This window comes from Symphodus melops (assembly GCF_947650265.1).
Source record: "Symphodus melops genome assembly, chromosome: 22".
Taxonomy (NCBI): Eukaryota; Metazoa; Chordata; class Actinopteri; order Labriformes; family Labridae; genus Symphodus; species Symphodus melops.
The window spans coordinates 15,571,811-15,714,704 of record NC_136712.1 but is presented as its reverse complement, the minus strand read 5'-3'; the positions used below and the strand labels follow the sequence as shown (position 1 = coordinate 15,714,704).

General features: G+C 41.9%; 9 protein-coding genes across 10 annotated transcripts in view; 5 read left to right on the top strand and 4 right to left on the bottom strand.

The window, feature by feature from the left end:
• Window positions 1-10,462, top strand: part of LOC306817604 (uncharacterized protein) — a 27,733-nt gene extending 17,271 nt beyond the window's left edge. Inside the window, exons 3-6 of the mRNA XM_079334626.1 lie at window positions 7,477-7,668; window positions 8,218-8,371; window positions 8,486-8,671; window positions 9,845-10,462. Of these exons, the coding sequence (XP_079190752.1) occupies window positions 7,477-7,668; window positions 8,218-8,371; window positions 8,486-8,671; window positions 9,845-10,175 (863 nt within the window). The 3' untranslated portion in view covers window positions 10,176-10,462. The remainder of the gene's footprint in view (window positions 1-7,476; window positions 7,669-8,217; window positions 8,372-8,485; window positions 8,672-9,844) is intronic.
• A 6,249-nt stretch (window positions 10,463-16,711) lies between these two features.
• Window positions 16,712-18,746, top strand: LOC306818139 (uncharacterized protein; the record flags this gene model as incomplete). Its single annotated transcript, XM_079335514.1, has 3 exons — window positions 16,712-16,925; window positions 17,771-18,001; window positions 18,168-18,746. 3 exons carry the CDS (start codon window positions 16,712-16,714, stop codon window positions 18,581-18,583), a joined length of 861 nt encoding a protein of 286 aa, XP_079191640.1. The 3' UTR covers window positions 18,584-18,746.
• A 3,379-nt stretch (window positions 18,747-22,125) lies between these two features.
• On the bottom strand, window positions 22,126-41,064 carry LOC306817590 (basic helix-loop-helix ARNT-like protein 2). The gene is given in 19 exon segments (XM_079334601.1): window positions 22,126-23,432; window positions 24,490-24,586; window positions 25,054-25,144; window positions 25,276-25,387; window positions 25,482-25,534; window positions 25,685-25,835; window positions 25,969-26,075; window positions 26,504-26,738; window positions 29,394-29,543; window positions 29,665-29,782; window positions 31,464-31,556; window positions 31,649-31,731; window positions 31,812-31,969; window positions 32,070-32,111; window positions 32,776-32,814; window positions 32,957-33,068; window positions 40,875-40,940; window positions 40,943-41,013; window positions 41,015-41,064. Coding segments are annotated over 19 exon segments (1,971 nt in total). The 5' UTR covers window positions 41,050-41,064; the 3' UTR covers window positions 22,126-23,274.
• A 9,610-nt stretch (window positions 41,065-50,674) lies between these two features.
• LOC306817600 (serine/threonine-protein kinase 38-like) lies at window positions 50,675-60,676 on the bottom strand. Its single transcript, XM_079334615.1, has 14 exons — window positions 60,290-60,676; window positions 56,576-56,715; window positions 55,665-55,716; window positions 55,452-55,574; window positions 54,750-54,833; window positions 54,509-54,632; window positions 54,252-54,406; window positions 54,064-54,166; window positions 53,889-53,950; window positions 53,643-53,760; window positions 52,879-53,002; window positions 52,664-52,759; window positions 51,429-51,520; window positions 50,675-51,280 (listed from the first exon to the last, which is right to left on the bottom strand). Exons 2-14 carry the CDS (start codon window positions 56,701-56,703, stop codon window positions 51,156-51,158), a joined length of 1,386 nt encoding a protein of 461 aa, XP_079190741.1. The 5' UTR covers window positions 56,704-56,715; window positions 60,290-60,676; the 3' UTR covers window positions 50,675-51,155.
• Window positions 60,677-63,389: 2,713 nt separating this feature from the next.
• med21 (mediator complex subunit 21) lies at window positions 63,390-67,020 on the bottom strand. Its single transcript, XM_079334632.1, has 4 exons — window positions 66,644-67,020; window positions 65,882-65,996; window positions 65,319-65,419; window positions 63,390-64,058 (listed from the first exon to the last, which is right to left on the bottom strand). Exons 1-4 carry the CDS (start codon window positions 66,683-66,685, stop codon window positions 63,879-63,881), a joined length of 438 nt encoding a protein of 145 aa, XP_079190758.1. The 5' UTR covers window positions 66,686-67,020; the 3' UTR covers window positions 63,390-63,878.
• A 643-nt stretch (window positions 67,021-67,663) lies between these two features.
• On the top strand, window positions 67,664-70,411 carry fgfr1op2 (FGFR1 oncogene partner 2). Its single transcript, XM_079334631.1, has 5 exons — window positions 67,664-67,800; window positions 67,891-68,008; window positions 68,277-68,419; window positions 68,544-68,657; window positions 70,013-70,411. The coding sequence occupies exons 1-5, from the start codon at window positions 67,666-67,668 to the stop codon at window positions 70,148-70,150; spliced, it is 648 nt and encodes a 215-aa protein (XP_079190757.1). The 5' UTR covers window positions 67,664-67,665; the 3' UTR covers window positions 70,151-70,411.
• A 654-nt stretch (window positions 70,412-71,065) lies between these two features.
• On the top strand, window positions 71,066-87,150 carry tm7sf3 (transmembrane 7 superfamily member 3). Its single transcript, XM_079334604.1, has 12 exons — window positions 71,066-71,514; window positions 74,936-75,090; window positions 77,649-77,799; window positions 78,122-78,242; window positions 80,734-80,905; window positions 80,992-81,169; window positions 81,421-81,507; window positions 83,678-83,758; window positions 83,858-84,010; window positions 84,134-84,234; window positions 84,759-84,921; window positions 85,022-87,150. Exons 1-12 carry the CDS (start codon window positions 71,445-71,447, stop codon window positions 85,273-85,275), a joined length of 1,686 nt encoding a protein of 561 aa, XP_079190730.1. The 5' UTR covers window positions 71,066-71,444; the 3' UTR covers window positions 85,276-87,150.
• Window positions 87,151-90,053: 2,903 nt separating this feature from the next.
• On the bottom strand, window positions 90,054-123,392 carry gas2l3 (growth arrest-specific 2 like 3). Of its 2 annotated transcripts, none has more exons than XM_079334599.1 (9): window positions 123,214-123,392; window positions 108,143-108,198; window positions 99,943-100,129; window positions 98,268-98,386; window positions 97,704-97,845; window positions 95,817-95,880; window positions 95,242-95,383; window positions 94,191-94,295; window positions 90,054-92,816 (listed from the first exon to the last, which is right to left on the bottom strand). In XM_079334599.1, exons 2-9 carry the CDS (start codon window positions 108,164-108,166, stop codon window positions 91,449-91,451), a joined length of 2,151 nt encoding a protein of 716 aa, XP_079190725.1. In that variant the 5' UTR covers window positions 108,167-108,198; window positions 123,214-123,392; the 3' UTR covers window positions 90,054-91,448. The 2 variants fall into 2 exon arrangements, with proteins under 2 accessions (XP_079190725.1, XP_079190726.1); XM_079334600.1 differs by lacking the exon at window positions 123,214-123,392 and adding an exon at window positions 110,398-110,584.
• Window positions 123,393-135,201: 11,809 nt separating this feature from the next.
• arid2 (AT-rich interactive domain 2) overlaps window positions 135,202-142,894 on the top strand; it is a 33,797-nt gene continuing 26,104 nt past the window's right edge. Inside the window, exons 1-3 of the mRNA XM_079334574.1 lie at window positions 135,202-135,765; window positions 135,889-135,982; window positions 136,869-136,966. Of these exons, the coding sequence (XP_079190700.1) occupies window positions 135,674-135,765; window positions 135,889-135,982; window positions 136,869-136,966 (284 nt within the window). The 5' untranslated portion in view covers window positions 135,202-135,673. The remainder of the gene's footprint in view (window positions 135,766-135,888; window positions 135,983-136,868; window positions 136,967-142,894) is intronic.

Here is a 142,894-nt window from a genome sequence, read left to right as displayed (position 1 = left end):
GAATTACTGAAAACATCTACAAAGCACAAAACTTTATAATGTGCACACACGCACAGCATGCAGGGCCAGGGGTATTTCTGTCATCAGCACACACTATCGTCACTAAAGGCTTGGCGAGCTTCGGACAAGGAGTTCCTTTTGTCTCCTGCCCGTCAATCCAATATGGCTGCTGGCAGTGACTCAACTTCATTATTAACTTCCCACGGCTTAAAACTACTGAACGCTTACTGAACAAAGTCACTGAAGGAGAGGCTTAAATGAGCCTTACTTTCTCTGCCCCGATGGTTGAAGCTGGGTGGGAACAAGAAGAGGGGGAACTAAAGTGTAAAGGCAGCAAAGACAAACATAAACTCTACTGTTAATCCACAAAACAATCCTGAACGTTTACAGTCATAGTTAGTCATTTTATGGGGGAAAATGCTTGTTCTCTTGTATTTTACTGTAAATATACTGCAGCCAGCATCAGGCTAGCTTAGCTTAGCTTATATAAGTAAAATACTGAAACGATAGTAACCAACAAGACTGGCATCTTTGCCTCCTAGAACCTCGCTGCAAGAACATGCAAAAAGAGTTTACAGTAACCAGACACTTTTATGGTTTATGTGTCAGATTACAAGTTAATGGAAAAATATATGACAAAAAAAGACAGATTTTACAACCTCTGAACGCAGCTGTTGGTCATTTTTCTTATAGTAGTTTTTAAAAAGCTATGCTAACTTTCCAGCTACATAGTATGACTTTCTTAAACAAAGCCCTGCTTTAGAGTCTAAAGAAGACACATGATGTTGTTAAGACAAAAGGCTTCAACGTTGCCAAAACACCAATTAACTTATTTCTTGCAGTATGTTTTTTAAACTGAAAAAATGGGCAAAACAAACTATTTTGTCGGAAGTTACCTTGTTGTAACGAAGAACAAAGATCCCTATTTAAAGCTCTGACACATTGAATTTCAGAAAGAACACGTAACCATCTGCTGTATGCATTTTTTATTTCTATTTCCTACTTTGACTTGAATGCCACAAAGTTTAAAATGAATTCTTCAATCTGAAACAAAGTGACAGCCACTATGGCTGAAAATGCGAGAAAAGAATTTTTTGCTTTTAGCTTAGTGGTTCTGGTTTTTCTGTGCCGATGATCATTCCTTTGTTTCTTTGTCCTGCATTGAACTCCAGACTCAGCCAAGTCTGTTCAGAGTGCTAAAAGTCTTGAGACCAATGTTGCTCCTTTTGGCTTGTCAGCGAGGATAACCAGCCAACCTGTGATAGGTGGCCCAAATTCAGCCCTACCTTCCCTGCTGTGTTTAAATGGATAGATTAGAGACAACCAAGGGGGGCTAAGGAGGACTTTGTCACCTCTAGGCTTTATCCCTCAAAGAATCAGCACAGTCTGAAGTACTAATGTCACTAAAGTGATGTCACTTTAAGCCACAAGCATTCAGGGGCTCACTGTATAAAAGCTCAGCTGAGACAACTAAGGCTTGCACAGGAACAAGCGCAAAACATGCAGAGCTGGAGCCTCGGAGGGATTAGGTAATCAGTTGTGATATTGAGCATTGGTGAGGTGCTACAGAAATGGAAACACTGATGGAGAGAACAGAGAGTCTCAGTGTTTGTTGGAGGGCATATGAAAAAAAAAACTAGAGCAGCTGGAGCGAAGGGACCAAAAGACACTCAAGAAGCAGAAGAATCAGAGCGATTCAGACAGAAACATGAGGCTGAACAGGATTCAAAGAGTCAGTCATCAGCCAAGAATGCCATCCTTCATTTTCTTCAAAACAGACTTTTAGTGACTGGTAAAGTCTGACTCAGATGATTTTTATTTTGAACTATTGTTTATGCAGGGAAAAGTGACCGGACATGCAGAGTCTTTGCTCTTTCTGTTTGGCTAACGACAAGCTACAGGGCTTTTTTTTAAATTCAATTCCAAGTCCCAGTTTCAGGACTTCACCTCCTTTGGCAGCGAGCTATCTGGTCCTATCATTTCTGTCATCATATGGTGAAAAGACAAAGTTACAACTAACTGGCAAACAAAGTGGATTTTTTGTGACTAATCTTAGATTATGTAAAACATGGACATAGCTTCAGTTGCGTCACCCAGAGGTTTCTGAAGAACCACCAGCGGAAATGCTCACCAACACTCACAACCGATCTGGAAACAGACAAAGAAATGAAGCTGAGGCGGGCCTTAAAGCCAAAGCAAACAATACTGTACCCACCTGTCATCTCAGACACACCCCTCATTTTGCAAATGTACAAATAACTTTTCTTGAAAGAGCCCACAGCCTCCTTGTGGGCCGCTTTCGAATTTGCACCAGGCACAGGTCAAGCCTTCTCCTCAGGGTGCCTTGGACTGCTTCCAGCAGGTTCCAGAAGTCTATCACCTGTCGTTTGCACATTTGTTTTCCACATTATTTTGTTGTTCTCCTGTGATCTTATGAACTCTCAACTACAGCTGAACTCTGATCTGCCCTGCGCTTCACAAACTATTTCGGTACGTACACTGTAGTGCATTCACCGTCGGACAGAATGTGGTGCACTAAGGTGCTGTGTGGGCTTGGTGTTAGGCTTGAAGAAAACAATCCCTAACTTCCTTTACACTGAATTCAAGCTGCACAACAAACACATTGAAACTGTTGTTAAATATAAAATAGTGATTAAGAACCAAACCCACCCAAAAACACGCCTGCAGCAGTTTCGAAAGTATTTAGAAATAACTTCTAGTAAGTTAGACATCCAAAAATGATCTGCAATGTATACTTACTGGCCATTACACACCAAAGAAGAAGATGTTTATGAAGCAGAAAGACTTATACAATAGGAGGTTTAACTAAAGCTTTACTCAAAGACTGGGGTATCTCAGCCTCTTAAACACCCACATCTGGATCCTTCTTTGTCTAATCTGTCCTTAATTTCACAACATTGTAACACATTATAAAAAGCTCTTTTTTTCCTGCATCTCATGACTTCAAATTGCTTAACAAGTGTGACGGGGTTGAGTTGAGAAAGGTCTTTACAGAGTCTTTACAAAGATTCTGTGTGGATCGTATGCATGCCTTGGATCACTGTATGGATGACACAGACAGTATGTATATAGGGCTGCATCCAGCGAGTGTGTGTATGTGTGTGTTCTGTTTATTCATTCTGTGCATGTGTGAGTGTGTGTGTGTGTGTGTTTCAATCTTTAATGCAGAGAGCCTAATCTTTATTTAATCACAGACTGTTCTGAGTGCTTCCCTGACCGAGACAAGAGGGAGGGTTTCAGAGAAGAATACTGCAGACTGGATGTTTGGTTGGTGGTGTTGGGTTGCCAGGTTTGGGGGGTCCAGAAGTGTACAAGCAGCCTGTTGGTTTTGATTGGCCACCAAGTGTTTCCACAATGACAGAGAAGCATTCTGACTCGGGACAAAACAGCAGGAATGAGCAAATAAAGGTCAGAGCACAAAATCCTACACACTGATCTTTTTTGGGAATAAGTGAGGTTTTCATGTTAATCTCCACTGGGGGGTTGTGTGTTTGTTCACTCCACACTGGCATCGCTGTTCCTTCTTCTCGGTGTTGACTAGCACAGAGGTGTGTGTTACTAAATTGTCTCTGGGATTTGCAAATATTGTGGCAAGTTTCCTGCCGTGGCGTAGCAACAGCCGGTGAAAAAACAACAACCGTCATCTTGAATCTTAAAGCACACTGTCACGTAATATGTTCAATAATGTATGTGCTTTTATGGAAGTAAAGGCTTTTTCTTTTTGTGTGTTGTTTTTCTGTGTGGGGAGGATTTGGAGGTGCGTATCAGGTGTCAGTTTAAGTTGAAGTTTCCAGAGAACATAGCCTGCTGTTTGTGTTTTCTTAAAGGTAGAGGAAGCACTCGCACGGCCTCCTCTTGTGAAAAGTGAAGCCAAAATCCCTCGACCACAGGCGCTGACATTTGGATGGGGCAGAGGAGAGTGGCTGGTACTGCACATCCCTTCGGCAGTGTGGAAAATTCAGACTGTTCTGTCTATCTACCCTAACCCTTTATATAAAAGACCATTTTAATAAAGCTTTGGATACTGATGCCAGATAAATCTTAGACTATAATTAAACAGCCTCATATTACTTCCATTTAGATGCACATTTAAAACTCTTTGTATTCTCTGACAGTGGAGAGTTGCATTTCTCAAACACATTTTCTAACAATATTGTAACGTGGAAAACTAAGAGAGGAGCCCATAATGGAAAATAACAACAATGAATGCAAACTTGTGTGAAATCTCTGTGAAAGTCTTGCATGCAGCCAGGTGGCCTAAATGATCAACTGATTGATCCTCAATAGTTCCCCAGACTCTTTAAAACCCTGCTGTTGTTTCTAAATGGATCAATTTAAGGCTTGGATTTTGGGGGGGATTATTTTTGCAGCTTTTGGTCACCAGAACTCCAGATGTTTCTGCCTTTATCTTCAGGATTTTTCTAAAGTGGTGTTGTTAGATACACACACACACACACACACACACACACACACACACACACACACACACACACACACACACATAAACACAGAGGAATGGGATCTGTGACAGGTCTCTGTGGGAACAGAATGGCTTTTAACCACTGGAAAGAGAGTCAGCCTGTCCTTGTTTCCCTGCACTGTACGCATTACGCACGTGTTTGGTGTGTGTGAGCTTGATGTGTGTGTGTGTGTGTGGGTGTGTGTGTGAGTTCAAAGGAGGGAGGGGATGCTGTCTTCTTCACACAGGATCACGGGATCCTCTCTGTGTCTACCACTGCAGAAATCCTCCCATCTGTCGCTCCTAATCAGCAGAGAGCAGCTTGCATGTTCACAGGGTCTAACAGGGGGATGACATCTCTCTCTCTCTCTCTCTCTCTCTCTCTCTCTCTCTCACACACACACACACACACACACACACACACACACACACACACACACAAATACACATAAAGATTACACTAATACTGACACAGCAAAGCAAACTGCATCATCACATGCCCTTCTGGCCATAACTCATTTAGCAAACTCAAAGTCATGCGTTCATTTTTGACCCTGCTTACTTTGTTCTTTTTCTAATATAGCATCGTTTAGAGCAGCATTTAGCATGCTTTGTTTCTCTTAGTGACAAAACCACAGAGAATTATCACCTGCCTTTGCAGATGCATACTTAAAAAAAGTATAATCCCTTCTGTGTTATTTTTTTAACCAAAAGCTTCTGTGCAATAAACAGAGAAAGCACATTTTAATTAGCACAACTATGTGGCTATAACATAATGAAACGGTTCAGATTTTGTTTGTTTGCAATTATAAGTGTGTCAAAACAAGATATTATTGGGTAACCATTGTATTCCGTTGTCATTGGCATGGTATCGAAACAGGTCTATTTTCATTTGTAACAATGAAACAAAATTCTGGTGTCGTGAGAGTCCCTCGTACTTTAGCTCATTGTTTGTGTTTTGCAATCTCTATAAATAAGTGTTGCTTGCCTTGGTTTGATAAGCTGTCTGAACGACCTCTCAGGTCGGCAGTTTGGTGCAGATATACTCAGAAAGTCCATTAATACATTTTTAAAGTAGAAAGCATCTTGTGTCCTTATGTATGTTATCAGGTTGCATCTCGACCAAATCTTGCAAAATGAACAAAAATGCTTCGATGTGCATGAGGCCAATTTTGAGTTTTTGTAGTATTAAATGTAAATGAATGTCTTACAGGCATGAGTCCATGGGGTTAGTTTTGAAATAAGCCCTGGTGCCCCAAGACGAGTAATTACTAAAATCCCAATCCCTGTCAATCTACTGTAGATATCATATGCAGCCAGATTTACTCCATTTGAGTCGGATCTATCAGGATAACGTGAGAAGATGTTGTGACGCTGTATCTTTCCTTAAAGTCTGAAAAATCCCTGCAGTATAATCTAACAATAGCTGCTGTATCACAAGACCCCTCTGAGGTATTTGTGTATTGTAGCATGAGGAGATAAAAATAGTTCACTCTGCTCATATCAGGCTCCAAGTGAAGATAACTGACAATCAGGAGCAGAGACGGAGTTTGTCGGGAAGGTGGAGATAAAAGGGACACAAGAAAGACAAGAGAGAGTGAGGTTGAGATGATAAAGAAGCAAAAGGAAAAAGTGAAAGTGGTTTCAACATGGTTATAATTTCCTCTTGCTTGCTGGGATGGAAATAAATAAAGTGCCGAAAATGTTGATTTTTAAAGAGATACCCGAGCAGCAACTTATGATGGTGTTGAAACATGAAGCCAGTTCTGAAGTGCAGAATCCTGCAGTTCATTGAGGGTTCGCTTGAGGCTGGCTCCAGAAGCACAGGAAGTCACACACACACACACACACACACACACACACACACACACACACACACATCCCATTTCAGAAAGGATGTTTTTACAGAAGAACTCAGTATGTTTACAGCCTGGTATAAAAAAGACATCGGTCTGATAAGCACATGTCTCCATTAGCACACACTTTACGGGGATTACATTTTTCGATGATGTGCAGAAAAGGGGCCACTGGTCAGATTTGAACCCGGGCTACCACTGCACCACTGGCGTCCCATGAAGGATAAGCATTATTCACATTAAGGCTGACCTGATTGAGGAGGGTGTGGTGTAACATGTAGTCAAAACCGGTCTCATTCTTAACATGGACACAACCAAGGATGTGCCGCCTGCAGTAACAGGCGGGTGACGTCACTCAGGTTTCGTCCATCAATAATTACAGTCTATGGAGCAGCACTGTGAGGCAGCAATAATCAGCAATCAATCACGCTGCAGGATGTGAGCCATGTGGGATGAAGACAATCGGAAGTCTTTTGACTGATGTCATCTGAGGCTGATGGGATGAGGAAGCTGATTAAACTGTAAAGACTGGAGATGACCGGACGATGGCTGATGATGTCGTCTGAGGTTGATGGGATGTAAGCAGGTCTAACAGAAGAAGGGGGTTGATCAGGAACAGTTGACGATGTCATCTGAGGCTGAAGGGATGAAGAAACTGACCAGACTCGGAAGTTGACCGAACGATGGCGGATGATGTCATCTGAGGCTGAGGGGACGAAGAAGCTGATGAAAGTTGGTGGCGATGGGGGAAAGATGGGATGAGTGAACTGGTAGAAGAGAAAGCTGTATATAATACATGTGAGCAGGTGATGTGACTAGCTGAGGATAACAAGGAAATGAATAAGCATGTGTGGAGGAGCGATGTGTCACACTATGACAAGACCTGCAGCAGAGCAGCATGTAGAATAAAGTGTTCATAAAGGCCCTGCTTGCTGCAAACTTAAAATAAACACAATTACAAAAAATGCTGTTACACGTTTATAAAAGTAATGCTGGTTAGTTTATCACGCCCATTCTTTCTGAAAGCATTTCAGGAGCATTTTACAAACACTGAGCAGCACTCAATTCAGTCACAACCAACATAAATCCAGATTATTTTCTCTGTTTTATGGCCCCGTGTTTTGTCTTCTCTCTCCTCAGGTCTGTCCTGTACACCTGTCCTGCCTCCTCGCCGAGGGTCCTTCTACGTTGAGAGCGGCACCGGCGTGTCAGTCGGCAGCATGTTGACCTTCTGGTGCAGAGAGGGATACCAGCTGGTCGGCAGCGACAAAATACAATGCACAGTGAAGAAAGGCAAAGCGCAGTGGAGCAACTACCTGCCTGTGTGTGAAGGTAAGGTTATTATTTTTAACCTAATTCTCCAAAATGATCACAATCCAGTGGGATTTTAGGCCCAATTTTAAGTTTAAAAAACACATTTCAGTTACATTACAAGTTAAAAGTTTGTTGTTTTATTTTGAAATGTGGCCAAATTAACCTTCAAATCTACAAACACACCTTTTCTTTGTTTCATAGCTGTTCAGTTGAGAAGGTGTCATTTATCACTCAACCGAAAAACAATGCAGAACTTCATGAAGCATTCCCAACAATGAGCCATTCACAGTTTCACTGTGTACTTAGACTTGCATGGCTTCATCTGGGCATAACTCAAAATGAACGGTCACTGTGTGAAATGTTGGCCGGTTGGACCTTCACACCTGGATATAAACCGCCTGCAGCCTGCATGTCCAACATGTATGGCAACTTTCTAATGCTCAGGGAAAATGTCCATCCTTTTCTGTCAACTTTTAAACTCAACATGTGAAATCAACATATAATACACTGTAAATCTTTCAGGATCTTTTGTGTTAATTCATCTGAATGTTTTCTTTGTTCCCATAGCGATCCCTCGACCTGAGGACCGGGGTCTGAGAGTGGCCGTTCTGGCTTCAGTGGTGAGTGGAATCGTCATCCTGGCCATGTCCTTGTCCTTCCTCATCTGCTGCCTGCAGGAACGATCCGGTCGAGAACGAGCAAAGAAGGAGGGGCGGAGCAGGTACGACTGGACAGATTGATGTTCAAATTCAACTTGCTTACTATCCCTTATGTGGTCACACTCGCTCCTCGTAATCTGAAGAGCACTGAGCTGACAGAGCTGTCTCGTCTTCAGGCGCAGAGACAAACGCACGGCCCGACGCAGCGAGTGTTGGCTGGAGAGAGAAGAAGGTGAATGGGAATCATTCCCCCCTCCAAAGATCTTCCATCTGTCGCAGAGGATGAACCCCCGTCTCGCCCCTGACAGTCCGCTCTACCTGACCGCAGGACTTAGTGGATATGAGAACAGAGGATATCAGAGGTAAACATACAAGAAAGTACATCGCTTCTGCTCCAAATGCAGCCAAAATAGCGTCCGTATTCCTCCACTGCCGGTTGATGCACTTTCAGTACATACCTAGGAACCTTTTGCAATTATTAGTTTGTCATAGGACCAGTCGGAGACAGAACAACATCCGTTTGATGTGCTATGGATGTGCTATTTTTATATAATATGTATTTTATTTATGTGCTGTTTTCAAATAAACATTCTCAACCTAAATTAGCATTTACTTGAAAGCAGAAACAAGTGTAAAAAATGTTTCTAATACTTGGAAATAAATTCAGGCATCAAGGGGTTTTAATTGGTGACTACATTTCCCATAGTGCTATTTGACCTGTTGTTTGTCTATATGTGAGACCTGTGACTCTCTTGCCTAATGCAACCCCAGCTGGGAAAGCAGTATAGATAATAAATGGATTATTATGTTATTATTACTATGTCATGGAGTTACATGTGGGGAGGAGTGACACATTTATAAGACCCTCTGAGAAGTAAATACTATTAAGAAACTCAGTATACCTGGAGGATAACAAGTCCTCAGAAAAATAAAGAAATCATAAAAACATTCAAACACGGAAATCAGACATCTGAACACATCAAAAAATCTACAGTACTTCTATAATGGTGGAAATAAAGAAACTTACATTGATAGAATTTAAGTTCCCCAAAAGATAAACTGACTGAACAAAACAGAGAGGGACTCCTGTTCATGGCTCACGGCTCACCGTGGATGGAAACTGGTGCACAGGATGTCGGTTAACCGAAAGGGTTTTTTTAAGCTGCAGACTCTACTGTGATTGGTCACTCTGCAAAAAGTGAGACTGAAGAACGTGCAGAGCTCCAGTGGATGTGACATTGACAAAATGAATTTCATTGCAAGTGTTCTGTCAAGGTCATTTAAAAGAGGTTACATATTCATGCTCATAAAGTTCTGATTTTGTAGGCTATTCATGAACTACAGTTTGGTGTATCTGTAACTTCACCCACACATGCACCTTTGGCCTTCATCATCAAGATATAAAGATGTTAAACACACTGTTGCTCTGACTGGCTTAGCTCTAACAGCTTTTAATGTTTCAGTACTGATACTGAGGGTTTTTATTCAGCTTATTTAAACTCTGAATTTCTTTGTCTCTCTTGTCTCCAATACAGAAGCCAGGAGAGTTTGCTGAAGGCCATGCCGCTGTATCGCTCAGATTCTCAGCTTTACCCGCACGTTGTCCTGCAGAGGGTCCCGACTCCTACGGCGCCCTCCGCCCCTTCAGCTCCATCAGCCCCCTTCTACATGCACGTCCCGTCCTCCACCTCTGCTGCCTCCACACCGGCCCACACGACTGCCCACAGCCAGCCTCACATGATGGGGCAGTACCCTACTCCAACTTACCCACCAAACCCAAACACGGCTGTGCCAGCATACCCCCACCCAACACCAGCGCCTATTTACCCCAACCCTAACCCGACACCACAGCGCCCTTGGCAGTAGCTGCAGCACATCTTCCAGATTTCATATATTCCAGGTGCTGGGCTACTCCTGCAGAAGACGTTGAAGAAGAAGGGAGATGGACAGCACAAGAGGTCTTTTTTACTCTTCCTTATCTGCATTTTCACCAACAGAAAGTTGCAAATGCAGACAAAAAAAAACAAAAAAACGTAGGTGTAGGGATGGAGATGCAGCAAGAGTAGAAGCTCCCCTTTTTTTCTGCATGCTTGCTGAACTGTTCCTGGATTTTGGACACAAACAAGAGCTGAAAACTCTAAATTTTTACCTTGCAGGAGTGTTTGGAGCAAGTCTTGCTTTATTTCAGCCATCAGGAATGACAGCGAAGCTTCAGGTAGCCAGCCTTCAAGGGAAGACGTTTGTGGAAGAATAACCTCCAATGAAGGATCCTTCAGGACTTTTTTGGCCGCCAATGTTAAGGCAGCTAACCACACAGTCATTATCTTGTTTTTAATAGTTAAATGGGTTCTTTGTTAACAAAATAATTCCTATCAGCCTTCCTGAGGACCACAAACTATAGAACAATATCTATTTTTGATTTAAGATTTAACATACTGTTCTGAGTTCTCTCAAATCTGCAAAGTAATGAAGGTTTCTCTTGTAAACTTTTACATGCAAACAGACTGATGATAGAGATTCATGGTTAGGACAACACTGTGATTTAGAGGCCATAACTGCTGCAACCACTGAGTGCATCTGATCCGGTGCTGTTTATATGGGTTTACGACATCGATCACTTTAAAGCAACATTATGAAGGCTGCAGCACCCACCACAGGTCTCTGAGTCTAACTGCACTGTTGTAAAACTGTATTGACAAAGCCAGCTTGAGGTCATGCCTGCAGTCTACTTTTACCCCAACTTCTCGCCAATGCGTAAAAGTCTGTATGGCTTCTTGCTTGGTCACTCGCTTGTTTTTCTTTGTAGCTTTATCAGTCATCGTCCTCTTTTGTCTCTCAGCCTCTGTATCAAACCAGGACGGGATAACAAGGCTTCCTTTTGGCTGAAGGCTGGAATGTGAACTTGTGCCGGAAAGCTGTATGCCAATTCACGAGAGACCCGCTGCCAAAGTTACACAAGGCAACTGAGACACTCTGTGGACATGGGATAGATGCTATTCTCCCTGTTGCAAGTGAATGACCTGTTAGATCAACCCAAACACTACTTATTTTAAAGTGAAAAGGTATTGTTGCTTTAAATTACATTCTTCACCCAAACCATGAACTAAATGAATAGTTGTTTCTGCCTGTGTCTGTTTGCTTGTTTTTTTCTCTTTAACGCTTTAACTGGTTTTGTCACGTAAATATTATTGCTCTGTTTTTGGTTCGGAGGTTGACTGTTTAAGATGTAACAAGTAGGAGTATAAAAGGCTCAAATATTCTCACGTGGGCAGGACCATACTTGGAAAAAAAGTGTTGCCCATTGATGCAATCAGAGGGATTTTTAGCCTTGAAAGAAAGTCTTGCGAATGTACTCAATTTTAGAAAGACCGATTGTGCAGTGTTACAAAGATTTGTATTAGATATAAGAAAGTCAGAGAGACTGCGAGGCTGCTGTTCCATCCTCGATGTATTATTAACCTGCACAGAAATGCACTGGTATGTCAAGATGTAGAAGCTTGAACTCTTTAAAAGTCTGCTTATTTACAGTGAAGACATCCATTGTTTCTAATGAAGAATTTACCTTCAACCTTTGTTTTATTCTCCCTCTGTGTATATGCATCATAAACTGTGTCCAAGAGCTCCTCCCCTGTTTAAGCTTTAGCTCACAGCTGTGTGAACGTTTCTTTATTTCGAATAGAAGGACTCGATTAGACACACTAACAAACTGCACTTTACATTTTTTGAAGGGGAAGGGAAGGGAGGGTGAAATGGCCCCCGACGGGTGGGTCCTTACAATACTTCTCTTTCTGTAAACTGTTGTACATTAATGAGACTGCCATGAAAGCTGAATAAAGAGAGTTTTGTTTAGTTGAAAGGTTCAGCATGTGTTTTTAATGTGTCTTTTTTTTTTTATGGAGGAAAGAGAAACTGGTGAAGGAGGAGAGAAAATAGAAGACGTAATTCATCAAAGTGTCATAACAGCAGAAAATGAACAGAGGACCTGAGAGGCTGAAAACAAAGTCTCATAGCTGTGCCAGACATGAGGCTTAGGAGGGAAGAGCAATACATGATATTTTCGGCTTTTTTTGACAATATTTGTTTTTTTCCTGAAAGTTGGTGTTACGACCAGCTCGTTTAGGTCCTAATAAATAGTGGAGAACCACACAGCCAGTTTGATTTTAAGTGACATTTATTATACAATCACCCCAAAACACATGTAGCAGGTTGTTGATCTTGGTGGTCCACCAATGAGAGAGAGAGAAAGCCTTAGCAGCCCGGCTTATATGCCCTCCCACTCAGCTGTACTTCATCTGCAATCAACAGTAGGCGCTGGTCTCCAAACAACCAGCCGGCACGCCACCTCCAACCACCAGATGACGCCAACAAACTGAAACACAAACCAAAAACAGTACCAAGCAAAAACAGTGGCCGTCACAGTTGGATAATTCTGATGATGATGGATGGTGGATCCATCATTGGACGGATGGTGGAAGGACCTCCATATTGTAGTTTTTACATAAAGATAGGACCCTTGAAGGCAAAAACAAAAGGCTTTCTGGTATCAGAGTTCAAGGAATCAAAAATTGAAAAGTAAAATGAAAGACAGGAAAGTGACTTAACGTCGTGGCCGATCTCTTCCTACTATCTTCTTTCAGCTTCTCAACCTCATCTATTGTATTGCGGTCAAGTGAGCTGTCATTTGTAAAACCCCGGTCAAGCCAGCAGCCCGATCGAAATACGATGTGCATCTATTCAGGGATTTACCCTGCTGCCCATAAAGCAGGAAAACGGTCTTGTATTTTCGAAAACGTTCATTGAATATGAAAAACCAATAAAATGAAGAGTGAATAACAACAATTATGATAGAACATAATATAACTGAAATTTCATGTCTTGTTGATAATTTAGCAGAATTCACCTTTAATTTTCTCTACAATTACGCAGTAAAATCTGCTGAAAATCACCGGGAAAACAGTCAGGGCCCTTGGGTACAATAATCCATTGAAAGATCTTTGTCACCTCGTTGAGATTATTCAAAAACAAAACACTGAATATAACTCAAATTTCGTATCTCTCAATGAAAAATTGGCAGAATTCACCTTTAATTTTCTCAGAAATTATACAGTAAAATCTGCTGAAAATCACAGGGGTAAAACTCAGGGCCCTTGGGTACAATAATCCATTTAAAGATCTTTGTCACCTCTCTCAGATTTTTCAAAATCAAACACTGAATATGACACAAATTTCTTATGTCTTGAAAATTTTGCAGAATTCACCTTTAATTTTTTCTCAAAATTATACAGTAAGATCTGTTGAAACCTAGAAGGCTAATAGTCAGGTCCATCAGGTACAACGATCCATTGAAATATCTGTGTCACCTTTCACATATTTTACATTAAAACATTTCAATATGACCAAAATATCATACCTCTCCTTGATATTTGGAGTGAATTAACCTTGAAATGTCGCTAAAACTGTTTCGAAAAATACATATCTCTGTCAAGAGCCATAATAATTGTTGTAATTCATTATAAATGTATTTTTTGTCATGTCATATTTCGAAAATACGCGGCCGTTCTCCTGCTTTTTCGGCTCTCCAAGCACCCATACCATAAGCCCCTGAATAGACGGACATCGTATTTCAATCGGGCGGCTAGCTTGACCGTGGTACTCCACTCCAACCCTGCTCTTTAAAAAGAAAAAGATTAAAGTCCAGACTATCATGCCTTCCAACGCCACTTTTTGTCTTATATATTTAAACATAAAGAGAGCTTCCATGGGCCATGTCATACTTATTTGTACATCTATGAAATTCCTGGTTTTGTGTGTCTGGCGGGAAGGTGGTTCTATTCTTTCAGTTACTGAGGTTTGGCGCCCTCTGGTGGTCTGATGTGGCTCTTTGGCTGGTTTCTTGGAGCATAAGCTTTCTCTCTCTCTTTCGCTTCTCGCTAACCTTTTGACTAATTTGGTTTGTTGTTTTGGAATGAACTATTTCTGAAATGCAAATTTACTGTTCGGACCTCCTTTTACTGTTCTTGCCTAAATGAGGTGGTCACAGAAACCTCCTACACATACAGGACACTGATTCCAAGTGAGAAACAGATCAACTGAAAGCTTTTTGAAAAGAAGGAGGACCTGTAGTGGTTCTCAACTACCCAGTTGAGAACCACTACTATATACCACTACTATAGATCGAGACCAAGAAGCAACCTCCAGCGTAAAAAATGAAGCACTGCAAATCTGCAGGGGGGGGGGAATTATATCTATAACATATAAAACATGCTTTTTCTTTTTTTTTCTTTCTTTGTTCTGACACGTGTTCTGTTTCATCTCAGGTCCAAACTACGCTGTTGTTCATTAAATGTATCTGATTGGTTGAAAATGTTCAAAAATTGGGTCATGATTTTTCATGAAGGAGTTGGTGGTGGGTGGTGCAGAATCACTGATCTACAGTTTATCAAAATTGACCTTAAATCAGCTCACCTTTCTGATTTTCCACCAGCTAAGCTAGACCAATAACAACTTCAAACCTAAGCATGTGAAGCTCACTATTTAGGAGTCAATTTATGAACGTTGAGGACAAACTTTGCTTTGATTTAATGATTTTATTTTTTTTAGACAAAATCTAAAATGTCTTGCAACATAAAAATGTTGAGACACAAAGATTTGACATTTGACTCAACACTCAAACACCATATTATAAGGCTACTATATATATATATATATATATATATATATATATATATATATATATATATATATATATATATATATTATAACCATACTATATTATAAGGCTTTATCTTACTTTCATCTGGGATTCAGCTGCATTTAGAAATTTTGGATTGACAGGAGTGCTTCAGTTTGACCTTATCAAAGCGTAGGGCCGATAAAAGGTTCAAGGTTCAAGGTTCAAGGTTCAAGGTTCTTTATTGTCAAATATGCTCCATGTTAAACATACAGCACAGATGAAATTGCAATCCCCCCCAGTCCAAACCTGCAGTGCATAAAAAGAGCACTAAAAAAACTAGCAATACTATACAACAACCCTAACCCTAACTAAAGACATTTGGACAACAAATAACGAACAACAGACAATCGACAGACAAGGGCACTTGTGAGTATTTCACTATGAGGTAGTATGTGGATAAATTACTATGAGGTAGAATGTGGATAAATTACAGTATTAACAATATAATAATATAAAGAGAAAAGAAGCAAAGAAAGGGACAGAAAGAAAGTAGGGAAACAACTATAACAGTAAATAAAGAATTATTGGGTCCTGTCAACTACGTGTGTAAACTGTAAGTACAGATGGTGCTCGCTCTGCATGCAAAGAAGACCTGGTTGTAAAATCAGTAAACAGACTGCATTCGATGTAAATCACCTGCAATGCAAAGACATGTATGTTCTGCTTATATTTGCATTTAAGCGTGGAAAATCTAGCACTAAACACCTGCTCATTTGTTTTGTTGGCGCCTATAGATAGTTTTGATTGATGAGCTAATGTATGGCTGTAGTGCTGGGTTAAAAGGGACTCTCAGATGCAAACACTGTAAGAGAGAATTTAGACTGCAAGGGAGTAACGACGAGAGAGAAAAGGTAGTATCCCGCTTTTTGTTTGGCTTAAAAATGTAACATCAGGGATCTCTAAATAAAGAAACTGGTGGATTGTGGAAAAAAAAAGTATATTAAGAAAATGAAAAACAAACAAACAAACAAAAAACTGCAGGGAAAATGTGAGATTTGATAGATGGACAGCAGGGAGAAGGGTAGTGTGTTAAACTGTTTTAAAAAGTGGATCTTTTTATAATCAGTGTTTAATCAATAATGGATTTCTTCCTGTCAAAACCTTACTGAGGCTTCAAGATCCTTTAAAAAAGTCAATCTTCATACAGTATCTTACTAAAATGAACTAAAATGGTAAAAAGGTGTCACCATATGTGGAGTTTTAAGTCGAGGTTTTCTATCCTTGTCCAGGTGCCAAAAACCAAAATCAAACAATTTCACTGATAGCACTCCGATTTAGATGAAAATAGCAACATGTCTTTGCAGAAATCTGATAATCCAGTTCACTCTTATTTCTGCACTTATTGTTCACTTTTTTAGAAACAAGGCAGTAAGCGCAAAGAACAACAGAGACACCTGATGAAAGTCTGAAAATACCCTCCAAACTCAGCAGGGATGCTTGAAAATATTAATGACTACGTGTGCACAAAGACAAAAATAATCCTCCCAATTTGTAGAGAAAAGAAAAGAGGGAAGGAATAACATGTTACCTTTTTAACTCAACACTCTACATGTTGTTACATTTCAGGTCTTAGGTAATGAACATATGACAAAATACACTTTTCTGCTCATTTTTTGTGCGACTAAAGTTGAATTAAAATGTTATTTTTGTCTCTGATATTTTGGGAGATATGATCCAAGCCCACTTCCTCGATGCCATCCACGACTACTGTGATGACATTGGGTGGCAGGAGATCTGGTACCTCTTTGACATTTCCATTCTGGTCACTGGCGTGTTAGCTAACACTGCCCTGCTTTGGCTTTTTCTGCGGGAGAGGAAAACTCTGTCTGTCTCACAGGTAATGTTCGCAGTTCAGCATCAACCCATTTACATCCGTTCATTTGGCAGACGATTAAAATATGAAAATGATTAACTCATTCCCATATTTACTTGAGCCTCCTTGCTTTAACCACATGATTGAAACATTGTCTTTCAGGTTCTCGGTGTGAATATTGTTGTGATGGATTTTATCTACCTGTCTATAATTCCTGTGAAGTTGTTTTTTGAAGCCACGATGGCAAAAGAAGAGAACGCAACAAGACAAGGTAAACACTGCGAGACATTTCTAATGAAAAGCTTTAAAAAAACACTGCAGAAAGGACAGGCAATCATCCACTGGCTCATTTGATTTCTAACAGAAAAAAAAGGTTAATATTAAATATCTCAGTTTGTCCTGTAAAGTTGCACCTTGATTGACCTCAGGTTTTTCATTTAATCTTGATGTTTTCACTGAAAAAGAAACCAGAGTCGTAAAAGAGGAAACTTTTAATGAGCTGAATTGTAAGATCACCTTTCCATTAACTGTCCTAACACTGTAAAAACTCATTGTGAGGATTCAATTGGTGGTAATGTAGTATATTAACTTCTGCCTGGTTGGGCCAGAGGAAGCTGTAGTTGGGTTAAAGTGAAATCAAAATTTATAACATTGTTAATTTCAAGTGTCAAAAATGTTTTAAAATACATTGAAGTACTTTTTAAAAGAACGTTTTTAGACTGGTGGCCAAAATCAAAATAAAACTTCCTAAATGAAGTTTTATATGCAGAGGTTTTTAAGTTAGTTGGAAACGTGTCAGTGAAAAGTAATGGAACAATATTTAGCTTTTTGCGTCCCAAAAAAGGACTGAGACTTTTTGGGACTTGTTGATTTTGAAGTCATGGACTGATTTTGAATTTTTTTTTTATCACCCAGACTTTTCCCCTGTGCAAGGTCCCACCGTTACAAAGCCATGGCAAACAGCAATAAATGTCTTCAGTATCTTCAACCTGATTGGCTGTCCTCTGCTGCTGACCTGTATGTGTATTGAGCGCTACCTGGCCGTTATTAAACCTGTGCTGTATCTGAAGGTCAGGAAGTGGGAGTACCGAATGGTTGTTTCTGCTGTGGTGTGGGCGATCACCTCATCCTTCTGCATGGCTTCATGTAAGTGTTGGGCAACGAGTTTAGCAAATAAACTGTAATATGTACAGCAGCAATGATGCCAGGACAGTGTCAATTTCTAAGTTTGTCCTTTTAAGTACCATTTAGCACTGAGCTTCCAACATTGTTTGTTTTGCAATTGACGTTTTCATAACCTAATTTTTAACAGACATACTGCAAGATATGACTGTCATGATGGGACCAGTTTCCGTCACAGTGTCCTTCCTCTTCATCCTGATGTTCACCTGCCTTTGTGGCGTGATCTGGTCACTGATGCAGCAAAGCCCCGCTCACACCACGTTTGGAAACCAAGCCAGCTCGGAGTCCCCCCTGAAGAGACAGGCAGTGAGTAATGTTTTGGTCGTGGTGGTGCCAGCAGTGATATCTTACCTCCCAATCCTGCCAATGGTGCCCTTGGTCATCTACATACAATATCAGAATAAGGCTTTGGGTTTGGAGGTGTGTAATGTTTTTGAATTGTCTCAGTTGTTTCCCAGGTTTGGTGTGTTAATAGGTCCACTCTTCTATCTGTCCAAGGCTAGAAAACTGTGCTGCCTTGATAGTTTTCAACCAAGAAAAAAATGATATTTTGGGAAGTTTAGACAAGGATTTGTAAAATGACCGAGACAAGGCTGCTTGGATTCAAAGATGTTGTTCCCAGGGCTTCCCTCCCATTTTAAAAAGAAATCCATCAAGACAGATGTGGAGATTTAAAGGCAACAATTGCTTAACAGTGAGAAGTAATGTATTCTCTAACATTAACATTAGCTATCCTGGTTGCTGGGGGCTGGAGAAAGTCCACCTGCTGTCACTGGGCCAGAGGTGGGGTACACCTCGGACTGTTCGCCAGACAGTCACAGGGCCTGTGTATCCTGTGCAAAACTTTATAATTACATGAGTAAATCTTTCTAAAACAATCCACAGTGTTGAAACATTGTTAGTGTGTGAACATTTACAAAACACTCAAAATATTGTACATTTCAAATCCTAATGAAACAGTACAGTATCATCAGCGTAATGTTGAAGTCCCCAAATCATGCATCCTGATGCCTTCTCTAGTTAGATTTCTTTCTAATCGCTTTGCAACTTTTGTATTAATAACTGTTTTTGCAGATTGTGTGATTAAATGTGTCATGTCATCATTGCTACAAATTAACAAGAACTTATCTTAAAATCACGTCATAATTCATAGAGTTCTATGTACTGCGTACATCCCCTTCACTTTGTTTCCTCACAAAAAGAATAATTAACATTTAATTACAAGATTGTAGTTACGAAAAACAACATTTCAGACCTTTTATGAAAAAATGCTTTACTTTCAAATACTTCAACCTCCATTCCTCATTACAGCAGATACATTAATGACAATTTGTACATACAAATAGCAGACATTTCCTCTTTTGATAGCAAGGCATGCTCAATATGCTTTTAAGTGTGCCTATTTCAAAACGGCACTGATGGCAACAACAAATAGTGTCCAGTACCAACAGTTCTGCTTTTAAAGCCAAGGACAGTGCATAATGGCTGATTTATAATTACACCTCGTCCAAAACAAGTTCAAGGCAACACAATCACATTATGCTTTCAAGATTAGAGGAACCAGTGATATAACCAGAGTTTACATGTGCTGTATGAAGGCCAGTCGCCGAGCTTAAAAGGGAAATCCACCCTCACATACTTTTTACATTCGAAAAGTTTATCTTTGATTAAAGAAATTCACGGGGGCTCACTCTTCCTGTGGTAACAACAAGGGACTGGCTTTTGACTGACTGGTATTTCAAGTGAAGCCATTAAAAGAAATGTTTTGATAATGTGTTTTCTAAATCGGGATCACACCCCTTTTCACAACATGTAGTTGTAATGCATCATGGGCTCCTGTGTGTAAGGATGTTAAAATTGTTCTATAACTGTACTCTCTTTTATATAATGTATTTTCTTCAAGGTCAAACTTGATTTGCTATTAAACTCTGTTGAATTGTCACGACTTTAAGAATGTTTCCAGTTTCTTAATCTGCAAAGGGGAAAAAAAGACACAAATCAACTACACAGATGGCTGTTTAGACACAAAAGAAATGCTTTACGCATTAAGGACACATTTGATGTCATCGGACATTCAGAAAGAGATCAACTGCAACATTACTGCCTCTCTAGTAATACAAATGCTATGGCTAACTTCTGTGCAGTGAGAGGCTGTAAAATATGATTTAGGGGCTACACAATGGGTGAAGTGTAGAGGTATAAAAGACAGACTAAAGACTAAAACCATTCCTCCCAAAAAAACATGTTGGCTTGTCCCTTGCTAACACTGGAACACATTCTCGAAGCGGTCGTAAACCTTATGTATTTTTTCCAGCACCTGGACCTTCACAGACCTCTCTGGAGAACAATATGATATGTGATCACGCAGTATAGGCATACGAGGGCTCAGTCATTTAGTGCACACTGGAAATTGACACAGAAACTTCACTGAAAATGTGTTTTTTTTGTTTTTCTCCAAGGATCCTTTTTTGGGGTTTTTTGGAATTAAAGGGTGTGGCTCTCAGCACGCTGCTCTGCCGTCACATTTTTCTGGTAAAGTGACATGATGAATTTGAGATGGATAAATATAAGCACTTTAAAAAAAAAAAAAGGTCGCCAAAAATGGTCCTATATATATGCGTTAGTCCTAATAGTGCAAGAGAAACCGGCAATATGGATACAAGAAATACTCTTTGTAATGGTTGCAATGAGTGCTTACGCTTTTGAAACTGAAGCTAAACTGCAAAAGCTCCAACCTTAGCAATTGCATTTGTCTAATATCTATTATAAGCAATGTTCACTTGACAAGTCGTAAAATAGACATCACACATCACAATATCAAAATAAAGAGACAAGGCCTTGATTCCTTGTGAGAAGTAAAAACTATCAGCCAATGCAGCAAGCACTTTGATTTGGTTTCTTTGAAAATTAACTAACTAATATGTCTCACTTCAACACACGCCGAAATTAAGTATATCCTGTGTAAATATCTTTCCGAGTCATGACTTTCAACAAAGAGTGAGAAATACGAGTCTCACCGGCTTTAGTTGCCCGAGTTGTGTTTACATTGTGTTTTAGTCAAAGACTAGAGAAAAGAAGAACAACAGGGCCTACTCAACTGCTTATTCGGATGAAGTTATGAGATAACCAAAGTGGGCTAACATTAGCATGCTAATACATTAATGCAGGGCAGAGGTGATTGCAGCTCGAGCAAAGAGCAATTTTGTCCACCGCTTAAATGTATGTAATTATGATGCATTCTAATGAATAACTCTTTAGTGTGAACACGAGTGGGGAGAGGTTAGTGGTGTGTCGCTGGAGGAGATCGGAGGGCTCAGAGTAGCGGTGGTGTCGCCAAGCAGTCATTTGGTTTGGCTCAATGCTGGTGATAAAGGGTGACACACTGGATTACACATTCTTCCTTTTAACAAGTCAAACTAGCTTGCCCCATTTGCTGATATTTTTACTAGCATCAGGCCTTTTTTTCCGCTTTTTATAGCATGAAATAAGATTTTTATTTGGACTGTGAGATGATTGAGGCTTATGATAAGTGTAATTAGATATGTTTGGCTAAATATTTCACAAATACATTTGCTTAGTTTTGAGTTTTTGCAGTTGATGTTTAGTTTAAAGAGCGGGCTAGTTATTTATATGTAGGGTTGTACGAGACGCTTGTCAATTTGTGCCTATTAATTTCCCCCAAATAAAAGAAAATTCAAGTTGAAAACAACTTTGGGGTAGATTTATGCTACTTTTCGTGCTTTACTTTTGCAGTCCTGTTCAGTCTGCTGTTTCAAGTTTCAATACATTTCGCCTTTAATGTGAATGTCGCTGAGGCATGGGGGGCCGAAGCGTTCCCCCTCTGTAACTTACAGAGGCATAGTCACACAGGCGTTACAGAGACAGTATCAGCTGAGCAAACAGGGGGGAAGCAGCGCTGTGCGTTTGTGCATGTCTGACTGTGTCGTTATAGAGAGCTCACGCTGTGCTTCGCTCCACAACAAATGTAAACTCAATATGAACTTACAAAGAGGTGGTGACGGCTGAGCTTAGTTAACACGCATTTGCAGAAGCGCAGTCTAAAAAGGACTCCTGTTTTTTTTTGTTTTTTTTTTTGCTCTACTTCAGTACACCACTAATCATTTATGCTTGTTTCATGGACAGAATTGGTTTGTATCGATGGTAGGTTTGGTAGAAGGTTGGTAGAAAATGTCAGTGCTAACTGGGACCCAAATTGTAAACAGGAGATATTATTCAAGTATTGATCTTTTTAGAAACAGCCCTAAAATAGGACCCCCTCCATGAAACATGTTTCCTTTCAAGTTTTGTTTTTTTTATAAAGTTTTTGCTCCTTGCTAACACCTGTTATTAGCATGCTGGCTGAATCAGTAGGTCTGTTGTCCTGAAGGTATAAAAATGTTTGGCTAAAATAATCTAAACTACACTGGGCTTTTCTATTCTCACACACAATTATTTAACACTTGGCGGCAGGTTAAGAAAAACTCCTGTATGTTGTTTTCTTCCAGATCAGACATTACGTTTGAATAGTTTCTTAACATAAATATATGTAAAGAATCTTTACATCTTTACAACATTAGACGGGCTGTAACTGGACATGTAGTGGTCGAGGATGTAGGGCAGATACATTTCCATAGTTGCATAATCAAAGAGGTTCTTTCCAATACCCTCCTCTATACTTTCTTCAAACAATATCAGACAAACATTACTCTGCAGAGCATTTTTACTTATAACTTATATATTTCTGTGGGGATCATTAAAAAACAGCGTAAAAAAAATGGAACAATCAGACCATGTTTAGACAAACATGTAAGTCATCACTGGGTACCAAAGGTTTCGCAAATGTCAAAGGTTTGAGGAGTTTCACTAGCAGCGCTGCACGTGGCAGGAGTCTGATTCCCCTTCAGACCTCGCTCATTCAATGGGATCAGGCAGAGCGAAAAGATAAACCGTCCTGCTGTGGAGAGTCTGCGTTTAAGCGAGAGAGCCGTCTCTGAGGAAGACACCGCAGACTTTAGGGACACAAATCTAACTTCCCTTAAAGCCAGGGGGACCAACAGGATAATCACAGTCATCAAAATTCCTATGACCTTGTTGAGTGTTTGTTAGGCTTTCTTAAGTGTGACTTGTTGCGACCTTTGGTACATGTTCAGTGGGTTCATTTGTGCAAGGCCAGATCAGTCGGTCATGGGATGAGCGACAAGAGCATTTAAAAAGGGAGCAGACAGTCTGTGGCCCTTCTAGAAAGGCCAGTGTAGGTCCTCGAAGTCCCCCGATTGACCCATGTTTACATCCGTCTCCAGCAAACTCATAATGACCGCCATGGCTGCCTCATCGCTGCTGAAGCTGCTCAGGCCTGGCACCACCATGTTGTCCAAGTCCAGCTGGGACGACTCACCTGAGTGGAACAGAGCGTGTACATTTTAGAAACTATCTGCAATCATAAATCTTTTCATTACTTGTTTACGATCAAACCGTTTACAGAACAGTCCTCAGCAGCTTTATTGTCCAAGTTCAATAACTCAGTGCTCAGTCGGAATGAGATGCTTACAATGCTGTCATTTAAAAAAAATTAGAGTGAGAGATTTAAAATCATACGTTTATAATAATAATTTATACTTTATTAATTCGGTTTACACTCTGTCTAATGAACATGAACACACACATAGGCCGAGATACACACTCATGCACAAATAGGATCCTAGTGACATGCATTAATGGAGAGGTCAGAGTGAGGGGGCTGCCCACAGCGAGCGGTTTTGGGGTTTGGTGCCTTGCTCAAGGGCACCTCAGCAGTGCTCAGGAAGTGGACTGGCACCTCTCCAGCTATTAAACCAATTTCCGGACTTGGTCCATGAACCGGCGACCCTCGGCTTCCCAACCCAAGTCCCTACAGACTGAGCTACTGCCACCCAGGGGAAGGATCAGGACATAGTTTACAAGAATGAAGTCACACAACGATGACATCAGAACCCTCAAAGTATTTTCCTCTACCACAAAAAAATAACTCCCTTGTTCAAAAATGCAACAGTGTCTTGAAGCATCTTTTCAGAGTCCTGATACGTATATCAGCGTAATGTTGATGTGCCAAAAGGTTAAGTATTCCCTTATATTTGAAACCTTCACTGAAATATAACTTCACAAGATGCTCCACGTTCCCTGATTGTCCGTACAGTTGGCTGCTGCTCCTCTGATATGACACTGAAATAACAACTTTATTCTCGCACATTTTAGAGTTTATTCTGGTAAATGTATGACTTTAACTTTAATAATGAGTTTATACATCCCATATTTCAGAGTCCAGACATGGAAAACTTTACGGAAAGAAGCAGCTACTGATGATAAAAGATGAATCTTGATTCCTAACCTCCTCTAAAATCTTGTAGCGATTTGACTGATCTAAAAAAAGATTGTGCGATGAAAAAAGGTTTTCAAACTCAAAAATCGGCCAGTACCTGCACTTTCAGATGTTCCACTGCTCACGCCGGCTCCTGTCACTGAGTCGGAGAGGGACAGTGATGAACTGCCTGCTGCCTCGTCTCTGCTGGACACCTGAAACAAGTCGAGTAATGTTAAACCAGCGCACAGCGCCTGATGTTTCACCTTCCTGTGTAATTAAGCTCAGTCGCTGTTTTCATCTGCATGTCATCAGTAAAGCACGTCTTCCATTTTAATGAGGCTAAAAACTTCAACAGACGAATGAGAGGAAACTACAACTCATATCTGAATTTTCTCTAACGTATGATAAGATGACATGACATGTAATAAGAGCATGTCAAATTAATGTGATAACAGACTGCAAACTAATCATTCAGTCCTGACCTGCTTTTGTGTTTTGTGTCTCAATCACCATCCTGTCAACAATGATTTGCTCGAAATTATGATATTTATGACTCGCTTACTCTAATTTGCATATTGATGAAGCACACTATGAACGCATGTGCAAGACCAAATGAGGAAGAGATCAGAGGTACTTCTCTGAGCTTTAAATGTGCTGTGATGATAAAGAGCTCACTCACACTCCTGCTGGTTTGAGGAGAAACCTGTGGACATTTCTCCTGGGACGCTCCAAACGGACTGGAAGCGCCGCTTGATGGAGAGGAGTTCACCCTGATCAGAAACAAAAATACCACAATGAAAAAAAATTCTTACGGTCATGTGTACAGTCCAATATCTTGATCTAAACCTTTTATTTGCCCCGCTCCTACTCATAACCGAGTGTGAGAGAGTACACCACTAACCTGTAAGAGTCGACCAGTTCATTTGCAATTTGGGTCCCTATACTGCCTGCGTATATCATCGTCCCCACGCTGCTGGAAAGGCCAGGAATTATGGGTATTTGTTTCGTGTCTTCTGTGGAGAGAAGACAATAAAATCGAGTTAAATATTCTAAAAAGAAATCACAGAGAAAATAAAGGCCTGAATGAATACACGGTGTATTTCTTACCGGGAGCTGCTTTTGAGCTGCCAGCTTCTTCTTCTTTTGTTTGACTAGGCCCCCTGTTGGTGAAAGTGAGTATTAATGCTGCTTTGTATCATGTTTAACATGAAATCACAAGTGAAGAAGACAAATGTAAGACTTCTTTTCCTCTGTTCGTAACAATGCATCTGTACTCTCAATCAAACCTTCAAACATAACTCGACACTTACGGGACGACCTTGTTTGAAGACACGATAAACTCAACTTCTTTGGTCCATGGGTTGGTGAAAGTAAACCACTGACTTTGGAGATAAACATAGGGGCCATATTTTGTTTTGAACTTGTAGCACCGTGTCTCAATCTTCCCTTTGCTGCGAAGTGCTGCCAAAAGATAAGACACAAGTGTTATCATGGAGTCGCTTAAAGCCACTTCCTCAGACAGCACTTCTTCTGAGCTCTTCTCATCTCAACTCTACTTAGAGGTGAATCAGACGTGGCTGCTTTGCTTCATCACCTTGCCTGTGTTTCTCTGCGAGGTGCTGCAGGTCGTCCTGGTGGAAGTACTCGTAACACGAGGTGCCGAGAACTTCCTGCGGCAAATAACCAATGACAGTCGTTGCTCTGTGGGCGAGAAAAGGTGACGAGAGAGTTAGGAGATTCTTTCTTTCTTTTCTGTCTTTTTCATGTTCTCTCAGGATTGTGCGGGTTAAAATACACGGATGGATTAAAGAGTCTCTCTCTCACATGTAAAGTTCAGCAGTCACACATGTAAGAAATGCGATAAAATGATACACTATACTTGTCGTCTGAAATTACTTCCCAATGAATGAGAAGGGTTTTTCAAATGATGCCATCAAGACGCACAGCTCCTTCTGAGAAACAATGGCAAAGACAGAAAGGGTTATCTTCACTGTCAGCTCGTGAAACTCACGCTTCGGGAGTCCTGCTCACCAAGACACGTCCCACCGGTGAGACGCACCGGACTCGTGACAGAGAGAGAAAGAGGGAAAATTGTACAGACGGACAGATGGAGAACTGGGAGTAGTCACCGTTGGTCTATGAAGGTGAACTTGCCGTCGATGGCACAGCGGGTGACGAACTCGGCGGGCTTGACGTTGACGTCTTTGGGGGGCTGATGGGACGAGTGCGAGAGGAGGCGGCACACGGTCATCAGGCAGGTCAGGTTTGAGGTTTCCTTGTCAGCGTCTTCCTCCGAGTCCTGCTGGCTGCTTGGCCAACTGCGCATGTATCCAGTACAGTGGAGGGTGCAGTATCTGCTAGTGTCTGTGGGCACAAAAACAAGTCGTTTCTAACAAAGTAATATTGATTAATCGGGCGTGCTGTAAAATCACACACACTGCGAGCAACGCTATAACGAAAGAGCAATTTGGGTAAATCAGCTGTCCTGTCAGCGGACCTCATCTAACCAACGACACAGCACTTCTCCATTTCCAGCCTATCATCGCTCAGCTCCCCCTTTAAATATGATTCTCTCTCTGCCCTCGTTCCTTCACGCTGGTGTTCGTGCGTCCCTAGGTAGAGTCGTAGTCTCTCAAACTGGAAGGTCGAGGGTTCGATCCCCAGCTCCTGCGAGCAACATGTGTCCCTTGGGCAAGACACTCAACCCCGATGTGCTCCGTCAGGGTTTCTGCTCCTGTGGTCGCTAATTGCCCCACGAGGATAAATAAAGCTAAAAGAAAAAGTCACATATTCACTGAAATAAATAGTTTTCTTAACATCACTTGTGTCTCCTGATTGAACTGGCGCTATAAAAATAATAATTGATTGATGTAAATGTCACACTAAAAACATTTCATATTTTAGCCATGTGGATTTGTCAAGTCCGACATTTCTGATTAATATCAGCCACATGCACCTCACAAGTCCAGATACAAATCAGACAGCATGTTGGCTCAACACAACAACCAACCAGTGAGCAACGCGTCCTGTCTGAGCAAACAAACATCTCTCACTGACGTAAAATAAGATAGAACTGAACTGACCCTCCTGTTAGGTTGTTACAGCAGTTTAAAATATATGTTGATGAGCAACAGAGGAGACATTTACAGTAAATCAAAAGAAGAAGAAAGATTGTACAGTAAATATATATATATATATATATATATATATATATAAATGTTTGCAGTCACTGGAGGAAAGATGTTTTCCCCCCTTAAGAAGCAGTAATAAGAAAGTTGGATTTCCATGGTGATGATGAACTTTCAAACAACCTCATTACAGCTTTACAAGCAGTTGAAGGGAGTCATAAGAAACACACACCCACTACCATCCACCTGTCCACCAGCTCTAGATCAGATAATTCCCTCTTCGGCGGGTCAGGGAGGGAATCGTTTACCACTGTTATCTTTTCCATGAGCTACCCTATCGCTGACCTCATTGCCTAGAAACACATCCTGAATATCTCGTGAATCTTTCAGGAAACATCCTCGATCGTCCTCGTCTGTTCGGGCCAAAGAGCTGTGTGCTTCCAGGACCCGACCTGGCTGTATACAAGGCTCAGCCCGAAGGAATAACTCAGTCTGGCAGTTTACTGTCAACTGAACAAACTAAAGTGCTCTAAAGAGGGAAAGGTCAAAAATAATCCCTGATGGCAAACAGCACTGATCCACAGGTTCAGTGTGTCTGAGAGCCTCGGTGTGTTTCTCCTCCTTTCGTTAGAAGCTGTGTATCACGTTTCTGTAATGATCTGTTGATCTGCAGAGAACACATGTTGCTCCTCCAGTATGTTCGAAAACATACTATTGAGAAACAGCCTCCGAGGTGCTCCATATTCTGGATTAAAACCCATTTCAGACAGAAAGAGACCACGTAGTCTTCAGTCAACCCTTTATGACTCGTGTCGCGTCGCCTCGAGCGTCACATCCCATCCATCTGTTTTAAATATTTACCGGGCTAAAAACCAGGACACTGCATTTATCAACATACCCAGATCTGATTGGAAGTCAACGTTTCCATCTGCTCCATTACTACGTGAGCATATCAGCAGACGTGCATCCATATGTGATCATTATATTCACAACCATTCCCCAAGTCATTTCCTCGGGACCATGATTTATGAATCTCGTAAACTTTTTTTTCCTGTGATGAAAAGTTAATCTCGAGTCGTTTCCCCGGGATCTCGGCATCTTTAAAACGAGATCAAGAAGTCGGTTTTGTCTCATTGTCTCGAAATAAAGCGTTGACATGTCGGTAACTTAAGCCTATTTCTGTGGGTGTTGTGGGCTTTTAAAAGCCTGGGAAGGCCACGATAAAGAAGTTGTGATCTCGAGAAAACAGCTGTAAGTTACTGGTTAACAAGGGAAAACATGATGGTATTTCAGTTGTTTTGTAGATATCTGCTAAAGTGGGGGTTGGCTGTCCCACATTATAGCGATGGAGCACAAACCATCAAACTCTTCAAACTATAGATAATGGAGTGCCAATCAATTGGCTCAAGCGATGGCTGAAATGCAATATTAGATTTCAGCATGTCGAACACTTTTAAACTCCATAAAAGCTGACCTGACAAACTTTGTTGTTTTTAATTAGCCCTTCTATTCACCTGGCTTCAGTCCAGTGAATGACCCAATTTGATCACCAATCCAACCATTTTTTTAAACAACAAATCCGCTCATTTACCTAAAAAGACAGCCTTACTTAGTTTAACCGCTTAAGTTTGTCCAACAAGATCATCTCGTGTCAGGATATGTCTTTTGCTCCTCCTTTGCCTTCATGTGATGTCTTTCCGTTTGGATGCTTCTAATACGAAGACACCTTCGTTTAGGTCCATCCCAACACACAACAGATTTTTTTCTGGCAATGTTTTTATCCTTTGCAAACAGACAGAAGTGGTGCTAATTCTCTTCACACATTTTAGCCTCCAGTATGGTTGGGGCTTAATTACTCTCTTTCTCTGTAAGGATTCACATCAGAGCCCACCTTTCTTTTTGGAAGTACTCGGCAGTAAATGTTTGTCCTCGTGCTTCCCCGCCACCCGGCTGTACTTCATCCGGCAGAAGAAGGACCTCCGGGCTCCACTGGTCAGATTGGACGGTCTGGCTGGGGTATCTGTCTGGAGCTGAACCCCAGCTGCACACGGAGAAACATTGATTCATGTCAACATGCTTCAATTCTAATTTCCGCTTCCTTGTTGCTCTTCCACAGACAGCATACGTTGTTTTTACTCAAAGCTGACACGTAGCAGACTTACTGGCAGCATCGATGAGGCGTTGGCGAGGGTAGGGCTCTGATGACGCCAGCTGCTCCTTCACCTTACTGATGTCTTTGTGGTGGATGAAATCAAACAAGCTCTGTCCAGTCAGCTCCAACTGTGATGACAAAATGACAAACATCCATTTATTTGTCGCTTCAGGTCACATGATTTAATTCAAATACATTTTCTCAATTTCATTTAATAAACAGTTCTGATAGCCATACAGCTCACAATTATTATAGTTTAAGAGTTCATTCTGACGTGGCTGGGAAGTGCACAACAAACTTATTACAAAGCTTGAGACCAAAAAGCATTTTTGAAAAACACTTTTGCATTTTATAAAACAAACTTATGAAAACACGTTTACTCAAATCAAAATAAATTGACATTTTAGACAAAAACTGGCAAGATGCAAAACACTTTTTACAAACACTGAGACAAGTTTACAAGTGGTAGAATATTTGTACTCGTCCCACAACAAATTTACCAACAACAGAATTCTCGCCAGAAAGAAAACGTACCAAATTCAGGAAGTGACAAGAAAAAGACACAAGGCAATCTGCATTGTGCCCAAGCACGCTGCACCCCTAAAGTTCAGTTTGTTTGACTCGTGTGAATGCTCCGATTCGTACACTTCATTGGCCATGGCACGCTTTGAAGAGGTTCACTTCTGCGTGGTATAGTTCACGAACGAGCACAGGCACAGAAACACAAAGTGGACAGACTTCATTATGGAGCGTGTTCTCGCTGTATCTGATGAAAATGACTTATAATAAGCCACAGAGTCTGAGGACGCTGGTGACGCAGCCTCATGTATGGAGCCTACAGTCCTTAACAAGGGCAGCCTGGTGTCAAATCTGAGTTTCTGCCTCTGTCTACTTTCCTATCCCTCCAATAAAGGCACAAAAAGCCCAAAAATAAATAAACCAAATAAGCCACAAAGTCATTAAAGTAGCTGTGATGATCTCTGTGTTGTTCTCCGATGTTGCCCCACAGACATTGAGTCGGATTTCTTTTCAAGCTTTTGTCTCTCATCTCCCTAATCTCCATTCATCTCTTCTTCTGTCTCAAAGCTGAGGAATGTGGACAAGAATGCAGGGCAGCTGTGGTGCCAAACACGTAAAAAAAAGTAATTAAAGCAAAAATGCCGCCCCTACAGAAAAACACACAAGCAAGCTGATAAACTTCATTATTACGTTTCGCAAACAGTCTAATGGCGCCTTCATTAGAGCCTCAGTAAAATATTTCATGTGTTTTTGGTTCTCATTAAATCCACTGACTCGCACAGATTTGCGTCCTCAACAACCATTCATGTGAAGTTCACAAAGTTGTAAATATCTGTTTCCTCAACCATGAACCAATGAGGTGCATACTGCACACATGTTCATGTTGAGAGCAGATGAAGTTCGGACACAAAGGGCACAAACACAAGGCGTTACACTCTTAAGTTCCCCACTCTACCACACGTCTTTTATTTTGAAGGCACAACTCAGGTGTGCAATAACAGATGTTCTATTTGTTTGGTGGCAGCAGAAATAAAACAGGTTAAGATGTTTTAAGTGTCAATTTTGTTAGTTTTTAAACTCCACTACATTGATTTCACTTTTTATTCCATCACATTTTTAGGAAAATCTTTTCGTCCTACAGCTACTCCACGCTAACGGAGAAAAATGGAATTTGAGGTCATGTGTTTAGTATATTAGTCATCTTACGGAGCAGGATGTCCACAACTTTTCTAAACATTTAAATATGATAAAAACAACCGAATGAGTGTGTGTTGTAGATGCGATACACACCCGTTTAAAGTTGAGGATCTTGGACACAGACTCGGAGATGAACAGGATTTTCGCCCGGTCACAACTAACAACTAATAGGAAACCATCTGCAGCCTGGTAGAAACACAAAAAGAGCAAAAGACATCAATAAACCAATTCAGATAGAGCGCATAACGAAGTGTGAGGTTTCAAAGGCCAGCACTCACACTAAGCAGAAGGTGCCTGAGGTAATCATGAGGCAGGATGGAAGGCTTGCAGGTGGTGTCTGTAAAGGCGCTGCTCGTCCCCGCTGAAAACACGACAAGTAAGAGTTATTCGACTGAACAGAAATGATGTCATAGACGTTTTTAAAATCACCAGGTGGGTCACCTTTGAGGGCTTTCAGGTGTTGCACAGCCTTTCGCAGCACAGTGAGTTTGTCAAGTTTTCGAGCCATGGGCTGACAGGCGGGGATCATGGTTGAAAGCTCGTCGATGAGGTTGTTCATTTTATCCCTCCGCCGCTTCTCGATCTGGCTGTGAGGCTCCCTGTAGGCCCAGTCAGACACTCAATACCACGAGAGTTTACAACATTACAGAGAATTTACCTATAACTTAAAGACATAGATGGTGATGAAAAAAATACTACCTGAAGCATTTCATTTTGACTTGAGTATCCTCTCCTTCAGATCTGCTTAGAAAAAAAAGATTCATAACGTTACTCTTCCCCAAAACTCTCATCAAATACAGTCCTGACTTTGATGACAGTGCCAGATATGGACATTTTAGCTTTTTTATTTGTATTTCCACTGTCACAAGTGGAGATTGGTGCCAAAAACATTGATCCGTATTGTCCTACTTTTCTGTTTGGGTGCTGAGCGGACCGATCCGACAGAATCGGAGAAAGAATCGTCACTTCCCGTGCAACAGTTTTAATCGTGGAAGAGAACAAAAAAGCACCAGGTTTAAATATCCCACGGTTGTGAACGGAGACATGTTTCAAGGCTGTTATTCTATCTTATTTTTTTGAGAACACTTTTTTTCCCGAGACTTGCACTGCGCACGTAGACGGCCTCGGAGAAGAGCGCTAATTAAAAGCTAACTACATTACTCTAAACTGATTTCCCTGCACGTCTCATTCTCCATATCACCACTTCTTCCTCATGCTACCCATAAAAAATGACAAGCAGGTTAGAGATGAAGCAAGATAAGAGATGAATGAAAAAACATATTGACTATCGTATCAGATTGTATCCTATCAAAGCGTCTTGGAACGTATCATATGTGGCATGTTAACCTGCAATCCCCACCCCTCAGTAAGACAGTGTGTGAGATCATTGAAGAGGTCAGTGTACCTGCTGAGCTCATCCTCCATTTGGAAGTCAAGGCTCTGCCTATAAAACAAATGATAGCATGTTATTAAAAGAGACAGCAGAATATATGCTTAGTCAAGTATCGCACAGATTTATACTTAATAAAATAAAGCATTTTAAAAGGGTTAGTTTTTCTTCACAAACAACAAACTACTCCTCTTACCGTACATTGGGGTCGGACCTGTCCTCCACATCTCCCTTTCGTTTCCTTGGCAGCTCGACAGCTGGCAGCGAGGATCCGGCTTGACTCGGACCTTCCTCCTCTGCAGCGGGATCTGATACGCGAAAACAACCATCACAGGGAGGTGAGTGACTGAGAACAAATACATCGAAGCTTCAAGTCTCTGGCTGTTAGTGGGGCCTTTCAGAAAGGTTTTATGAGTCATATTTAGAGATTTTATGTCACATTGCTCCGTTTGGTTTGATTATCATATCGAGAAGGTCCTCAAATAAACTTTTCATGAAGAAACACGTGGGTAAGAATCAAGTTTGTATGGAGTACAAAGGGCCACTTTTTTAAGCTGCAATAAAAACAACAATGGTTTCTTTGTTTTGTTTTAATTGGTTCACTACAAATAGAAGTGATTCACTACGTAGGAGAATCGAATATTTCAACAAGAATGAGGAAAGCAACATCTGAGTTTTATAACAGAAGATTAAAATGCACAAATGAAGGCTGCACCTTCTTCTGTTTGTCAAACATTTTATGATCCTCTTTTAAGAGATGGAAACAATAGACAGTGGTGAGAGCTACCTGATTTACTTCCACCTAGAAAAAAAAACTGTTCCAGGTACATCCTTGTCTGTTGCTGTAATGACATTTATTCTTTCACCCTGACTCTGTAAAATAGTCAACTGTCACTTTGATGAAGAGAAGGAAAAGTCAAATGAGGAAATGAAGTCATTCAGAGTCTATGGAAGTATATGAACCTGATAGATTTATTTTCATACAGGTTTTAAATTTGGATAAATCCATCTCGGTTTGAATTCTTTTCTCAGATTGTTTTCATGATGCTCATCTAAATGTTCAGTTTCCAAACACACTGATTCCATTAAACATCCGTTTATGATCATTCCTAACAATAAGGCACTATTTTAACTTTTTGGTTACATTAAGTTTAATTTAGATTATTCGGGCCTTACTTTGCTTACAAAGATTTGGACTCCAAACTATCATGTAGACCGTCTCATGATTCTTGGCATATTACTGAGATTTGGTTTTTGAAGCACGAATCTGAAACTATTTTTGTTTTTAAAAAACACGATTTTTCTTCAAACAATGAGGGTGATTCATAACTGTCTTTGTAATGGTGGTTAAGTTTTAAATGGCTGACATCTCAGGAATGTCCTTCTTACTGTGGAAAAAAGAAAGACATATGGCACTTTAAACGCTGACTCATGGCAACCAAAAACATTTGAGAGCGAGACTGCCAGAATTCTTCTCTTTCGTATATTTAGTACACACACACACACACACACACACACACACACACACACACACACACACACACACACACACACACACACACACACACACACACACACACACACACACACACACACACACACACACACACACACACACACACACACACACACACACACACACACACACACACACACACACACACACACACACACACACACACACACACACACACACACACACACACACACACACACACACACACACACACACACACACACACACACACACACACACACACACACACACACACACACACACACACACACACACACACACACACACACGCCTTGGCTCGGCCCTACTATGAAGTCATCTGTTTCCAGGCGGACTCCCCGAGCACTTTCCAAAGGTTGCCACTACAGGGCGCTAAACCTCCAGCTATTCATGGCAATTGGCAGTTTAACCAGCACGTGAGAGTAAATGGGGTTTGGGCTCTCATCTTACCTAACCTTATATAATGCGGTAACACTGACCTACTTCCCTCTCAGGACTCCCATACTTTAAAGTGTGACATCTTTTTTTTTTTCAGTGGGAAAAAGTGTTGTTAAAAGTGAACACAGCTGACTGACCCATATTCTCCTGCTTTGAAAAGTAAATGATAATAAAAGTGTGTTTTTCATTATTAACCCAGATTTTCTGCTGGTTAAAAGGACGAGCTCCATCAATAAACAGAGAGTGAAGCAGGCGCAATTTAAATGTCTACCTTGAACTTTTGCACCGTGAAACATGAGTAGCACTAGTGAAGCGGTTCCTGAAAAGAGAGCTAGAAATAGACTCAATAGAGGCGACAATCTGAAGGGTCACGGTGACCTTTTCAAACGCTCACATATAAACAAAGCATAAAACTTAAAAACAGACATAACTTTTAAATCGCAACCAGTAAACGAGTGACTTTTAATGACGCTGATATCGTTTTCTTTCATATCTTCGTACGAGTTCAAGGGTCATCGCAGAGAGAAAACTGGAACGTGAGAGGACTCTCCCTTCTACACCGACACAACCAGCAATGCTACCCAACATGCTACGTCATCACACACATCTTCCTGTTTCCTTATTATCCAGGACATTTTCCCCATGCATGGGGCAACCTTGTATACCATGCCAGCTGACCATCTGAAACGTGCCAATCTAGGAAGCTGGAAGCAACAGTGCTCGCTTTATGTGACGGTGAGACCACGTCACATTTTTGAGACACGCCCGAGCCAAAAGGCTGCTGCCGTGCCCAGTGCTGACGAAAGGCCAAGCCCGGAGGGCAGCAGATGACAAACCTCATTATAGAAACCTAGAAGCATAGACCACCTCCTATATAGATGCACGGGAGTGTGATAAACTCAATAAGAACATGAGTACACGATATGCACGATATGACCTAAATCAGTCTCTATGGGCTGAACATTTCCCAACAAGTGAACATGACATTATACTTGAATAACTTCAAGGTATTTGGTCGTTCAAAGTAGATTTTAGGGGACCTGATTGGGATATATAGTTTAGACTTTTAGCCAGAAAACTCAAGCAGAACACAAGTTAACAGAAACAAAACGGTTGATAATTGTGAAACAGAAAGACAACTTCACAGCAGAGACACCACGGAGGAAAGAAGAAAAAAAAAAAAAAGAAAGAACAGAAATGCATAAAATATGTTGAAGCATACGCTAATCTCCAACTAGATTTGACACGCTTTAACATTTCTGGCAGAAATATCAGAGACGGCTTATTGTTTTACATTCCTTTGCTCAAGCTCAAAGCGCAGGCAAAAAAAAAAGAAGAAAAAATTCCACGAAAGCACAGAGCAGTTATGGTTCCTCCGAAAGGGAGGGAGCCAAGCAATGCGAGGAAAACAAACGTCACGAGAGGTGAGCGGTGAATGTTAAGCGGAGTGTTCAGACCGCATAAATTACAGTGACAGTCTGCGCCAAACAGCCAGAAGATAAATCTGGATACAAGCTGGGGTTATGGACTGTTTGTGCTCAAATATGACTTTGTTTTCTTTATTTGAAGGACGAGAACCAAATGCAGAGGAAAGTATGTTTTAAAGTAAAACACTGTCAAATGTTTATGAGGGTTTGAATCCGTATTAAGCGAGTCTGAAATTCCCCTTTCTCACGGTAGCAGAGGATGTTTAACGCTAAAGTTACGAAGCTGATAACAAAAACATGAATTCTGTAGGTAGAAAAGAAACATTGACGAACATAATTTGACAACATTACAAGAACTTCTTGGGGTTTCTAAGAGGTTTATGTCGGTTTTATCTTCAGTGTTTATGTAGAACATGCTTCTTATTGTAGCTAACATCATATTACCAAACTTCCCCCAATGAAAGATCAATAAAGTTTGATCTTATTACAGACACTGTAACACTTTTCTAAAAACAGCAGTCGTTTATGTTCCCTTTAAAAAGTCTTTAAAACAAACTCCATCATGCATGCGTGTTAATTGTGTGTGTGTGTGTGTGTGTGTGTGTGTGTGTGTGTGTGTGTGTGTATAATGATTGTTTATGATGAGCTAATAATTTTTATTACCAAGTTATTGGTGGTTACTGCACATTGATGTTTAATGTCATATTCAAACTTTAAAATGAGTAAACGTCATAATCATTTAAACTATATGAATAACTGAAGTATTTAAAGACTTCATAGAATATCGTATAAACTGCTTGTATGGTGTTTAACTTATCATACAATCGTCCAAACTTATGTTTGTCTTGTGTTTTCTTCACCTTTTTGGAGGGCATAGACTGCCATTTGTTGGTGTGACAGAAGCACAAGAGTTTCCTTTATTTATGTTTTACACTGCAGAAAACATCTTTCCAGTTTGAACATCTGAATGAGTTTTCGGTCATATTTCAGTCACACGTGGGTTTTAAAGCGTTAGGATTTACTTTGAGTCTGTTAGTTAACCTTGCTTATTTAAATGAGTTTTAATAACCAGAAACATTGGTTGTGTGATTGGTGGGAAACAGTGGCATAACACTGTAATCTTTGGATAAGGAGCTTATTTCTTGAAAGGTCATGTCAGTAAAATTCTTTGTGCACATTTTAAATGTACTACTTTGCAATGTGAGTGTTGAGGAGAACATGGTGACTGAGGGATTCAAATAATTCACACAATAAACACAAACCTTTCACCCAGTTTGATGAGTTGTTGCGTTATCCACGCTGGCCCAAATGCAGCGACTAAATGCATCTGTCCTACATTTATCCTATTCAATAAAATCTGTTCTTAGAAAAAAGAAAAGAAATCGTCCACAATGCACACACAGTTGAGTGGACAACCAAACAGTGCAGACGTGAGCGGAGCATCTCACCATCGTCATCTGACATCCTCTCAGCCTTTCATGTCGCTGATGTTTAGCATTCATCACCTTTGACTCAGACAGACATGCCTGCGTATTGTTTTTCAAATGATTAATAGTCTATGTTCATATAACTAGCCTTCTATGCAGAATACTTCAGACGCCTGCACACAAAAGCACTTCCCTCTTGTTCATATTCAAAGCCGGAAGGCTGTATCAAGGCCACAGTTTTTAAGAGCCATCAACGGCATCAGGGCCGCTCCCCTTTCCAGATTTATGAATCCATTAGTGCTCCACGTTCAAACGGATAATGTGTACAATGGATATAAACACTGATTTCCTGCGTCTAGACCTTTTTTTAATTTAGCCTGACAAACTCCGATAACTCATTTTGACCTCCTCATAGTTCCATGTACGATAAGCCGGACTGTTATCCGGACTGCAAGAGTGCAAGTTGTGGTTTATTTGCTTGAGCGTTAACTCTGATTATTAGTTATATTCCTTGTTTGGGGATTTAATAATCTGGTCCCTAAAATGCAAACTAGTCACATTTATGAGGACGCTTTTTTAACTGTAGTATATTTCAACATTTACAGCAGAAATGTTGGAACTTGGAAAATACGTCAAAGAAAAACTTTAATCCAACAACGACAGCCACAACACAACAAAGGAGAATGAAAAGGACACCCCGGAGAAGCTCGTAAGCTTTTAGATGGAGGCACAACACCAAAGAAAAACAACAAACAACACTTTAGTCCCTAAACATAACATTAGTCAGTAATTATATCAACAGTTTGTCAAGTTTAATGCCTCAACAGTAAAGCACCTCAGGGCTCCAAAAGAGAATGGTAGACTATGAGCCATCCATTGGGCATCAGGGTCAGTCCATGCCTGGACATAGCAAGCCAAACAACAAGCATGACGAAACAAGCAAACATGCTACAGCCAACAGTATACCAGCAACTCTGGTAAAGTCAACTTCATCCACATGGTTTCTTAGTAAGCTAGCATACTGCTCCTGACAGCCTGCTAACTTCTGACTGACTCTCCCTCATAGCAGCAGTATCTTCAGGCTGTCCGCTCTTCTTCAGACATCAGAAAGAGGGATAAAACAGGCTTTGTGAAACATGGTGGTCTTTGCTTATTGATTAATTGATTATAATGTTAAAGGAGTTCTAGTCGCAGCTAACAGCTAACTAATTTAGGAGCATAATCAAACGGTAATTAAACTTCTGGAACGTAAAGAAATAAGAGAAACCTGTCCTTTCAGTGTGCAGATCAACAATACGTACCATGATGTCACAGAAATCAACTTTACCACAAAACAGCACAAAATACCCATAACGGGAAAATAGAGCCAAGAAATAATTCAAAACAATGAGGAAGGGATAACAAATTGATACAAATGACTGTCATTTTCTTCAGTTCACCACATCCTTTAAACTGTGCCACCATCTCCCAATCCCCACAGCAAATACTCATTATTTCTAGCAGCAATAGGTGAAAGATAGTTGACAATTGCAAAAGAGTATCTGGATTTGTTCCTCGTGATGAAAGATTTTTGATTTAATCTTTATCAGCATGTATTATTTTCTCCCTTTTATGACCAATAAATATGGTTATGTTATGATGAGTGTTATTCTAATTACGTTTTCATGTAAGTTTATGCTACTTATTTTCCAAGATATAATAGTTGCTATTGGCTTCTTGTAATCACGTGTTGGTGTGAGTGTGAAAGAAACCAAAAACACCTGTTGTGCTATCAGTAGTTTTAATTTTGTATAGAAAAAATGTTCTTCTGAAGAGACTGAAAATAAAAAAGACAACCTATGTCAGAGGAAGTTTGTTATTTTATGAATAAATTTTAGTTCACAGGATACTACTGAAAATAACTTGAGGGCATGTTTGCCAACTAAACTATAAAAGGGCTTTCCGGTGAAAGCATGTTTCAACATTGTGTTTTAAAATAATTAGTTAAAGTAATTGACCATTTACATTAGATGTGTGTTATTGTTAGCGTATATCTAATAACTGAAATTGAAAAACAAGTACCTGAAAGCATTTGTTCTGAATTCACCTCTTTGAAATTCAGACAGAAATACCACAGCATTCAGCCTGGATCTCCTCTCCTGTCCTGGGCAGCCCATGCAGACAATGCAATGTCAATTTTGCGATTTGAATTTTTGGATCTGAATTTGATTAGTCGACTCTGAGCAACCTGAATCTTACAAATTAAGAGCAACCTGAATCTTAAAAATTTAAATTCTGTAATCTAGACTTTTTGGATGTAAATTTCAAAGATATGAATTTGGAACAAAAAGCCGAAATTCAGATACAAAAATGTTAAATATCCTACTTTAATGTTATAAATTCAGTGGTGTTTAAATAATACTAAATATTTAATGGCTGTTCAAATTCAAATAATAGCCGACATAGTTGTAGTTTTTCTTGGTGTGGTTTGTAAGCGACCGGGAGCGACGACCTCCCTCTGCTGCTCCGTGAAGGCAGCGCTGCTCTACTGATCCACTGACCCAGATTTGAAGATGCTGCACGAGAGAGAGCCACTGGGCAAACCTCGTGAAACCACGTGACTGAATTAAGCCTCCTTTGCTGAAGGTTAGGAAATGTAAAATAAAAAACGTTGGCGTGTTAGGGAAGGATGTTGGAAACTGAAAAAAAAAAAAAAAAAAAAAGGAGAACACGGCGTGATAAAAACAATGTTTGTTAAGTTTAAAGGAACGTAGTCGTCATGGATACAGCAGTCACGTGGTCCCGTGAGAGCGTTCCCTCCCGAAAACTGAACAAAAAGCTTCCCCCCTTCGCGCGCGTCCCGCCGCCGCCGCCGGAGACGAGCACGTAAAAAACGGAATAATGAATGGACAGGCTTCCACCGGCAAGACCGTTCACCGGCTGCCAATTAACATTTTCGGAGGATTAAGACAGCGGGGAGGTCGGTGCGGCAAACAGGCCCTAGAAACGCGTTACTTCCGCTCGGCTGTAGTCCTTACAGAAGTAAGTGGTCGCCGTATTTTCACAGCATATAAATGCCTCCGAAAAGTTAAAATTACTGAAACCACCAGTAAATAGCAACTGTTTACAGCCGGGGTCGCTATCTGCCAATTAACTTTTTATTAAAGTACTTTATCAGCTTAATTTTTCACCAAGCCGAAGGATGGACCCCCCCCAAAAAAAAAAAAAAATTAAAAAAAATATATATTGAGAACGCAATTCAGAAATGACCTGAATTAAACACAATAATAAATGACTTCAACCCCCTCAAATAACCTAAAGTCTTACCTGCTTGCCCGACCGCCATCCCGTCAGAGCCGCCCTCCGACATACCTGCAGGCTGGAGCCGGTGTGAAGGCTACGGAGCACCGCGGCGCATGTGGAGCCACCAGCTGTAGTAGTAACGGAGAGGAGAGGAGGGAGCTGCAGACAGGAGAGCCGGCTGTTGTATAATTGACTTCATTTTTTTTGCCTCCTCCTCCTCCCGTAGTTTTTTTTTTCGACAAAGGAGGGAGGAGGGGTATAGAAACGTGAGGGATGTGTAAGACCGGAACACCCATGTCCTTTAGGATAGTATGGAAAAAGAGGGGAGAGTTCACACTTGTCTCCTCCTTTCCTTTCCTTTCGTCGCCTTTTTCGATTCATTCATGCCAGATTTTACTCGACGGAAAAAAAATGGCTTTTCAGTGTCCATTCATTTCAGCTCGTCTCACTCATGAATCAGCATCCACTTTATTTAAAATCCCAAATTAAGCAACTCATACTCACGTTTTCTACATGTCATCTTACAACAGCTACATAAGGCATAACTTTGTAAAATAAACAAAGATTTAAATAAAATGTTTTTGAATTGTTCATATGTTTTGTGTTTTTCATTAATGGCATGAAACGTGCAAACACTGTATTTGTATTTTCGCTGCAGAGAAGATGTTCTGCTCATCTGCATTCAGCATCACCGAGTTTTCAGGATAATCCACGATCCGCATACAAATACAAATTAGAAAGGTTTGACAGGAAACTTGCAAGACGATCGTGACAATGCTTATTGTAAATGTGTATCGAGCAGAGCCGGCCAACTTTGACTGGGCGGTGAGCGAATGAGTCCTCCGGTGTTACGCTCGTTTTGGTGACCTGAAATAAAGTGCCGCCTGCGCGTCACCGATATGACTTAGCTACTCTCTCGCTTTCCCCCCAAACAGATCGACGATAAGACAGAAGTCTCACTCTGTGTTTTTTTCATGGTATGAAATATGCAATTTGCGTTCAAAAGAACCATATGGAAACCAAAAACTTGTAATTGAAAGGCCCATAAGACCAATACTATCACTTTGTTTTTTAATGGAGACATTCATTACAGATATTTTCTTCAGATTAAAATGCCCATTATGAATATTCATTTGATGATTCATTTGTTTTTCCACAGACATTGTTCTATAATAGATATTACATCTACTCTATCTTGTAAAGGTCCAGAAACAACACACTGTAAGATATTGTTGATTCCCAAGATTGAACTCTAAGACACAAGATGTTAACCTACCTCAGTGAAGGGTTCATTCCCGGTGTCTGAGCAGGGCACGTTTCAAGTTTCCACATCACACTCGACTTGTCTAAGTTAGATATTGCACCACTGTTGGCTTTGAATCTTGTACTGCCTCCAATCATGCATACTTATCTTTGAGCAAAGAGACTTTCCTCGCTCATTCGATTCTTGCTTTAACCATTAGTGAAAATATAGATAGATACTCCATTAAACTAAAGGGAAATCCAAAAAATGTTAAGATAGGGGACATTAGTGCAGTTTCCTATATGTACACACTCAGTATTCCTAATCAATATTGTTGATGCACAAATCTTTTCTAATAGTCTGGATAAACACAGTTTCCTTACTATAGGTCTATGCCTATTTATTTTTATATATTTTATTGTACTCTGTTAGGCTTCATGTAAATTATAGTTTTATTTTTCTTGCTTGTAACGTCTATGCTTTATATTAGTATAGACGTTTTTGTCATGCCCAAATCTCCCCTCAATATTAAAGATAGATAGGTAGATAGGTAGATAGATAGATAGATAGATAGATAGATAGATAGATTCCCTCAGGGAAAGTAAAGCAGCAGGAAGCACCAAAGGACAGAACAGCACACCGATGTAAAATAAAAACAAGTATTATTTACACAGAAACAGAGATAGAAATATATGACCCTATCATTAAATTATATATTTTTTAAATCTTTTTAAGTTGTATGAGGTGCCCTCATTCACCCCAGTTTGAATAAACGTTAAAGTAAAGCATCGTCTCTCAATTAGACGATCTTCGGCCGTCACCTACATAGTGTAATTTGAGACCTTTGCACGAGACTTTACGTAAGAAAGAAGACTGCACGTGCCAGCGAGAAACGTGTTGACCTATATATTATATAACTTAACTTATAACACGGCCACGTGCCGACAGTTGGCTCGTTAACCCATATAAAGACTGTCTGCAGAGAAAGTAGCATCTCGTGCACGAAACCAACCCGGAAACATTGCAGGTTTACAGAAAAACGACCAAATCAATATTTTAAATCAACGTCAGGCGCAATGAACAACAAATTATACCATCGAAAAAAAAACCTATAAACTCAAGTAGCTCATAAAAAGAGCAAAAATGAGAGAATTAAGGTTTTGTGCCCATAGTGTAAAATTTACACTATGGGCACAAAACCTTAATTCTCTCATTTTTGCTCACTGCAGATATAAACGCAAAAACACCCTTATCACGCTGTATTTCAAATTGGCATTTTTTTTCATGAGCCTTCTGCTCGAATTTACAGCCTGTTGAAAACAAAGGGGTTTAAATAGTCCTGGGTTTCCCTGTGTGTGTTTGCTTTAGGTGGGGGTGGTGGTGGTGGTGGTGGGGGTCGCTGGGTAAAGAACATAAACTGAAGGTGGTCTCATTCCTGACCTAGGTGTGTTTTCTTTTTCTTTTTTTTAAAGCTAAAGAATCTCGCCACATCGTCCAACTGTGACCTTGACGTCAGCAAGCCCCGCCCCGTGCCCTCCTGAGGGGAACACTGTTATTCTTACTCACGGCACAGGAATGTCACCCTGGTCCGAGCTGCACAGTCACAATGCAGACACCAATAGTTTGGATGTCCAGTTTTCATCCCCGATGAGAAATGAATTATAAAACAGCCTCACTATTCTCAAAGATGAGGAAAACAACTTCAGCCTTTAAAAGCCTCGTGAAGGACTAACATTGTGTTGCTGGGGACTCTTTCTTTTAATGGAAGAGGTCACTTTGACCTGAAGATTCATCATCTTAACTTGCTTAATATTGCGCAAATTAAAGATGTGAACGATAAGATAACACGTTTTACTAGCTCCTCTAATACTTCTGAGAAGCACATGGAACAGCCTCTGTGTTTGAAAAGGTCTAAACAAACAAAGCTCCCTGCCCTGCATGCGTTGCCATGTCTGTGATACAAACACATAATAACATTGCTTCATCTTAACAGCACGTGCAAGTCTACAGCAGGTAATGGATATATACATTAATGCAGGAAACAAACACGTTGAACACATCTGAACATTTACCATGTAAACACTCAATCAGGATTTTTTTTTTTTTTATTAAAGTTTTGTTTCTGTCATATGTGTTTGTTGTTGTCTTTCTGCAGTAACCTGATTTTTTTTTTTTTAATGTAAACCAGAAACCCGATTTTCTTTATCTGGATGATAGAAGAAGAAAACCCGGTTAAAACGTTTTTTCTTTTCTTGCGGGTCTCAGCCATTCTTGTAACCTTGTGTGCGATGGTGACATGACCCGCACGTGATAACCTGCCAGACTGCACGCGGGGGGACAAATAGCAGGTTGTGGAACAAGTAGCCCACTCATAACGTCTCAGACCTATTGGCCACATGCTTCCTTTAAATTGAAATAAATGATTACAATGTGAGAATAACACTTACTTTAAGAAGTGCAAAGGTCATGATCCATCGCATATCGTTAACAGATTACATAGCCTACATGAGAGGATAAAAGCTCCCACAATGCTCCACTCTGGCATTTACTAACATGGTATTAGATTTATTGTTTAGGTCAAATATATCATCATTCACTATTATAGCCTGTCTTTATGGATGGGGGAAAAAACCCCTAAATGAATCTCTGCCACACAATTTCAGGAGCACATCTACTACGGCAAACAAACTATATAATGAGATTCATCAAATATCCCTGATGTGAGACATTAAGTAAAAGATTTTTTTTCTCATTTTTTTGTTTTTATTGCTGTTTCACGGCAGCTCTGCTTCATTTCCTCGTCATGAATCCTCAATGAATCTTACACAGCTACACAACATGACATGTCGTGGCATCACGTACACTAAGTATTAGGGCACGCTGCCCATTCATAAGCCCATGATCTGCTTCTCTTACGCATGTCAACAGCTCCCTCTAGTGGCCTCAATGAAACAAAGCGACAAGCACAAGTTTACCATGAATAATGGTAAATGCTTTGTTTATTCCTCCATGACATCTTTGTCTTTAGAAATTACACGTCAAAATATTTGCCAAATGACTTTCAATTCACACACTTCCGTTTTCTTTATTTAAATACATTGAGGATGTATGAGAGAGAGACAGAATTAAATGTGACCCCCTTTCACTTGATTCTTTCCTGCTGCTTTCTCACAGCAGCTCACTCGGACTTTCTGTGTGCCACGTTGAGGGCAAGTTTGTCTGAAGTTTGTTCAGACAAAATGTTGACTTTTTTATTTTACCGGTCAAAAAAGGAAATCTTAACTAAAAATGTTTACAACGCTCTTTTGCATTATGATTTTAATTCCATGTGACACTAGAGGCGGTGTATTCAGGAATTAAATATACACATCTAATTTCCTCCAGACTTTTTTGTTTGTTGCTTTTAAATGGTCATTTAGAGTCATCAGTACTAATTCTAGTCTGTTTCAAAAGCCACCTTAAAGCTGCTCACATGGAACTTTAATTAAAAATGTTTTAATGACCTATTTTGCCCACCTCAAAAAAAAAAAGCAACAAGTATTTCAGTGTTTAATTTTATTATTGTAAGCATGTTATCAACATAAAAACTCAAAATGAGCATTTCCCTCCTGAACTCCACTAACAGTTTTCTTCAAGTGTTTACACCAATATGTACACAGCAACACACAGAGACACCTCTGGTCTCTGGAGGAGGCTTTGAGAGCCTTTACAAGGTGACATAAGAAGAAGGAAAGTACATATTAGCTCAGTGATGAGCTTTCATTTGCAAAAATGTGGATCATTTAAAACTTGTCTCTAAATCAAAGAGGGCCTTCAATCTTTTTATGCCTTAAGTTTTTGTAAAGGATACATATGCGTTACGTCTTTCTCCAGGTTAGGGGTTTGACTTTGCTTTAACATCGATGTGACCGACGACACGCAGGCTTGGCCAGTGAACCGGTTTGGTCCATTAAAAATAAATACTGGGCGATGGGATAAAGGGGAAGCATTTCCTAAACATTGTCATGGAGAAATGAGCTCTAAATTATTTAGCTCCCTTTGGATAAAGTGGCACAGTAATGGATTTCAAGTCATGTGGTACATATATATATAGAGAGAATTTATGGATCCCTAGTACAGCAGTAGCTCTTCTCCTTTTTGTCTCCTATGCAGATACTCTTGACAAATTAAAGGTTTAATTATTTTCCCGTTTACAACACAGAACCGAGCATGAAATCGATCACACCACCTCACAAACTAAAAGGTTCTACTTCACGTTTTGCACTCTCACAGTCACACAAACAATCCTGACGGTTTGGCCGTGAAGAAGCACGCTCTGCACATGGCGTCTTCTCAGGTAGCGTTTAGGTGTCCCAGTGATTTGACACTCCCATCATGTGTCCGTCCTGCTACAGTCGTAGCTTTGATTGCATCATTTTCATTCCTATTATTAGATTGACTACCCAATCAGGGATGTTCATTTGAAGTGATCCAGCGTCTTAGATTTGACCTTTATGTTCTGGCTGGAATTAAAGAGGCACTCCGTCTTTTCTTCACATAAAGCTGAGTTAGCTCGACTGTGACTAGATTATGCAGCAAGTGCAAACAGATCCCAAAAAAACAAACCAGTACGCATCAATGGGCTCAGTGACAGTTACAGGAAAGCGGTTTTTCTTTCACTAAGGAGACCTCTGCGTCCCTCAAGAAAACAAAAAGGAGTTGATGTTTTTTGTCTTTCACGTTTCTTGATATACCCCGGGGTTATCAAAAGGTTCAATACTTCCACACTTTTCGATACCGCGCGTTTCAAAAGAATCCAATTTGTTCATAAAACACATTTTTGCACATTTGTAAGATAAAGTTGATGCCAGCCAGAGAGAAAGGTTGTGGTTCTTCCAAATTCACAGGTTGGCAAATTTAATATACTGCACGCTCGACTCCAAAAGAAAAGAGATTTATTTGACAACGTTTCGCCTCTTTTGTTTTAGAGTCGAGTGTGAGGTGTTCTCTCTTCCTCCTATTGTGTGCTCCATGGCCAGCACCGCTGAAAAAATACAGTGTGCTTCCCTCATTTATACATTTAAAATACTGACATTTGTGAAGTCCTTTTGGTGCCTCATAAAGATGAAAACGTGACATTTATGTCTCTTACAAAGGGATCCTAAACTGTCTTAATTGTATGAACACAAACCCTCTGACTGTTCCTACCCTTCCCACCAGCCCATTTTACTTCTCTAACATGACAAAGGTTTTTTGGGGTTTTTTTACCTGCTTTTTGTAAAGCCTCTCGAGAGAACTCTTGTTATGAACCGGCACTGTTCAAATAAAGATTGATTTCATGAGAAAAGAGAGAGCTAGTGTCTCCAACGCAGAGGGATCAAAAGAAGAAGTGCTTCTACCATGTTGCATTGTGGGAAATTTAGGATTCCTGTTGCTGGAACTTTAGCCCTACAAAGATGCAACACGTCAAAACATCCGAGCAGCTGATAATTTACTTGCATTTTCTTTTCTTTTTTTCTCCTCTTTTTTTGTGGATGATTACGAAACAGCCGGAGCGCCCCTTTAAAAATCACTCAAATCAACTCATGAAAACAGTTCATTTTAAATTCAGGGATTTTTAGCACAAAGTGTCATTTTAAGAACATTTAAGAAAATAATGCTGAAATATACATACAGGTAAACGATGAATAAGTTTGTGTCAGTCTTAATGGAGTGTTAAAGGCTATTATTTTACACTTAATGAATCAAATAGCTCTCTCATAATTAAACTGCATGATCCGATCGTTTCTCTGACGATCCCTCAGAAATAGCACCACGAACAGTTCAAAATGTGATTCTCACGATGGCTACAGCTGGACGGTAACTTTCCCTGCACGAAGCTTTTCATTCATTTCACTTAGCGGATGAGCTTACAAAGAAACATCTGACTCAGCACTTTTTTCTGTCACGTGCAGAAGTATGAATAGCAGATTATTTCATAAACATGTTTGGCTCCCTTGAAAAGGATTTTTTTTTTTATTTTATTTTTTTAAAGGTAGTATTGAGTTGAGTGCAGCAAGCGACAGCTTCAGCTGAATCTGTGTTCAGATCACGAGGAGGGATGATCAGAGCTCTTTGGTAACTACTCGTCGCAACCGAGCAGACATGCTTCAATAGTTGTTGTGAGGACAGGTCTTACTTTTTAAATGGTGAGGATCATCTTGCACATTCTTATACAAGATGGACAAAGACATCTAAGCAGCTCAAACACAAAATATCGGTCTAAAATATCTTCCATATTAAAGCTCCTGTGAGGAAATTTTAGCCGTTACTGAAACAGAGTGAAATTAATACGGATGCCTCTTAATGGCCTACGAAAGCAAACAAATTAATCATAAAGAAGATTGACTTCAAATTTATCTACTTTATAGTCCGGTGACTCGTGCCGCAGGGTAGGTGTCAGGCGAGGTGATTAACGCTGCTGAATCCGCTTTTTGGTTCTCCTCCGCCAAAGATGAATTCAGCGCTGTTTGTTACACGTTTAAAACACGCAGGATGGTGTGTGAAAAAAACTACTTACACACTTCGAAGAGACAAAAAGAGATCGTCCAGCTTTGTCCACGGGGGGGGGGGGGGTCAACAAACTCTACTGCTACTCACAGGAGCTTTAATCTCATCTAAATTAGTTTTCTAATATCAAAGTAATCTTCACGAGAACATTTTGTCCCATGTTTTTATGAGCCTCGGGTTTTATTATCCAACCTATGAAAACCCTTCAGTTAGCTCAAATGCTTTTTCATTATTCTGCTTTATTACAGTCATTCTTCATGTATTTCTCCGTGTACTAGATTTAACACATGGTTCGTTTGTTTTTTTGCTCTTAGGGACGGTTTCATACAAGCTCATAAATCTTGTTTCCCCTTTCTCTTCAGTTTTATTCTTCAGCTTCTCCTTCCTCCAACAGCTCTATTATTATAATCTTCATCTTCTAATGTTAATTCCTTCTGTCCTTCCAATTGCTCAAGTATCTGGTCTCCAGCTCTTTAAAGGCACTATGCATGTCCATGTGAGAAGAAGGGGATTGACCCTGGGCCTTCATTAAGGATTAAAGTCAGGGGAAATATCAATGACTGTTTCACTGATCTGAACAAAAAAACAACGGGCTCTTAAGGGGGAAGTGACACACTATAGCGTTTTGTTTGGCATTCGTGAACGAGCGGCACTCCGCAGTAACGGATGTCAAGCACGGGGTAAACGGCTTTCACACGTTTCCTGGCAACATTTGTTTCTCAGCGCTGAGGCGGCGCCACAGGAAGAGTCGGCGCACAGAGGCGGACAACAACAATGCTGTGTGTTTCATCATCATCGGGGTGAAAGGAGGGTTCCAGCACGATCCATGATATACTCTCATCTGTCACTTTAAAAATACCCTGGAGCACCATCCTCTCCACTAACTTAGCTCCTCATGTATATTTCTGTTTCGTCCATGCACATTTCTTCTTCTTGTTTTGAATTTGAACATCATCTTTTAACTTTGTACGCCTGTTTTTTTTCATTTTTTATACTATTGCATAAAGTGACAATAAAGATGAATGATTGAAAATCAACACCATCACATTCAGATTCCTCCATAACTCATTAACCCTTTAAAGGGCAAGTGACTATTTTTGGTAATTTCCACAAATATTACATATGGCCAGCCTTCTGCACCTCAGTAAGGTGGAGAAGCACGTGATCCTCACTCAGCCAATCAGAAGAGATCAAGCTGCGTCACTGATCCTGCTTTTGTGGCATTTGAACCAAATATGGTAACTTTGTCAATCTTTATTACACTTACAATTTTTGAAAAATGTTATAACAGAAATAAAGTTCTGTTATGTCCCTGAATAACACTATGAGGTTACATTTTTGAATTTCAAAGTATTTCAATGAGTGCCCTGTGAAGGGTGAAAAGGTGAGGAAACATGAGGTGTCAATCCAAACAAACTTCTTATGTTAAGCAAACAGAAGATAAGACCTGATTTCATACAATATAAATCATATTAAAATAAAAACTGGAACGTTTTCTACAAATACCTCGTCCTCGGCCTGCTCCGACCTCCAACACAGCGCCAAGGAAGTGTGGACAACTGGAACACAAAGGAGAAATCCTTTCTGCACATTATCCCATAATGCTCTTTTGTAAAGCGCCTTGAGACAACACCTGTTAAGAATTGGCGCTAAACCAAATAATGATTAACTGACACGTTGTTAGCGAGATAGCTGCAAACAATGCCTCTCTGGATTCAGACCATTTCGAGGCTAAAAGGGTCGGCTGTTATCATTATAGCATTTTTGCAAGAAGGAAATTGCACCATCACCACCCTGAGAGTGTGATGTTGAGGCTGAACCAGGCGTCACTTCCTGTCAAACAAAAACAAAGCTAACCAATGGTTAAGACCAAAGTAAGAAGCTTCTGTCAGCTCAATCCAAATAAAAGACTTTTCACACTCTAGGTGTTTTTTTTGTTGGAGAGAGAAACATTTAAAAACCAAGCAGAGAGGGAGTTAAAACCCTGGAGACCACGCTGGAACCTTCCTTTAAAAATCCCCAGAGATATTGGCAACAAAAGGAAAGAGGCCTGTTCTTACTATCCTTCAGAGTTTGACTACAGTGTACAGATTTTATCTTCAGTGTTAGAAATTAAGATTGCAGCAGAGCTAAAAGGAGCCTCCAGTGTAGAAACTATCCCTGTCAAAACAGTGATTTGTTTTCCATCCTCATTCTCGCTATCGCGTTTCAGCAGTTTTTTAAAAATCCTCTCCGGAAGCAGAACGCCGCTTAACATGCAGATTTGCTGATTTAGTGTCGTAGAACTGGCCTGAGAGCTATGGCTAAAGACGGCATGTGTAGACGCTAGAAACAACCGAGGTAATGCGGTAACGCTCCTTCATTTCTGAGCTCTTGGCGTTGTCGTCGAGGCGGAGCACACCTAAATAACTTGTGATGAGGGTTAAATTACACTGAGAGGCCGACAGCGTGGCCTTCAGCACCAGCGGGGCTCCATGGCCCGACCCTGTGTCCGTAAACGTCTGTCTTTTGTTGTTGTTGGTTTTTTTGCGTCGTCAGGCCTTCCCCGCCTTCATGTATGTGGGGATGGTTCCTCGCTGAGTCAGACCCTCAAAACGTTTGTACGTGTAGTTAAGGAAGACCCAGTCCTTGGATTTGAAGTCCGGTTCTGTTGAGCTGGCTGAAATTCAACACAGAACAAAGGAGGTGTTATTTTAACGGCCACTTGAGGGCGCTGTAGGTCAAACTATGTACAAAAGAAAGTCATAACAATAATAATAAAAAAAAACAGCTTTCTACTTGGATGGCAGACATGAATCAAAACAAACCTGGCTGAAGGATGTCGGATTCGGGGAAGTCGTCAAAGTTTGAGGTGTCGTCGATGCTCTTGATTTCAATGGAGATGGCGGCAGGCCGTTCCCTGAGGAGGCAACATGAAGACAATCAATTTAAAAACAAAACAAAAAAATCAGTAGAAGTCAGTTTTAAAAAGATTAAACCACACAACTCTCAAATTGAAAATCAGCTTTGGCTCGAGATGAAGATGTACGAAACGTCCTTCACAAACACAAACACAAGGACCCTGTGGACGTCCATTAATGGAGGCTCAAGGTGCTGCTGTGGCCTTGACTTTCATCTGACAGCACTTCTGTTGTGTAGAAGTGAAATGGAAATGTTACAGCTCTGACCTACTTACACTCTTTATACAAAAGTAGTAATGATAATGTCGTTAAAAAAAACACTTGAGGAAGGGAAACAAGCAAATCCTGACACTTTACCTGTGACAAAGCATCACAAACATGTTAAAACAAAGAGACAGTCAATAATAAGGAGAGGACAAAAGGGGCTAAATGTACTAACACAGCAGAGAGCAGACAGGGGTAAGGTGAACGTATTTACAAGAAATAAAAAAACAAGTGATTACAACGATATACATCTCAGGAAGTAAAAACAATAAAAATAAATATTTGCAGATATTGGAATTAAAGCACTAAAAGTAAATCATAAACTCAAAACAAATGAAAGGAACACTCTGGCACCTAGTGTTAAAAATGGGTTCTGCAGCTGTCCCCCCTTCCCCTCTCTCTAGAGTGGATGCTCACATGTTGCCATGTCGCAGACACTGAAGCTTCAGTGTTCAGCCAGCGCTGCATCGGTCTGTTCTGCATTCTAACCTCTCCCTATTTTTTATAAAATATTTTCCAATACAGAGCCTAGTTTGAGCACATCTTCTGCTCGTGGAGCTTATTGGAAACATGTTGAGGCTTTTTAGGTCGGGTGCAATCACTTCTATCTGAACCGGCTCGCTCACCCGCTTCCATCGCTGCGACACCTGTCGGTTAACTGGTGAAACGTTCAACACAGCCGCGTGTTTTAAAAGCGCCTTCCCTCTCTGGTCGAAACAAAGACAGACCATTCTGCACCAGAATCACACGATCACTGTACATGAGAGCAAGTCTATAAATCTGGGTTAGAAGAAGGGATTGAAGCACTTCTTCTGCTTCAGGCATGAAAACCAGCTGATAGCCACCGAACGTCTGAAACCAGCTCCGTGTACACGTACCTGATGTGCTCCCAATCGACAGACTCGAAAAACTGATGACTCTTAATCTCCTCCACGCTCACAGCTCCGACCCTGTTCTCTGCATCAGTGCAATACCTGAAACACAAACAGCAGACTGATAACATAACTGTTCAACAGACATTCAGGTTCATTTAGAACATACATCCAGGATGTTTGGCAGGTGGCTTTCACGCAGGTGTGTCAAAGAGACGAACCTTAATATCAAGTCTTTGGCCCTCTCTGAGATGGGGACTTCAGGCGGGAAGACGAGGGTTTCCTTCCAGTTCATCACCTTCCTGTACGTCTCCTGCGGCGTCTCCGAGCAGAAGGGTGGATAGCCTGAACAAAAGTCAGAGTGCGTTAAAAAAAAAAAAAAAGACTTTGATGGAGAGCGATATAACGCGTTTACTGACACATTATCTTCTGCACGTTCATGAACCCTTGGCTTTATGTTTTCAGGTATTTTGCCTGAAATGAGGAGACGCCTGCGAGCTAGTTTAAACTGCACTGATTTCACACCTGACAACACCTCCTTCCAATCAGCTGTCTATTTAAGCCACTGTCATTAGCTCTGACCTGCTCCAGTGCTGGCCTATCGCTCAGCCTCACCACCACCCGGCCATCCACCTGGAGGCTCCGACCGAGGGGCTTCAGACATCCTCCCGTCACGCCTCAAATGAAATTTAAAACTGTGAGGAGTGATGAGGTCAGAGCCTCAGTGCCAAACACAAACTTTGTTCTGCTCCAACAAATATCTGAAACGATCAAAATCGCGAGTCGTCTGTCTGAACTGGCTTTCTTCTTTACTGCCGCCTGCTTTGAGGACTACAGCCTCCTGAGGGCGCTCTCTCTAACCACGAGGCTGCAGGCCCACCTTTAAGTCATTCCCAATATGACTCCACCGGGTCATCTAAAGTCTTTTGAATAATTAAAATCATTTCTGTGATCTCTTTTATGAACCGTTCTGTGACCGTCTTACCGATGAGCATTTCATACATGATGACCCCCAGAGACCACCAGTCACACAGCTTGTTGTAACCCGTCTGCATGAAGACTTCAGGAGCAATGTAGTCAGGAGTCCCTACAGTCGAATAAGCCTGAAAATTCAACCAGAACAACAGAAGGTCAGGGCTCTTTAAATTCATTCAAATAATTAAGATGATAACTTTTAACACAATGTGTGTGTGTGTGTGTGTGTGTGCGTGTGCGTGTGCGTGTGACTTACCAGCTGCCTTCGGTTCTTCTTCCAGGTCTCCGCTTTCCTCTTGGAGTTCATATTTTGAAAAGCTGCAGAGAGCAAAAGAGTGAAGATGAAAGGAAAGACAAGGCCGATTGTTTCAGCTCATGTTTCTGCAAAAAGGAGAAGTCTTGGGCATGTTGGGTTTGGATTCTGGACTCACAGAAATCACTGGGCGGGTTGTGCGTCAGGTTCCTATAAAATTCTGTGCGATGAGCCTTTTTCAGTCCCGTGCACAAGCCAAAATCCGACAGCTTCACGTGTCCCTGTGAGCAAACGCACATTTCAAATATCAGCAAACGCCTCACTCTACAGTCAGACATATTGTGTCGGCTCGTCTGGGAGTGTCACCCTGGAGTCCAGCAGCAGGTTGTCAGGTTTGATGTCTCTGTGGATGAAGCCCAGCTGGTGGATGGAGTCGATGGCCAGGACTGTCTCGGCGATGTAGAACTGGGTGGCCTCTTCGGACAGAGTGTCCTTCTTCATCAGCAGAGTCATCATGTCGCCTGGACACAGAGTCGGGATTCACAGCATTTCTGTCTCTCTTGCTAATTTATGCCACAGAATAGAACAGAGGAAATACTAGCATCTTGACTTTTTATCCGTACCTCCAGGTAGGAACTCCATGATGAGGTAGAGGTTCCTCTTGTCCTGAAAGCTGTAAAACATCTTAACCACCCAGGCGCCGTCTGCCTCCACCAGAATATCCCGCTCTGCCCGGATATGAGCGACCTAAACGGAGCAAATGCACAACCTTAGAAACTCCCGACACGACACCATTGTCCCAGCAGCTGCAGCTCCAACAGGAGCCTGGGAGAGTCTGAGTGCGGGCAAATAAAAAAACGTCACCTGTTCTTTCTCCAGCATGTCGGCTTTTCTCAGGATCTTCATGGCGTATATGTGGCCCGTGTCTTTTTTCTGCACCAGACGGACCTGAAGGAGACGACATCACGGATCAGCTCGTGTGCATGCATGCATTCACCTTTTCTACGGGATTTCATTTCTATTAGCGTAGAAAAACATGAGTGAATGTGCAGACGAGCCAGAAAACGGAATCATCCATATTCATCCAACTATGTTGAGAAACAGAATCAGAAACACTTTAAATTCCTCCCCGGGTGAAATGTGGTTGCGACCTTTTTCCGAACATCAGGGAAGTCAAAACAGAAGCAGCATATGTGTGTGTGTGTGTGTGTGTGCGTGTCTGACTGTGTGTGTGTGTGGAGCTCCAGCTTAAAGCATCTCTAATATTCCTCCTAGTTTGACCACGTTCCTGGTGGTGGAGCTTATTAGAAAGACGCTGAGGCTGTTGAGGGAGTCATCGCTGACTGGTTCAGACAGGTGGAGACACCTGTTGGTTTGCCGTGATAACTGGTCTCATACCAGTCAGCCAGAAATGTGTCATGTGATGTGATGGATTTAAAAGTAACACCGTGATCACGCTGAGTCAAAAGAGAGCTTTATGTGTCAACGTGAGGGCAACTGAGACAGCCTCAGTTTAACCTCTGGAACAACCTTCAAGATGTTTCTAGAAAGCTCGTTTTAATGCACCTCTCCAAAAGCACCTCGCCCAATAACTTTCAGAGACTCAAAGTCATCCAGGCCGAGTCGCGTCCTCTTCAGTCGCAAGAACTCCGTCTCCTTACGAGCGTGCTGCGAGCGGCGCATTACTTTCTGCATAAAAACAAAACAGACGGACGAGAACGTGAGACAATAGTTAGGACAATGCCGAGGTGAGAAGATGAAGACGGAGGATCACCGTACCTCCTCGTCAGGCAAACCCTCATCCTCCATGGCCTTCTCCAGCTTCTTCTGTCTGCGCGGATAAACAAGGGCATTTAGTTTGAACAACGGCTGCAAAAACAGTTCATCTGCAGTTACTTTATGATGTCACTCGGAGAAATGTACAAAGAGGGATTCGATCAGTTTCAGCAGTCGAGTCAAACATTAAGGATTTAAAACTGCACGTCTTTCAGGAGGAGCGCTGAATCAGGACACCTGGACTGCTCGAACCTGAGACCTGGAGCGGTGAAGCCACACTTGATGCTTGAGATATTTTATCTACATGCAGAGGGAGACTGGCTGCAGATAGATTAAGATCTTCGTCATGGCCTGCGAGGAGTAGCTAGTGGAATTTATATTACAAACTGAAACAGGAGACAAAAGATGAGTGGAAAAGCTGCTGAGCTGCTCGTCAGTGTGGTTTGGCCTTTTAAATGTTTTCTTGCTCTCAATAAGGGAGCTTCTTCTTGCGCTGTCGATCCAATGCTGCATCATCATCATTGAGCTGTTTGTGCGATTCCTCGTCTTCTTCTTCGTCTCGCCTGTTATTTTCTCACCTCTTTCATTTTTCCATCTCGGGGGAAGCCAAAATGCTTCCACGCCTCCGATTGTCCGAGACAGTGGACAATTTCAAAATCTCCACAGCTGCTGACAAGCGTGCTATTAATGCCATTTAATTTTTCAGAGCACCGATGTGAACCTTCACACAACTTCACGATTAGTCTTTAGATCCCCACTCGTCTCATCGTTCATCTCGTCTTACAATAAATCTAATTTTAATGTTCCATATGAAATTCAAATTTGATTCGCTGTCTTCATGCAGGGACAATCATCGACAGGTACCGCAGCCTTCTACAACCACTCCAGCTTGTTTGTTTGTTTGTTTGCGTTACCTCATCTCCCGCTCCTCGTGCTGGGTGAGCAGGGTGCTGTAGAAGTTTTCCAGGGTCAGCTTGGCCACGGTCACCCTCTCGCGGGTGTGGTTGCTCATGGGGAGGGCAGCTGCAGTCTCTCCCGTCATGGCCGCACTCTCCTGACACACATCAGGAAGAAAACACGGGCCAAAAAAAAAACACGTCAGGTTTTGCATATTGGACAAGTCACTGTCGCTACTTTGAATTTAAGCGTCACTTCCTGCACAATAAGTTGTTCATGACAATCACACCGTTGATGACCCTACCAGTGAGTCTGAGTGTAACTTTTGATTAAGCACTTCATGTGGTAAAGACAATGAGCTTAATCTGGTGGTTATTAACCAGCACAAATGTTTGTTTCTCCATCATCTTTACCTGTAACAACATGTTAGCGTTTGAAATGAATGCTCACAGGCTCTTCGGTTGTTCAACAATGAACCTGGTGAGCACTCCACATGAAGCATCCTGCACTGCTTCTTTTGCAAGAATCTGATGATAAACACTGCCGGGCTGCTTTCTGGTCTGACCGGTCCTTTGTTGTATAATTTTCACTTTTGGTCGTGGTGTCTTTAGTTCAACAAAAAGCCTTATAGACGTGCTTCCAATGCATAGGAAGTTTTCATCAGAATTATGGCGGTGCATGTTTCTATACAGAGAGAGGGAAATCACATCCACCAAAAAGCTGTGAGAATAATCATCATCATCATCATCATCATGCTGCATGCGTAAACAGATGATATTGATGACGATCACATAGAGGTTGTTGTTGGTGTTGATGATCAATCAATCAATCTTTATTTATATAGCGTCAATTCATAACAGGCGTTATCTCGAGACACTTTACAAAAGCAGGTAAAGGACCTTACTTATGGCTATGATAAGGATATTGACGGCTGGATGTTGCAGGTAAGGTAGGCTTTATTGTCGAATATGCTCTATGTTAACATACAACACAGATGAAATTGCAATCCCCTCAACCCACAGTGCAAACCTGCAGTGCATTAAAAAAATAAAAAATAAAAAAGCACTAAAGAATAACTATAAACATGACAATTAAATTAAAAAAAATAGCAATACTATAAAAAAAACAATATAGTATTTCTCCCAGCCCAGTTTAGGGTTAGGGTCCAGCGTCCTCTTCACTGCTGGAGTTGAGACAGCTGCGCCTCTAGACACGCGTGTAGGATGGATCGCATCCTGCAGCGCCTCAACCCAGCGACTAACCAGGAGCATCTCACAGCACAGATCTCTGCACGCATTCCTTTCTGTGTTTTGACACAGGGTGGGTGATAGCATCAAACAGAATGCTTTCTGATCAAGGAAACAAAGATGGAGGATCTTTGGTATGAACCCAGAGGAACCCCATCGTGCCTCGTCGACAATTACAACACATCACATGATAACAGCGCCCTTTATAAGGACACACAAGGACATCTTGAGTGGGTCAAATGAAAATCAAAGAAAGAAAACGCCATCACAAACAAAGACTGAAGTTCACACATAAAGGGAAGTCTGTTCGAGTGTTTAAGAGGTCAGACTTTGAAAATATTATGTTATGTAAGGGGTGAAAGAGGAGGAGGGTGAATCTGTGTCAACGTCATCCAAACATCTCAGCAACACGCCATCACAAAGTTATGAATGGGCTTGATTAGCTTCCACAGAGATAAAACAGCCCTGCAGCCGCCAGACAGGACCCGTGTTTGGTCTAGTCACCAGCGCCTTTTCCCGTCCACTGCCCGCAACAACAAGACGCTTCCTGACTTCTGAGAAACAAACTGAAATGCGCAGCAAACTGCTTCTGTCGGGTGAGAAGCCGATGCTGGCAAACGTGAGAGTTAAGTTACTAGAGAGGTTTAACGGGAAACATCATTGACGCTCATCGAGAAAATGACAAATACGAATTAGCACCAGCACAGTCACTAATAATTCTGCCACACTTCTCTGCACACTATCCCTCTGGGATTCTGAATTTATAGTTTGAATTACACCATTTTTTTTCTTATTTATGGGAGGAACACAAGACGATTCGTTCGTTCTTCTTTTAGCGCTGTATGTCGTCATCACCATTTCCTGCAGTGGGATCCCGGTTCGGTGGGTTTTTAAGAGCTTTGTTGCTGAAAATGAAACCAAAGCAACTTTGTAAACCAACGGGAAACGCCGAGTCTGATGTTGACTAATTATAAGAGCTAAAAAGGAAACGGCTGCTGACTTGAATAAGGGTCATCTTTTAATTTGACCAAAACATAAAATCACATGTTCTCCGTCTCTCTGTCTCTGCCATACTCTCCAGGTCTACCGTTCTGCTGCTTCCTTTTTAAGGAGCAGAAACGGAGTAATGGAAAAGTCTGTGCACACTTGAGCCGCGGGGCCTGGACCGGATTTGTGCTGGTTTCCTCACCAAGGTTGAAAATGATGGAGCAACATTGAAAACTGTCGCAGCCTGGAGCTTTTCATTCAGTCTGACTCTGAGAGGATTCAGTTTGGCTTCCAGTGAAGCGGGTCCACCCCACAGCTAAACAAACACCACTCAGACACTTATAAGGAAGGCATTATAAAAGGCTGCTCACAAGCTTGCAGCCTGAAACAGCAGACTGGGCTGAAATCTGACTATCAACTATAAATAGAGTGAAAGACTTGGACACAATAAAAACATTAAGTCAGACGGTGTTTCCTAATCTTACTGAAACTTTTTCTCCTCAGTCAACACAAATCAATGTCTTCGATAAACGTGGAGGGACTTTGCTGTGCTGCGCAGATGTTTGGGGTTTATTTGCCAACACTGTGAGACCTCCTGCTCTGAGAGGTTGGATAATTGACAGACCTCAAACAGATAACATATTCCCCACTGACAAGCTGCAAACGAGTCTGCAGGTTAGCTTCAGTTTATCTTAAGTTCATTATGGTGCCTGGCAGACAATAAAACTCTGTATATGTGTCGTCAAAGTTTATGTAACTTTTGCCCGTGTCGTTAATGTGTGAATGTGAAAGTACACACACATAGAAGTCAGATGGACACACTCCACCCTTCAACTACTGTAAAGTGACTGCACAGGAAACCCTGAATGAAAGGACTCAGTCATGACGCCCAGAGAGGAATGGGGTGCTTTCACACAAACATGCACAGAGAGCCTGTAAATGACAATTATTCGGTTTACTTCAAGCTAAAAAACTCATCCTACAGTCACTAACACACTTTTAATAGACACTTATGGTATGAATATATGTGACAGTCATATGCAGTATCCTCTAGTAGACCTGGAGACTTTATATCCTTATTTATAGTCATACAGTGATTGTTGGTTAAAAGTCCTTCAGAATACGTTTCAAAATATAAAAAAAAAAAGAGTTTAAATATGCTGTATATCTGCATAAGTGGGTTTTTTTTTGTTGTTTTTCAGATTATCAAAAACTAAATGGGGTCGAAAAAGTGTCATAGGTAGCCAACGACTTATTTGACTTATTTATGTGTTCAATGATTAACGTTATTGTCGCGCGCACTGGTTTACACTTCCTAGACGCACGTGCAGAGATGGTGTCTCATACTGGACATTGTCCACCGTGAGGACACAAACGGGTTCAAATAGTGTGAGGTTATTATTTCATGTGGGACTAGTTTGTTTGCAGTGTTGTGTAAGCTAGCTAAAAGGGTCCATGACAACCACAAATAAAAAAAATGAAATAAGGATCACTTACCTCCGTTTCCGGCTCCAGAGTAAATTATTGGCTTGCAGCCAGCCCACAACCCAGTAGAAATAATGATATCTTTGATTTTTTGTTGTGTTTTACTGCCTGATATTAAGGCAGCTCGAGGCTCCCGTTACTGGTCTCCCTTTAAGGGAACTTATCGGTCTGCACTGTCAACATCCAAACCATGACAAATATCTCCTTCATTTGACAGTAAGCCTAAAACGATTACTTAAAAAATATTTAATTGTCTTAATTTGTTCCACCTGACCTCGAAAATCCGCGCTTCGCCTCGTCTTATCGCTATAAAAAAATCCAAACAAGTAGCGCTGCTTCCTGGGGACCGCTGAGCTCATCAGACGCTCACAGCCACGCAACGGGAGCGTAATGTGATTGACATCAGCCCCGAGCCAATCATTGCGAGAGGAACGGCCTCACGGATTCATTAGGCCAATCATGCGTCTGATTTTCAAGAAAATGGCATGTGTGTCAACCAATGGAAAGATAGAAACCGCCCCTCAAGTGTTGTGCTCCAGGACGCAGGTTCATTTGGCTAGCAAGCATTTACAGCTATGAAAGGATACTGACACCTCCAGTAGTTTACAGCCTTGTTACGCAATTTCACTAGTAGTGCAGACAAAATACTAAATAGGACATATATGTGTATGCTCATGTGGAGCCATATGACACAAACAGAAATAATAACTGAGTTTATAGATTAATATTAAATGCCTGATAAACAACAGAAGGGTTTCTAGGTCAATAAAAGGTCACATTGTAATCAAAACTAATACTTTCAGATTTTAAACCACTGCATTAAATCACACTGCAGTAAATCACGCTCAATTCAAAGTAATGAATGAATAATTTATAATAATTTAAAAATGAACACGGGACACCATGTGAATTACACCACAATGTATATTCTCATCAACACAATATCTTGGTCCTATGCGGGAATAAGACGAGATGACTTCAGCTTGTTTGACAGAAATACTGAGATGTGGTTATTGTTGAAACAACATGCTGCAGATTGTATTTTCACATTTAAACATAAGGTTGTAGAAAAGTGACTCGTTTCCTCCAATAATCCCCCTTAGGATACTTGGAATTATATTCAGCCTATCTTAAATCTTTACTTTTCATTTATATGTGGCTGTATGGCAAATGTCTTCATGGCTTCATGTGTGTGCAGTAAATGGCCTCTCCTACTGTAATATTTGAATCCCCCTCCCCCAGGACAAATAACGTTTTTTGAACTTAATTAAATTGCTGACAACAGAACTGATAGCTGATAACTGTCACGACAGCAACAAAGTTTTATTGACCCGAACAAGGATCAGTCTAAGCTGGCAGGTGAAGTCTCTGGGCCATTAATCTCCTTATTTGGACGGTCTTGAGTGTTTTTACTCTCTTAGCCATGATGTCAACATACACAGAGCTGGGTGTACCCTGCTAACACGTCTGGGTGTGGTGTCCAGCAGACAAGGCTGTTTTTATATTTCTCACATCAATGGGTCCCACTGAGCTATGACACAGCACCTATATTTAGATTTGGGTTATAAATGTTCTGGACTGCAGCCTAAACTTCAGTCTGACATAAACTCAAATCACTGAATCCCTTTTCTTAAGACCTAGCGACTAGAGGGTTTTTCCTGACGTTTATTGTTCTCCTTACGAATGTTTTCACTTGTTTCTGGACAGACAGTCGGGGGAGCAAGTCTTTTTGAATCAGAAAATATGTCTTATCAAATTAAACCTCATTAATGAGGGATAGTTGTTAGTCTGCTTTTTTTTTTGGAAACGTTCCCCTGGACAACCAGGTCCTCTGGGAAAAGAGCTCCAGGTCAGACTTAAACCTGGGCTGCCTGCTTTAACGACTGTTGCCTCTATATATGGGGCGCATGCTAACCGTTAGGCCATCTGTGCCCCACTTTTAGCCTTTTAAAGGCAGACACATTCAGGACAGCTTATTCTTTGGCCCTTCAAGAAAATATTATGCTAGCCTTGTGGTGTATTAAAAACAGAAATATGGCAAAACAAAGTTTTTTTGTATGCCACGGTTGCCCAAAAGAGCACAAAACACATCACAAGTGCTCACTCGAAAGGCGCCTTTGATTTTTATTTTCATCTAGAATATTTTTATACTGAATTTAACATTGTCCTCAACAGTGAATCCTAAACAGCAGTAGGCCTATCTGTTATCTGAGTGTCCCTCAGGAGCTTTGCAGAGCCTCTGATTGGTCCAAATCCTACATGAACCTCAACATTGTCACTTAACTGTATTAGATACAACAGTTATAGCGTTATTCACATTACATTCAAAGACAAAGATGAGCTCTTAATCATTTTAATATTTTCATTTTATTTTATTGTAGGGATGCAGGATGTGTCGTGACATAGGTTAAACTCAGGTGTTCAGGCATTCCTATAATGCCAAGGCAAATAAAGAATGATTCATCCCCGAAACAATAACGTTATTTCTGTAGGTCAGATGGCCGATTCGTTTTTGTTTTACAGGTTTCTTCACTGGGGCATGGTATAAATGTTGTTAATGGTCTTGACAGTTTAAAATGCTCTTGTCAAAGGTTCCCAGTGAGTTTATCTTCAGGTCGTCAGCGACTCACTTCCCTAATTCATCCCTTGTGTCATTGTTTGCATAAGCTATTTTTACCTCACCGATAAAATCCCCTTATCCCCAAAAGAGTTTAGTTCCTAAAATGTTAGATGTCAACTTACTGTAAAACTTCTCCTAATAACCCAGCCGTTTATTTACTTCAGTCTAAAAAAGTGGGAACAAAGGCTCAATCAATTACACACAGACTTTGAACTATTCTAAAAAATAAATTCTGGGCAGCAAAGATGACAATAAAATGGTATATTTCCACCACAAGGAATATTTAACTGTATAAAGTATGTCTACACAATCAATTTTGACTAAGTTCAGTGGTTATCTTTACAAATAAGTATCCAGCTTCTTCCCACTAACAGTAACAATAAACATCCTCCATGTTCCAGGATTAAAATGCTGCTCGAATTGTTTCATCTCACTAATAACTCTGCTGAACTAAACAATGGTTAACATAAAGATACAAAAGGTCGTACCAAATGAGTTTGTTCAAACTTTATTATGACAAACAAGACTTATTTAATATTAATGTACAATAAACTGAGAGGTTTTTAAACATTGTTGGGAGGATGAAGATGAATTCCATTCATAGATATCCACAAAAGCAGACGTTTCAATACAAAATAAACTGTACATAAAACATAAAAAATACAGTTTTGACAACTTTCTGTATCAGTAGAGTTCCTCAAAGAAATCAGTGTGTCTGAAGATGACATTGCATACTGTTTCTGGCATCAAGCATGTACAGTTTTTTTCCAGGGAATTTGTCTAGAGGCCAGTGGCTGCTGTGCAACAATAATAAACTGTTTCATTGTTTGACCGTCTGGCCTCTCACATTTCCTTTTCATTCACTCTTGGAGTATTTTTGAGTCTTCAGGGGCTAACAGCTGATATCTGAGGTTAAAAAAAAAATGAAGAAAACAATGACTGAATGAGTCCGGAGCTGCATTATGTACAGTGTGTTGTGAGTCAGGATTCGGCTGGCGACGCCTGGGTTGGTGCTCCGTTGCGTGTGCGTAGCTGAGACTGGGCGATGTCAGCCAGAGCGCTCTGGATCTTCTCCAGCAGCATATCTCCGCGGTAAACCACCTCCTCCAGACGAGCTGCTGCGTCATGGTTCTCCTCTTCAAGCTGTCTCAGACTGGCAGCCTGGGGATGTCACAGTCGGTCAGATACAATTGCATTGAAAGGTGTCAGACACACACACATATGCACATTTGAGCTAATGCCCTTACGCAACCCAATAACGCATCTTTCTATGTTGTTACAGTTGAATTCTTTTAGATGAGATGCCCAGCATGTAAAGTCTTAAAGCCAAACAGATGGAAAAAAACAACATGCGTAAACCATGATTCACATCAATCAGTGATCATTAAAGGGGGTGTCCTGATCTGATATTGATATTGGTTATCGGTCCGATATCAGCCAGAAAAGGAATATCCAATATAAGTTCTTATTTGATTCAATTGTAGAATACTGTAGATATTATGTTGAAGGTTAAAACTGATGAAACTAATTGGTTAATGATAAATGGGTCTGTTTTTCTCGTACCTACTGTTGCTGACTGTTCTTCTCTGTTTGAGTAAAACCACTTGATCAAGCCTTTTCTAATACTCCACACTACATAATAAGTAATAAAAGTATGATAATAAAAGTATGATTCTTGCTGAGATTGCACTCCAACTCAATGACAATTTGATGTAAGCGAAATCACTGCATCAAATTGTTAAGATCGCACCAACGGTCAAAGTTCATCCATATGATCGTATACTGAGGAAAAACAGGATTACATCAAAAGTCTACATTCATACATATACACGCATACACACATATACACGTGTGTGTGTGTGTGTGTGTGTGTGTGTGTGTGTGGGTGTGTGTATATGTATGTATGTCTCTGTAGTCCAGCAGGGGTCTTCTTATACACTCTATACTTAAGGAGGAATCAACACAGATACAAACAACACAATAGATGCAAAGCTACCTCTGTCTTTTCACACAGAAAATGAGATCTGTTAAAGGGAGCTCAAAGACACCCAACTAACTAAGAGAGTTCAAATAAATATGTGAGAAGTACTTGTAGTTTATGGCTGTTCAGAGACTGGAGTTTACCCTTCAACGACTGCAGTGCCTCTTATAAATCCACACTCACTTTCAGGTGAGCTCACTTGTGCCTCAGTTATTAAACCTTGTTTAGGGTTAATTGGAAATTGGTCTTCCAAACGAACAGAAAAGAAGCTTTAAAATTCAACAGTAATGTTTTTTTTGTGTGTTTTTCTAAACCTTGAGCCGTTAGTGTAGAAAGCAGCTAGCTCCCCCTGCTGTCTGAAAGCTAGAAAATCTGGACCCTGGTGTAAATCCATCCCATTAAAAGCATGTAGAGTGTGTAGTGTTTGTGGAGGTGCTGACCTGCAGGGCTGCCGTGGACTCTTCACTGGGCAGAGAGTCGATCAGTACATCCACATCTTTGGCTGTTCTGGCGATCAAGGCAGCAAATAGCTGCGCGTACTCTGAACAGAGATACAGATTCCATTGTTAATGTAATGCATTAGGCGCTTCTTTATTCTGTGAGCATGCACATGGGACATGTCAAAACTAAAAGTAAAAAAAAAAAAAGCGTCATATTGCATCACATGAAGAAAACTTCCAGGCAAAGAAAAACATGTTTTTCTCGTCTCAGGGCAAAATGAGGGTTGGATTCATGAACATTCAACACTACTACCATGTTTCTAATGATACAAAGCTTCATGTAAATGGGTGAAGTATCCCCAAATTGCGTAGTTGTAAAATGATGCCAAAGAACAGCTCTAATCATAACTGTTTGTTATTATTGGATAAGTCACAACCTATTTAAAAACCTTAATGGTGGACAGTTACAGCAATGTTGGAAACAATTCAATTGTAGGAGGCAAGATGTATTAACAGTGGAGACAGAGAGGTTACAAGTTCATTTTGAGAAAAGGCGTTTCCACCTTCTGTTGGGTTGGCAGGCTGCTCTCTGTTGATGGCTGTCTGGATGTTACTGAAGGAGGCCGGAGGGGCACATTGCTGCAGGACGCCGATGGCATTGCAAAATTGATCTGCAAGCTGGACACAAAAACAAAACAGTATTAATGTTACACGTAAAACTTAGGAACTCCTTAACAACTCTTATCAACAAGGCATGTACATATTCATAAATACAAAAAAAGGCACAGGTGCATATCAAAAACATTAAGACTGAAAGGACAAGATGATACATAATATTGATGATAAATTATTTGATTGATCACACAGAACCTTCATGTACATGAAACAAAACGTGAAAATAATGTTAATCAAACCCACTCTTCTTATTATTTATAACAAGTCAATATAAGATGTTTCTTTGAAAGAGAATTGATCTTGTAAAACCTTTGCATGAAGCCAGTATATCTAAATTCTTCAATACATCTAAAAACCCTCTTTTGTTAATTTGTTTGTTCACCTGATTTATTTGTTGTTATTTTTTTATGGTTAATTACATTTTATTAAGACATCCCACAGCTGAATCTCTGTAATGTTTCTTGTTTTGTTATTCTTATGGTACAAATAAAAACACAAAACACGGCTCTTCTCTGTTGATAAAGTAATACTTTACAGAGTGACTTTACATATGGCTACTTCTTTTGTATTTAACACGCTTAATTGTTGTTTTTTTTAAAAAGTCAAAATGCGGCCATAGTTGTTTTAAAACGAATAAAAAAATGCATTACCGAATTGACAGCATCTTGAAGTTGTGTTAACCGATCCGCCATCTTTGCTGTTGTAAAGTAATCCCGCTGTTCGTCGCGAGAATTTCCCTTGTATCCCCAATTCTCGCGGGATGTTACGTCACTTCTAAAGCTTTGCTTTGCATTTCGCAAGGTGTTAGCGTTAGCCACTTAAATCCCCTCAAGACTGTTAGCAGTGTGCGATTTAAGTGTTTTATCGACGTTTTCACACCTCATAACGTCTCGTTTCGTTTTAAAAACAGCAACAAGAGCTGCATAGGAATCTCTACTTGAGGCTACTTAATGGAGACTTATTAGCCTGGAGCTAATGTTAGCTACCAAACATCAACAGGAAGTCACGGACGGGCTAAACTTCAATGTCTTGCACTTTGAGTTCCCCAGGTACAAAAAGTTTATTATTTAAATAATTTCACAAGTTTTATTCTGGTATAACTCGTCTGAATGTCAGCCAACATACATAATGCAACTCTTGACTTGTTTTGTGGTGCTTGTTTTATAATTTTAAATCAGCTAACATGTTAGCACAGAATATGAAAGTGCTTCTGGTGATTTAATGTTTTAATGCTCTAGCCAAATATATGTGTGCCTAAATATCTAAACGTTTACAACAGCTATGACTAATGTGGCGTAAAGGTAAGCAGTAAGTACTTTAGATTGAAGATATCTAGAGCTGAGACAGAAGAAAAGCTTGATCAAATAACAGACTTGTGTATGTAAAGTGTTAGCTTGAGGACAATAAATATCATTGTCTTGCTTTGCTCACATGATATACTATTAATTTGCAAATAAAAACCTACAGTATATCAACCAACAGGTAAAGAGTTAGCAAATGAACACAATGACAGTACTTTATATAACAGTACTGGAATTTATTGATCTCTTACAAGGCCCTAAATGATGTGGACTATGAACTAGCCGGGTATCAGTTTCCCTCCTATCACTGAATAAAAACATGTGATGATAAAAGTAAAGAGTCTGCTCCTCTCTGACCTCTTTTCACAGGCATGAATTGCACCATAGAGAAGGTCCTGGCAGATGCCAAATCATTGGTGGAAAGGCTTCGTAACCATGACAACGCTGCTGAAATGTTAATTGAACAGACAACATCACTCAACAAGCGAGTGGAGGCAATGAAACAGGTAAGATGTCTCATGATGTTGGTGATGCCAGTTAAACGAGACACCTTTCAGTGTTTTAATGAAGTTGGTTTGTTGATCACTTGGTTGCAGTACCAGGAGGAGATTGACTCTTTAAACCTGGTTGCACGACATCGTCCTCGCTCTAGTCTCGTCCTAGGAATTCAACAGGAGAACCGTCAGATAAGAGAGCTACAGCAGGAAAACAAAGGTAAGTACGTTAATTGATTTTTATTTCTTTTTGCAGGTGAGCGATTTGCTGGTTGCGTTGTGGATCATTTTTGAAGAAAACATTACAATGGAATATCTATTTTAGACCATCGTTTGTCACATACACACACTTCATAGAGTGCTTTTGTACAGATGAGATTTAGCAGCCAATCAAAGTATGCCAGGAGGAAGTTGCCAGATGTTCTTACCCATGTTTTCTGCATTTCTTCTTTCTACACATACCTGTATTGTGTTCATGTTTTGTGCAGAGCTACGGACGTCGTTGGAGGAACATCAGTCTGCATTAGAGCTTATAATGACCAAATACAGGGAACAGGTGTTTAGGCTCCTTATGGCCAGCAAGAGAGACGACCCAACCATAGTCACCCAGCTAAAGGAGCAGCACACCACGGTCAGTGAGACCTACCTGTATAAACACCTGTATTTTTACGCCCTCCTTTTTCCATTGATTGTTAACTATAAAAGTCTGTATTTAGTCTGTATTTTTGATTACATGTATACATTTACTCTTGCAGGAAATGCAAGCACACATAGACAAAATCAACGAGATGGCCTCTGTGATGAGGAAGGCGATAGAAGTGGACGAAGGCAGGAACTGTGAAGACGAGGAGAGGATTAAACAGTTAGAGGTAAAAGAAAATGTCCGACTCTGTTTCAGGTGTGCCTCCAGCAAAACAAAATAAAAACAACTACATCTATATCAGAGAGTCTCCAACCTTTCTTAGGATCAGAGCTATTTAAAAAAAATAAAACAAGTCGCGAGCTACTTCTACTCCCCATCTTTTTGTTTTGTCTTTTCAGTTTATATTAATATTTATAAATGCTTACCTTTGACAGTTCTGACATTGCATGCTGTTGACCAGACATTGTAATCTGATTAGATAGATCTAGAGTTGTAGTAAGTAGAGGGTTCGCTATGAGTGAGGTTTTGTTTATGCATAGGGTAGATTCTTTTTATTTTCTTCCTTTTTATTTTTTCATATTTTGGATTTGCTTGGCGAGCTTCTTATCGAGGGCTCACAAGCTGCCGGTAGCAGAAGTATTGTACACAGAGTATTGAGTATTGGTCACATTAAAACTGGCCTCACTCCATCAACATGCAGAAGACTCTGTCGTGCGCTGAACTAACATGTATGAAAATCCTACTGTTGACAAACAAATCAAACAGACACTAATGGATATTAGTGCAAAACCTTTAATGACTTGATCCTTAAAAATCACCCAAAGACATTGAGCCTGCTGGTCTGCACGTGGTTTACACAGATATTTAGGGTTTACATTCACTCACTATCAGTCAGTCACACTGAAGCATTAAGTGCACATTCAAATCACTCGACACAGCCCGTGTCTTTGTCCTTTTCATAAAGCTCTGCTCTTGTCATTCATTTTCCACAATTCTGCATCAACAAATGAGAGCTGTTGTCTTTCTCCCTCAAGAATTAACCATGTAAAACTCACCATCTGTCACCAGCTTCTCAAATCAATCTTTAATAGCCAGGAACTTTAGGTTTTCTTTTGAGATAAATGCATCTTCTGTACATAAAATATATATTTTTTTTTTTGATGTCTCAAAAACAACTTTCATTGAGCTTGTGTCATGCTCTTTTTTTTCTTGCATGTATAGAAGTCTGATGTTGTTTCTTAAACGTCCATCAATGATCTTTAAGAATATTAAGCTGTCTCACATGAATTCCAGCAAAGTGTAGAAATTCAGATTTGAATTTTGACTTACTGATTTAACAAAGCTTAGACAAGGATGCATGTGATTTGTTTTTGTACTCCATTGTTTAACCTACTGTTTAGGTCAATACTATTGCAGTGCCAGAATATGTGCTAGGTTTAGGAAAGATGTGGTGATGTGAATAGACGAGCTATCAACAAGAAACGATTGCTAACGCAGCATTGAATGAAAAGCCCGGTAGTATCATCATGATGGAAATAGCTGATTAAATATCGGTGTTGATAAATGTTTTCTGTCTTTAAGCTGGAGAACGGTGGACTTCGAGAGCTGCTGGGAATCAGTCGAGAAGCTTTCCTCGTTCTGAAGAGAGACGACATATCAGAGAACACTTCACTGTCACCACTGCTCACGAGCGCTGACGTCAGTTTACGAAAGAGTTAGAGCGCCCGTCTAAGGGGGTTACTGCTGCCACAACCCTGTACAGTCTTTACAGTGTGTTGCCACATACCACTTTTTTTTCACCATCTCCTCCTGGTGCATTTATAGCATGATGCTCCTGAGCTGTGCTCCTGTCTGCTGATCCAGACACAGTGTTTCTGTCGATACTTCTGTCATGTTTGCTAGAATGCATGAGTCCGGGGTGCCTGCAAGGTTTGAACGTGTGAATGAGTAAGAGAAGTCGAAATAAATCGGTTAACATGACTGTGTCTCTGCTTGGTCTTTCATTGTACTTGCTAATGTCTAATAGTGTCTGGTTCTGTTTGGGTGGCTTATGATGGTGGTCCTTAACTTCTCACTTTTACGGTTTCTGTTTTTGTAAAATATTGTTTGAAGCAGCTAAAAGAAGGAATAGAAACTTTTACAACACAGGATCTGCTGTAACATCCAACTACCCCTTTTGCTCAGAGCTGCAGTAACAAAAGGTATTTGAAAGGGACATCCTACAATATCGTGATGGATGAAGAACATTTTTGTAAATCTTGTAAAATAAAACAATTGTACTTTGAGGTGCTGATGGTTTTAAGGTGAACATAAATGTTAGCCAAGAGCTCCGACTACTCTTCTATATTTCAGATCCATAAAACACTTCAAACCACAATCTGGATGTGATTAATTGCAAAGTTATTTTTCATAATTTCAAGGTGTTTGTTTAGTCTTTTGGTACATCATAAACATGGAAGGGGAAAATGGAAACCAAGTAAACAGTCATGGGGAGTCAAATAAGAAACACAATATAGAAATGTTAATATTTCTATTCGATTGTTTGTGTAAAAAAAAGACTGCAAAACATTTAACAGAGTGCACACAAGTTAAGTGCTGTATTTACGTTTATATTTTCAATAAATAAAATACAGTAGCAATACAGAACTCAATGGTAGACATCCTTATCAAAGCGCAACAAATTACCAAGAAAGAAACACACAAAAAATACATCTTATTCGGTCCCTTTTTGTTTTGGTATTTGCAGGTAAGAGGTTAATAGTTAAAGGAGGCGGGACTATCGCGAGACTAAGTGCGAGATTCTCGTGGGAACATCGTCCAGCAGTTAGAGCGGCACAGACAGAAAAAGCCTCACAGTCCAGTCAAGCATGTCGTATTCGTGCTTTCAGGGAATCCTACAGCTGAAAAACAGAAGGCTGCGAGGTTATCTATGAATTGACAGTCCAGCAGATAGAAAAAAGCTTTGTTTTTGTTTTTGTTTTTGTTTTCCGGACAGGACGAAGAGGAACACAAAATGAGTGGCTGGATTTGGTGCCCGCTGCTGCTGTTTGCCGTGATGACTGAAGTTGAGGCTCAAGTGGAAAGTAAGTCCTCAGAGATAACGATTTTATGGTTTATCGTTGATTCTGGCAAACTAATTTAACATAGTCAGCTGTTAAAACCGATAAGAAAAGCGTTATGTGTGAGCTAAGGCTCCACTGTATGCAGATACAGTAAAGCACTGTGGTTTACATTTAACTCACAAACTGTGAGATAAATGTTTATTGTGTTTATTATACACGTCAGAAAACAACCAAATATTTAATTTCATTCAGCTAAATCAAGAATAGTCTTTCACATTTACATTTAAACTGCACTGTGTGGGTCCTTAAAGAGCAGGGACGGTGTTTAATAGCCGACATATTTACATGTTTTATAATAGAGTAATGTATGTTTTGAATTGTTGCCACTGTCCTTCTGACATGTACGAACAGTAACATCCTCTAACAGGTTCACAGTTTACATGCAGTCAGCTTTGTATAGCTCAAACATGATGCATCTTGTTGTTTAAGGTCAAAAAGAATAATCAAAGTTCGGACATCTCTGATCAAATGTTCATTGACTTCTCCACAGAAGCTTCATGTAAACACATGAGTGTTTACTCTGATAAGTAAATACACACTTTGCCAGATAGAAAGAAAAACATCACGCAGACAGTGTTTTTCTGTCTTCACTGTGACTGCAGGAAACAGCAGCTGGACTAATGTCAGCTTTAAAGGATTAAGACTTTGGAGTATTGTCAGTATTAAAAAAAAGACTGAAATAATATTAGGCAACTTATGGGACACTGAACTTTCCTGTTACTGAATTAAAGCATTTATCATTGATGTGAAAAGCACCAAAAACATCCAGAGAAGTCGATATTGTAAACACATCCCGGAGGAACACAGGCTGGGTAACCTGTGTGACTTCGAGGACAGGTGTGATTTCTGTTGTATTGTCCCTTTAATAATGATGAGTTAAGAGCATCTTTTAAATCTTTAGTGGGTACTGATGGCGACAGGATGTAGTGGTTGGTAATAAGCTGGCCACATTTGTCTCTGAAGCCTGGGAGAAACATCAGGAGGTTTGTTTTGTTCACATCATTATTATTGTTCAGTGTCTACTTTGTATGTGTATTTATGGTGTTTTAAAAAGCCTGTTTTTGCATGTCATAATAATGATTAAAAAAAACCAAATCAAACTTATTTGACTGATCAAACCTGCTTCTCTTGTCATGAAAAATGCAGAGCAGGAAACTAGAAAACTGCATTCATCTGATTGGGAATGAATTTTTCAGCGTGTTTGGGGAAAAAGTCGACCACTTTCTCCTCTCCTTCATGCGACGTGAGGGCAGCTGGTCACTCACTGACCTGCAAACACTCACTTTAGATAAGGTGCCACGTGTTCACCTGCACTAAACCTTCGCCTGATTTCCTTAATACACAAAAAGCAGAATAGTGCTGGTCGTCATGTCACTGAGTAGAGCTGCGTTGGTTGATAATGTTTCATGCATTTCCTGCTTTCTCTCGTCTTTTGTGACAGTAAAGAGAAAATCCCCTTTAGTTTTTTAACATTATCTGAGGTCACCTTCTGTTGACATGTTCCAAAAAAAATCAACTATGCAAACTATTAGTGCTTAAAGAACTTAATATTTAAAATATTAGGCTTTTAAACCACCTCATATATACATTTCAAATACATTTCAAATGTAGGCTTGAGACTGAACTCATTCAAGTCTTCTAAGGACAAACAGAATAAAACTCGTGTCACTTGACATGTTGTAATAGAGCCAACATTAAAAAGCAGCGGTCAGCAAACTTTAAGATCCACTGACCTCAATGTGAGCGATCGGGAATGACGAGGAAGAGTGAGGAAAGGTCACTCTCGTGAACTCTCTCGTGATAAAGTGAGTTAAAGAATCACACGACAGGACTGGATGAAATGATTGCTGAGATGATAGTCGGGGGAAAATTGCCCTCTGGCTTCTGTTAAAGTCATAACCTAGTTATAACCTCTGCAAACATGGTCTTCTGTTTGTAGTTTTTTTTTTTGTAGAAAAATACAGGAAGTGGTTAACTTGCAATACAAACTTCTGCAAAGCTGCTTTCATTATATTCCAGTTATCTCTTGTTTTAACTGAATGTGTCAGATCGTTGCTCCTTATAGATTAATCAGCGCTCCCAGATAAGCACTTTGTGAAGGTTGAATACAGCCGTGCTGGATTCATTTATCAAACCATCTGCACTGATGACGCAAGCAGACGATCACAGGACGACGGGATTTACTGCTGCCCTGCTCAAAGGTTTCACAGAACCAAATGGTTTATGCCTTGATTATTTTTCCTGAATGTTCCAGTCGTGGTCTGATTTCATGTTTCCATGTAAGCGTGTCAAATGAAAGCGTCACACGTGGCTTTAGAATCAGTGCAGCGTGCGGAGCATCATGTTCATGGAGCTGCAGGAGAGAGACGTGTCGAGGGCTTCAGTTTTTTTAAAGCATGCTGGCCGATGTTTGAAGGGGACACTCGCCTCCTTGGCTTTACACCTGCTGTCTGAGGTTTATGACTTCATTGACTCATGTGTCGTCATTAAGCTGCTTTACTGTCGTTCCCAGAGTTCAGATCGACTGTAACACATTTAAAAAGTGGAACAAAGAACCTCAAAGCTCAGCTTCCTCTCAACCTGCCTGCTCTGCCTTACGTCGCTCCAAACCGGGACTTCAACCGACGACCCTCCGGTTCATAAAGTCCCTTCAGGCTGAGCTACGACAGCACCATGGAGCTGCTCAGGGAGCGGCCTTATCCCAAAATGATTTATTGATATTCATCAATAAATCATCGACGTCTCTTCTACCAACACGTTTCTGTTCGTACCGACGAGTTTTAAACATTTCAGCTCTTCGAAGCCCTCAAACATCAGAGCGCACGACCAGTGAAACCAGTTTGATTTGGACCTAGTCTGGAACTAGTCGATGGAGAGGTGCCAGTTCATATCCTGATCACTGCCGAGGTGCCCTTGAGTAAGGCACCAACCCCCACCCCCCCCAGCTAAGGAGTGCTCGCTTGAATTAGAACCTTTTTTAAAACAATCTCCTCTTTGTTAGCCTCTGATGATGAAGGCTTCCTGATAGGAATATTTAGTCTGTACTTTTCTTCTTCTTCGCATCTCTCCGATCATGTCTTCAGAATTTCTCTCATTTCTTTATATTTGATCTTGTGAACAGATTTTATTTGTTTGCTTTCTGATTTTTAAGTTTGTATAAATCCACTCACTCACTTTTTTTGTTGTTGTTGCATGAAATAGTTAAAGATTGATGCAGAGTGTGGTCATGATCCAAACACAGTCAAAGATGCTCTTAGATCATGGGACATATTGTGAGCTGAGCTGCTCGTATCGTTAGTGTTCATATTAGCGCTTCATATGCAGCGTGACAACATGAACATCGAATCCACTGACCAATCCGACTTTGCCCTCTCTTTCTCAGACCGGGTGATTTTCCTGCCGGGAGCGTTTCAGAACGTGAGCGTCTCCCAGAACGAGACGGTGCAGGCCATGGTCTCCAGGATCCCCCCTGAGGTGGCGTTCATCACTCTGCAGTTTCACACGCAGCACCGCAACGCCACGCTCTCCTACACGAGGGTGAGAAACTGTTGAAATGATTTCGCAGGAAGTAACAAATCGGTAACAGGCCGGATGTGGTGATCACGATGTGGGGTGTCGTTATGAGTCATGCTTCTCCACCGCTGTCGTAGCTCCTGTGACAAACATCCTGCAGACCCGTCTCTGTCCCGCCATCGTCAGCGGGTCGCGACGCAGAGCCTGGGAAATAAATGAAGTGCTTTTTAAAACATGTTTTCTCACAACTGTTCATGAAATAAATCCGATTGGTTGAAGAGTATCAGAAAGTGCAACGACTGTCACTGTTTGTGGTCTCTTGTGGTTCTGATGGCGAGCTGTGTTGGAGGAGGCTGTTTCTTACCGACGTTATAAATAGAGATTCACATCATGTGAATAAATAAACGCATGTAACACATCGTCTTCATGCGTTGCTTTCATTAAAAAGGACTTAGCTAACATGTTCCTCACGGTACACTGGGATTTCCCCGAGCGTGAAATTGAACATGAGCGTGTACAGAGTCGAGGCAGTGAAGAGCGCGAGCCGGACGAAGATGAAAGAGCTTAAGAGCAGAGATTAGAAGAGTTGAATTATTTAACAGTAAATCAGAAGAACTGAGTGAATGTGTCGGTGACTTGCTCTCCAACAAGCAAAACAAGCAAATGAAAGCAGAAAATGACAGATACGCTTCATGCCAGTTGGTTCAGCTGCTGATTAATGAATGAAGCTTTGTGAAGCGAGGTCGTCTGACCAAGTTAGAGAAGTGACAGTCAGCTGATGTACAGTCCTCTGGTCATGAGTGGCAGACAGGGCGGCCCCCCTGAAGAAAACTCTCAGCGGGACAGCCCGGCTTTGGGTGCACGCTTGACGGACAACTTGTTTTGTTTCCTCTCGCTGATGGATAGAGTCTAAAAACAGGAGACAGGAAAACAAATCCATGGGAGTCTCTCAGTGGAGGAAGACCTCTGGTCGAAAAAGTCGAGCCCTGTTTGACGCAAGTGGAGGTCAAAACTTGCCACACAAGGATCACCAGCACTGAAAACCCCCCAAAAGACAGGAAGTGGTTCTTCTGACAAGAAACAGGCTGGTTTATAAAAAGTGAACAAAAACACACTCGAGTATCGATGGTTATTCTTTCCACTGAACTTAGAGCGGTAAACCTGTGTATCCAACCATGATGACGTCAAACCTGGCGTCGTTAATCGACACGCCTAAAACAAACTTCACTTCAAGTTTAAATGGACATTTGACGTGCTTTCACAAAGCCAACCGAGTCCCTGTTGTTTGTTTTCTGTCGGCGGGAAAGCAGCATCTCCGCCCAGCCCGCTGTCTGCACAAGATGCCGGGTACGGTACAATGGACTGATTGTATGAGCGGTCAGACTGAGAGTCACACTGTGTGGGCACAGACCCGTCACACGAGTTATTCAGCGTTTACTCTCTGAAAAATGTTTTTTTCTAAATATCTGGTATGTGCCCCGAAAAATCCTGTTTTCAGTCACAACACAACAACTGTGTTGTAGATTCATTTTGTTGTGAACGTAGTCGTGTGCTGAACACAATAAAGCCTTAATGCTCAAGGCTTTGAATAAGAGTCTAATACGTTCAGGATTTAGGAAAACGATACTAATTTCACCTCAGGATGGCTGCTCTGTGTGTTTTTAAACAAACAACTTCCTCAGACAGACAGTCAACAGATCACTGTGTACTCAGATGGCCGAACAGCAGACAGTGCCAAGAGTTAGGAACAAATTATTTTATAATCACCCAATTGATAACATTGATTAATTCACATCATGGGGTTTTCTTTATACAATACGCAGGGTTGAATAATCCATTCTTGACTGTTTTTAAAAGCAGACAAGCAATCATTGACCTTTAAGTCACCACAAAGGGCTGAATGTGAGACACAAGACGAGTCATACGCTCGGCCGGTTTCTTAAATGTCACTGCCTTGAGTGTGGAGACGGCGCTGGATGATAATCTTCAGATGTTGGCGTACGGCGTGGGTTATAAACAAAGTAATCCGTGAAACAGAAGGAGAGAGTGCTGTTAGTTAGTTAGTGCAGACGGACAGCTCGTCTCGTCCTCGTGTTCTCAAGCAGCTCACTTTTCGCCTCACGTCGTCCTCTGACGTTTGTGCGACACAATTGCGCGTTTGTTTTAAATGTAGGTCTGGGAGAACATGTGTGTAAGTGCCACAGAGCTCAGCATAACTGACCCATAAAAAGGCAGGAAAGTATGCAGGTTAAAGTATCAGCCCGTCACAGTACAGTGGTGGGGAGAGCTCTGTTTAGGGCGCGGATGGAAAACTGTGGAAAATTAATTCTCCTTTTCTTTTTTTCCACGTCAGCTTCTAGCCGAGTCTGAATCAATGTCAGCATTCTCAGAAACACTTTTCATTAAGGCCGACTTTGTCAAAATAAATACAAGAGACATATTTTATGTAAACTAAGTAAATCTGTATCCTGGAGTATGGTAACGTTTGAAGTGTTGGATGGAGGCCGGACTTGATGCAGTTTGTCTTAAAGTGATTTTAATCAAACTGCTCGTTTGTTTGTGCGTCTGTGTGTTGGCTTCAGGTTCCAGACCTGGGTCTCTCTCTGAGCGCAGTGGATGCAGGGCTCCTGTCGGCTCTGCAGCCGGACCAATCAGCTCTCTCCATGTTCCTGTCGTCTTCAGACGGTGACCCTGTGGCAGGCACCGGAGTCATCCTCCAATACGCCGGCACCGGTACGTCTCCCTCTGTACTCTTCTTGGGGATTATTGAAGGCATCATCATCCTCGGTCTTACGTGAGAAATCAGAAAAGGAAGTTCCTGCTGAATGGTTTCTGCAAAACCAAAGCATGGTTACTGTTGAAGCACGCTAAAGTAACCTCAGCTATTGTGATTGAGTCTGGAGGAAGCTCATGCAGACCAAGCTGCATCTGACTGAGGTTGAAATTTCCAGTCATCATGACATGGCAGGGTTCAGCTCAGACTCAGTCGAGTGTTTTTTTTGTCTTCCATCGGTCTAACATGCTGAAGCTTGATTATGAACATGTCTTTTTTTAGATCCGGTCCCCGGAGCTTGTAACACAGAGTTCAACCTGGACATCGACCCGAACGTCTACATCCACTACAACATCTACGAGACCACCATCCGCTTTGCACCGGCCAATTTAGGTTATGAGAGGTAACGCGCCAAACTCACCCTGGTCTCGCCCTGTTCAGCTTCCTGGCTGCTGAAGTCAGCAGAAGTCAGCAGCCAGGAGCTGCCGTCAAACAGCCTCACTGTTTATTTCCTTTTCATGACCCCACAGCCCCCCCCCCCCTCCCTCTGCGGTGGCTGCTGGTACTCACCTCATTTTTTACAAGAGTGTCTTTTAGTTTTCAAATCTGTCATAAAGGCAAACAAACAGAGATAAATCTACTGGTTTGATCGTTTCCTTCCTCTCTTGCGCTCTTATCATATTTCTGTTTTCATGCATTTGAAGAAGGAACAGGTTTTGCATGTTTGCTGAAAGTTTTCAGTTCTTGTTCCTGTTGAGCTTCAAGAAACGAAAAAAAAAAAAATGTTGAGGGATTATGTCATCATAAACCACAAGATGAAAAAAAGCCAATTTATCTCCCCAAGATAAAAGACTAACACTTTCTGTGAACCGTTTTTAAAATCTCGCCGGCATGCATTCAATGTGACATGAGTTTTAAGCCCGGTCTCAGTGTTTTGTTCCATGATGTTCAGGGGAAACTGGTTTGACACGGCTGATCTTTTATTACATCAAGTGATGATCACACCTTGAGCCGCGAAGTCAACATGAAGTGAAACTAAAAGATTTCAGAACAGTGTGTCAACAAACGCATCAAATCACATAGAGATGGATTTAAAAAATAAAAAAGCCCCCACCCCCGCATGTCTCTTCACAAACAGCGCTCAACTCTGTAATGATTGAGTATCATTGAGTAACCAAATTGAATCAGCTCTCCAAACCAACATGCTCAAAGGAACAAATTCTACCTGTCGTAAATCCTGAAATTCAATAAATGGACCTTTGAAGTGAATTAAAAACGTTTGTCTGGACGTATTTCAACGTTTCCTCCAGACGCTGTGCATTTGTAGGAGGCGTTTCAGGACAATGATGACAAAAACAACAGTTTCTACCCCCAAACCCCAACATACCCTGAACCTGCTGCTTCAGTTATCCATCTACCTCTGGGGACTGTATAGTTTTTAAAAAAGTTTTAGTTTAAAAAAGGGTTAGGGTTAAAAAAAATTATCTTTAATTTTATTTATTTTTTTTACAGTTTTTCTGATCTGCTGTTATTTGCCCCACGTATTTGACTACCTCTCTGTACCGTCTTCCACTGTTTTCCTTTTTTTAACAAGAGCTGCTATTTTAGAGAGGCGTTCGATGAGTAAAAGGATTCTGAAGACCGATGTCACATGCGTCTTCTCTTGTTCTCACACCTTCAGCTCCGCGCTCGCTCTTTATGCACGCAGACGACTACATCGCGTCGTTTTACACCAGACACAGACTGTGTCGAGGTTCACGCTTACTGTCCTCTCACCCACGCCTTTCTTCCTCTCTGCTCTCTGTTCAGTGTCAGGGCCATAAAGCAGGGGGCCGTTAGTTAAGCCGAGTTTAACAGAAAAAAAACAAAAACAAGGGTACATGCTCTGTGATTCATTACTCAAAACAATTGTTTAAATGTACGCTGCAGCACACAACATAAAGAGAAGATGCACCTTTGAACAAACATGTTCTCGCACCGTGCGCTGCAGACCGGGCTGTACAAGTTTCAGAACGCGACCTCGGAGTCCAGAGTTGATGCCAAATTACACTTGCAAATAAAGAACATAAAGGATTATAGTAAAAAATCAAAGATAAGTAACTTATTGTATGTGGAAATGTGCTTAAACTCAGCATCTAAAACTCGAGCGATCGTCTTGAATATAAGCGCTTAGAGAGAAAACAGCTGATTGTGCTCGAGAGGGGACCTGATTAAATGTGCTTCTTGTTGCAGTCAGCTTTACTTCCTGAATCAAACAAGCTAATCTCCTGTAACTGCGTGTCTGGTTTACCGTGCTGGGGATGTAGAGGAATTGCACAACACTTCAAATGACTCATGGTGACAAAAGTCTGCTGTCTTTGTTCTGGAGCTGCAGAAGGAAACACATGATTGCTGAGCTGTGGTGTGAGATTAAAAGAGCTTTTTTTTTTACCACCAACATGTGTTTTATACCAGGGACTTAATTCCCTTTCTCACCCATAAACACCGTCACCTCTGCTCTCTGCACACAGCAGCACCCCCCCCTTCTGTTTCTCTGTCACTGAGTGTGTCTGCTCTGTTTTTTAACCCAGTTCGTCTTCTGAGGTTCAGTTTCCACAGCAGGTTAGCCGTGTTTAGAGGGGGTTCATGTATTGGAGGGGTGTGTGTGTGTGTGTGTGTGTGTGTGTGTGTGTGTGTGTGTGTGTGTGTGTGTGTGTGTGTGTGTGTGTGTGTGTGTGTGTGTGTGTGTGTGTGTGTGTGTGTGTGTGTGTGTGTGTGTGTGTGTGTGTGTGTGTGTGTGTGTGTGTGTGTGTGTGTGTGTGTGTGTGTGTGTGTGTGTGTGATTCTCCATAGAGTAAGTGTGAGTCCTGATTGTCCTCTCTCTCTCTCTCTCTCTCTCTCTCTCTCTCTGTCAGGGGACAAGATGCTCCAGCCTGCGATGAATCGATGGAGCCCAACACGCGCTGGCGGCTGCAGTACGACATATACCAGTACTTCCTGCCTGAGAACGACCTATCAGAGCGCAGCCTGTTCCGCAGCATCCAGGACGTGGCGGACGTCCGCGGCATGTTGGAGAACGGCAAAAGGGTGACGCATGGAGAACACAAGACGCCTAAGCATATGTGTGGTGAAGACGTGCGGGCGTGACTCACTGACGGTGAATCTCTCCACAGGTCATGACGCTGTTTTCAACAGACTTAACCAGGGCCGTCTTTAACTCCATCCCGGGTCAGGGCGTCATCTACTCGGTCATCGTCAGAGACCCGGTGAGGAACACCTCAGCCGCCTACGTCCCCGTCCACACCTACGCCTGCAGCTTCACTTCCACGCTGGACGGCTGCCAAACACTGGGTGAGCTCGTCTATGATTCAAAACACGACGACTGGAAAATGATCCGATTGTTTGTAATCCTGCGTTTGTTGGATTTTTTGAAACAAAACATTATAAATTTTTTACTGATTCGTCAACACGCCGTTACAAATATTCGCCAACTTGTTGCCAAGGCAGGCAAAGCTCGTCGAAGAAGTTTAACCTTCAACTTCTCTTATTGAACGCAGTTCATGATTCAAAATAACTGTTTGATGTCTGACGATTATTCGCAGGAAAAATATCCACAAAGATTTTCTTCACCATCACTGGCTTGGCCGGTCTGTTTGTCTGTTTCTTTGGACATCGCTTCTTCAAAATTGGTGAGCAGTTTGGTTTCGCTTTACTTGATCTTGCTTTTTTTTTTTTCAAATGTATTCTCAGGTATGAGCCATTACAACAACAAAAAAAAAGTAAGCTTTAAAAAAAAATAAAGCTTTTTCACGAGCAACCAGGTCAACTATACAAACACTTTTAAATATCTTTGACCCCCCCCCAAAAAAAAGAATTTAATCTCAGGGAACAACTGAAATCCTACCCAAGGACACATTGGACATGTAGCTGCAGGAGATGGGGATCGAACCTGCAACCACCCAGTTGAGCGATGACCGACTTTACCACTGAGCCACAGCCGCCCGTGTTAATATGAATTGCACTTGGGACTCTTTTGGTCCAACACAGCGGGGCCTTTTAAAGGACGTCTGACAGCAGAGGAGGAGGAAGTGACACGGCTCGGCCTCTTGTGTACATGCACACATAACCTCTGTATGTCCAGCTGACTGGTTCATCATTAAAGCATTGCAGCTGAACCTGCAGATCACATTAGTTCAAACAGAGGTCTGTGTGTACGGAGCACACAGGTCATAAAGGAAGTACCCGATATGTGCCAAAGAAAGATCAGGTGCAGCCCAGCGGCCTTTGGAGGGACTGAGAGAGGACACACTGATTGGTCTGATTCATGTCATCCCCGAGCACATCAAGGAGGCTGAGACATCATGTGCACCCTGCTCCTCGTCCTGTCTCCTTGCTGTTTGGACAAACCCTGACTGCACTGCAGACCATGTGCTGTTAAATGTTCAAAAGGCCGCCACACACTCAGTCTTAAAACAAAGACCATGAGAGGGCTGTAAGTCAGAGAGTTCCTTCTTTTTATATAAGAAAATGAGCTTAAACTGAGTTGCCTTGAAATGCGGCTGTAAACAGCTTATTGTGCTTAGAATAAGAAGTCGTCCTGACTAAATGTGCTTGTTGTTGGACGGAGATTTACTTTCTTACTCAGAGAAGTTAATCTCATGTAAATACATGTCTTTGACAAACTCATTTGCAAGTCCAACAGCACGATGCGGTTGTTTGCGAGTTGATCAACACTTCAAATGAGTCATGGCGAGTTCCCATGATGGCAAAAGTTTACTGTCTTTGTTCTGGAGCTGCAGAAGGAAACACACGAGTGCCGTGCTGGGAGATTAAAAAACATGAAACTGTGTATTTTTGGACGAGCGGGAGGAGATGAAAAGGAAAAGAAAGTGGGAGCTTTTGTACGTGTCAGATTTGATTAAACGGCTTTACAATTCTGCTAAAACCACTTTCAAGCATTAAGTAATCCAGACCCCCAAAACAGTTCACTGCAATTGAAAAGCTCTTTGCTCCTTATGCACCAACATACAGTTCCTCCAAATGTAATTAGGCATCTGTTGGAGTCCATTTGTCCCCTTTTTGTCTTAAAACGCAACACAGAGAAAAAAAAGGCCAGTAAACACACGTTACTCGGTGTTCTTTCCTCCGGATCTACAGCCAGCTCTGCTCTGCACAGATCAGCGACCGACGAAGGGCCCCGAGTCTGCTCGTCTCCACACTTGTGCGTCGCTTCCAAACGTGGCCGTGCAGCAGTGAGGCTCATAGTGTGCTCATAGTGAGGTGCCGTGCCAGGATCTGATTCGTCCACCTGTAGCTCCTCCACGCGGCGTGCTACATGCGTGTGCAGGAGACCGGGGCGTCATAGATATGTGTCATTTCTTTATTATTTATAGAGAATACTTTCCTTTGGTTGGGGCACAGTTTTGGTAAAAGGGTTCAGTTAGTTTAGATGCATCTTTGTTCTGATTTAACATCCTCCAGACTGAAGCTCCGACTAGTGAAGACATTTTTTTTAAATAAAAATAGTTGTAATCTGTCACGTGCCGTCAGTTTCAGTACTTTGAGTTTATTAGAATCCACCTCAGGCGTGCGGAGTGATTTTAGTTCATCCATGCAGCTTCATGAAAGAGAACGAGCATCAGAAAGTCAGATGTGTGCAGACTCACGTGATGCAGAAATATATTTGTTTCAGTCTGAACCCATGACTGCGCTCTGCCTCTGAACGTGTCAGACTCTCAGGATGTGATACAGTGCGTTTAACTCTTTGTCCAGCAGCATGTGGTGTTTTTAAACGTGCAGCAGCTGATGTTTCCTGACCTGGTTTTCATATATTATTTAAATATCTTTGTTTTACTGCAGAGCTGTTCTGCATGGGATTCAGCTTCGCAGCGTTTTTCTTCTTCGTGCTGATCACGAGGACGACAAAGCTGGACTATAACAGTGAGTCTGACCTCTCCCATCACATTCATCCCGTCTCCTCCAGTCAAAGTCAAAGCTGTTCTCGTCAAACTGCGACGTGTCCGTTGTGTTCCTCTGCAGTCTGTCTGGCGTTGTCAGCCATGATCGGCGTGGTGGGCGGCGTCCTCCTGGTGATGAGCTGGTGGCGTTTCGGTTCAGTCATGGTCTGCATCGTCGTGGTTGGGCTGATGCTGGGTTTCCTCCTCGCTGCCACCATCCTCTTCACGCCTCTGGGTATGAAAACCACTCAGTCCGCCATTCATGTCCGGCTCTTGAATACCGTTTCAAACATCCAGTCAGGGTCAAGAGGGAAACGTTGTCGCGTGTTACACCTGCTCCACGTGTTTCTCTCTCCAGGTGACCTGGACGTGTTCAGGCGATCTGATGCCGTTTTCTGGGTGACCTTCTGCTGCATCATGGTCATCGTTCCGCTCTTCTTTGTGCGTTGGCCCAGAGAGGTAACAGCACGCTCACTGACTCACAGAGAAATGAACAGAGGGATAAAGTGCCGTAGTTGTTCACAGTATCTTTGTATTCTTTGAGTTTTCTTTAATAGAAAACTTATCTTGAAATATGTCCCATTAAAATGTCCTTATTCCAGTTTTTAGCAGGAGTTCAGTGACTTTAATCACGCAGTATCTCTGCTCACACTTCAGTTCACTGCTGCCTTTCCGTTACTTCGAAACAAAGTCGCTTAATTATTTGCATTATTTGAATTCCTTGTTGACTTTTAAAAGGCCCCTCCCCTCTGTTCTACCTCAAAAGCCTCACTTACATGCACAGATGTCATTGGTCGAGAAGCGGCTCTCAGCTCATGCTTTGAGCAGGGAGAGAGGGAGCCTGTAACTCGAGCACATATTTTGCATTGTGTGTCCCATATTGATGTGTTGGACCTTCCCTAATTCTGACCACAGAAGTACGATCAGAGCGTTCATTCGTTAGCTCGACTCAGACTGATGAGTTTTTGGTTCTTTGTTGACAGGGAAACATCATCACGTGTGGCGTTGTCGGTGCCTACGCTGTCATTCTGGCGATAAACGCCTACATCTACACGAGCCTGTCCTACATCACTCTGAACATCCTCAAACGCTTCCTCAACAGCAACTTCAGCGCCGTGTTCACAGACGTGCCCTTCCAAACAATCGGTGAGTTCAATTAAATCTCAGTTCTGCAACCAAGCTCGAACCTCTTCTCAGCTTAACACAACTTTTGTCTTTCTTTCCCCTCCTCTCTCCGTCACTCCAGACTACGCCATGATCACGGTGTGGGTGGTCCTTGGAGTGGGCGGCATCGTCCTGCAGCTCTACCGTGAGCGCTCTCGCCCGTTCTTCCCGCCCAGCCCGTACCTCATGTGGCAGCAGGAGCGCGAGCGCCGGAAGACCAACGTCCTGGATCCGAGCCACCACTTTCCCCCGCTGCCGAACCGCATCCTGGCCCGAGCGCGGCAGCTCACGAAGAGGAGCGAGTCGGCCGGAGAACACACGCCTCTGCTTCTGTAAGACCACGCACGCCATCCCCCGTCTCTGTTCAGAGGCCGATCATTTCCCCGTACTGTCGGGCGGAGACGGAGACGGATTAAAATAAAACCTTCTCTTGACCTGTGGAGACTCATCAAGGAAGCCAGACGGACTTTTGGATGTCTCGAGGAGTTGAGTTCCTCATCACTGTTGCCGGAGAATGAAAGGCTTCAGCAGAAGATCAGCAGCCGCACAAACAGTCTGCAGGTGGAGCTTTCTTTTAACCTTCATAGGAAAAATGACTTTTTTTAACACTTTAAAAGATGTTTAAATAATCACTGAGACTTGTCAGGAAGAACTAAAGAATTGTTTTCAACTGAAAGGTGCTTTATCTGTTGTTTCTGCTCTTTTTGCTGACCGCACCAAAGTCACAAGCTGCTCAAATCCTACAAAGTGAGGCTTTATCTCTCTTCTCTTCACACAGAAAATAAATGGATATCCATAGACTGTATATAAGCGGTGGATGTAAAGTTTTAGTTTGCGCTCCTGATTATGGCCAGCAGAGGGCGACTCCACTGGTTGAAGGATCAGAAGAGGAGAAAGTTAAATGTTCCCAATGAGTTTACTGTCCCAGTCTATAGTTTAAAGTTGATGATGCAAAAGCAGCTGGACTCGGTTGAAGATCTTGAAGACGTTTCACCGCTCCTCGCCCGAAAGGCTTCTTCAGTTCTAAACTATCTGAGGTGAAACGTCAAGATCTTCAACTAAACCCAGTTCCCTTTGGATCGGACCTGAATGACTGAGAGCCTGCGCAGACGTTCCCATTTAGAGAACATTCAACTCTTATTCTGCAACCTCTGACAGAGGCACATTTTATTTATTATTTACTCCATTCTCCTGTTGTGATAAGAAATGTCCGGATTTATCTCATAATGTCAAGATGACGCTGGTTTGAGTTTGTCGTTTCTCTTGATAACTCGGGACAACAAAGCCTCGTTAGTCTTTGTTGCTCTGCAGCTCTGTGCAGGATACAAGTGAGATAATGAATCAAGATGTGGAGTGCACAGCTGGAGAAGTCTTCTCATCACAGGAAGACGGAGTAAATACAAAGTGTGTAAAGAGGCTTCAGTAGATTCAGGTCCGAGGTGTTGCTGTGTGGGAACGAGTCGTTTACATCCACTTCTTCTATACGGTCGATACGATTCTCGTCCAGCTGGCATGAAAACAAAAACTGCACCCTAAATGTTTCTGTTGGTTTTTAAACGACGCACTCAGGCGAGACGTTTCGATGAACATACAGCGTACCTTAAAGTTGATTTAATACTTTGAACACTCTCTAGATAATGACGGATATTTCTGATGATGATTCTGTGTTTTAGACTAAACTCTGACCTTAATAATTTTTTAAATCAGCGTACGAGATGGGTAACACGTGTGAAAGCGTGAAGGTGTGTGTGAGAACGAGCCACGAAACAGAACCTGACTAACACAATATTGCACTGAACTTTTGATTAGCAGTATTCTTCTTCTCTATTGGCTGTCTGTGCTCCTGATCAGACTAAAGTCAGGTCAGTCTTTTTGTAGTTTGCACACTGAAGTTTAATATATTTAATGTTCTGGTTCTTCTCATGATGATTGTCTTGTTAATCTCTTCGATGTTTTTTTTTTTTACTCTTTGTGCCATGACTCTTGTCACAGTTTCACTTTCAGCTTTTATACAAAGATGCACTGAGACGGCTGACGAACCTTCAGTTTTTAAGTCTGTACAGGAATATTTTTTACTGAAACTTTTCTCGTCTGTGACTTTTTTTTTTAATAAAGAATCCAAAACCACATGCACACACGTCTGAAGTATTAAGTCCAATGTTGTTTTTAAATTAACATGTTTTGATATTTAATAAATGCCTTCAGGTAAAAGCTCGTCTCCTCTTCTTTCCTCCTCGTGACATGCCATGATACTAAAAACAATTAAACTGTTTATCACAGTTAATCACTTAATTGAAAATTATCAGGCTTTTATTTTGAAGTTTTAGTCTTTCAGTCTTAAACTGAGCGTTAATTTACTTGCCGTTTGAATTCCAGCCTGCTTTTATTTTAGAGTAAATAAAAGGGCCTTCTGTTGGATTGTAGGGTGACAACGTAACCGTGGTTCTCTGAGTCATGGTGGGACATGACACCGTACATGTAATGTAGCGAGCTGGAGAGATAGTCTCGAGACGACTGAGATCAAAGGTTAGGACATTAGCTTAAAAGAGAGAGAGAGAAAAGTCACTAAATGTTCTCCAAAGTGTTTATCAGCAGAGTAACATGTCGGTCTGAACTACGGAAAAACAAACAGGAAATAAGTATAATTTCAATACAAAACATGAAAGTGATGTGCTGCACACAGCAGTATTTACAGTCTATGGTTTGTAGCTGTTCCTAATGTCCAACTCTTGTCCCTAGTTTGGCCTTTGGGTGAACAGTTGTATAAAATACACATTTAAAATAACACTAGGCTATATGAAGATACATTAAAATACACCACAATAAGTGTTAAAATCACAAGCTCCAATCCCCTAGATTCACCACACCTGCGTAAGCCACACCCCCAACATTATAAAGCCTGCCCACATACCTCCAGCTCCCTCTTTGTCCCTCCAAACCAAGCCTGGCAGTCAGAAGAAGAACTGACAAACCTTTTGTATTTACCTTTTGATCAGGAAATTGGATGCGTTATTGATGTAAGTCTGATTTACCAGAGATAACAATGGTATTTGGATTATTCTGTTTGTTTAGTATTATAATATATTGAGTTTAATGTTTTCACTTCTTTGTTGCGATAGAAAAAATCCTCCATCTACAACATCATCCACCTGGTCACCAAATAAACATCAAGCAGCATGGGATCCTGTGTTTCAATGTGCACTCCCCATTGATGTCTCCTGTACTGGCACTAAGCTCTACCAACTAGCTTTTTCAATAAGACAAAGCAAGAAGGCTATAAACTCGTGCCATGGGGCGCTGCTTGTCAACAGGCAAGGCAGAGAACTGCTTAGGGCCCCAGACCAGTAGGGGGGGCCCCCAGACGGCTGACAAACTTTGGACCCAAGCAGCAACCCAAAATGTGCACATTTTGCAATAACAGTGGGAAACCTCCCAAAGTGGGCCTCATCTGACCGCATCCACTCTTGCTGCCCTGATGAGTGGTCGGAGGGCCCCTGAAATAACGTTTGCCTAGGATCTCAACAAAACCAAGATTCACCACTGACCTGTGCTATTAGAAATGTAAGACCCAAACATTCAAATTGAATTCGCTTTCAAGTGTCAAGGACAGGTCAGACGTGGCTGCAGGACCGAGGGCTCAAACCACCATCCTACCAGTTGATCGACAGACTACCACTGAGCCACATCAGCTTTATATGTTCTAAGTTATCCTAAATGTAAATGTTTAACCTCCATTTAATAATTTAATAAAAATGTGGGCTAAAAATGGGCTTCTGTGTTTACCCCCAACCTTCACAACACCCAGTTCTGTGTGTTTGGTACGACGCAGGTGCCATTCAATGCTGCATTTACGTGTTCAGAGTGAAAGGGAACAGCATTGTTTCAGAGCAATCAGTGACAAATAGAGTGGAGAGGAAAGTAGCCCTAACGTGGATCTACAGAGTTAAATGATGACTCTCTGTGAGGTTAAATCTGTTTTAGTCAATCGAGCCCAAGCGTAGACAAAAACACTTTCTCAGATTTAACTTTGAATTACCTTTGAAGCTTTGACTCCAATCTTCGATCTGCGTGTTCAGAACGACTGTGTGACTAATTAAGAGGGCTCTGCCGCTCATCAGGGGACAACAGCTGATTCCACTTAAGTTAACGACGTCCTCTCTGGAGCTTTCTGCTGAGCAAAACACTGAAGAGTAGACAGACAGTGTGACGATGGATGTTTGTACTGCTTAAAAGCAGTTATTGATTTTGATAACTTAACCTCTCCACTGTTGTATCCGAGTTTCAGCTGCAAAAATGAATAACATGGGGTCTTGTCTTTTATATGAAAAACATATTTTGAAAGAGTATGTCTTATGTGGTTAATATGTAAAGTTAAAGAGTCCCCTTCCCCCCTTAAATCTCATAATCCAACATAAACCAATGACACTGACTGAACCCCGAAGAAGTGTTTGTTTGTATCCACTAGAGGGCAGCAGAGGTTAACAGTGTTTAATTTCCCCGAACAGAGACAAGAGACTTCACTTCTCCTGAATGTTATAGACTTCTTCAAAGGTAAGGAGGCAGAAACAACATCTAACTTTGGGAGTGTCACCCACCTGGGGGAGGAGTTACTGCCCTTTGTGATGTCATGAAGGGAAAATCCTCCCATGTGTTTGTGCACACATTTCCTGAAAAGTGGAGCAGGCAGAATATGGAGAGATTGGACTTTTCTTATCATTGGGAGGTTTGTAGACAGGATAGGGAAACAAGTGTAAGAAAAACATGATGTGCATTTTAAATTTAACTCATCTTAGCATGTCTGCTAATGCCTCCAAAACCTTAAAGAGCCTGATACTTTAAAGTGATACCCAAACTTACACTCTTGAAAATTTAAGTTTACTTTTTAACATTGTGTTATTTTAATAAACTGAAGAAATGCCAGAAACAATTATTTCTGAACCTAATGAGCAGCTGTGGTTTTTTTTGTTTTTTTAAACCACAGTAGGAACACACCAGGCACTTCGTGGGTGTCAGGGCTAAGACAGTTTTGAGTCAAAAAAACAAATCATCCCAAAAACATTCAACATGCCAAAGTTCACCAGCTCAATGTGTGAAAAGAGACAAACAAAGCAGAGTTAACCTTTAAAACACTTGTCCATTTATTGATCAAATGACAAACGGGTAGCTGAAACACAATCGACAGAATCAACATTCAACTTCAGACAAACAGCGGTTTCTGTAAAGTGCCAAACAAGAAAAAAAGAAAGCCTCACTGATATATATACTTTACACACACACACACACATTCATATACACAAACACCACATAGAAAAGTAGATTTTTAATACACAAAAAAAAAAATTAGAAACCATATAAAAACACGACTATACCGAGAAGCTCTAAAAGGATTTCCTGTTCAAAAAGAAGAGAGGCGTTTTGATCAGTAGTTCATCTGCCACTGAGGAAACAGAGGCATGAGTGCTCGTACACACTGTGCAATGTTCATCTTTGAAACCCACTAAACACCCACCCGCCCCAAAACCACCACCCCTGATCAACGGATACATTCTACTGCCGCTCAGAGACATCTCTGATGAAGGCACACAAAGGAAGGTCCCCCCACCTAGATATCATTTATACAAAAATCAGACATCTGACCCCCTCCCACCAGTGGAAAGTTTATTCTCACTGGGTAGAAATAAGTATCATTTGAGTTCCAGTTGTGTCACTGAAGTCTTCACAACTTTGGTAACAGAGTAATAAAAACTGACCTTTTCCTGTTAAAGTTCACCGAGGTGCGTTAATGAATCATGGCTTTTTTATTTCTACTTCAGAGCTATAAACGTTTTGAGGTTAGTTATTTTTTTCTGCTGAATTCCATTAGTTTATATATTTATAAAGTCCCATATTAAGATGTAACAAAGGTGAGAATGTAAACATTGTGCAAGTTTTTAGTGTTACGCTACGGTGGCTGACAACAGCCTGCAGAAGAAGAATTCAGAAATGATGCAAATAAAACGAAAAAACATGCAAAAGCCCAAAACCAACTGAACGACAAAAACGCCAGAGCGGGATGCAGAAAGAACGTTGTGATTCTTTGATCCAGTTTTAACATTTTCATCGGGTTTTTGATGTTGCATCTTTTCTGAATTCGCTGCTTGTTATTGCTAGTTTAAATGGTGCAGCTGCAGGTTGATCGACTGTGTTGGCCACCGGTTGAAGAAGTTAATGTAGCTGATGTTTAATTTGTTTTTAAAAAAGGACAATTTGATCACAACAAAGAGAAGACATACAAAGCATGACATCTTTGACCCTTTGGATTAAACAAATAGAAATAAAAGAATATTAAATAAAATACAAAAAAAAAAAAAAAAGATTCATTAATTTGGAGACGAAACATAATGGTCAAAAATGAAGCTTTGTGGTTGGGATTACTGACGAGATTCTTTTTTGTTGTTTTTTTTATTTTTTTAAGAGTCTGAGATCCAACAAGTGCTGCTGCTGTGTGATCAGCGTTGGATGCCGTGCGGTTACGTCCTCTGCTTCCTCCTGCCGTTCATTTCAAAGTAAGCGTCCTCACTCTTGCCGATGTACTGCGGGATCTTCTTGCGGACGCTCGGCTCCGTCTTCACCGCTTTGACGTTGGGGCTGGTTTTCTGCGGGGCGAGCGTCGGCCCCGGAGACAGCTCGGGCTTCAGAGTGGACTTCTCGTTGTTGGGGATTGTGTTGGCGGCTTGTTTTCGCCGAACCCTCTGTGGTATGGCTGCCGTCTTCTGATTGGTTCTGCTGGTGTTGCCAACCGGGACCCGCCCGGCGGCAGAGGCGGTGCTGTGAAGAGGGGCAGCAGCCGCTTTAGTCGGAGGCGGAGCCTTGACTTTGGCCGAGGCCTCTTTGCTCTTGGGGAGGGGGCAGGTCGGTTTCTGCAGCCCTGGGGAGGCTGTGCGGGAAATTGGGGTGGGGGTCCGTGTTTGGGGGGCCGAATTACCAACTCTTGTTGGAGTGGCTGCGGCCCTTGCGGCCGTCCTCACCCGCCTCGCCGCCTCTAAACGGAGGCGTGATGCAGGTGAACCAGGACGGCGCTGTGCGAGGCGAGAGCGCTGGCCGGCACCAGTTGGAGGTCGGCCGTCTTTAGGGGCGGGGGCCTGTGCTGCTGCACTGATGGGGCGGGGAGCAGAAGCAGCAGTGGGGGAGGTGCAGGGGGTTGATGGTTTGGGGCATTTGGAAGACGGCTCGGGGCAGACGGGACTTCTGGGCTGGGCTGCAGGGCCGCGTGGTGACGGCCTGAGCTTGAGCTTGGAGGCGGTGTTTGGGTTTGGGGGTGCGGGTGATGGAATGGAGGAGGGAGTCAGGGCTCTGCGAGGGACCCGAGTACTGTGACCCCCCCCGGGACTGGGGGACAATTTCGAGGAGCCTTCCACAGGCGTGGCGGGCAGAGAGGAGGAGCCTTTGGTGGTGATGGGTAAGGGCAGCTGGGTGGGCTTCCTGGGGGAGGATGGCGTTCCCATGAGGTTCTTCTTGGGCACTGAGACAGAACCTTTCCTGGACAGGGTGGGTGTGCAGGCGGGGGAGGGGGTGTAGGACCGACACGTCTGACCGGCAGCGTTCATCGGCTTACAGGCGGAGCTGGAGGACGAGGACGTTGACGAGGAGGAAGAGGATGAAGACGAGGAGGAGATGAGGTCGTTCACAGCAGCGAGGGGGTCCATGTCCGGAGGAGGGGGTGGTGCCGTGTTGCCATGGTGACCTCCCAGGCCAGGGGGGCCTTTCTGGAAGGCGAGGATCTTTTGCTCCAGAGTGGTGAACTGCAGCACACGCAGAGGGTCGTACTTTGTCAGGAAGCCGCGCAGCGTGTCCCAACCGCCGCCAACACGCACCATCACGTGTTTCCCATGAAGCATCTGTGGAGATGGGGGAGAAAAAAAAAAAAAAAAAGTTATTTCCTATTCAAGAATTAGAAACACAGCATTTAAAAGAAAAAAAAAACCTGCTTATTTTTTATTAGATCGGCGAAAAAAACAGTGACGTGTTCCATAAAGTCCCAAAAATAGCAGCGGCAGGTTCAGAACGAGCGTGTCCGTCCTCGGGCTTGGCACCGCTGACAGCAGAGTAATTCTGATGTAATCGCCCAACGCAATCCACCACTGTTGGGTAACAAGCTTACATGCGTCCAATCACAGCCGCCACTGATGCAGTGTAGACGCCTGCACGCTCTACATCTGACGGGGATCACACAAACAGTCAGCAGCCCGTCAGTGTGCATCCTACCACACACACTTAATAGGATATAAATCGAGTGTTAAAGTGTCGGATGAATTATTAAAAAATGCATCTTTATTACGCACGTCAAGCATTTCATCTGAACTGGACTCTACACTCTGCCCGTTGTGTTTCCTCCCTGCTCACATGACTTCACTCTCAACCTTAAAATCTTCCACCAACGTGACAACTACTGACGCTGATCAAAAGAGCCATCTGCTGCTTTTATTCCCTCGGACAGTGGATGGAGAGAGAGAGAGTGAGAAAGAGAGAGTGAGTGAGTGAGAGAGTGAGAGAGAGGTCTGACGTGGGAAAGGAGCCACAGTCACCAACCTTTAACCTGAATCGCCTGCTTGCTCGACTACGGCATCCATACATGGGGCTCAACCTAAACTGCGTGGCCATCAGTGACCCCTGCTGGTTGAAATAGAGTATTGCAATATCATCTAAAATTGTATTGCGAGGTGTTGTTACATCTGTAGACACATTAGAGATTTCCATGAGGTGGCTGTGGTTAGTAATTAAAACCTGTGTTGATGGGTGTCACGTGACCTCTGTGCTTTTTTTCCAGCTTCTCGATAGTTAGCTGAAAAAAATCACTACAACTACTGATTTAATCCAATGCTACATATTAATCACCTTGAGAGCTGAAGCAGCAGCTGTAGCTCAAACACCTGGAAGCTCAGACGGATGGTTTGAGAAAAAAACTCTTATTTTAAGCTGAAACTGCTCCGTTCATATTTTTACAGTGTTTTATTATTATTATTATTATTTTTTTTTAATCACAAACTTCTTTGGACATTTTCATTTTGGACAAGACAAGACATCTGCAAAAACTCAGCTCTATGTAAAGCCTTTAACCACTTCAGTAAAGGGTGTGTGTGTGTGTGTGTGTGTGTGTGTGTGTGTGTGTGTGTGTGTGTGTGTGTGTGTGTGTGTGTGTGTGTGTGTGTGTGTGTGTGTGTGTGTGTGTGTGTGTGTGTGTGTGTGTGTGTGTGTTCATTCAGGACACTCACCCGTATGAATAGCGTCTTGTCTCCCAGTCTGTAGCGGCCCTCAGACAGGTACTCAATGGAGACTCTGTTGGAGCAGTTGCAAGGAGGGTCGTCCATGCCGTGCTCCTACAAGAGACAAAAGAGGACCATTACGCGGCCATATTGGACTTCACAAACGTAGGACAGGATATTTCCAGCTGGGGGATAACTCAGTGTGACCTCAGATGACTGGAACATATAGCATTTAAGGACCTCTAGTATTCCTGCATGAGCGAGCAGCGATGCAATTACACCCGATGACTAACGCAGAGACATTTGTCTCTCACAACGAGGAGGAAAAGACGACGTGATGAAGACACGCTGGACTAAAATAGATAATAACTGTCCGTTTGATGCTTTTATGAATATGCAATGCAAACTGCAATTTGGAAAAACGCACGTTGTTGGATGTTTTGATTCAAACTGACTTCCACTTCAATGAGGGCAGTTATTTTTAGCCGTGCCTTCTCCTCTGGGAATAAAACCCCCAACCCTGAGAGTGTCAGAGCCTTGTTCTACCCACCGGGGGGGGGGAATCTCGCCCTCGTTTGGAGTTATTTAGAAAGTGTTGTAACCACAGCTGACGGAGACGTTACGTATTTAAATGTGCGGTGAGTTCATGGCTGTGCTGCTGCGTGACGGCATGCTTCGATAGCCTTGAGGTCGTGTGTTGATGGCGAAGCACGGGGCTCCCGCACGAGCAGCACATGGTCAGCTGCGATGTGTCAGACCCCGTGGGGCGCCGATGAAGCGGTGAGAGCGGACGGCTTGCCGCCATTTGGGGCCGCGCTTCAAAATGGGTCGCACATGCAGCGGGCTACGTGTTGCTAACGTGATTCTTTTTTCTTTTGCTCGTTTGTGCGGATTCGAGTGACTTGACACTTCACCGACGTAACGAGAGTTCAGGAGCCGTTACGTGACCAGTTGAGGCCACACTTCCTGCCTCCAGGTGGAAAGTTTCATGTTCCAGTCTGTCCAAACATTTCAGCAGTCACATGGTGCTCAGAGGTTCCTGCAGTCGATCAGCACTCACCCCGGGTTGGTAGAGGCCGCCGTGCTGGCAGCACACGCTGAAGGTTTTGACGGCCGGCGGCGGCTCCTCCGTCATCAGCAGAGTCTCCTCCAGCTCGATCTCCTTCTCCAGCTTCACCAGCACAGGGGGCTCCACGCCGTACCTGACAGACACAGAGCAGGGTTTAAATGTGCACAGGGGGAGGTTAATAAACTCCATCACACATGACTCAGAAAAGGCCCGACACCAAAACACCCGACCCTAAAAAAACAACTTTCACAGCACGCTCTAGCACCCTTTTAATTTTTAACTCAAACACAACTGCTGATGTTTCACCTCTGCTGTCAACATCAAGCCACCACCTCCATAATTAACAACGTGGAAGTGCAACAATTCTGGTTCAAGAAATTTTTTGGTCTTGAATGAGAAGAACTGTAGAGGGTTGAAATCTTAAATTCTTCTTCATCCCGATACGAGTGATGCATCAATAAGGGAGGTGAAAACACACCAGGAGGCTCCCTGATCACCTTCTTTATATCCGCATTTTCACACCTGCACCCACGGGGCTCGAGAGGGACGTGAATTTACAGACTTACTTGGAGACAATACGGCCGATCTCCAGCAGACAGAGGCAAACCTGCCGAGGCTCCTTGTGCAGCACTGAGGAAGAGAAAAAACGCGACAGTTAACCGAGCCATCGGATGATCTGACGAAGCAGCAGTCGCTTCTTCATCCTTCAGAGGATTAAGAAACGTGCTACGACAATCAGAAACGTGACATTATGAGCACAGATGAGAAAGTTAGCTTCCCCCCCCCCCCCCACCCCGCGGGACGGTTGGTGACTCATGGTTGATGAGCTCGACTTAAAAAACGTGTAAAAGTCACTCGAGGATAGCCGTTCAACAATACACGTTGAAAAATGAGCGTGTCTGCTTTGATTCTTGGAGCAGCAGACGCACGGCGCTCTTTTCTGTATGGCTCAGATCAGTTTTGCGAGAAGTACTCAGGATGATTGCTCTCCACGACAGATCCTATTAAACCATTAAGAAGGTCGTCTTAAACAACAGATCTCTTATTAGGAGCTTACAACCACGGCATGTCCACTTAATGGTGCTCTAGTAAGATGAATTGTCCAGAATCACAGCTGTGATTTAATATGATGTCGTTCTTTATATAAACCAACACCCCAATGTTTGAGACTTTGATGGTCTTGCACACGAGCACCGATCTCTGGAGTCAGTTTCCTTTTTGGGGGGAATTCAAACGGTCTTAATAATAATAATTAATAATAATAATTTACACTTTATTAATCCCACGAGGGGAAATTCGGTTTTTACACTCTGTCTAACACACACATAGGCCGAGATACACACTCATGCACAAACAGGGTTCTAGTGACATGCATTAATGGAGAGGTCTCAGAGTGAGGGGGCTGCCCACAGCGAGCGCTCCAGAGCAGTTTTGGGGTTCGGTGCCTTGCTCAGGGGCACCTCGACAGTGCTCAGGAAATGGACTGGCACCTCTCCAGTTACCAGACCAGTTTCCGGACTTGGTCCGTGCCGGGACTTGAACCGGCGACCCTCCGGTTCCCAACCCAAGTCCCTACAGACTGAGCTACTGCCGCCCTGAACCGACTAAAGTAATGAGAGCTCAGAGGAATTTAGCTGGAAGAACACAGCGACGAGTTTTTCCTCCGAAGTTTTCAGCATGCGTAAGGACGATGTCGAGACGTTTCTGAAATAAAAGATTTTGCCAGGTGCTCTGTGAAGATCTGCTTGAATACATTCCCAGTGTAACGTCTGTTTTTGAAGGGTAAAGATTGTAAAAGCTATCTCACAGTTCACATCACCACAGCGTAGTGAGAGAAGCACTTTGAAAAGTTGAATTGGCTTTATGACAAACTAAGTTTCCAGGAGTAAGAGTAGTGGAAGTGTCAGCTGTAAACAATGGTTTCAGAGTCTCAAAGGTCAGATTCAGATTGTTAGAGTTAAGTCTGCCTGAGCTGAAGGCTTTAAATTTATAACAGAAAGAGTTCATTTAAAAAGAACAGAAGCAGACTGGAGCTGGCATTTCATTCAGACAAATTCTTTGCGTCTCAGACTGGACGAAATAAGAGAGACATTGTGCACCTGTTGTGATAGCATGACAAGAAGAAGGCGTGTATGAGTCTCAGGCCTCGTTCTCATGTCGGCGGGCAGCTTTGGAAATGTTGCATTTTTCGTACGCAAACTGTGTTTTAGGTCACTGAAAACCTCGCTGGTGTTAACGTTGCTATCCGGACCTTTACGCGCTTGCACAATGAGTGAGTTGACGAGCAGAGACGCCTGAATAGTTAACTATGAAAATGAAATAGTCACTGCCAAGCATTTTAAAAACGGAGAAGGGGGGAAAAAGGAAAAAAAAAAAAAACACTTTGCAAAAACACCCTCCTACAGTACGTGGGGACGAGGTGTGATCTCAGGTTTTGGGCTGCAGGTTCTTACCGAGGCCTTCTGACTCAAACAGGTAGGTCTCTTCCATCCCGATGTGGCGGCACCAGGACAGGAAGTTAGCAGTGTTGTCGCGAGCGAAGAAAGAACCCGGAGAGGCGTCCCGCTTACAAGCGACCTTCCTGGTGGGGAACAGCTGTCAGAAAAGACGAACATGTTAGCATCGTCGCTAAACACTGCTGTGACATTTGTAGCTTTTAAAAAAAGGTTGAAATATTCGATGCTCATTTTATTTGAAGCCTACAACACTGCAAGATGCATGAAGAACAAAAGGCAGAGGAATAGTGGATCAATCAGGAGGAGATGTTGATCGCACTCAGACTTATTCCCCCCCCCCAGTGAAACACTTTAAACATAAATAGTTGTATTTCAATATGACAAAGAAGAGCGTTACAGATCATGCAGCAAGTGCTTAAACTCCTCAGATGCCGTTGAAGAGTTTGAAGAAGACGACTCTGAAGGTCGCAGAAAGAAACCAAACATCCCTCCATGTGTGAGCATCGAGGTCGCCCTTCAAAGATCACCTGAGCTTGTTTCCATCCCTGCCGTCTGACTCACCTTGCAGAGCGCCGAGGGGCAGCTCTCGGCGATCTTGGTCTGCAGCACGCCGATAAGCTGGCAGAGCTTCACGCCGTTGTTCAGCTCCTCCATGAAAAACTCCACTCGCACCTCCTCTCCTGAAAGATGAAGAGTACACAACGTCAGCACAACGCAAACAGCTTGATTTTTTTTATCTGCAAGAGCCCGAAGACATGACTCGTGTTCTTTCACTTTAGTAAGAGGGGAGCATTTCTGCAGTAGTCGCACACGTCCAGTTAGGTGCCTGTCTCAAGAACCAGTATCAAAAGAGTAAAAAGTAGGAGGAGACCGCACACTTGCTCCCTTTTTACAGTAGAGGTAAACAAATATGGATGCTGCATTTCTAATTCGATCGTATTTTTTTTTCTTCCTTTATATAACTGATGTAAACCTGCTCGTAGTTGGGTTTTTTTTTGGTTTTTTTAAACTTTATTGCTAATGATGCTGCTTATATTCCTGTTTTTGAACTGTTTTAACGACTACATTTCCCCCATTTAGGGGATCAATGAAGTTTATCCTCAGCACTATATCGTCGTTTAGATGTTGCGATACATCCTACCTGATGTCTTGAATTAAATCAAACAAATTGCAGAATTGCTAAATCGTGGTATTAGCTTGTTTATGAGCCACTGATCATGTATTGTATCGAGTACAGTGAATACCTGGCCATCGTCTCTCCAAGCCTCATTATAACGTGACTTTGATGTAAAGGGGAACATGATGGCCTACATTAAAGAAAAGCTTCTTTTAAACTTCTCTTATTGTTATTGTGATCACGTGTCGTATCGCGAGCCGCCCTATGATTACCATTCATATTCTTCTTCTGCTGCGTCTTTTACAGTAGGACTCCACATTGACTCCCTCACTAACTCCCCGAGGACTCCTCGCGCTCCCACGACCCCTCGTAAATCACCTCCCAGAGAAGCTCAACAAAGGCCGTGTGAACTTAACGTACATCGGGAACACAACCCACAAAGGCCATAACATTAAGTGACAGAGATTTCCCCACAAACGTTCATTTCTCCGCACGACAACGGACGAGCCTCGAGGCGTTGAAACCTGAGCCGCCGCACGCCACCTGTTTTCAGCAACCCTCTGGATCCACCATCAGATGAAATGTGGGATCCAGGTCAGCCGTGGGTCACGTTACTGATAACTCTTGCGTGCGTGTTTCGTACCTGCCCACATTCCTCGTGAGAAAAACTAAACTATCTACTGAAAAAAACAACAACAAAAAAAAACGGTTTCAGTAGTCAACAATAGAGTCAGTTTGCAGTCAGCTTTAGTTTCCTCACTGCTCCATTGTATCCAACAGGGACAATAGATGTCAGTATAATAGCAGAGACGGATAAAATGAGGGATTTTGTTCCACTCCTGTTTCCGTGCTTTGCTAAAGACTGGTTGGAAATGACAGCATCCAAATCCAATTACGTGGGACACTCGTGTCAATTGTGCTCGAGTATTTTCCTAGCCTAAGGGAGACACTGTTAGCATGCACGGTGCTGAATCACAGACGCACGGGCTTGGCCTCAGCTGCTTGGTTTTATTTACCCACGTACCATCACGGCGGTTAAATATGAAGCATCAGAAAGAGAGAGAAAAAAAACCCTGAATGAGAAAGCAGCTCTCTCTTCGACTGACAACTTTCACTTACCCAGCATGCCGCTGAGCCAGATGGCCAGATCCTCCTGCATGGGCACCAGAGTGGCTTCATGTCTCACAGCCAGCCACTGGTCGTACTGGAAGACGTCTGCCAGGCCGGGGCCGTGTCTCTGTGCCAACGGGCTGCGAGGGCTTCTGGGACTCAGCAACGGGGCATCGAACTTTTCTCCAAACCACGCCTGGAGACGAGAGCAGGGGGAAGTAGACGGGAGATTAATTATCAGGTGAGATATTTGAGCTCATTATTTAAGTAATAAATCAATGATTCATGTCTATACATTGAAGATTTGCACCAGTGCTTTCTGGTTTGTAACCGTCTCATTCCCTGCGTACAGCACGCCAGGATCCTGAGCTGGCAGCGCCATCACCCTGTCCAAATCCTCCTTACAAAGACAATGGTGCGATACTGTTCAGGAAAATAACCTTGGGGTTCTGGTTTGTTTGAAATTCAAGACAACAAAAGACTAGAGGAGAGGGCGATGAGACTCTGGGCCAACCGGTCGCTTTCATTGCGTAAACAAGATGTAAAAAAACCCCCCAACAAAATACATATTTATCATAAGTCATACAGTTGAAAATTCAATCTTCAAAATGCTTCATCTGAAGATTTTGTTCTCTACAGAAATGGTAGCAGAAGCTAATGTTTAGAAAAGCCGAGTGTTTCACATTATTTCTGGGAAAATGTTCAAACTTTGCAGCTCAAGTTGAAATAAAAGACTGTTGCAGACGTTTTTCTGCACAAACGTTCAGCTTCCCGTGTTAATGCAATTCAAAATGAAATAGATGCTTGTAGTGGTTAGCCCGTGTAAGGAGGAGACAACGATCCTTAAGGCAGGTGGCCTGGGTTCAGGCGGCTCCTTTCCTGCATGTCCATCCACACTATCTCTCGCTACAATTTCTGACTCTATCCTCAGTCCAATCTGAAAAAAGGCATAAGAAGCCCAAGAACAAAAACCTTAAAAAAATTAAAAATTTAAAAAAATTTAAAATATCAGCAGCCACAAAGAAAGATGTTAAAATTCAAACAGTCTACTTGTGATGACTCACAGATTAGAAACGCTGACTTAACAGATTAGCGAGGTGGTTGCCCACATATTGAGACATCTGCCTTATCTAATCTGAATGCTCCTCTCTGTTAATCAAGGCTTTAATATAGGATGCACTGATGTGAAATTATGGTCCCATTAGGAGTCAAACAGACGGTAGAATAAGGATGAAGGTCAGGTTGATCCACACCGACGGTTCAAAAAGTACAACATGATGACGGCCAAAATACCAAATTTATGCTTCAAAACTGTTGATAACTCGTCAATGGCAGATTCAGTCACAGGTTCACTTCTCTGTGCATGTTGTAAGTAATGCATCAGCAGCACGTTTGCATCCATTCAGCTTGAAGGAAGACTAAAGTCTAAGACTGAAGTCTCAGCTGTCGTCTGCTACTGGCCAGATCTGCAGCTTTTTGGTCTCACCCACGATACACAACTTTAACACATCAATAACATTATAGTCAAAGCCAAAGATTATTGATACTCGTTTGGATAAAACGGCAACAACAAAAAAAAAAGGAAGTCCTTTAGGCGCCTGATGTCAGGTGACTCCCTGATTCTAAATCACTGAAAGTTGCATGGATGTAAATTGCACACGTTGTCAACCTATATGTGCAACTTAGACGGCACCATCCGTCTCTTCTGCTCACGGCAGGTTTTAAAAAATGTGACTGATGTCTTTTTAAAGTTGTGCCTGTACGATCAATCATTTAAAAAAAAAAAAAGTACAGAAGTATCTTAAGTTTAAACTTTAATTAGCTCTAGTTTATGGCTTAAATTTTGTAAAATGGTACTTGAGCTTGAGCTTGTGAAACTTTTTTTTTTTTTTTTTCTTTCAAGTCTTGTGACGACTCAAAGTGCTTGCACACTGCAGGTCCCTGCAGGAGCAACTTGGGCTTAAGAGTCTTAACGAAGGATACATCGGATATGTGGCTGCAGGAGCCGGGGATCAAACCCCCGACCTAAGGTTTGTTGTTTGGATCTGTTCTTATCTGATGCTGTTGTCTTTTACCAGCTTATTGAACAGCCACATCTCTGGTGTCTGTATGATGATTGAAAAAGTCGGATTTAATATTTGCCTGCACAAGTAGCGCGTTACCATGCTGTAATGTTTGATTATCGGACTGCTTCAGTCGGAGTGCTGCAGATTTGTTTTCAATATTTAAGTCAAAAACAGGTTTTCTTCTCTCCAGGATTGATTCAGGACTCGGATTTGCAAATGTAATCCCTTCAGGAAGGCGTTATGGAATAAGCCCGAGCATGTTCTCCGTACAATCCTTCTCGAAACACGAGTTTGGAAAAAAAAAAAAAAAAAAACCTGCAGCAAATGTTTCTCGGTGACACCTCGCCATTTCTTCAGCCTGAATGTAGGTTAGCGGTTAGAGCCATCACTACAACATTATCATACTCTAGTAACCACTCAGCCTGGCACTGGGAGAATACCAGAGGAATTTTTAGCAGCTCATCCATGCAGAGAGGATGCATCAGGGATGTCGTCATAGCACACTTCACTTAATGCTCTGCTGGAGTTTTCAGCACGCTCCGATGCTGCCACTATACGCTCAAACTTGGCCTGGTATCCACTGCGGTTCACTCTGGGAGCAAAAATCCACATCTTGATCTCTGAACAAAAAAACCCCAACATGTTTCAGTTTTGGATTCCCCCCCCCCCCCAATCAAGAACTACCTTCCTGGCTCTTATTTCTCCTTTGGTTTCTGATCCAAAAAGGGGAAAATGTCAGACGGGTAAACACCGTTGCACTTGACTGCTTCAAAGGGTGTCTAGCTCGGGTTCATATTCCGGGGACGTCAGCGCCTGAAGCGAGACGCTGATTCTGGCTTTGGTGTAGTTGTCCCATCTTATCCATCTCTACTGTCCCACCCATTCAGTTTTTTTTTTTAACTCGTACTTCAGCTCTGCACCGTCGATTTCACCTGCAACGTCTTCAACATGGAGGAGGAGAAACAAAGAAGCCTTCAGTTTTAGAAATCTGAGATATGAAACAATGCTGTTTTTTTGTTCACCCCCTCAAGAGGACAAAATGTCTTTGTTGTTTTTGTTCTCGACTTTTCAAATGTTCACGAGCATCTCGAAGGGGGAAATCTCCAAAATCAGCAGCAGATGTGCTTTATTACGACTCGCCCAAAACATTACATAACTGCCTCCTGGATGACGCCCCCGCTTCCACCCCCACATTCACTGTATTGACATCTGTTTGAGATACAGCCTGTAATCTGTGCGCGTCCGTCACATGTCATCGAGCAGTAATGAGGATCCACTGTCGTGAGGGGGGTTTTGTGTTTTAAAACAAGGCAGAGGCTTGTTTCAAACTTGACTTCCCACAAACGGGAAGAAGAAGAAGAAAAAAAAAAAAAACCTTGTGGCCGGAGGAACAGAGAGGCTGTTCTGCAATGAGGCTTTGGCTGCGTGTGCATTCTGATTGGTGTGATATCGCTACAGAGAGGCGTCAGATCAAACAGATACCGAGTGTTTATGGGGCGGTGATATATGGGACCCAAAATATCTTCTCTTACTGGGAGCATGTAGAAGGGACTCAAGGCGACTGGTGTTCAAACTGCAGTTTTCTTAATGTAATGATGCAGAAGTTAGGAGAGAGAAAAGACAGAGACACTTCAATCGTTTTTTGGTCAGGATTAGAAAATGGTGTCAAAACACCTTCAGGACCTCAACGGTCGTGGCAAGATGACTTTTTACAACGCTTCATTTGGGCCCATTGAAAATCAGCTTTTTCTGATTGTTTTTCTGTTTGTGAGTCAAGAAATTTCAAGCCCTTTTTTTTAAGGTCTCATCTCAGAATCGAAAGCATTTTTATATTACTTAGTCTTGTCTCGATGGGAGACTGGGCGGACTCCAGATTTTAAATCAAGACCACCACTGAGAGGCTATATTTACCCCAATAACTTCAGTTTATACATAATTAACATTTTATCCCCCAGTTACGTCCTCAACCTTCCCGTATTACGGTCTAATTTAGGGACTCGCTCTAATCGGCACACAATGAGAAATCTGGTCTCGACTCAGTCCTTGAATACGTTGGTCTCGGTTAGCGTGGTCTTAACAACAACTCTAACTTAAGGGATCTTTCCACGATTGTCCTGCATAAATGACAGCTGGAAATATAACAGGAAGTGTTACACAACTGGGAAAGGTCATGTGAATGCCGAACGAACATCAGAGAGTAAGAACAAGCGAGGAAACAGCGATCAAACGAACAGCTTCAAATCAGACACACTGCAGGAAAGTCTGAGCAGATTCTTATGCAAGACTTTTACGCCATGATGACCAACCAAAGGGTTTTCACCTACAACTCCCATAATGCAACTCCAACCTACATAGCCATTTTTCAGATCACAAGATGCTCATTTTATAACAGACTTTAAAACATCCAAGCAGGGTCAAGGCTAGAGCAATGATCACTTTAACTCAGAGAACCTGATGTCCTCAAACACTTTTAAAGTGACCTTCTGTCTGATGAAATCTTCTCGTTTTCATCCGACTAAACCGCCTCCTTGTGACGCGCAAACAAAAAGCCGTGAAGCAAATAAGCATTCAGTCTTCATTCCGCCTCAGGTGACTCCAACTCTTGGTCCATTACTGTAACTCAATAACTTGAATGCGTAACTGAATTGTTTGAGGATCTCTTTGAGCGTAGTTAGTTCAGTGATAGGATAAGACACAGGAACGCCAATAAAAGTAATCTAAATAGATCCACATCTGTCCCCATCAGGTCGACCTCTGGGGCGCCGAATGGTCACGAGAAAGCTGCGAAACCACCTGATTTCTAATTGTCAGAAGAAGGCACGTGTTACGTAACGTGGTTCAGAAGGGCAGGCTGCCTGCGGGGCTCTGTGGGTTCACAACAACATATGTGCTCTGCTCAGCATCCAGCGAACGAGAAAATAAAACCGTGTCGTGCATCGTTACGTAAAAGACGGCTGAACGGTGAGATCATCCGTCCTCGTAATGCAACACCTGACTCGTGTGTGTTGTGAGCATTCAAAGCAGACCAGTGTTGTTAATGTAAATCTGGATCATAACGGGTATAGAGAACATCGCAGCTAATCTGTTCTCAGTAGGTGCAGGAATGTGGGTCTACAGTGCTGGTAAGAAACGCAACAATTCAGCAGTTTGTTCCTGTACGTTTCCCCTCGACATTCATCCTGTACACTGCAGGAGTTTAGGTGAAAAAGCTTAACCAGAGCTACTTATAGTCAGAATGAGTGAAATTCCTGAAACAATAACGTGATTCATCGAGGAAAGATCAAAAAGAAAAAGTCAGATCAGATCAAAGCAAAATATTTAAAATGTTCCAGTCGAAACATTTATGTTCGGGGATCAACCATTCACGGCCAAAAACTCAAACATCACCATTTAGCCCAAAGACATTTCTAATACAGATGTTTATCATAAAACGAACTGTTGCCATTTATCATGTTTTTTTTCATGGGGGTTTGATCCCCAGCTACAGGTCTGATTGGGTGAGGCGTTTAGCTGCAAGTTGCTCCCGCTGCTTCGGCAGCACTGATTGATGGTAGAGGCTGCTTTGTAAACCAGCAGTGTGTGAATGTGTAGGTGTGACCTGCTGTGTGAAAGCACTTTGAGTATTCAGAAAGCTAGAAAAGCACTGTACAAGCTCAAGTCCGTTTCGCATTCACCAATTCGATATTTGGCTAGCGCAAATTTGTGAATGCCAAATTCTGTCGACTTTTTCATCTTTGATACCAACACTCAGCTGACGCATCAAAACAATGACAGAACTGCTATAAAAGGAGGCTGCGAGTCGATCAATGAGGCGTTTGCAATAAACAGAATTTATCTCAAGACATCAGAAAAGTGACTTCAAGTAAAAGGAGAAAGACAAAGTCAAAGACGCTCAGCATGTGAATATTGTACGTGTTGCATGGAGGAGGATTTTAATGCTGTCAGATGAAGCTCAAACTAACCATCCGATTATTTGGTGCCAATTTTGTTGGGGGAAAAAAAATAAATCTGTTTGGATTCAGCAGGAACATGTTGCACGTGTTGTTGAAACATGCAGAACAGTAGAGACACATTAAGACCGAGTCCCTGCTAATGTAAGATTTCACATCGTTATATAAATGTTAAACAATGTGGCATCAGTCTCATATCAGGCCGGCCTTCATGTTTGATATTCTACAGTTATATAAACTATTCATGCATGGTCATCTGTTCCTATTACTCTAAAACCATTCCTTCATGCCATATGTCATGATTCATGGACGTGACTCATGTGAAAACTAACAAGCTTTAGGAGAGAAGATCAGACCGTTTCAAATGCAGCTGTATCCAATATTGAGCAACAACTCAAACATGTTGGCGACGTTTACGAACAGAAATATCGCCCCACAAATTTGTTCAAGAAAAGGAGTCCGATTGGAATACATAAACGATCATTACCACAAGAAATGACTCGTTAAAAGTGAGCGATCAAAGACACTGCAAAACATGAAGGCGCTAAGTTTATTTGAACAAATCCTTCAGCCGTCACAGTTCTGCTGCAAAACTTCCCATGGCCTGGCTGATGACCTTTGACCTCTCTCGGCCGTCACTGAACCCCAGAGCTGTTTGGTTTGTCCAAGCTGAACTAACAGGGTCACGTTGCTCTTTTCAAACACTACGAGAGCTCCTCTGGTCACTTTCATCACAGATAGTTTAAAAAGCTGGGAAAGAGAAGACGTAGGCTTGGTTTGAATGGAGGAATTCTGAGAGGAGCCGCGTCAGGTGAGGAGGTTATTGGAGCGCCAATCAAACGGCGCTGAATCAGAGAAACCTTCATCTGTTCCGAATGTGAAATCTGAAGTCCGGTTTTAAACCCAAACCTGCAGACGTCACACATCACAATGTGACTTATAATATTGCATTAAAAGATGCGTTCATATGCTACTTATACTTTCATGAAGGCATACATTGTCAGCATGGCTGAACAGAGCAGTCAAGAGTGTCTGGGTATCCAACGTGACCGTGCTCTACATGGGCAGTGAAGCTCGGAGCTGCAGCATTTCAGTCTCAATGTTCTTACAGGGAGCCGACGATAACGTCAAGTAAGGAAAGAAAATCTGCCGATTTATAACAGAATTCCCAAAAAATAAAATAGAAAAGGCAACAACAGATTGCTGTATTGAGATGTCGTCTGACCACGAGGTGTGAGATTGTTTAAATACATTTACCACCTGTCGTTCAAAGAGAAAATCCCAGCTGTTGTCTCGGCTGCTAACAGTATTGATGTCTTCTTCAATGTGAGCTACTTTATTCCACATTTTTTATAAAATAGCAACAATGATTTTGGGCATACCAAAGTTCACCAACAACTGTGGGGAAGCTCCCGACAGCTTCGTCAACTCATCATCAATCCGAGGAGCTTCCCGTCATATGTTAGGTCTACAGCACTGGGATACATATTTTGAAAATCCACGTTCCAAGACGGGTTGAGAGCCAGGACTTTCCAAACGAGGAGCTGCCATGTGACAAATCTGTAACACGATACGTTTGTTGTTTTGGGTTTTTGGGGACGTCTGACACTTGGTTGCTGGGAGGGGAAAAAAAAAAAAAAAGAAAAAGTGTTGAGCATTCCACCCACTCCTAAAAAAATGTGCGGAGAAGCTCCTCTGGGTCCGAGTGAAGGAACGCCAGACATGCATAACAACAACAAGGCGGCAAGCTGTAACACAAGGTGGGCTCGCCGCAGCTGTGGAGTGAGAGACAGATGTCTGCAGTTATTTATTTGATCTGAATGACTCTCACACGGCCGGAGAACTTTTCCCCAAAGTTTGCACACAGATTAAACCGTTCTTTGTGTAAAAACAATGACTCACTAAAGCGACAGTTAAAGGGCGTTAAGAACTATCAAGATCATCAATAGTCTTTGGTACGGAGGTGTACTTCCTACATATTCCTTCCTGAGCTCTAAACGTCCAGAGGGGAAATGTGAAGTTAAAGAACTTTCAAAACTCAGCAGATTGGATCAGAAAAAATGTACAAGCTGAAAGCTGATGTGTTTAAGAAATACTCCTTGATCCCCAACATTTACCAACAGACTGAAGGACTAACTTGTCCTCTCTTGGTCGGTCAAAGGGCACCTCGTCATATTGGACAATTGGACCTACCTGAATGCCAGTCTGGACAGCCATGACTGTGGTCGCAGATGATTCACTTCTTCATTCTGTGGGCAAAAAGAGAGAATGTGGTTTAAAAGAAATGTCAAAATGTACGTTGATCACGTTGTGGGTTTTTTTGTGTTAGTGTGGGGGGGAAAGGAAGTTCATGTTAAGAACCATCTGGTTTGCACTCTTTCCAAGAGGTTAGAGGAATATATCCTCCCAATGTCTGTGTGCACAGAAGGGCGAAGGAGGTGATTAGCTTAGCTTCTTCTACCGAATAGAAGAAGGGGTCAAAGGAGGTCATGTCAGTATTCTAACTTTTCCATGGCTACTCTAGTTTAACACATTGCTTTCACATGCATCCCTTCCTATAGTTCTGTTCGTGACGAATTGAACAAAAGGGCCACGATGTGTCAACACATAGTTTTAGGAGTATTATTTAAGAGGATGAGCTAGACTTTAGAATGCTAAGCTAGGTAGCCTAAGTGAGTAAAGCCCTGTTTCCGGTTTGGTTCGTTAAAATCCTGAAACGCCAACAATCCATTCGTCTGATAGAATAACTGGCACGATAAACACAGTTCATTCACAGGAAGCTAGGCCAATCGTAGTTGGCCGGCTACATACTAAACAGACCACAGCTAAACACTGGGTGTCCATTTCCAGATCTATATTCTGTCAGGAGCTAATTAAGGCGTGTCCAAACATGCCTGGGGTTACTTTATGGAAAAGTCCTGCAATACAAAGCTGCATTATATTATGCTTGCACACATGAGACGTCAGGCTACTTCAGCCTGGGGGGGGGGGGGGGGGGCAATTACACTGATAGAGAAATAATCTGCATTTGATTATAAATTATTCAAAATGCAGAAAATAGCATTTTTCTGTCTTTTTCAAAAAAATGTTTTCTGTTCAGTGAAAGTCATTATTCAGAGTTCTTGTCAGAAAATGACAAACTAAAGTTGACAAACAATCATAAGCACACAGTGTGAGGGCTACTCGCTTACTAAGGGTCCACAAACACTTAAGACAGATTTTATTGGCACCATTTACATTTTATCTGCAAAACTGGTATACAGGAGCAACAGGAGTTGGTAGCCAAATAGTTTCAGTGCTTCGTCCAGCCGTCTTACTCCTGGAAACAACAAAGACGTGAGAAATCCCTGTGAATGACCTGAAAGCTCTCAGGCCATGCTCCACTTATCCAGTCAAGTCCGTCCAGTCTTTTTAACCAATTTTAGAGATGAGGCTGTTTAATCCAAAGTACTCTATTCTGACTGTCAGAGAGTGAACATGGTTGCTCCTTTAATTTATGGTTTTTTTTGTGTGTTTAGAGTGTGTAATCAAAATGATAAAAGACATTGATTCAGCTCATGCAGGATGTTGTAGTTACTGAGTTGGGAAAGTTGAGAGTTTAACAGGAAGTAAGTTGAACTCAGGCCGCTCAGGATGCTGTGAACGGCCCTCTGGGCAAAAGAAGAAAAAAAACAGTCGGGATGTTGTTGTTTTTACTCAACACAAAGTGACTTTTAGTGGATCAGACTTTCTCACGAGGAAGTGATGCGGTTAGTCTAGAGTGCTCCTCTCTGTCCTTTCCCATACAGGATGTGAAGGATTACCCCGACGCTCAACTATCCCCGGGGGTGTGCGCACGACAAAGAGAGGCAGCGGGTGGCTTGGAGGAGGGGGGGGGGGGAAGCAATCACGGGCTCATAGATCCAAATAACACTGATAATTTGGTCAACACAGCTGAGCCAATCGTCCCACACCAGCACCCCCCACCTTTCTCCTGCAAATCTCACCTTGGCCTGAAGCAAGCTTAAATTCTACAACACAATGGGTTTGTACAACTTCAGAACTGTTTCAGCTGATTTCATCATGCAGCGACTACAAGAAGAAAGTAGTCAAACAATGTTAGTAAGTACATTAGCTAGGTAAAAAAAAAAAATTTAATCAAGTTAGATGTTTTCTGCAGGGATTTTGATTGCAAGATGTTTTCTGTCTTACTTTTAACAGATACAATCATGCACCATTGTTTTGATGATACTATTATGCGTTTCTTATTTTCAAGTGTCATGTATCTAGAAATCCCTTCAAAACCACAGATCCTAGAAAATCTAATTCTCAGTTGTCCATCAAAGGCCTGCTCTGGAGTGGAGCATCCAGACATCCGACACCAAAACTGCAGCCCAGAGGAGAGAAGATGCAAGTCAGCGCACAAGGACGGGATGGGACAGGAAGGATGACAACACGAGAAAACCTACCTCGGTACAAACACAGAAAAGTGTCAAGCGAGGAAAGTTCACCAAACAACTCCGGTAAGCCTCAAAAGCACATCCTCGTCGAGACAGAGCAACAACAACCACAAAAAAAAAAAGACAACGCTACGCTTAATGCTGTCCAGCCACAGCGGTGACTCCTGCCTCTGTGTTTCCACGAGTGAGCGGGGAAGGGCAAGTCAGCGAGAGCATGACAGGGAGAGAGGGAGGGAGGATGGATGAGAGGGAGGAGGTGCAAAGGGAGAGCCCTGACTAATGAAGTGGCTGCGCTTCACTAAGCCCTTATCGCCTGCTCCCCCTCCGTCTTTCTCCCACAACAATCCTGTCATGGCGGGACCCTCGTACAAAGCCTCCATTGTTTTGTTAGCTTGCCACCCTCCCCACCGAGCACTCGCAACACACACACACACATTTCTGAACACTTTTCCTCATCGCCAAGCTAGTCGCAAAACCATGAACTTCCCAACCAGGATGCAATGAAATGAGATGGGAGGGGTGGCGATGGGGGTACCTACTTCCTATTCATCCCCCCAGCCTCCCACCAAAGGCAGAAAGTTGGGGGTGTGAAGCAGGAAAACAAGATGTGCAGAGCTCGTTCCTCTGGTGTTTCTTATGATGATTGTTAATATCAATATCAATAAAAACCTCCAAGGGAGAGTACAAAAATCATGACACCATAGCTGACCTGCATGCACAGATGTGTTTCCTGCAGCTGTTTCAAACAGCTTTGTGAAAATGATGCAATAGTTCAACATTTAAAACTGTGGGTGCAAATAGTCCAACAGTGCCTCCATCAGTTATTCTGAAATTAAAAGATCATTTATACACACACTTTTTTTTTTTTTTTTTGGGGGGGGGGTATTTTCAAATAATAGGCACATCACTGATCCATTAAAGCTCATGTAAGGAAATGTCCATCTTGCATCTTGTCTTGGGTTTGAATGACTCAAGCTTTTCTAATGCAGAATCTTGTCTAGCTTTCTTTTAACAGTCCAATCCATCACTTACGTTACTCTTTGATAGAGAAAATTAACAAAAATATATAAAATCCAAATATCCAACCTTATTTCTGATGGTAAAATGTTCATCATAAAGAGGCATGCAAATAAGTTCTAGTCTATTTATTTTTCGATTTATAGATACTGACCTGTTCTGGATGATGAAACCATGAGAATACACGTTGTTACATTATTTAAGTTCATTTCTGAGACACTCTTTAATATGAGCTGAGGGAAAATCTGTCTGCAATAGCATTGTTATTTTGATCGTTGTCGTCTTTCCACTTTAGATCAATTCAAACTGGATTATGCAACAAAGACGTCCCATGTCCAGATGCTACTGTCCCCCGCTGCCTGCTCGTTATCGTCACGTTTTAACTGTTCCTAATGCAAAAATAATGACGCCGTCAAGAAAAAAGCATGGTAAGATTGACTTAGTGCTGCAACTACAACAAGGCTCGATGTTTTATTGCATCGACATTGGATTAATTCAAACACGAGTATGCAATGGTAATGATCTCCAGCAGCCGACTCCTCAGTTCTCATCGGGTTAATACGACACGTTGACTGTCAGTCTATGTACTCTCTTATTTTAGGAACACACGGTCTAAAGACATTACATCACATGTCCTTGGGCACAACGTCTTCCACCAGACAGTGACAAAAAAAAAAAAAAAATGGAAATCTCTGAAATTGGCCTGAAGTCTTTGACATTTGGTCAAAAGACAGCTGCACACGCTCTTTCATTCATGTCACACTGAACAGCAGATCAAACGCTTTCAATCAAGAAAACAACACGCAACAAAGTGCATGCTTGTCTTAAAAAAAGGAACACGTCTTTACGATCAATGGGGAACAAAATTAAGGCTTGTAAAAGAAAGAGGATAAAAGTATCATCGATCCAAAGAAGCAATAGCAGAAGTAAAAAGCTTAACTTGTGGTATGTAGACAAAGCTTGAAAATATTTCAAAGAGCAAGTTTTGTCTTTCAAATCCATGTCCTCCAGGCTATTAGAAGCAGAAACAGCGAGAGAACTCATTTAGGATTTCAAAGGATGAAAGCTATTCAGAAAGGACTCTGCTTCTTTTCAGCGTTCAGCCGTTTGTGAAGGTTCACACTCAACAACGCAGGACAAAAAAAAAAGGAAAAAAAAAAAAAGAAAAATCTTTGGCTCTGGACTCCCAGTTGTGTGCATCTGGGGCCCCAGCAGAGCCTGAGAGCGCGACTCCCTGCAGGGACCAAAGGCACCCACACACAGTCAAATGTCACAGCACAGAGGAGGACGACAGAACTGGAGCCAGAGAAAAAAAAAAGAAAAAAAGAATGGGGGAGGCGAAGACAAAAACACGTTTTATGATGAGAACTTGGAAGCGGCACGCTGGAAAGGGCAGAGCTTGACACGGCGACACCGAGTGCGACCACGCACATTCTCCAACGGTCACTCGGAGAAAACACGCGCAACCATGTTGGCACTCTTCAGACATCTATAATGCTTTCTCCTCCCCAATGATGTAGGCACACAAGACTTTGCAAAGAAAGACCATTTTGAGATTAGGTTCCTGGATTTCTCTGACCTCTACACCGACCTCTGCTGAGGAACAAGCTGTACGTCTTACATAAACTTAACATTTATCGTGTTTTGGTTAAAGCTGCAAAAATGACCCACTTTTAAAAACATCCAAATGAACAGAATCACATCTTTTTGTTCACCATCCCTTGTTCCCATTTCTGCAGCCACCTCAGGATTAATGGAGTAAATGAGCCACAGAAACTTGGTACACTAAAGACCCGTCTGGCTCGATAAACCTGTAATTCTTGTTATGAGGGAAACTAAAGCAGGTTTTATCCCCACAGGAAGTCTGATTTCCTGATTGAATGAACTCACACTTTGAGCAACAGCTTCAGACAAAGTTTCAAATGTTATGTCCATAAAAGCTTTTTAGTAAGCAAGTAGCAACAACAGATTCAAGCAATGTGTGACATCAAGATCCTGTAAGGATTTTTAAATAACGTTTTTTTTCCCAGTTTTTAGATAACTTGTAAAAATTTTGTTTTTAAAATGTCATAGGTCAACTGTCAGCCTCTGCAGTGTAGAGATGGGACCAATCCGATCTCAGGTGGGTATCATCGGGTGTCTGACGGCACCGATCGCGAACGCCGGTCGGGCACTTCAAACATTCTCAGCTCGCAGAGTCTCACTTTAAAGACGTTCAGACTGAACTGTGAAACGTTTCCACAACTCGTCTCCATGACGACCTTCAGAAAGGTTGGAACAGCGTCTTATGTACGATCAAAAGTGCAATTCTTACACTTCAGTTTCGAACGTTCAATTTGAAAACCTGACAGCTTCTGTATGTGAATGCAACACAGCGACTACAGCTTTGTGAAGTAGTACAGCAGCACACACAAAGACGATACCAACGATATTTCTGACATGTTTTTATATTATTTTCCATTTATTCATAAAATAGCTGCATCGAGGAGAGAGTGCCTGTGTGTACTGTTTAAGTACTAACAGAGACCAGTTAATAGGACCTCACAGCTTCATGCAACATAACGACTCCTGGGGAGAGATGAGACCCAGCAAAGCCAAGAGAGCAGAATCACATCAGCTTCAGAGAGGGAGCCTGATGTTAAAATATAGCCGAGGATTAGATCTAAAAAAAAAAAAACAAGAAGTCGATCCCCCTGTCGATATATCTGAATGTTTCCTGACCAACATTTAGGATAAGACACCAGAGGTAATCTTCAACCTGAAAGCTCCTCACAGTAGTTTTAAATCCCACCACACAAAAACAAAGACCCTTTTTTAAAACTCAACTGGCTGATTGAAAAAAAAAAAAAGAGGGATCGGAAAAACAAAGTGCCAGAATCTAATTAGCTAACTTTCCTCATTCAGAATCTTTTTTTCTCCTCTAAGTTCTCCACAATAATCCACTTCCTGACAGGGAAAGGTGCTGAATAAATTCGAGGAATTGCCTTTGTCCTGGTACCAATGAGTGTTATAATAGACTTGGAGTCGATTAAAGGAGAGGGAGTTAGTTAGAGCTTTCCAGTTGCCTCGTCTAAACATAGAAGCCGTGTGTGTGTGTGTGTGTGTGTGTGTGTGTGTGTGTGTGTGTGTGTGTGTGTGTGTGTGTGTGTGTGTTTTGCTGAGGGTGGGGGGGTGAGACATCTGTCCGCGTGTTCGCCACGCAGGTCGTCTCTTTCTCTCTGGTAATCATTTAAGAGGATCAGCGCTATTCCAGACAGCAGAGCGCATCCACCTCCACGCCGCTCCGTCATCACAACACACGCAGCACGTGGCACACGCATGCAGCCGGCGGCGCTCCCGCTGTAACATGCGTGCACCCGTGCAGAAGTGCAAAATGAAATGAGAACAGATTATGTAATGAAGGAAAGTTTAATGCTCAGGCAGCGATGTGCATTTAAATTTTTTACTATAGGAGGGCCTTGTGCGAGTCAGGGGGGGAACAAATGGAGTACGCATGGGTAAAAAAAAAATTGAACTAAAGTGGGCCATGTGCAGTTTAGAGTATCTCCAGGGGCTGTCATGTGCTCTTTGTGGGTGTTTGGCTTATTCTAACTGAAGGCTCTCTCTTTGAAGAACTACACAGTTTACAGCCACCTTTACTAAGAAACAACCTCCTACAGAAATTGGGGGGGGGGGGGGGGGGGGGGAGTAACTCATGTTATTCTGTTGGCTGAAGTCCTAAGCAGTCAAGTATTTCCAACCCAACAACATCCTTTAAAAAAAAAAAAAAAGTGTGTAGAATCTAATTTGAATGGTTTACATTAAAATATCTAAAATCAGTTATCAAAAGCCAGAGAAATCCATATTTCGTAACAGGACGCATTTTGTCACGGCAACCGCCATAATGAGCCACCATGACAGACGGAAAATGTTTAGTATTAATGTGGTATTAATGGTCCAATGACCCAAAAAAAAAAAAAGATGACCAAAGTGATGTCACAACCGGTCAGGAATCATGGGATTGATTCCCTCTGCTACGCCATCCCTGCGTTGACCAAAGCCAATACAATGATGTTTCCAATTATAATTCATAAGACATTTTAATCACAGCCGCACATACGACAACAGAACGCCAGCTTTCAATAGCAGCTCCTGCTTCTTTATCGTTGCCATGGAAACATCAGATGTAACATCAAACATGTCGTCTTTGGGGCGCCGATAGCTCAGCGGCAGCGACTGCGCGCGTACCATGTTGCGAGGCCTTGCTCCTCGCGCGGGCGGCCCGGGTTCGCGTCCGGCCTGTGGCCACTTTCCCGCATGTCTCTCCCCACTCTCTCCCCCTTTCCAACTCTATCTGTCCTATCAATAAAGGCAAAAAGGCCAAAAATAATCCTTTAAAAAAAAAAAACATGTCGTCTCTGTCTTGGCGGCTGGCATGAAAGAAACGGTCAGTTATTAATATAAAATTAAGGATTACGCTCTTTGATGACTGCTCACATAGAATCAAGAACATTTAAGAAAACTGTTTTCAGGACACTCTCTGAGTCGGAGCACGTTCAGTTAAATAATCCTGATAAACATCCATTTCTACCTTTTTGCCAACACTCCTACTTTTGCCATTATATTCTAAGTGATTTAAGCTCATGTGTGTTTACTACAGCCACTCAGTCCTGATTCTTTGGCATGGCTCCTGAAGCTTGTTAGTTCAAACACTATTGAGGACAACGTTAACTGTAGCTTTAACAGGCCCTATTTCCAGTCGTTTTGATAACATGAGCGGACAGAAACTGGTGAGTAATATCTTTGTGTGTCCTTGTTTCCCGTGGTGTGAGGTGGCTGCGGTCCAGCTCTCAGGGCCAATAAAACCTCCCGCCACCCTTAGCCTTTTTCCCCTGCAGTCCAAAAGGGTTCTGCTGGACCGTGCTTCCCCCAGGAGAATACCAACTCCTCATCTATTAAACTCCTTCCTGCTGAGCCCTTTGTGTCTGGACTTAATTACCCCGTCAGAGGAGCGTTTCATTTAAAGGCCGGCCTCCCCCCCCTTTTCATTGCAGATGGGGCCCCGGTGCAGTGTGTGCTGAGAGAAACTCATTCAGTTACCCAAAGTAAATATATGTCAGCCGTTTGTTGTTGTACTGAACCCGACATCTTCAATCAAACTCTACTTTCTAAAGCTATTCACTGCCCCCTGGGCCCGTACAAGCCTGCTCATGATGCTTCTCTCAACTAAAAGACTATCTCCCCCCCCTTTCAAGCAGGATTAAAACATTTCCTGGCCTCCTTCCTCTCGTCCTTGTTCAAGCCGTCTCTCCTTAGAGGTGAGACAGTGGGCGTAAAGTCCATCTTAAAGGCTTGAATGAGTGGGAGCCACCTGCCAATCCCATTTTGATTTGTTGATGCTAATCCTCGACCACACGCCACCGGGGTCAGAAGAAGACCCTTGGTTCTAGCTAAGGCTCGGACTTCATGCTTTGTTTTTACATCCCACAGAAACCTCTGCAAGCTGACTCCAGGTCAGACCTCAAGTCTGCACACTGCTCCTTGTATGTGACCTGCCATGAGATAAGATTGTCCTTGGCGTAAGGCAGAAGATGCAATCAGCCATCTATTTACTCAAAACACGCAGGTCTGCTGACCGCTCTTTAAAAAGCTTTGTTGCTTCTGAAGGAACATCGTTATCGCTGCTGGAAGATCTCTAGGCTGGGTTGGTTGGTTTGAATCCATCTCTCTTCAGCTGTCCTATCCAATAAAAAGGCCATAAAAATAACAAAAACTTGCCCACATTATCTTGGGCATTGTGTGAAAGGACAAATATACACATAAATATAGGATAAATCCAGTATACCCTCTCTGAGTCATGACTGTCTGCGGTAATGTCGGATCTGTATTTACGTCGAGGAGGGGCCGGCCAGCGTGTAAAAGCTGTTTCAGTGAGTTGAGTTAGCTTTTTCCAATACGGCGCAATGTGTCAGGCTTCATATCACCTCCCTACAAACCAATGAGTGACCACATCCATGGGTTTTTTTTTTAGGGCTGTTTGTGTCTTCATTGCAGAGACAGGACAGTGAATAGATTCAGAAATCACAGAGGGGAATCCCCCCTTTTAATTTTAGACTTCCTCAAACTGTTCTATAAATATTCTTTAAGTAACAAGGAGCTAACTGAACCCATTATCCAGTTTAATGAGATTTCACAACATCTTTTCTAACCCAGAACCAGAAACATACTTAACAGTTGTGTTTAAAATGCAAAAAGATGTTTAACACGAGCCACGAGAACATTTGCTGAATCGGCTTTACCTCAAGCATTTTTCACAAGTTAAGCTTCATGAAGTGAATGAATGAATGAAGTGAGTGTGTGTGTTTGTAGTCAGATGACAATCATATGTTCTGGTTTGTTTGCAACACACACAGTAGCGTATTCTCAGTAACCTACACAAGGACACGCGGCCTCCTCACACTGTTTCCTATGAATGAGCACATTACTACATCTGAACATTTTCTAAACATAAAATCGTCTTCCTCATTTCTTAAACGATTCCTTCCCTGTTCGATGTTGGCAATCAGTGAGCCGAGTCATTCAGGAGAGACTGACACAGGCACTGCATCTTTTAAGCTGCAGCAGACCTGGCAGCATTCCCACTGCGAGGTGTTTCTGCTGACCACACAATGAAACACTCACACACAATGAAACACTCACTCACACACACGCACACACACACACCCGCCTGCAGTGCTGGAGCCGTTTCAGTCCACACAACAGCACCAACATGACCGCTGATCTTTTGTCAGTCGTTACTTTTAAAAGGTTTTGTAACCGACGAGCATCCCATAATGAACAGCTCGTCGCTGAGTTCATGTATTCACTGAGATGTGGAGCTGATGGCAGTTATACCAACTGATTTTATGCTAACATATAATAATCATGGATTATATCTCCACATTAAGGACCTCACAAAGTCCAAACATACACACAACAGGCCTTGTAACGAGCTTTATCAGGGTCACCGCTGATAAGCTCCATCTCCTCTTTCTAACCATTTACAGAAGGTCGGGCCAAGGAGACCTGGGAGGTCAAGGGTCGTCGAGCTCAGCCTAATTAGCTGCAATTCTTTGTCACAATAATAATCCTTGTTTGTGTGTGTGTGTGTGTGTGTGTGTTGGGATTGGGGTAGGATTTAAAAACTGGGGCACCTTTCACCTTAATCAGCTTCACCAGTGTTAAGACATGTTGGGAGAAATCTGTGCATCTCTACATCTTCAGTGATCAGAGAAACAACAGCATAAAGATGGAGGCAGTAAAAGTTGTCCCTCAACTCAGTGAGGCCAAAATTCAAACGAGAGGAAAGTTCAACGCTTAGAGTCAGCATGAGGTTTTGAACGACGACAATTAAACAATAGCTTAAATTGATATGGTACATCCCAAGGGAACCAACAATGCTCAACATCAGAACACACACGGAGAGATGATGTCACTATGATGTTCTAAAGGAGGGGATGTGTTAAAATGAGTTTTTGAAAACAACAATAAACAAGAGTGAAGTTTGACCTACAGAAAAGCTCTGCAGAAAACTGGCATTGAGTGGACTTTGACTTTTGGATCACATCTTCTGATAACTCCAGGCTGCTCTTAAACTGCAGCTCATCATCACACGGCCACATACAGCGCCCATCATTATGATTCCATTCACAGCAGTCACATGCTGCTGACCCAGGAGGGTGAACATTTTAACTAACCAGGATACTTGTCTAAAAGGACATTTCGAGATGCTGCAGGAGAGAGGAGGGAGGGATTGAACCCCTGACCTTCCGGCCAAGAGACTGCCGACTCTCCCGCTGATCCACAGCCTCAGATGAAGCTCAAGCTCGCCCTCAGCTATATTTCCTTGACTTGAGCTTGTATAGCGCTTTTCGAGCCTTCTGACTATTCAAAGCATTTTCGTCTTTCATCTTTTGGACGTTATGATCAAGAAGTAGCACTAGATGGGTTCTTAAAGCTCCACATTTGATATCTTTGGGCTTTGAATTGTTGACCAGTTCATGTGAGCACGTTGTAAAACAATAACATTGTATGGAATCAGTTTAACTTCCATTAATCAAAAATACAAAACCAGCATGTCTCGTAATATTCAAATGTTACCCGTCCACACCGCCATCGATGAATAATGCATGATGTTAACACAGTTACTAAATAACAAACACGGTCATTGATGATGACCAGCCACAACCACCCACCCGTCCCCTCCTGTAAGATGCACCCTAAATACATCTAATCCAAGATTTCATTATCATCTCCATTGTGTCCACACACGCAGCATCACAGGCCATATGTGCCCACGTGCATTTTTAACTCATTAAGCCTTCTTTGTCTCTTCTGCAGTGTGTGTGTGTGTGTGTGTGTGTGTGTGTGTGTGTGTGTGTGTGTGTGCGTTTGTGTGCGCGCTCTGGGCTCAACTTTCAGGACCCCACTCTGCGAGGCCTGATGCCAAACATCAAGCAGATGGTGATTATTTATAACGATAGTTAGAATTGGGTCTGTTCCTCATGCGAGCGCTCGTTCATTGAGAGCCGAGCAGAGGCAGCTTAGTCTCAAACAGTGACGTATTGTGTCCCCCCCCCCCCACGTTCTGGTGAGCGACCATTATTCAGGATAAGAACAGCAGTGTTACCATGACACCTTCAGTTTGACGTGCTGAACTCCAGCTTGTAAACAAAAAGTCACATGTGCTCTAACTTTGCTTATCAATGGGATGTAAGTAAAATGACTTCTTTCTGCATTTAAAACATCAGCTTTGCTGCACAAACTTACAACATGTGGCAGCCATTGTTGCTCCACATGCATCCAGGAGTAGTTAAAGCAAGTTCAAAGTCACATGTGTTATAAACATGTATTAGTTTTGGCCACATGGGGGCAGCAAAACAACTGAATATGCACAACTTCTAAAAATGTCATAGTATCAATACAATGTGGGTGCAAAACACTCAAATCCTGCCGTCTGGTGTTTTTGATTCAGCGCGGCTGCAGCTTTTCACTGCATGATTTTGGCTGATAAGACCCCGTGTGTTTTGACATCATCATCTAGCTTAGTGCAGCTTTAAAGCACCTATTTAGCTCATCGTTAACTCCGATGTTAATTCAATTAGATACAAACTGAGCAGAGTCCCCATTCAGAAAGGTGGTTTAGTCTGTTAACCCTGAAATGAGGAAGACTGGAGTTTTCACTCTAAACTCGAGAAAGAGGGGTAAACTCAAGTCTGAATGAAAATACAAGTTGTTTTAATAAAATCTGTTTGGTATACTTTTTTCTGTTAAACATGCGTGTTCTTTGTTCAGAATACCTCGAGATGAAGAGGCAGCAGCATTTCACAGGCCGTTACATTTACATCAGGATGGGTTCATTTCATTAGGGCAAATAATTAACTAACCTGATAGGAGTGAGAGGAAACTTAAATACTGCTTTATGTTGGGAATAAAGCTAATGCACATTGAAATAGACAGTCATTGATATTTACCAAGTCAAAAATGATCAAAAGTTACCACCCATGAGCCTTTACATTTCATTTTGAGCTGCTTTCAAGCCAACTTCACCCAAAACGAGTAAAATGTGTTCTCTAAGGCTTTGTTCAGACTGCCGCCCAAATCAGATCTGAATCTGATCCTACTGACTGACTGTAAATGATCTGATGTGCCCGTCCGTATTGACATGGTCTGATTGACATTGGTAGGACCAAAGTTAACTTCCAGCTTGCCAGATACGTCGATACACTGAAGACATATTGAAGCAACCGACACGTTCCGATTGAGTCGGATCTGCAGGAATCAGATTAGAATCACATTCGAAACCAACCGTGTATGTGGTTTGAGTGAGAGTTGGAAAAATCAGATCTCATGTGGCTTTGTGTTTAGACTGACCAAAGAAAATTAAAAAAATAATCTGATTTGGAGCTGCAATGTGAACAAGGCCTACTGTATGCGTCACCTGTGAATCGAAGCATCTGGGCTCCAATACTGTTGGCTTTTAGTAGTCGTGACTCGTAGGGCACACCCTGAACCTTCTCAGAGTCGATTGATCCGACTCGAATCAGCTGCTCTGGAGCCGTGTTGTGTCAGTTTCCTGCCTGAGCAGAGCTCAGGGTTACACTGAGAGTTTGATGAACCTTCTTGCTGAAACAGGCCTCCAGATTAAACCAGCAGGGTCAGGAGACCAATCAGCCGATTGATGTTTGGATCAATACAGAGGAGGGAATACATCAGATGTGATCCTAATTGGATATAGAACCGTTAGAGAAGTGCACGTCGTCGTATATTTTCCATGGACAGCATGCAAGGATGAATAATAATGAGACACCTCTCATTCAGCCTCTTCCCCTTTTCCTCCAGTCCTCGCCATAATGACATCATCCCAGTGTGTAAAGTGGAACAATTCATTCACAGCTGTAAACACAACAGGAGGCCTGGGTCCACAGCTCTGCATCGCCGCCTTTATCTCACATTTGAGTAAATCAAAAGAAAGGAAATTCAGCCTGATGATGCTAAACCACAAGGTCAGGAACATAAAACTTGTTGTTGTGAGAACAAAAATAAACATCAGCATGAGCTCATCACCAGCGTCTGACGGGCAGTGTGTGAAGCGATCTTTTCCTGCTTCAAGGAAACACCTGCTCACCCTTTACTTCATCCTTTTTCCTCCATCAGGAAACCAGGACCGTCACATAGAGAAAGACAATTTACTCGATCCCTTGTTGTTGTTGTTTTGGTGCAATAGGCACTACATGTCCTTGAAGGACAAACCAGCAGGGTGCTACAAGCCAGTCAGTGGGTGCCCCTTAAACTCCAGCACCACAAGGGTCTATTGTCACAGGAGAGAGTCTCAACTCCACCTCATGACAATCTCATCACAACATTCACTTAGTCCTACAATATCCTCGTGCAATCCTCAGGAGACACTGCCGACCAATTTAGAAATCATGCACCACTAAACTACTGATCCTCTTATCCATTTATTCCCACCTGCCAATCAAGGATTAAAAAAAAAAAAAAAAGTTCTGCACCTGGGAGTTGTTGTTGATGTCTCACAATTAACACAAGCACGAACAGGACAGGACAGGACAGGACTGTCATTATGTAAGAGTGAATCTGTAGAGATACTAATTGGTTTAAGTAGTAGCCTCTTTTAAATGCGAGCGTGGCTCATGTGAAAAGGAAAGTGCTTCATTCATCAACAGTTCTCCGTCATAACCACAGCCTGTGGAGAAACTAAAGGAGGCTCTACGGATATTTTAACAGATTCATTAATTGCTCGAAGACTTTTACATGTGTTGTGTTAAAGCAACATGTGATCAAGGTATGACAAGGAACAATACAAAGTAAACTAACCGGAAACACAAGCAAATAATTACCGACGACTATAAACAATCACCAAACAATTATTAAAACATACAGAAACAAATATAATCATTTCAATGGCAAGAATTGAGTAGAATGGCCAATAACGTAGAGTGGGAGACACACAAGTAGAATACCATTTAAACGTTGCACAGTTGACGTTTTTAGAAGCTGAAAAAAGGAGACATAACCGCAACTATCGCGTTAATTTGACAAATTTCAGCTTGACATGTTGTATTTCACCAGACGCCAATTATATAGGCTGTACAAAACGCATGTATTTGTGCGTTTTATCTCGTACCAGCTTTCACGAGGCTCCCTCGTGGATTTTTGTGGAGAAGAGATTTTTGGGAAAAGTTTTGCACAATGTTGGAGAAAACTTTTGGATACATTTTCTCCGTCGATTCCCCTTCAGAAATAACTAATTCAAAGTTTCACACTTACCAGCTGCAGTGAGGGGTTTCGGGTCTTCAAACAGAACAGTCCTGGTAGTTTATATTAGTGGAATGCGTTGTTCCTTGAGGAACTCTTCAGTTGGTACTCTGGTCAACAGGAGTTACTCATATTCTCCGCTGATGAGTGTTTGTGGGCTGCGCTGTTCGAACCAGCCAATCAGAGCGCTCGGATAGCTGGGGGCGGGTCCACAGGCGCACCTGAGTGTCATTTTACTGAATGATAAAAAAAACAACAACCTTCATAGCAATTAAATATAAATGCCCTGAAAAGCATTATAGAAAGGAATCAAGAGGTAGCAACAAAGATTATGAACATGAATAAATAAACAACATGGGAATTTTTTATTTATTTTCCTGTAAGGATGTGTTTTTTACAGCATTACTTTTAGCCCTGAATCTTTCAAGTGTAATGTGCAAGATAAATAGCGGGTTCAAAAATAATATTTAACATATTTAAAGTATACTGATATGTGCACAAGTAATAGATCAAGGAATAGGGAAGAGAACTGCAATGTGAAATATGCATTTGAAAATAAGTCCAAATGTTGAGAATGTTAAGCCTAAATATCAAAGATTAAGTTATGCTGATGTATAAATTGCATGAAAAAAAAAGACAGCATAGAAAATGTTGTAAATCACAGGAAGAAGATTTAACAACAATCTGCTTTAGGGCTGAATGGTATCCACAAATAAAAAGTGGCATTGTGATATATTTTCTTTCTGATATGTATATTGCAATATGTAAAATAAAAAAGGGCAGCTTCTTGCAAACAACTGCAGTAAGTTTATTGGCTTATTGAGCTTCTGTCTTTCTCTCTTTTCTCTCTCTCTCTCTGTATTCATATCAAATAACTGCATGTCACTATCTGTGTATCTTCACATCTTTTCTTATTAGTTATTGTCTTTAATTACCATGCCTCATATCAATTATTGATGTAATGAGCCCTCATCACTGCTACACCTAAAACACTTCAGTCCACACTGTGTGAGGGCTTTCTGCTCCTTCACCTTAGAGACAGCACAGTGGACAGAGCTGGAAATCAGAGAGAGAGAGAGGGAGACATTAAAGACATGTGGGAAAGAAGCCACAGGTCAGATCCAAACCAACAACAGCCTCCATACACAGGGCACGTGCACTTAGCACAAAGCTACCGGCGCCCCAAGCTTTCTTTTTCTTTTCACTAAATTTGAAACAAATACCCTGAGGGTATATCTGATAGCTAGCTTTGACATCATCTGACTGCATGACAATGTAGGGAGAGCGGATAATGTACACATGCTGAGGGACAAAGCAGTGCTTGTTTGTAAAAATAATTTCTGTACTTCATTCAAAAGCACCTGTAGATTTCATTGAAGGCTTTTCCCAGGTAATATAAAATATAGTTTAAATATCTTACCATCAAGGTTTTAAGGTTTTTTGTGCCTTTTTATGTTTGTTTGTTGGTTTTTTCTATCAACATAAGTTTACAATTTGCAAAAGGAAAAATTGGCAATTTTAACCCTTAATGGGTTTGGAAAAAAAAGAGAAAAGAAAAGGTGTGAGGAAGCCTCTCTCTCAACAACACATGAAACCATAATTTCCACTAAGTGTGTAAAATCACAATTAAATAAAAAGTCAAATGTGATGTCATTTAGCAAAAGTGAAGAAAAAAAAGTTAGGCAGCAGCTTTCTTATAAAGGTTTGTTTCTTGAGGACCCCTGATATTTGTAAGACAAACGTTTTGATGTTAATGTACATAAAACATGACTGAAACACCCAGTACAGCAACACTGGCCCACTTCACGTTGAACAAAGAGAAGGATGTGTCTCTCGACATCAACTCTCTGTACAGTTCAGGGGCTTTTCAGGGCTGCTTGGTCTCGTGAGGGGGGGGGAGGACAGGTTTGTGTTGAGTTTCAGCCGCACCCTTACCATTGTGCAGTGAAACCATGGCAGCCTCCTCTTGAACCTCGTTTTGTTATAAATACTTCAGGAAACAGAGCAGTCTTCCAGCTGCCGAGCTCTCCTCCCTGCCAGCTGACTCCTTTAAACTCCCTGAAACTGGAGCTAGTTCTGATCACTTACACGATATGAGACGCACGACGACCGCAGATGACATTCAACAGTTACTTTTTATAATGTTCCTGGCACTGCTGGGTTTGATCGCTGCATTGTAAGCAGGTTAAACATTTGCCCCTCTGTGTGTCTGAGTTTAGTGAACTGCAGCTTCTTCTTCTACAAACACACAGTTCACCCTCTGCAAACCCACAGACCTGATACGCTGCTAATCAGTAACAGTGTGTCTGATAAAGGTCCTTTTTAACAGGAAATTCGGGATTGTTCCTTTAAAAAAATGGAACCACAAACTCAGCTGATAATCCAAAAAAAATCACAGTGCAGGTAAACAGTCAGCGACTCTTTCTTTTTCCACCCACAGTCAGATAGTGAATCGACTCATTAAAGTCCATGGGGTGCTCCAGCTCCACCTGTGCCAGCTCTAACTGTCAGCTTGATGAAAAAGGAAACTAAACAATTAAAGAAAAAAGAAGAAATGCATGAGGCGCTTTGATTGGTCCGAAGACCAGAAAAGCTCTTCAGAAGTCAGATTCCATTTAACCATTTCATTTTCACGACCTTGTGCAGCACTTGTTGTTTATCCACTGTGTCAATGATGACTCTGCCATGTAGAAGAGACTCCGTTTATCATTTCTGCATAGCTCACCATTTTCAGAGTGATCCAAATGTGGTTGTTTATAATGTATAGAACTTACATTATATACGTTTTATGTGTATATACACACACACACACACACACACACACACACTCACACACACATATATATATATATATATATGTATATATAACATGTACAGAATAGGAACCCTGAGTTCAGTAAATATTTCAATAGAAGAGGTCAAAATACTCCCGCAACACTTGTAGTGAGAGGATCTTTATTCACAATTCAGACCTCTCAATTATTCTAATTGTGTGGCTGGAGCATTTTGACCTCTTCTAAGCCTTTCACAGTTGGTGAAGCTTGTACCAGCTGTTCTGTTCAAGTGTTTCTTCAACACTTGAACAGAACAGTTTTCCCATCACATAAAGGAAAATATCCTCCGAAAACATTGATGTATGTCCATATACAAAATATGACACAGTAAGGGATCTCTGGGTAAGTATTTGGTTACTAGCTTTTGCATTCCCCACAATTCTTTGTCGTATATCAATCACAATAAATACTTTACTGTTTAGCTTGTGCTACATGTGTTCTATGAGAGTCATTCAAATGAAACTAAGAATTTACTTTAAGAAGAAAAGTGTCCAACATGTCATACATACCAGCTATGGGGTTTACAGTATATGCAGGGGTGTTGCTTGTCAACAGGCAAGGCAGGCAACTGCTTGGGGCCCCAGACAAATAGGAGGGCCCCAGAGGGCTGACAAACTTTGGGCCCAAGCACCAACCCAAAATGTGCACATTTTTCAATGACAGTAGGAGACCTCCCTAAGGGGGCTCCATCTGACCACATCCACTCTCATCGTCCTGATGAGTGATGGTTGGAGGGCCCCAGAACTAACTCCTGCCTAGGGCCCCAAAAAACCCTTGAATCACCACGGAGTATATGTGACTGGGTGTTTAGAGCACCACAGCGCTCATCAAACGTCCATCTTTTAAACAAATCTGCCACCTACTGATGGAAATATACAAGCACACACTCACTGAAAGGCCTCGTCCACGAAGAAGGAATTGACCACAGGAAGTGAAGGAAGAAATCAAGAGGAGAGGTAAGTAGCACAAAATAAAAGACAAAATATCTGATTAAACAACAAAAAAAAGCAACAGAAAACACAACTCAGAGGCAGAGCTGGACATGACAGTCGTACGCTTCAACACCAGGGACAAGGACAGGGCATGCATGTAAATAGATTAATGTGTGTCAATGTAACACGTGTCTGATTAAGAGATATAACGTTCATTTAAAGTTAAGTAACTCTGGAGTTGTTTAAGTGTGTTTTCTAATGATTTTTCTCAAAAATAATGTTTCTGAGCTTGTCTTACAGTGGATGTTAACCAAAGTACAGTTAAATGTATTTTTATTCTCTCCTTGGTAATCCTCACTCATAGCCAATGGCAGTGTTTCTTCAGTTTACTTTTTTTCTTATTGTATGCTGCTATTATTGTTATTATCTTTTTTTGAAAATATTTATTTTTGGGGTTTCGATGCCTTTATTAGCTCACTAACCGTTCAACTACCAGCATTCTGTATGCTGCAAGGTGCTTTATCAATTACAAAGCCATGATTCAATGCATGACTTTGTGTGTGTGTGTGTGCATGCATTAAAAGTTCTATAACTCACAAGAGAACCTGAAAGCTGGTTGACAAAGTGCTCAAAGGAATTCAAGTGAAGGGGATACTTTCCATGAAGAGGGTCTCTTCTGTTGTTCTTTTTTTTAGGCACACTTAGTGATTAGCTGAATCTCAAAGTGATTCTTGTTTTCATTATGTTATGACTTTGATTCTTTTAATTGTCCTCTGAGGAGAACTCGGGGAGATTTGTTCTGCAGTATCCTTATATACTGTATATAAAAACAGAGACATGCAATACACAAGTGTCCACCAGAGGGCAGATGTGGGGATGTCACAAAAAGGTCAACATCAGCACTACATCGCTAGGCTGTCAGCTTCTATTGCAATTCTATTGGTGCAGGGCCCAGAACAGTCCATACTTGTATACAGGCTACAATAAGTTACCCTACAGCCTTATTGAAGACAGAGAACTAAGCTGCTGTGCATGATGATAATTAAAAATATCAAATGATTTTTAATCGCCTGAAATAATAAACACCTGGAATATCATTTATATGCAAACATTTGTTAAGTTAGTTTTATGTAAGTTTAAGAACATTGCAAGTTTGCAGTGTCACCCTAATTACCCCTCATTGTTAGGGCAGGGGGAGAGCTCACAGTGACTCTCAGACTGAAGCATTTTTCATGTTTCAACTAAAGTTTCTAGAAGTCGGATGTGTTTATTTTGACAAATGATTTAATATACGAGAAAAATAGCACCTTAAAGTATACACAGACAATCAATGTCATCAGTCATAGTTGTGTGAACACTTTTTTTTTGTGTGACAAAATAAATCTGTATGACTTGTGAGGACAGACAAACAATAGATTATTCTGTCTAATATGGGCAATTCATTATCAAGAATGCAGCACACAATATACAAGATGAATTATGTTTTAATGTCAAATACACACAGTTTGAACTTCAGACAAACTTGGCTCTGTTTAGTAGATTTCATGCGGAGGACATCTGAGGACAAACCTCAAAGTTTGTCTTGAGGAAAAGGTCACACAATTTTGCTCTGCACCACTGGTCATGTTCTTTTTTCTATATAGTTTAACTTCATTGTGTTTGATCTGTGGTTTAAATGAGTATCTACTGGAATCATTAATTGACATTTGGGCTGTTTTTAACTGCATTTCAATGTAATATTATAGTCAGTGGTTACTGGCATGAAAAAAAAAACATTTAGTTATACTCACAGTGACATTTAAAGCTCCTGTAAAGAGTTTATAGAGTTTATAGGAATGAAACAGAACCACATTTACACTGAGGCCTCTTCATGGTCTTGAAAAGCAAACAAGACAAACAGCATAAAGACTGATGAATTCCGTACACGTTATTTTAAATACTTAAACCACTGCTGCAGGGTGGTTGTTAGATGATATGATTAACAGCATACTGCAGAAACATCCATCTATTTTCCTCCGCTTGTCCAAGGTCAGATCACAGAGGCAGCAGGCGAAGAGAGTCAGTCCAGACTTTCCTCTCCCCAGCAACGTTTTTCAGCTCCTCCGGGGGGGATTCTGAGGCGTTCCCAGGCCAGAAGGGATATATAATCCCTCGGAGGCTCTAAACCCCTGAGACTCCTCCCAGTTGGGCGTGCCCAAAAAACCTCCCAAGGGAGTCGTCCAGGAGGCATCCTAATCAGATACCCAAACCACCCCAACTGACTCCTTTTGATGCAAAAGATAACAGCTTGACTCCGAGCTCAGCTCCTCACCATATCACTAAGGATGAGCCCAGCTACCCTCAAGAGGAAACTCATTTCACCTGCTCGTATCCACAACCTTATTCTCTCAGTCACTACCCACAGCTTATGACCAAAGATGAGGGTTGGACTTCAGGCTCAGTTCCCTGTTTTCTACAAGGTAAAACGTCCACATTACTGCTAACATTGAGCCAATCCGTTTGTAAATCTCACAGTCCCACGACTCCAAGATGATAGAAGAAGCTTTGCTAGCTGACTGAAATAAGTTGATTAACAAGACGTCGTTGGGGTCAAATGCCTGAGCCAACTTCCTTCTTTTCTTCTTTCTTTTTTTGGCATACCAACTTTGTACGAGTCCTGGAAAGGCTATACTGATTAGCAAACAACTGACTTAACAATTAAGTTCACTGGGTCTGCTAACAATGGTAACATAACAAAAAAAAGTCTCATATCATTTTAAGAGGAGGGGGTTTATATTTTGAAACAGGCAACGATTTACTGAAGTAACAATCACTGAAATGTGTGTTTTTGTTGCTTTAAGAGATATTTATATGTCAAGTAAAATGTGGTCATTGTTGCTTAAATTTGGATGGACCATGTTTTCTTTGGTAACATCCATGCTCTGTTCAGACCCGGCCCGATGAAGATTTTTCCCTATGTCCTCCCGTATGGACGGCCTCACATGCAAGACCTTTAATGTGCTGCCAAACGTTTAGCATTTTGACCCAGTCATTTGACCAAAATTCACTTTGCAATTGTTGGGTAAGAGGGACCTACAGTTCCTTAATTTGATTTCCTTCTTGCCACATATCTTCATTTCTGTTAAACAGGGAAAGCAAACATTTCCTGTCACCACACAATAGTGTGAAGCAGTCCATGCTTCCCAGAACAGTCTCTCTCCCTGAAGAAGGAACATATTAATCAAGAGCGTTGCTTTGCAGGTGCAAAGTGATCATGATGGATAACCAGTACACACAGCCTCGCCTCAAGAGAGCTCTCTATAGAAGATATATGTGCTATCAAAGTTTCTTTCCACAACCCCTGGATCTTTAAGTATTTCCACAAACATCCTCACTATTTGAAGAATGTCAAACTTTATCACAGATGCGAAGTGCAGAAAACGATATCATCATATGGGGTCTATATGAAACGCATAATAAAACGTTGTGTAAGGTAAGGGGCGCTGGGATTAGTATTGTGTATTTTTATAGCAAATATTTGTTAGAACTAATTGTTTTCATCGGTTTCAGGACAGTTTTAATTATACTGATTCAATGCAATTAAAAAGTATGATGTTTTTGTACCCTGGGGAGCCTTTCAAAGACAGACAGCAGTAGCAAACCCCCCCCCCCCAAAAAAAAACAAAAAAACAGGACGAGCAAAGACTGCAATGTAAACAAAATCACATTTTAATGACACATTTAGAAATAAACTACAGACAGGAGTAAGCACAGACTACATAATGAAGTTATCAACATTCTGATCAGCCATTCATTTTCAATCATTTTGTACTCAAAGATATTTTCCATATATCCAGTCATTGGGTCTGGAGTATGAACTGTCCTTTGATTTGGCCCCCAGCAACAACGTGAACATAGGATACCATTAACATTTCCAGTACTACACGTTATAAATTAGCGTTAAATAAAGGTTGACGCTATTGTCTCCAACTGATGACAGGCTGTATGCTCTCGTGGAGATTCCTGTATTTGTGTAGCCTACTTTGGGTCTAAACACAAACGAGCTGATTTTTTTAAATGCTGTGGTTTTTTCCACAAATGTAATGAATTGATCCTTTAAGCATTTGAAATGTACATTAGATTGCTGTAATGTGAAGGTAACTGTGTTTTCCATGCTATTTATTCATGTGTTATAGATGAGAATCTTAAAAAAAAAAAATCAAACTTATGGGAATTAAAAAAAACAAAAACAAAAGTACAAGAAGTACAAAACCACACAAATTCCCACGTTGTAGTTCCATGTGCGGCCTGTGTCTTCTGCTTTACTTCCAGCCGCATTAGGATCACTATCGTGCCACTGCTCCCTCCTCTAATCTCCCAGCATGCATCATCCTCCAACTGTGACTGTATCCACTTTAAAATCTCTCAACTGCTCCCTCCAAGTACAATATGTTCCTTACGCAACGAGGAGTATCCACCCGCCTATTCGGAGGTGACGCATGACTGCCAGAAGATGGAGCTCTTTTCCACCAAATGACTGAACATGACATCAGACACACACACGATGAACCTCAGGCAAAGGGAGGCCACAGGGAGCGGGGAGGTGTAACGACGTTACAAGCAGTTAGCTTCCCACTGGGATCTTTTGTCTGGGGGCTTGGAGGCAGCTTGGGTTTACTGGCCCCATTTGCACCATATGCCATGAGATGCCTGGCTGTCACATCAGATGAGGACCTCTGTGTGATGGCATAACTGACCGAGCAGCTTTTAATTGTACGTTCACAGCGACTGAAAACCATGCTATCACTTAGTTTAGATCTACTTTAAATAGATGCCTGAAAAGATTTATCGTTGAACTTTCTATTTACAAATCTATTAAGCTCACGGTTCCTTTCACATATTGGGGCTGTACAGTCCAATTAACCTACACCTAGTCGTGTTTGGATGATAGCATGAACGATTGTATGATATTTAACACTAACGTACCTGTTGGTTCCAGATAATAGTCTACTGAAAGTTGGTGGATACACCCTTTATTTACAATTCCGCTAATCACACTATGATCATTCCAATTGGATAGCCTGTGTGGGAAAATGCATAATAATCCTTAGGTTAAATATCAATTAATGACTTGTTGCTTCATTATATAACTTTGCTCCATTCATATAACAGGCTACACAACCAATTCTTCAAGTAAAAACGGATTATATGTCAATTAAATAATAATATATGCTAATAATAGACTACAGTTCACGCCTTCTTCATGAAATGCCCTAATGCAGCACCATTTTCTCACAGTCCCTTCATGTTACAGCAGAGCCAAAGAGCCATTTTTCAAAATGATCCGAGGAAAATTCTTTTTTAATCCTGATTTTATTATCATTTACAGTAGAAATATAAGTCAGTACTGAATTACATTAATGCAGTTGTAACCTAAAGGGGAGTTAAAATCGTGTTTTTAAATAACAGTATGAATTAGTTATTAATTATTATTAGTTTATGCTTTCTATGTCGTATTACAGCTTCACTGCCATCACTTAGATAATCTTTAATAAGTGATAAAATTAAACAATGCACTTTAGCATGTCATTTACAACACATGCTAAACTCACAGTAGCATTATCAAGCCTTAACTCGACTTTAAAGGGATCGTGAGCACATGAATTAGTCTTCTTTAGAAGAAAAATGTCGTCAATAGTATAAACTAAGGAAACTGGAAATGTAATCTTCAAAAATAACTTGTATTTAAAGCGAAGGTGAACACAAATGGTGGCTCACGAGCTCGTTAGCAACAGCGTGTCTCAAACGCACATAGACCGGACAGTGTTCAGTTTCCTTGTTATTAAAAAAAAAAAAGCTCACTATTTTGTGTTGCATCTTCTCAAACCGTGACACCCGCAATATAAGCCTATATTAGTTGTTAGCTGCTATTTCAGCTGTTTTCATTACGAGGTAAACTAGCTTGCATTATAAGCAGTCTGAGGGGAATAAAGAGTTGGACGCTACTCACAGCTAGCGTTAGCGAACATGCGAATCGTCGAAATAAAGGACTTCCCCCTTTTAAAAGTGTGTATATAATTGACTGATATCGACACGAAATTGTAGATAAACCGCCCCTTAACAAGATATACCGGTGTGTTAATTGGATTAACTAACTGAGCAGAACATGTTCGCCGCGATTTAGCAAAGTTAGCTAACGCAGGACGAGCGCGCTGCCGTGTCGTTAGCCCAGAATGTGGACGAGGACTCGGGGAGTCCGAACCGGCGTCGGGTGAACACGGGTGTGCCGCAGTCGGCTTTAACGAAAAAAAAGAGCAAAATTTCTGAAAAATCAAATAAGGACTCGCATGTTTCCGCTGTCTAGTGTCAATTCCTCAAAATGGGGTCTGCTAACGTACGTCTCCGCCATTTTGTGACAGGTTTTTCATTGAGCAAAGGGGTACGTGTAATGGTTGAATGTGTAACCCCATCAAGAAGATATCCGCCTGGCAGCTCCAGTGAGAAGGGATCAGGAGTAATGTTCATCCATCCCCGGAGATAAAAGTCCTTTTGAACGGGGGAAGCAAGGGATAGGGGCCGCTTACCACAACACTGACAAGTTTACAGAAACAAATGTCATCATTTAAAAACAAGAAAGACACAAGTGACCACATGTGATGAAGACACAAGTAATCAAGTGTGAATAACAAATAAAGACAATTGATCACATGTGAATAAAAAAAATAAAGACACAAGTGATCACGTGATAAAAAATAGAGACAAAAGTGACCACATGTGAATAAAAAAGAAAAAGAACTGATCATGTGATAAATAATAAAGACACAAGTGACCACATGAATAAAAAAGAATGACACAACTGATCTCATATGGTAAAAAAAATAAAGGCACAAGTGATCACTTGAATAAAAAAAATAAAGGCACAAGTAATCACATTTGAATGAAAAATAAAGACACAAGTGACCACGAGAATAGAAAATAAAGACATGCACGAACATTACAACAAAAACAATATTTCAATGATAGAGGTCTGCATGTTTTATCTTACCCCTCTTTTTCTCTCTCTTTGTATGGTTATGTTATTGTAATCTGTGGGTGGGGAGGGGATTGTATGTGAGTCGACTTTATATTTTATGTCATGTTACCTTCGGAATTAATAAAGAAACATATAAAAATAAAAATAAAGACACATGAACATGCAAATAAAAAATAAAGACACAAATGACCAAGTGAATAGAAAATGAAGACAAGTGATCACGTGATAAAAAATAAAGACACAAGGGACCACATGAATAAAAAATAAAGACACAGGTGATCACGTGATAAAACAGAAAGACACAAGTGATCACAAGTGAATAAAAAATAAAGACACAAGTGACCATATGTAATAAAAAATAAAGACACAAGTGACCATATGTAATAAAAAATAAAGACAAGTGACCATATGTAATAAAAAATAAAGACACAAGTGATCACGTGATAAAACAGAAAGACACAAGTGATTGCATGTGCCAAAATGTTTGTGTTTCTTAAAAGTAATCAATAGATTTTGCAGATTGTGATGTCTAAGTCCAAAAACAAGTTAGGTATACACATTGGCATAACACTAATAAACACAACCTGTTGCCTGAGTCCCCCTGATTATTAAGCTGATTATTTGACACACTAAACACAATAAATATCGCTTTTAAAAATTTCCCCAAAGTTCCCATCTAAATCCCTTCCTTTTTTAACCTAAAATGTGACACCAAACACATCAGTCAATAAGTGGATTTAAAAAGTCCCTATTTTCTCTTTAATATCTTATTGTCTTTTACATTGTAAGGAATGATTGCTTTGGAAAAGAAAGATTAATTTTATACCTAGAAAACAATGTTGTGTTGTGTTTTACATTTCACATGTTTTTTTTTTTAAATACTGCAGCTGTATTTGTATGAATATGAAATACTGAAGGGTGAATATAGTTATACGTTCAATGAAAATATCCTACAAGGATACAAGCTCAAGGGTTAGAAGTCCCTTATTTGAAATCATTTATACACTTTTTGTCAGTTTTTAAAATAAGTAAAAATACTTAAAATATATAGTTGCCCTCCGTTAGACGCCTGGTTGGGATAACAAGGCAGCTATGTTAATTAGTGTTATCCCCTCCCCCCACGGGACATTTCCAAGTACCTCCTGACCCGTTTTCCAAACAGAGGCGAGTTGTCAGACGGTCCCTAAAAAAGAAAACAGTCTCTATTGTTCCAGCACCCGCTCTGCCCTGGACGGTGTAATGTTGGCTTTGGCCACAGAGGGCGCTGCACGCATGGCAGGCCCGGCTCCGCGGCCTTCACATCTTTTTGTCTGAGAACTGGATCCCTCTGCCGCTCTACAGTGTGCGCGATAGCCTCGGAGCTGCGTCCGTAACACACTGTCAAACCACTCCAAACGAATACAACCGCGACCAAAAGCATTTATTCTACACATCCAGCCATGGCGTTTCTAATCTGCCGGTAAATCGGTCGTATTTGTGAATGTTCGTTGGAACTTAGTCCGGGCTTGAATCGGGCTTGCTTTCAGTGTGCATCAGTCTTTATTAGCGAGCTGCCGCTCTTCTTGCTATCAGCTATTTCTTTAACTTTTTAAACACTCAGCTTCGCGAATGACTGAGCGCCGGCGGAGTATGGGATCCTTGGTGTCTTAAGAAGCGACTGAAGTGGGGTTTATCCGTTTTTGCATGCAAAAACAATGGCAAATTCGACGGGGAAAAATCTACTAGATCAGCGAAGGAAAGGACAGGCTTTCCTGGACGAGCTGCGGCAATTTCACCAAAGCAGAGGGTGAGATTCGGGCGTCTTTATTATAAGGAAATATAACTTTAATTCTTAATTGCATGTGACTGCGAGTTGGCTTGAAGTGTTATTTAAACATGTGTGCATCTATTTCTTGTGTTATCCCTTCAGATCGCCGTTCAAGAAGATTCCTTTCGTGGGTGGGAAAGAGCTGGATCTGAATGCTCTCTATATCAGAGTCGTCTCTTTAGGTGGATTTGCTAAGGTGAGTGGGAACTAAAAGTGTTTTTTTCCCTGCACACTCTGCTCTGTGTGGACCGCTCCACAACTCCGTGTGGGTTCACCCGGGACAAGTGTAATCCTCCAGAAAACAGCGTTAGTGGGTCGATGTTGGCCTTGTGCTAGTTTGCCATGTATCTCTATGCAATGTGGTGGCTTGTGTTTGTTGTGTGCTTTGAATTGAGAGTCCGACCCGCTCGGAGTCAGAGTGCAGTTGGAGCGACTCAAAATTAGCGGGCACGTTTAACATCGATTATCGGCACGGAGCCCCGGCCTGGAGAAACCGCGGAGCACACGGCGCACAGCCCGGGCTTTGCACCGGCAGTTTTTTCTCGCAGAGGGGGGAAGCTTCGTGTTTCTTTCTCCCCCATAGCCATCTTTCTTCGGCTTCATGGCTGGTCACAAAATGTAGGCCTCACAGGCCCACAGTGAATACTGTAAACGGTATCCAAACGTACTCCGAATTCAAACGGCTCGCACGCGAGCTACAGCTCTCGTGTTTTAACGTACACGCTTTGTGAGACGCAAGCCCCCGTTAGCTTTTAATAACAAAATGGAAAAAAAAGTCAAGCTTAGCTCGTTAGCTGGAGTGCTAACTAGCCTTAACAGTAACCATAGTATCCTAAGGGGAGTCAGGCAGCTGTACTCACAGATGTGCCAAATGTAAATATGTTCTCGCAACAAACACGTGAAGCTAATTAAATATTATTTAACTAAATGTTGCGCCATATAACTATTTATTTTTCAGTTTATTGAGTAGTTACTGGAAGTTATTGATTAATGGTATTGCCTCATTGAGAGAACCAGATGGTTGCCCATTTTCTTGTCTTATCTCCGAACTAACTCGTCCCCCCCCTTTTTTATTTCTTCAGGTATCCGACAAAAACCAATGGACTGAACTTGGGGACGAGTTTAACTTTCCAAGGAGTTGTTCCAACGCTGCATTTGCTTTAAAACAGTACTACCTTCGGTAAGTAGCATGGTTGTGCAGCTCTCTGCCTCTCAGGTAGCATGTGGGAAGTGTTTACAAACGTTAAGATGCAGCCAGCAGGACCTGGGCTCCCCTCAGCGAGGAAGCACCACTGCTAGCTATTATGACTAACAAAGCAAGGTCTGTGCTGGGTACATTTACCTTTAGGTGCTAGATATGGACCCACTTGCCTCTTCTACATAAGAATAAATAAAAGTCTTATCGCACAGAAATGCCCAAATATGTTTTTAGTATTTTGTAGTTTGCCGCGTTGTTTTGGGGAACAACACTTGAGCATTTTGTCTGTCCAGGCCCTAAAGTCATGAAGTAAAATGATAGAGCCACAGGGTGTTGAGGTTTGATATAGCTCTAATAATTAAGTCGCTCATGGTGCTGAAATGTGTTCAGTATTCAGCCTCCAAGTCTCAACACAGTCAGCTGCCAGTGATGGGAGTCTGGTGTAAACGCGGCTCTCCCCAACAGCTGGCATTTGTGGTTTTTTGGTTGTTGCTGCTTTCTGTGTAGTCCTTCTCTCTCTCTCTCTCTCTCTCTCTCTCTCTCTCTCTCTTCATCATTCAACGATTGTTCCCATAACTAGCACCTGCCTGCAGGGGATTACACCTCTGTAGCTGAAAAACGGTATTAAAGTCTCATTGACATTTTACTGCAAGCCTTTGTTGATATCATACGCAGCAGTTAATTATTTCTTAAATTTACTACGGTCCCTTTTTAAAGCAATCTGTTGCTGTGTGGAAGTGTTGCAGTTAGTTTGTTCATTGAGACTCGAAGCTCCTCAAAAGTTTACGGATAACCATGGACACATCTGCTGAAGGAGATGCATCTAAAGACACATGTAGGCTTTGCAGCGCTGCTGGTGTCATTTGAGGGCTTCCTGAGTACCACAGCGGCTACAAGCGGCTTTTAATCAGCTTCACATCGAGGGGTCAATACTTTTGCAAAGCCTTTTCTCTGAAGCGGGCGATCGTGCATTTTGGGGAAAAGGTCTTCCTGGAGGCTCTGTTTGCTGTCAAGACTCTCGTTTTTGGTCTTTTTTGAGTGGAAGTTGCTGTTGGGCACAGGTGTTGCGTTCGTGTGAAATGATTTGAATGGGAACTTTACATGGCGCTCGGTAGAACCGTAACCTACAGAAATCTGCTCTCTGATTCGTTGATCCTCTACATTAATTTAAGGAGGCGACACTTTGGCTTATCAACTGGTGTCAGAAGAAGGTGGTTTATAGATACCAGCAGGTGGATAATGTATTTCTCTCAGATTGCGAGATGAAGCAGGAGACTACATAGAGCCATAAGCATCATGTTTTCAAAGAGGAATGATCTACTGCCCAAAAAAAGGTCACCTGTGGATGAGCAAAGGAGGCCTATAAACCGAGCCGATATGCTGACTATCACACTTGTGTTGCAACAGCGGTTGGCGCGACTTTGTGAAGTTTATCTGAGGCAGTTGGGTGTCCTGAGGCAGCAGGAGGACGGACCTGTCCTGCCTCCACTTGATACACAGACTGTCCTCGCCTCCCCTCGCGCTGCAGTTTCAATGAGAGGATGAATTAGGCGTCACTTCCATGCAGTAGTGGGTTTATAATGTCGTCACTGTGGGAGGGAAATGTTCATTTTTGCTCATCATGCGTTGCGTTCAAGGGTCACTGCCAGTAAGCAACACAGTGGCTATGTGCTCACTGAAGCTGGTTCAGATTCACTCTCACTCTAGGACACTTAAGCTGGCTGGATGTTTGCTAATATCAGACGTTAAGCTTTATTATCCAGTCAAATGTCCAACTGTGACCCGCCGAGCTGCTTGGGTATTTCTACGCTGTCTGTGCACCTTTTTTTATTTTTGCACGTTCTGACGACTTAAATGATTTCTAGCTGTGAGTAATGTCGGCGATAATTAGACATCATGTATCACTTCATGAGAAAGTCACGTGGCCTATTGTTTTTGTTTTTTTTTCTTTCTTGTGCTCTTGCCTTTTAAAGCCTTTAAAACAGAAGAGCTAATTATTTCACAGCGATGTTCAGATTGGCCCTAAATCAAAGGTTTAACAGTAATGGCATGCTTTATTGTCGCAGCATCATCGAGTCACACTTCAGCCGATGTCATTACTTTGGGGAGTGAGTGTGACCTGGCAGCATCCACTTGTTTGCATCAACCTTTTCTTTAAAATGATCTAATATAGGAAGCTGTAAGTGTAGCTTACATAACCACACGTCTGATCCTACACATGCCAAACATTTAAAGGTTCGCAGGAAATCACAGGAAGTACCAGTGAGAAGACCCTTCAACTCCGTGTACAGAAATGATCACCGCTCCAAAATCAACACATGTGCAAAGTTTAAACACTTAATGCATGTTTAACTCATAGAAGGTGTCACACATTGTTTTGTTTGAAAATGCACGTGACAAAACCAATTGACCTCGGGTGTTCTAGAGATGTGGAGGATTTGAACATTTCTGAAGAAATTAGTTTTTTTAAAGGCAAAACTACCAAAGACTAAAGTTAGAGACATTTTTAATACTTAAATGTAATAAACTGTTATTTTATCTAGAGTATTAAAAACACATACCGCGAGAAAAGGAGGAAGAGCAACATTGATGAAGTATTTGTGCCATTTAAACGGTGAGCAGGTGATTCTGTCACTTTTGGTCGTGAAAAGCAAGAAGTTCCTCGATCGTTGAGGTCCAGGACTTCTATTTGTTCTGCTGTGGAGTTAAAAAAAAAAAGTCACGGAAGCGCTCACCCTCGAACGTCTATGGAGCCGTCAGAAATGTGTCCAAAGTGTTTCAGGACAGAACACCAACAGTCGACTCTTTGTCGGGTTGTCCTGAAGTACTTTTGATACGATTTTCCAAAAACAATAACAAATATCAAAGTCTTTGGAGTTTAACTTCCAAGTTTAGAAATCGAGTGCTGTATCAACCCTAAAGTAGACGCTGGTTGCTGGTCTAAGGAGTTTATGTGCCCAACTTTAAGTTGACTGAACTCCAGAGTTGAGTCCTGATCCCTTTCTTTGAAGAGACAGAGTTAACTTAGTTCTGCAGGAGCCTGTTCTGCAGCGCTCTGTCCCACCTCTGTCTCCTCTGATGTAGCATTATGCCTGTGTTAACCAAGTGTCCCCGTCTGAGTCCAACAGTTAACAGTCATGTGTCTCCCTCCCCTCCGAGCCGAGTAATAAGCAGCGCTGAAAGTTCACTGCCAGTTCCTGCTGCTGCGCGTTTGATATCTGAATGTCACTCTATCATGAGTGAGCAACGCGTGCCAGGAACACTTTTCCAGCTCATTTTCAACTTGTTGAAGCTCTCACTTTGACATCAGTCCGACCAGTGGCGCTGATTTTGTTTCAGCTTGTTTTTCTTTTTTTCTTTTTTTTGGAGGGAGGAAGGATTCACAGTCTGGACCAGAGCTCTGGCAGCAAATCACAGTGACACACGGAGGGCAGAGCAGCTCTGTGTTTTTGGCTTTATTAATAAGACTGAAGCAAAAGGAAAGCATTTGAATGAGGTCTTCAGGCGTGAGAGTGGGAGAATTATTGATTGGTGGAGACGCACGGTAAGATGTTGCCAAAAACGGCAAGTGTTGAATAAAATCATGAACTTAAGAAGAATTAAACGCATTTATTGAACAGAATTCCCACAAAGCAGCAGCATTCATTTCCCTTTTTAAAGTTCTTTAATGCAACATAGATGTCAGTGCTGCAGCTGGGCTCTGTGTTAAGAGTCTGCTGTGGCTTCACTAATTTGAGTCCTTCTCAGTCGGTGACTGCATCACACCTCCTTTAGTTCTTTTACATGATGTGGGAGTGGTTTAAAGTCTTCCATAAGGCAAAGGAGTTGTTTTTCTTTCACCAAAACGCCGTCCTTACAGTCTCGATGGACGCTGTAATTTGAGTGAATAAAAAGGAGCGTTGATATCAGGCCTCCAGTGTTTGCTACAGCCGGTGACTTCTTTGAACGCAGACGCCAAGTCAGGTGACAGATACCCTTGTTCAACCTCAGTTTGGCCTCCCATCTCCATTGGGGGGGGGGGGGGGGCAGGGCAGGGGGGGAGATCAAGCCCAGGGGGCACCGTCGTCTAGGAAGTGCTCGCCAAATCTGTTATCTGTGGTCCCGAGGAGGTTTGTTCACATGATTCGCTAAAGGAAGGATCGACGTAGGAGAGACGCCCCCCCCCCCCCCCCCCCCCCCCCCCAGCTTTGTGTTATGATCAACCATCCATTAAAGGTATTTTGACGCGTCAGATTTCATCCCAGGAAAATCCAGATCCGTTTCACCTCGTGACCCACGCTGTATCATAAGCAGACTTTTAGTTCTGCCCTCCGCTGTGATGACAGAATCCAGCTCTTGAATAAACCCGTTCCTGCTGAATCCTCCACCAACTAAGCTGCCTTTTTTTTTATTTTTTATTCTAGCAGTTGAACCTGCTGCTTCCTGCACGGCAAAATGATTACACCGCACTGTCATCTGTCACCCTAACTGTCTGCAGCGTAGACAAGCAGGTGCAATCAGATTTACTCATTCCAGTCCATATTTGAATGTGTAGCATTTTAATATGAACCGTCCGCCAACGCCGTGCTCGTGTTTACTGTGTGTCTCAGCTGTTACCGGCGTGTGGAGCCACTTCGAGGGCCACGCGTTCCCATGACCCCCACAATTAGTCATTTAGAAGTCATGCGAGTCCTATGGCACACTTTTTCCCTCCATTTTACAGCCAGCTGAAAGTGGATTATAGAGAGAGGTATTTCAACCACATTGTGCCTCGTCAAATGTCAAACATTACCATACCCAGCTTGCTGTGCTCCTTGTTGCATATCAAGCAATGCGAGGTGAGTTCCTCAATCAAATCTGACAACCTTTCAGCTTACTGTGTAGACACGGCGTGTGGACTGTAACCCAGCAGCAGCAGCGGTTTGATACAGACGGACATTCAACTCGTTTAATCAGAACCTTCAGGTGCATCAGACACAATGTAAGTCAGGCACGACGACGCACCGATGCATTAGCTCAAAGGTTCTCGAGTATTTTCTGTCATGCCCCCCCTAGGGGACAGACATTTTTTTACGGCCCCCCCTGAATTGAAATACTAATAAGAACCAGATAATATGTATTTATTTATGATGCATTAAGTTGCTGGCACAGATGTACAGACCAACATACTGAGAGGTGCCGGGTCACTTCCTGAGTCCTGCCGACAGGAGGAGGAGCAAAAATTTGATTGATGTAAAAAATCGAGATTCTTCTACGTTTCAAAATTTAAAAAAACCTATATATATGTATGTGTGTATATGTTTAATTGAGATGGGTTTTTTTTTCTAGCTCTATAATTCAGTAGAATGTCAACAAGACATTCAGCCGGTCTTACAGATGGCTGGAGCAGATCCCGAAGTATCCCGAAGTCATAAATAGACTAGAATCGTTTTGAATCCAAAATTGATTCTGAATCAAATTGTAATCAAATCTTGTGCCAGAGTGCCTTTGAGCAAGGCACCAAACCCCCAACTGCTCTGGTGTGTTCCCTTTGCAGACGTGTGTAGCTGGCTTGTCTCCACTGATGCGTGCGTGCGTGTGTGTGTGTCAGAGTCATAAACCAGAATTTCCCTCAGGGATGAATAAAGTATAAAAAAGAGAGCAGCTCTCTACAACAGCAAACAGGAAGCAGCCAGCTCGGTAGATAGTAAACATGGCGGGCTCTCAGCAGCATGCGTAAGGATGGCTGTAAGCATGTTTACACTGAGAGAAGAAAGTGGGACACTTTGTGGACAGGGAGCTGTGAGGGGCTACCACCAGTCTGCTAGCGCTACATGCTAACCCAGCTATCATGAAGAGTTCAGTGACAGGAGAGAAACCCTTGAACACAGGAGGGCAGCTGTGGACGAAAGCTGCTTCAGTTTTAGGCTGTTTGCTTCAACTGTTCACCAG

What these genes read in the sequence shown, in the direction of transcription:
- gas2l3 (XM_079334599.1), bottom strand. Translation starts at nt 108,166, where the DNA reads ATGGCTGTCCAGACTGGCATTCAG. An exon ending in CTGTCCAGACTGGCATTCAG is followed by an intron (nt 100,130 to 108,142) that starts GTAGGTCCAATT and finishes TCTCGTCTCCAG; the next exon opens with GCGTGGTTTGGAGAAAAGTT. An exon ending in GCCCCTCGGCGCTCTGCAAG is followed by an intron (nt 97,846 to 98,267) that starts GTGAGTCAGACG and finishes CTTTTCTGACAG; the next exon opens with CTGTTCCCCACCAGGAAGGT.
- med21 (XM_079334632.1), bottom strand. Translation starts at nt 66,685, where the DNA reads ATGGCGGATCGGTTAACACAACTTCAAGATGCTGTCAATTCG. An exon ending in TTCAAGATGCTGTCAATTCG is followed by an intron (nt 65,997 to 66,643) that starts GTAATGCATTTT and finishes TTTTGTGTCCAG; the next exon opens with CTTGCAGATCAATTTTGCAA. An exon ending in GCCTGCCAACCCAACAGAAG is followed by an intron (nt 65,420 to 65,881) that starts GTGGAAACGCCT and finishes ATCTCTGTTCAG; the next exon opens with AGTACGCGCAGCTATTTGCT.
- fgfr1op2 (XM_079334631.1), top strand. Translation starts at nt 67,666, where the DNA reads ATGAATTGCACCATAGAGAAGGTCCTGGCAGATGCCAAATCATTGGTG. An exon ending in GAGTGGAGGCAATGAAACAG is followed by an intron (nt 67,801 to 67,890) that starts GTAAGATGTCTC and finishes ACTTGGTTGCAG; the next exon opens with TACCAGGAGGAGATTGACTC. An exon ending in GCTACAGCAGGAAAACAAAG is followed by an intron (nt 68,009 to 68,276) that starts GTAAGTACGTTA and finishes TGTTTTGTGCAG; the next exon opens with AGCTACGGACGTCGTTGGAG.
- tm7sf3 (XM_079334604.1), top strand. Translation starts at nt 71,445, where the DNA reads ATGAGTGGCTGGATTTGGTGCCCGCTGCTGCTGTTTGCCGTGATGACT. An exon ending in AGTTGAGGCTCAAGTGGAAA is followed by an intron (nt 71,515 to 74,935) that starts GTAAGTCCTCAG and finishes TCTCTTTCTCAG; the next exon opens with ACCGGGTGATTTTCCTGCCG. An exon ending in TGTTGGAGAACGGCAAAAGG is followed by an intron (nt 80,906 to 80,991) that starts GTGACGCATGGA and finishes ATCTCTCCACAG; the next exon opens with GTCATGACGCTGTTTTCAAC.
- LOC306817600 (XM_079334615.1), bottom strand. Translation starts at nt 56,703, where the DNA reads ATGACGGGAGAGACTGCAGCTGCCCTCCCCATGAGCAACCACACCCGC. An exon ending in ACATGCTGGAGAAAGAACAG is followed by an intron (nt 54,633 to 54,749) that starts GTGACGTTTTTT and finishes TGCTCCGTTTAG; the next exon opens with GTCGCTCATATCCGGGCAGA. An exon ending in GTCGATTGGGAGCACATCAG is followed by an intron (nt 51,521 to 52,663) that starts GTACGTGTACAC and finishes TTGCCTCCTCAG; the next exon opens with GGAACGGCCTGCCGCCATCT.